This window comes from Daucus carota, chromosome 5 (assembly GCF_001625215.2).
Source record: "Daucus carota subsp. sativus chromosome 5, DH1 v3.0, whole genome shotgun sequence".
In the NCBI taxonomy this organism is placed as follows: domain Eukaryota; kingdom Viridiplantae; phylum Streptophyta; class Magnoliopsida; order Apiales; family Apiaceae; genus Daucus; species Daucus carota.
The window spans coordinates 11,785,460-11,917,204 of record NC_030385.2 but is presented as its reverse complement, the minus strand read 5'-3'; the positions used below and the strand labels follow the sequence as shown (position 1 = coordinate 11,917,204).

Sequence of the window (131,745 nt, the reverse complement as noted above, 5' to 3'; positions counted from 1 at the left end):
CATATGGTTTTCGGACTCAAAATTTGAACGAAATTTGGGTACCCTAGGAGAACCCCCCGAAAACCTCGTTTTGGCAAATCTGCTTCGTTTCGGGTCCGAAATTCGCGAAATTTGGTTCGGGTCTAATTCAAATATCGATACGGACCTAAATATGTGAAAATATCCATATGATTTTCGGACTCAAAATTTGAACGAAATTTGGGTACCCTAGGATAACCCCCCGAAACCTCGTTTTGGCAAATCTGCTCCGTTTCGGGTCCGAAATTCGCCAAATTTGGTTCAGGTCTAATTCTAATATGGATACGGACCTATATATGTGAAAATATCCATATGGTTTTCGGACTCAAAATTTGAACGAAATTTGGGTACCCAAGGAGAACCCCCCGAAAACCTCGTTTTGGCAAATCTGCTCCGTTTCGGGTCCGGAATTCGCGAAATTTGGTTCGGGTCTAATTCTTATATCGATACAGACCTAGATATATGAAAATATCGATATGGTTCTCGAACTCAAAATTTGAACAAAATCTGGGTACCCTAGGAGAACCCTCAGAAAACCACGTTTTGGCAAATCTGCTCCGTTTCGGGTCCGGAATTCGCCAAATTTTGTTCGGGTCTCATTCAAATATCGATACGGACCTAGATATGTGAAAATATCCATATGGTTTTCGGACTCAAAATTTGAACAAAATTCGGGTATCCTAGGAGAACCCCCCGAAAACCTCGTTTTGGCAAATCTGCTCCGTTTCGGGGTCCGCAATTCGCGAACTTTGGTTCGTGTCTAATTCTCATATTGATACGGACCTAAATATGTGAAAATATCCATATGGTTTTCGGACTCAAAATTTGAACGAAATTTGGGTACCCTAGGAGAACCCCCCGAAAACCTCGTTTTGGCAAATCTGCTCCGTTTCGGGTCCGGAATTCGCGAAATTTGGTTCGGGTCTAATTCAAATATCGATACGGACCTGAATATGTGAAAATTTGGGTACCCTAGGAGAACCCCCCGAAAACCTCGTTTTGGCAAATCTGCTCCGTTTCGGGTACGGAATTCGCGAAATTTGGTTCGGGTCTAATTCTTATATCGATACGGACCTAAATATGTGAAAATATCCATATGGTTCTCGAACTCAAAATTTGAACGAAATTTTGGTACCCTAGGAGAACCCCCAGAAAACCACGTTTTTGCAAATCTGCTCCGTTTCGGGTCCGGAATTCGAAAAATTTGGTTCGGGTCTAATTCAAATATCGATACGGACCTAAATATGTGAAAATATCCATATGGTTTTCGGACTCAAAATTTGAACGAAATTTGGGTACCCTAGGATAACCCCCCGAAAACCTCGTTTTGGCAAATCTGCCCGTTTCGGGTCCGGAATTCGCGAAATTTGTTTCGGGTCTAATTCTTATATCGATACGGACCTAAATATGTGAAAATATCCATATGGTTTTCGGACTCAAAATTTGAACGAAATTTGGGTACCCTAGGAGAACCCCCCGAAAACCTCGTTTTGGCAAATCTGCTCCGTTTCGGGTCCGGAATTCGCGAAATTTGGTTCGGGTCTAATTCAAATATCGATACGGACCTAAATATGTGAAAATTTGGGTACCCTAGGAGAACCCCCCGAAAACCTCGTTTTGGCAAATCTGCTCCGTTTCGGGTACGGAATTCGCGAAATTTGGTTCGGGTCTAATTCAAATATCGATACGGACCTAAATATGTGAAAATTTGGGTACCCTAGGAGAACCCCCAGAAAACCACGTTTTGGCAAATCTGCTCCGTTTCGGGTCCGGAATTCGGGAAATTTGGTTCGGGTCTAATTCAAATATCGATACGGACCTAAACATGTGAAAATATCCATATGGTTTTCGGACTCAAAATTTGAACGAAATTTGGGTACCCTAGGATAACCCCCCGAAAACCTCGTTTTGGCAAATCTGCCCGTTTCGGGTCCGGAATTCGCGAAATTTGTTTCGGGTCTAATTCTTATATCGATACGGACCTAAATATGTGAAAATATCCATATGGTTTTCGGACTCAAAATTTGAACGAAATTTGGGTACCCTAGGAGAACCCCCTGAAAACCTCGTTTTGGCAAATCTGCTCCGTTTCGGGTACGGAATTAACGAAATTTGGTTCGGGTCTAATTCTCATATTGATACGGACCTAAATATGTGAAAATATCCATATGGTTTTCGGACTCAAAATTTGAACGAAATTTGGGTACCCTAGGAGAACCCCCCGAAAACCTCGTTTTGGCAAATCTGCTCCGTTTCGGGTACGGAATTCGCGAAATTTGGTTCGGGTCTAATTCTCATATTGATACGGACCTAAATATGTGAAAATATCCATATGGTTTTCGGACTCAAAATTTGAACGAAATTTGTGTACCCTAGGAGAACCCACCGAAAACCTCGTTTTGGCAAATCTGCAACGTTTCGGGTCCGGAATTCGCGAAATTTGGTTCGGGTCTAATTCAAATATCGATACGGACCTAAATATGTGAAAATAACCATATGGTTTTCGGACTCAAAATTTGAACGAAATTTTGGTACCCTAGGAGAACCCTCAGAAAACCTCGTTTTGGCAAATCAGCTCCGTTTCGGTTCCGGAATTCGCGAAATTTAGTTCGGGTCTAATTCTTATATCGATACGGACCTAAATATGTGAAAATATCAATATGGTTTTCGGACTCAAAATTTGAACGAAATTTGGGTCCCCTAGGAGAACCCCCCGAAAACCTCGTTTTGGCAAATCTGCTCCGTTTTGGGTCCGGAATTCACGAAATTTGGTTCAGGTCTAATTCAAATATTAATACGGACCTAAATATGTGAAAATATCCATATGGTTTTCGGACTCAAAATTTGAACGAAATTTTGGTACCCTAGGAGAACCCCCCGAAACCTCGTTTTGGCAAATCTGCTCCGTTTCGGGTCCGGAATTCGGGAAATTTGGTTCAGGTCTAATTCTAATATCGATACGGATCTAAATATGTGAAAATATTCATATGGTTTTCGGACTCAAAATTTGGGTACCCTACGAGAACGTCCCGAAAACCTCGTTTTGGCAAATCTGCTCCGTTTCGGGTACGGAATTCGCGAAATTTGGTTCGGGTCTAATTCTTATATCGATACGGACCTAAATATGTGAAAATATCAATATGGTTTTCGGAATCAAAATTTGAACGAAATTTGGGTACCCTAGGAGAACCCCCCGAAAACCTCGTTTTGGCAAATCTGCTCCGTTTAAGTTCCGGAATTCGCGAAATTTGGTTCGGGTCTAATTCTCATATTGATACGGACCTAAATATGTGAAAATATCCATATCGTTTTCGGACTCAAAATTTGAACGAAATTTTGGTACCCTAGGAGAAACCCCCGAAAACCTCGTTTTGGCAAATCTGCTCCGTTTCGGGTCCGGAATTCGTGAAATTTGGTTTAGGTCTAATTCTAATATCGATACGGACCTAAATATGTGAAAATATCCATATGGTTTTCGGACTCAAAATTTGAACGAAATTTGGGTACCCTAAGAGAACCCCCCGAAAACCTCGTTTTGGCAAATCTGCTCCGTTTCGGGTACGGAATTCGCGAAATTTGGTTCGGGTCTAATTCTTATATCGATACGGACCTAAATATGTGAAAATATCCATATGGTTTTCGGACTCAAAATTTGAACGAAATTTGGGTACCCTAGGAGAACCCCCAGAAAACCACGTTTTGGCAAATCTGCTCCGTTTCGGGTCCGGAATTCGCGAAATTTGGTTCGGGTCTAATCCAAATATCGATACGGACCTAGATATGTGAAAATATCCATATGGTTTTCGGACTCAAAATTTGAACGAAATTTGTGTACCCTAGGAGAACCCACCGAAAACCTCGTTTTGGCAAATCTGCAACTTTTCGGGTCCGGAATTCGGGAAATTTGGTTCCGGTCTAATTCAAATATCGATACGGACCTAAATATGTGAAAATATCCATATGGTTTTCGGACTCAAAATTTGAACGAAATTTGGGTACCCTGGGATAACCCCCCGAAAACCTCGTTTTGGCAAATCTGCTCCGTTTCGGGTCCGGAATTCGCGAAATTTGGTTCGGGTCTAATTCTTATATCGATACGGACCTAAATATGTGAAAATATCCATATGGTTTTCGGACTCAAAATTTGAACGAAATTCGGGTACCCTAGGAGAACCCCCCGAAACATCGTTTTGGCAAATCAGCTCCGTTTCGGGTCCGGAATTCGTGAAATTTGGTTCAGGTCTAATTCTAATATCGATACGGACCTAAATATGTGAAAATATCCATATGGTTTTCGGACTCAAAATTTGAACGAAATTTGGGTACCCTAGGAGAACCCCCCGAAAACCTCGTTTTGGAAAATCCGCTCCGTTTCGGGTACGGAATCGCGAAATTTGGTTCGGGTCTAATTCTTATATCGATACGGACCTAAATATGTGAAAATATCCATATGGTTCTCGAACTCAAAATTTGAACGAAATTTGGGTACCCTAGGAGAACCCTCAGAAAACCACGTTTTGGCAAATCTGCTCCGTTTCGGGTCCGGAATTCGCTAAATTTTGTTCGGGTCTAATTCAAATATCGATACGGACCTAGATATGTGAAAATATCCATATGGTTTTCGGACTCAAAATTGAACGAAATTTGGGTACCTTAGGAGAACCCCCCGAAAACCTCGTTTTGGCAAATCTGCTCCGTTTCGGGGTCCGGAATTCGCGAAATTTGGTTCGGGTCTAATTCTCATATTGATACGGACCTAAATATGTGAAAATATCCATATGGTTTTCGGACATAAAATTTGAACGAAATTTTGGTACCCTAGGAGAACCCCCCGAAAACCTCGTTTTGGCAAATCTGCTCCGTTTCGGGTCCGGAATTCGCGAAATTTGGTTCGGGTCTAATTCAAATATCGATACGGACATAAATATGTGAAAATATCCATATGGTTTTCGGGCTCAAAATTTGAACAAAATTTGTGTACCCTAGGAGAACTCACCGAAAACCTCGTTTTGGCAAATCTGCATGAAAAAAAGAAAGAGTTTTTAACTTCTTTTAACCGCTTCTTGACTTTTAGAAGTACTTCTATGTGATAACTTAGGGGCGTTTGGCGTAACTTAAAAGAAACTACTTACATCTTAAAGTAAAGAACAGAATTATAAGTGATAAGTGAACTTAACTTAAAAGTTATTGAATTTGTTTGGATAACTTAACTTATAAGTCAATTGAGTGTTTGGTAATTTAAATTTATAAATTTGGAAAAAAATTCGGATTCTGTAACCCAACACTGTCAAATAAGCTGAGGTTAACTTCTACGCAAACGAAGTGAGAAGTCGGGGTTCCAACCATCCGCTTATAAAATCATATTCTGGACTTTTTTCTCGTAAGACTAAAAATAATTTTAAGTCATGTAATTCACCGACTTGGAAAAAAAAACATAAGGTAAAATTTTAAATAAAAAATTTATTTTGAAATAATTATATCAACCTTTAAGGATCATATCCTAAAAAATATATAACACTCATGATTATTTTTAAGGTTTTCTTTCAGATATATTGAAGTTATAAATCATATTTTAAAAATATGATATAATCATATGTTCAATCTCATTTGTTTTCAATCAACTTATATCCTCTATTTTTTAAAATAAATTTAAAAACTATATTTTTATAAAATCCCCTGTCCCTAAATTAGATGATTCTGTACACCAATTTTTTTAATTTAAGATCAAGAAAGTAGAAACCCTAAAGATTTGTGGCATGTGGGGTACCCACCAGGCCACCACTTTTTGTATTGCCACGGAAATTAAATTAAAAATCATTTCAATATGTACAGAAGAGAAAACATAAAAAAAAAGATTAAAGTTGTAAAGTGTGTGTGTTAGAAAGAGAGAAGAGGGCCAGCTTTGTTTTTCTTCTACATGAAACACAGAAGCCTACAACAGTACTAGGTTTTCAAAGCAGACAAGGGTAAGAAAAACAAGTCAAGAAGTTTAATTAGAAGAATCTGTAGTTGGTTCTGTACAAGAGAGTAGGGGCGAGCAAGAAAAACCGAAACCGCAAAAAAAACCTAAAAAAACCGAAAAACCACACCGAAAAAAACCAAACCGCAAATAAAACCGAAAATAACCGAGATAAAAAACCGAAATTAGTGGTGTGGTTTTATTTTCGGTTTTATGCTAAAACCGCACCAAAATTAACCGAACCGAAATATATATATATATATATATATATATATATATATATATATATATATATATATAATAGTAATAAAGCAACTTAGTCATTTTTAAACTTCACATCTAATTTTATATGGAGGTTCTTCTTCCATACTTGTTGAGTCACTTAAATAACCAGGCACTCAAATATTTGGAGGAGCGCTTGATCGAAAACTAGGGCTATTGTGATTTGCCACAAAGCAGAAATATTTCTTTTGTTAATTTGCTGATCAAATTTTATTATGAAACCTATTCTACTTTTTTTATTTGTGTACTTTTTGAAAACTTTTTATTTGAATTTCATGATTAGTTGATTTTGGGTAATTTTATTGAATTGACATCATCTAAATTTTTGTCAAAATATGTATGTTTTAGTTTTTATTGTGTATTAAGGTTTTTTAGATGAAAGTATGTAATGTTCCTATATCCTGATATAGAAACAATAGTAAATAGTAATCGAAAATATTGTACATGTTCATGAAAATTTTATATTTTTTTTTAAAAATCATTATGCACAAGAGTAGCAAATAATAGTTGAAAAACCGAAAAAAAACCGCAACCGACTAATGGTTAACCGCAATCGAAAAACCGTTTTAGTTGGTGCGGTTACGGTTAATGATGATTAACCGAACCGAACCGCATTCATCGGTTTGGTAACGGTTAATGTCCGGAACCGCACCAAACCGCACCATGCACACCTCTACAAGAGAGGAAGAAAAGAGAAGGGCTTTTTGGTCACTTTCTTGAGGCCATGGAGGAGCTTTCATGGTGAAAAATGGAAGTTGAAAGAGGTAGAAAAGATTGGAAAGAAGGGCAGCAGATTCATTATTTACAATACATGGGATTCTTGCGAGATTCATATTCTTGGGCCTAATTTGTTTTAATCCATTTTTTTCTTGCCATTTAAGCAATTCATACCCTTCAAATCTGGAATATCATTTTCTAGCAGGCAAGTTGGTTGATTTTGTATGTATATGTGTATGTTATTTCTGGCGTTTTCTTGATATTTTTGTTTCTGGGTTTTCTTTAATTCGTTGTAAAGATGAGATTTTTACTGTTTGTTTGTGATTTATTGCTGTTTTAGATGAGAGGAATAGGATATAATTGTCAAGTAGTTGATAATGAAGGTCTAAGCTTTGAAGCAAAGTTCAAGAAAGAGGGTAATTTTATTGACATTCAAGAATTTATCTTTGGTTTACTGAGCCAGCTTGGTGTTAATGTCTTAGAATACTATGAATCAGAAATGGCCAATTTCTGTACCAGAAAATGAGCAAGGAGGTGGCAAGAAAGACGAGTGGGCGGCAGAGCTGCAGCCCATTTCTGGAGCTGCAAGTCCTCAAAGATTTGGACTTGGAATTGGAATGGAAGATTGGGAAAGTTGGCTTTCAGATTCGGCATCACAAGACCAGCTCAGGTGGATCTCTGGTGATGTTGAAGAGACTCCTTTGAGCTTGAAGCAGCTTCTGCAAGCTGGGAACAATAACGGAAACGAAGATTCATCTGGCATGGAGCCTTGGGGCAATGGTGTTACTAGTTTCAATTCCAATTCATATTTTACTTATTGTGAGGGAAGCTAGAATATCGGCAGAGGATACCTTTTTTCACCCATCTATGATGTCCGTGAGCTACTACTCTTTTGAGCATTGCTTTCCTCTATACTCGGTTCGTCCCTCTAGACCAATCTTTTCTACTATGTTTTTGTGAAAGTAGTAGTTAGTATATATCGATATGACAAAAAAATATAGATAATTAAAAAGAAATGCGAGTGGAGACTTTAATAAACACATTTACTGTTGCATGAAGATATAAGAGTATATGATTTGAAATTTCTAAATATCTTCAAAAATAACCTTCTCCTTTACAGGTTTTAAATTTTTACTCACTATGCAGTGGCAAAATAATTTTTTTAATACATAAATGCTTAAATGGAATAGAACACTGACAGTATGAGGTTTTCTTTGCTACCTTCATGACACTGTGGGATTTTACCTATCTGTCTCTACTATTATGGTTTTATAATACAATATTCTAAAAGACTAATTATGTATTGTTTAATGTTTACTTTTAAGATTAAATTGGTTGTAATTCATTTTTTTATATATACATTTTTTGAATATGGAAGTAGATAATGTTAGGCAGTGGTTATCAATTAGTTACTTTCCTATTATCAATAAATTCTTAAAATAGATGAAAGGGCCCTGATGAAGAGTAAGAATGTCTTGGATTCAGGAAGGAAACTCTTTAAGAAAGTGGACTTGTAGGATTGAACAAGAGATCAAGATTCTAGCAATGTAAGCCACAACTTACAAGTTTTTTCTTTGGTGGGAGGTAATAGCCAATGCAGCATAGGTGCATATGAAATTTAACTGGTTTTTAAGCAATGTATGCCACATCTCACAGCTTTTACTTGATGCTCTAAAGACCACGGTGAACCAACCATTTCACACTCACTCTTAAGATTATAAATATATCACTGAATGACATCTTTCAGCAAGAACGATACGTTTTAATCATAGTTCTCTTATTTTCATTTCTTAATTAATTAGTAGAATACTATATAATTTCCAGGTTTGTTCTATTATTGCTAGGCTGTCATTCAGTGATAACTCAACCCGCTGCTCTAATCTTCTATACTGGTCTAATTTTCAAAATAAAATTAGCGAATATGTTGTTTTTGGGGGGCTGTGCATGGCCTTCTGAAAAGAAGATGGTGATGTCATTCATGGGGATGGTAATGATAAATGTGGTATGATCTTGACAGGAAGACAGTGAAGAATTTCAGGATATGTAGGATTCCGATCGACTCGATATCATTCATTTCATAATTATGTGGTGTTCTGATCGCTGTTCTTTCCAAATGTTGCAGGTACAAGACTCTAACACAATTCTTGCACTTTTATTAAGCATCATACTATTTTCACTTAATCGGTTTTTGATCACTTTTACACGTGGTAATTGATCTGGTTTCTTCTAACTGGGGGAGAATATTACAAGGTCAATTTCTGGGCAATTGGCAAACCAAATCCAACTGCTGTGAGTTCCTATTTCGGTTTGTATTCCTTTTTGAGCTCTATAACTATTGATGACATTTTGTTGCTTAGAATAAGTAATAAGACATTAATTTCATCAATCAGTTTAGTGGTGCACTTCCTCTTCCTCATGTGGAGTTCTCAAAAAACTGTACCAAATGCCAATATGTAAATTTGGTATTATGAAAAAAAATATTAGTGACGCTTCTAAAGATTTCCAGAATATAGTTTTTTTTATATATATACTGATTTTCCATTAACCTTTTACGTTTTACTCTTGATGTAATATCTACCAATTCTCTCTGCAGAGCCTCACAGGTCATTCTAGCGGTCTTGATTCTGTTAGCTTTGACTCCTCTGAAGTGTTTGTAGCTGCGGGAGCAGCAAGGTGTACAATTAAGCTCTGTAATTTAGAGGAGTCAAAGAGTATGTTTATATATTTTGGTATATATGTGGATGAGATTTTACATCCATTTGTATCCGATAAGCACACTAAGCTAACAACAACAATTTCTCCCTTTAGTTGTTCGCACCATCCCTGGTCACAGACCAAACTGTATATCCTTGGACTTTCATCCCTTCGGTGAAATTTTTGCTTCTGGTTCATCGGACACAAATTTGAAGATATGGGACATTAGACTAAAAGGGGGTTGTATTCGCACCTACAAGGGCCACACCAGAGGGGTAAATGCAATCAGATTTACGCTAGATGGCCGTTGGGTCGTATCCGGTGGAGAGGACAACACTGGTAAGGTTAAATTTGTTATTTACTCTCTCCAGTGCATCTCGGGTACTGATGTAGATATATCCTCATCGAATTATGTACTATTTACAGATTTAAACATACATGCATCTCTTCAATACAGTTCAAATGCCTTCGTTATGCAGTAGTGCAGATAGTGTGCATATAGTTCTGATCACAAATATGGCTATGAAGTATAAACAAATATAGCATTTCACAAAAACTTATTTCTTTTTCAAGGGCTGAGCTGTTCAATAAATTAAGCAGAGGGGAGAGGGCCTATCTCACTTTTTATGTAAGGTGCCATGTATAGCAGTATAGCTCATATAAGTCACATACTCACACATCTTAAGATCCTAAATCATTATCCAAAATCGAGCTCAGATAAAATCAATTCAATTCTCTCCATAAATCAGCGGCAAGATATGAAAACAGAGGATTGGCATCTTACTTTGTGGGTATGGTATGATATGGTATTATTTTGCAATTTGTCTTTCTATTTGTTTATACACAAGTCATGATGTTCAGGAAATTTGGATTTTATACGGCATTATTTTGTATTTTCTTATCATTTATGTCGAGATTCTAGATTTTATTTTATTACATATCCTCTGTTTTTTCAAATTTAGAAAATTTGTTTTTCTTATATTTGTATATTATTTCAGTATGCATATTATAAGGGTTTTTCATTGGAGGATGCATCTGACTATCGTTTGTCTATACAATTATATATGTGATTAGCTTTTGAATTTGGATTTGATTTACAGGAATTTTATAAAAAATACATTTACTCTCTCTATGAATATTTGTCTTGCTTAATTCCAAATTTCAATTACTTTCTCTTTTTTCGATTTTCTCTTTATATTCTCATCGATTGAAGTTGGGTACTAATATTACCATCCTCTGTTCAAGATATGTAGGATTTGCATAGCTCAACTAACATTTTATGTGATTTTCATTCCTGCAGATTTTTTCCTACTAGAGGTTTTGGAGCATTGAATGTCTATAATCTCGAGTTTTTTCCAGAATTTCATGTTGAAATAGTAACACGACTGTTACATATTCTTGCTATAGGTGCCTTTAAGTATGAATGCGCGCCCAAGTCTGTTTCAAGATCCAGAGCAGCTTGAAGCCGATGCTCTTCAGAATAGCTTTGACAGAAACTCATCTTTAATCTCGCATAAGGTACACAGTTTTGGTTTTAAAATATATATTGTACTTGCCATTTCACAGTTCCACTTTCCTCTCATAAACAACTACTGGTTGCGACTACACCCTGCCAGCTCCAAGACAATGAATCTTATTATATTTAGTGATGTATTTAGTATTTTTAGGAATTTAATGATTATTATCTTTGGAATTGATTTTCACCTTCATTTAAATACATTAAAATATATTAAAATATAATAAACAATCATGTGTATGTAATGCTATAACCAACAAATTTTTAAAATACATTTAACGCTAAATTTGTGACTTTTTACTTTCATTTTCTCGGGTGAGTCAATCAAATAATCAAATTGAAACTGAATATTTTTTTTTCCCTTATTATTTTAGTTAGCCATTTAATCTACTTATTATTAGTGAATAATTTATGTTAGACTTATTTCTTAACAATATCATGGGAGTGACCAAATCAAGATGAAGAGCAGATGATGTAAAGAACACGAGCAGAGGTAATTGTTTTTTTTTTTTATGAAAATCAACGTCATAAAGTTGCCTCTTTTATCCTGCGTAGACTTCAGTTTATCTTTATCAAGTTTCACCCAAGTAGGTATAATTAACACACCCAAGTGGTGGGTTTATCCTCTCTTGTCCCCGGAGACTCTGGTTCGACTCTTGCTCATCCGAATAGTATTAGAACAGATACTAATTTGTAAGGCATATAAGCCTCCATTGTAAAAAAAAAAAACACATTTTTTGTGCTATATAAATATATGTTTCATCAGTTAACTACTACTTTTGTATTTTTTTATTCTGATTTGATCGTTTTTATGTTAATTATTTCTTTGACATAGCTCAGTCTTGATGAAATTTTATGGTATTGAGTTTTGTTTGTATGATTTCTATCCATTTTTTGTACATATTTTATGACCTGCATGGTTACCAATAGCCTAATTTGTAAACTATTTCGAAAGTTCGAGTGTACTACTTGATCACAAGCATTTGTAGTCCATGGAATCTGAGTTACAGTTTTCCCCTTTTGTACATACGTATATACCTTTGATTTATGATTTACACTTTGTTTTCCATATATCAGTACAATTTTGTTAAAAAAATGTATATAAGCAAGTCAAAAGTAAGACTGGTTTTTTAAATCATCTTTCTGCGTGTTCACATCATATTTAATGGATTGAAAATTGAATTTTGATCAAACTCTAAACTTAGTGCTCCTGGTAAAACTTATACTAAATGTGTAGCGTAAATGGTAATGAGTCTAGATCAAGTTATTCCATGGTTTTCATGTTCAAGCAAGACAATGTCCCTTATCCTTTTTTTTCCTATGATTTATCTTTTGCTTACATGTATGTTATCCCTAAGGAGAAGGTATAAGTACTATGGTTTTCTCTTTTATTTCACATGTAGATATTAATCAGTCTAATATTCTTACATATAAGAAAGTAAATAGAAATTATCAGCTACATATCGCTTATCAACACTGGTTTTAAGTATTACTTTCTTAGAGGATCACAACCTGGAATTATGAGCGACTCACGATTTATGAAACAGTTCGGTCTTGATTATCTTTATCCTCAGTACCGATGTCCGATGTTAAGAGGCATGTTAAAAGGATCTATATTATTCCTAAAGTTTGAATATCTTACCTAACTTTCAATTATCACCGGCTTAGTTTGTTGATCTAAATTGGGTGTCAACATTACATTCTCGAAATATAGTTGATTAGAATAAATTTTATTAAATTAATAAGAAATTGATATCTGTCATTTTCAACATATGTATATTGACATTCCATATGACTCAATATACCCAAATTGCTAAGCAGGTGGACCAAGTGTTTTTCCATCTCTCAATTGATCAATCCCATGCCCGTTTCTTTAGGGTCGAAGATGAGAAACTATCAAAGATTCAAGAGCATCCATCTTTTGTTTCTGTTGTGCTATATTAATAATGGTAAGATTATTGATACTTCGTCCATCTGGTTTTAGGCTAATAAAGTTACCAAAACTCGTGGTTTCGTCGATTCTGAGAATCTTGCTGGCCTTGGGATATTGCAAATGTGTACTGAGAGGTTTAGGGATAGGATATAGTGATGGTTCTAATGGAAAACCATGCCCACATCTTAGAAATATTAGTTTAGTTGACAGATTTTTGATTTAATTTTCTGTAGAGAATTTGTTCCCCAGGGTGTCATGATTTTTTTTTAAAGTGCAACAGTTTTGTACTTTGGTGTAAACTCATTCTAATGTGAGTCTTAGCTTAACGTGGTGGATATGATATTTTTATCTTTTTTATTTCTTTTACTTAAAATAAATGTCAAGAAGGACAAAGATTTATGCATTATTTTATGTTACTTTTTTATATCATCCATATCTGCTTCATATTTAAAATGATTGTTTGTCAAATTATGGTATCTAGGTATTGAACATTTTATCCTTGCATATTTCAAATATATTTAGGATGAAGTATACAAAAATCCGTAAAATAAAATGAGTGGTGTATTGATAAAACCTATTCTAATGACATCCATGATCATCAATATATATATATATAAAGGAGGATGCTGGCGTCTCTAGAAATCTTTCGTTTAATTTTTTCTAATTTTTTGAGAGAAAATAGCTAAAATAGCTAAAAAATAGTTAGGAGATAGGAATTCTAACATAAACATAATAGCTAAAACCTACGAAGTTCTAAGTAGTTACGAAGTAGGAATCTCAAAATAAAAGAGAGATATTTCTAAACAGTTGAGAAATATAAATCTTAGAAGAAATATAATAGCTAAAATCGATAAAATTCTGAGTAGTTAAGAAATAGAAATCTTAAGAGAAAATATAATGATTAAATAGGAATCTTAAAGAAAAATATAATAGCTAAACTCTATGAAATTGGATAATCTATCCAGTTATAATTATAATTTTATGATGATGTAAACGATTCTTGATTAGTATTGTGTTTGAGGGGGAGACGGCCCAAATTAATTTTTATCTAAACAATAATAAATTTTCTATTAGTATTATGTTTGACGGGAAAGCGACTAAAATAATTTTTTATCTAAATTATAATATATATTTGCTCTCTTGTTAAACACAATACTAATAACAAAACATTATAATATAGATGTTAGTTTGAGTCTCCCTACCATCAACACACAATACTAATAAAAAATTATTATAATTATGATAAAGTGAAAGATTATAATTGGATGAAAATTATTTTAAGGCGATGCCCCATTTTAATAAAAAAAATATTATAACTTAGATAAAAAATTGTTTTAGCCGTTTTCCGTCAAACATAATGCTAATAGAAAATTTATTATTATTTAGATAAAAATTAATTTGGGTCGCCCTCCCCTTAAGCACAATACTCAAAAATCATTTATATTATGATAAAATTATGATATAATTAAAAAAAATATATTCAATTTCATAGATTATAACTATCATATTTTTCTTAACTACTTAGTATTTTATAGATTTTAGCTATTATATTTTTTAAGACTCCTATTTCTTAACTGTTTAGAATTATCTCTCTTTTCTTTTAAGATTCATATTTCTTAACTACTTAGAACTTCATTGATTTTAACTATTATATTCCTGTTAAGATCCCTATTTCTTAACTACTTAGATTTATATCTCTTTTATAATTACTATTTTTTTAGTTATTTTACCTATTTTTTCTCAAAAAATTATATAGAAAAATTAAATGAAGTGTTTGTAGAAGCGTATCACAGGAAAAAAAGAAGGAGATAGATAGCTCCATTGCAATCAACATAGAGAAGATAATGAGCAGAAAACTTATGCGTGTTGTAATAATGTTAAGCGATCTGTAGCACACGAACATGATCTCCGGTGCCAAGTCAGAGCAAGTTATAGCCATCCAGAGAATAGAAGCAGAGTAGGAATAGGTGGTGAAAGAAACTTATGTCTGTCTCCTGATCAGTTCATGCGGCCGGCCTGTAAAAAATTGATTTTTTTATACACGTTTAATACAAATTTATGTGATCAATTTGGAAAAATTAATAAAATAAAATTGTAAATTTTGTTTTTAAATTTGATAAAATAAAACTATAGATTTTATAATTTTTGAAAATAAGGATTGTAATTCTTTAATAATTTGTATATTAATGCATTAAAAAAATAAAAATTATATTACTTTTATGATTCCTAAATAGAAAAATTAAGAACCCTTCTTCTAGATTCTAGAGTTACATTTAGAATTCAATATCAATAAGAAAAGAATTGTATTATCTCTAGAATTCTTGAACATGATTTTTTGAATTACAAAAATATTTTTCCTCCGAAATTTAAGAAAAATTAAAAGACTGCATCGAGCAATTCTAGAGACCCCCGCATCCTCCTTTATATATATATATATATTGATGATTATTTTATAATTTATATTAGACTTCGATGTCATTTTTAAAATAAAATTAAAATAATATATCTAAAATTATAACTAATTAATAAGTAGCCGTGTGCGAAGTTAAAATAAAAGGTTTTCGCCAATTAGTTTCAAAACCTTTGTTTCTCGACCACGACGAATAACGTCCGCGTGTTTTCCACATTATTCTTTTGCTTCCAGTTGCCGCTTTTATAACGAGGCTGCTACTTCTAACTATACTAGGATTCATGGCCGCCGCCGTTCTATCTCCGGCCACCACTCTCCGGCTAAACCCTTTTTACGCCACCGTCAGATTCATATCCTTACGCCGCAAAACCCTCCCAACAACCCTTCTCCCCTCTCTCCTAAAACCCATCATCCCAACCCCACAAAATTACACGCACTACCCATCTTTTTCCGGCGGCCGGAAGTTCAGTAGTGTGATTTCCGCGAAAATTTCGCCGGAAAATGCGGTGGAGAGGCAGAAGGATGAAGTCTTGGGGAGTGATAAGAAGGTTGGGAAGTTTCGAAAAAGGCTGAGAGTTGTGGATATTAAAGGAGGGGTTGATGAGGGTTTGGATAGGTTAGGGGAGAATTTAGTTGTCAAGGGTTGGATTCGAACTCTTCGGGTGCAGAGTAGTGTTACATTCATTGAGGTACTTGTGTTTATTTGATGTTTGATATTGAATGTTTTGAATTTAAATGATGAAATTTGGAATTTTGATGGAAATGTGAACTTGTGTTGTTAGGTGAACGATGGATCATGTTTATCGAATATGCAATGTGTGGTTGGCTCGGATGCTGAAGGTTATGATCAGGTGAAAATGTATAAGCATTGTGCAATTTTTTTACCATGTATTAAGGAAATTTCAGTATACAATGATAATTTATAAGCCTACGGAAAATATATGATTGACTTGTTGGATTGTCATTTAGTCAAGCGGGGTTGAACATTGTGGGCCTCGATCTTAGCTTGACAAATAAACAAAAAATCGAACATCGAGACACCAATTTTAAGCCCTTCTCCAAATCTCAAATTAATCGTATGAAAAAGTTCAAGTGAACTGAGATAAAATCCAATAAGCTCAACTAGATTAAGCATGTAAATTTTAACTTTATAATGAATTCCTATATAGAAGGTTAAATTTTTTGATTTATATTCAAGCTTAACTCAGTCAGTTACAAGCTTAAGCCTGCTTGATCATTGTGGAGGCAGAATCAAGTACTTTACTAGTCAAGTTTGAGCATGAGTCGTTTTGTTTGCACCTCTTAATTATGTTGATCAAGTATTGATCTATGTATAGACCTCCCCTCGTGTAATGACGAGGCCCACCTATATTAGTAGTTAATCCTATCATCATTTCTTAATTTTTACAATCTTTATTCAACTGATACTTTAGGTATCATTATTCATTTCGAATGCAATGGTAGTGTCACACATTAAAGCATTCTTAACTTATTTGTAGGTAGAGAATGGCTTGACAACAACAGGTGCATCAGTATGTGTAGAAGGGATTCTGGTAGCTAGTCAAGGCTCTAAGCAGAAAGTAGAATTGAAGGTCGAGAAGCTCACTACGGTATACTGTGAACTATGATACATTTTTCTGTTCAGCTTTTACAGTAACTATCTGTTGCGAATCGAGTGGCCCTTCCCCTTCTTCAAATTTGTGTAAAGTCTAACCTTTTTCTGATCGTGTATTGTAATTTAAGTATGCGATTTATTTGTATTTCTAGGATTGACATGAAATTAATGACTTTTACACCAAGTTGGTTGTATACATATATGTAGAGAAGTACTAATACTGGTTGAAATCTCTCTTAACAAGGTATTCTTACCCTATATAGAGATCATATTGTTCTTTTAGAGAGAAGAAATAGAGAGTGCTGTTTAAGTTGGACCTGCAGAATGAAAATGGGATTCCCCTTGAACTATAGTCTATTCATTTGAACTTCTGGTAATCACTTTAGTGCTTATATCATGTTATATTTTTTCACCATAGGTCGGTAAAAGTGATCCTTCATTCCCCATCCAGAAGAAAAGAGTCAGCAGAGAATTTTTGAGAACAAAATCTCATCTTCGTCCAAGAACAAACACCTTTGGCGCGGTATGGTACAATATTTTGTTTGGCACTCTATCTTCTGTGTGTATGTTTTGTTTAGTCATTACGCCAAAGGTTATTTGACAGTTTGTTCAGTCCTAGATTATGATGATGCATCTTTGCTCATGTAGGCTTTATGCCAGCATATAATGAAAGATATCACATAACATGGCTATTAGTTTTTATTGTTCAACAAATTTGAGTTATCTTAAATTTTAATTAGCTGTTCAGGTCATGTTAACATCTAGATGCTATGTGAATTTAAAAAATCAATGTATTAATTATGTCTCTCAGCAAATTTTTTTTTCATTATAACGGAAGGTCAAGGCCCAGGAGTGTTTCGTATGGAATTATGGATATTATTAATTGCAGTATTATTCCTTTTGCCTTATAATATTGTGATATGCATCAGGTTGCACGCGTGAGAAATGCTTTGGCTTATGCCACACACAAGTTTTTCAATGAAAATGGATTTGTGTGGATCTCAAGTCCTATTATTACTGCTTCAGATTGTGAAGGAGCTGGTGAGCAGTTTTGTGTGACTACTTTGGTACGCTTCTTCATATACATGTTCATGTGCACATTGCTTATGCTTTTTTAAATGTTTGTTTGTATTTGTACAACTTCTGACTTGCGAGTATCTGTATACTTTAAGATCATGCATTCTTGTTTCACATCTTTTCCTATTATTTTTGATTGATAACTGCTTACGTAAGATAATTTTACTACAACAGATTCCAAGCTCCAGAGAAGCTAATGAATCTCTAGCCGATGCCATTCCTAAAACGAAAGATGGTCTTATTGATTGGTCACAAGTAAGTAAAAGCAGATTTTGCAATAAGTTCTGAAGTTCTATATTTCTGTACCTGCATTGTAATTAAGCGTTCCTCATATCAATAGCTAGGGAAGTAAGGTAGTTTCTCACCATCTAGTGTCACTGGTAACTGGTAAGTCAGTCAGGTTTAGTTGTTTCCTCTTTCGTTGTATCTTTCAGTTTTGATTTACAAGAGAAGTTGAATAAAGTTATTCAAATTCTATTGCTCAAACCCTAACCCTGGTCATTTCTACCAAGTCTTATTAATATTAGTGCACATAGCTTGAGGCAGTAAATGGGTACTTAAGATAATAGACAGAAACAATGGAGGGTTCTCTGGACTGTTTATTGTGATGAAGCTTGAGGTTTTGATGATGAATACAGCATGCCATTAATACAACGTTCTTAGAATATATTGTGCCATCCAGGAGAATGTATTCTTTTTTGTTGTCATTTACTGCAGCACTTGATCCATTTAAACAGTGGTAACTGTTTTGTTGCCAGATGCTTTGGGCATGATTAATATTTGCTTTTTATTTAACAGGACTTCTTTGGGAAGCCAGCATTCTTAACCGTCTCAGGGCAACTAAATGCCGAAACATATGCTACTGCTCTTTCAGATGTACACGTCTCTATTCTTTTTTTCCAAATTCAGAATTTTGTAGCTATAGGACAAGTTTCACTACTTGTCACTTTTTATATGTAGTTATAACCTCTTATATACTTTGACAGGTGTATACATTTGGCCCCACATTTCGAGCAGAAAATTCAAACACATCTAGGCACTTGGCAGAATTTTGGGTGTCTATTCTTTGCTTGATATTTTTTTTACTTTTTGCAGATATTAATCTTTTTATATTAAAGAAAATCACTTAGAACTAACAATTTACCCTGTAATGTTAGATGATTGAACCAGAGCTCGCATTTGCAAACTTAGATGACGACATGGCTTGTGCAACTGCGTATCTCCAGTATGTAGTATGTTTCTTTATCACATCTACATTAACAACAAGTCATTATGGTTTTTTTTTTTTTTGCATTTACCGGACCAGCTTTGCATTTTTACCAACCTTACTATTGTCAGGTGAAATATGTGCTGGAAAATTGCAAGGAAGATATGGATTTTTTTAATACTTGGATTGAGAAAGGAATTGTCAATCGACTGAGTGTATGGATTTCAGCGTACCTATCTTTCAACACTTCTTTTATGTTCCATTAAAGTTTCCTTTATGATTTGGAAACTAGGCTACTCTTTCTTTTTTGCCTCCAGTATCTAGATTATTTATTAAAACCTGTATTGTTGAACAGGATGTGGTCGAGAAAGACTTTGTCCAATTAACTTATACAGATGCAGTTGAACTTCTTCTACGAGCCAAAAAGAAGTTTGAATTCCCGGTATATGTCTGACTAAACATACCTCAAATGCTGTGAAGAATGTTGTTAGTTCTAAATAAAATATATAGGTTAAATATTGGAGCAACATTTCTTTGTTGATGTGCAGGCAGCTACATTCAGCCAAAAACTTGCAATGTTGAATAGAAAATGTATTACTTTAACATATTTTTGTTTATTTATAGGTGAAATGGGGATGTGATTTGCAAAGTGAGCATGAACGTTATATCACTGAGGAAGCATTTGATGGTTGTCCTGTGATTATAAGAGATTACCCAAAGGTAAGTTTCTAAAGAAACAATCCACACCCCATAAAAAGGAGTTGAGAGGTCTGATTACTTTAGTTTGTCTTCAAAAATTCTCAGGAGATCAAGGCCTTTTATATGAGGCAAAATGATGATGGAAAGACTGTAGCGGCTATGGATTTGTTAGTTCCTCGGGTACTATATGCATTTTTATTTCTTTTAACTGCTTTCTGAATAGAAGTGTATCTTATAGATCTGCAATTTGGTTGAGAGGACTCTTAGGCGGCACCGCAAACATGTTGGGATTAAAGAGTCCCTAAAAATTTAATGCATTTTGTATCTAATCACAATTAACAGACTTGTTACAGTAGCTCCGGAAGAACCTCATTTTGCAAGAACAGGAAATAAACAATATAGTAAAATCCTTGACATATGGCAAAGTTAACTTGTGATTTAAGCGGCATATAAGTTTGTTACTTCAGATTTGCAGATAACAAATAACAAATGGAAATGCTCCAGATGTATTCTATTTTTGTCAGACTTGTTATATTAGTATTGCTTACATCTGTCAAATGCTTTATCCTTTTTGCTGTTTATGTATGTCTGTTTGTGCACCTTTTGTTTGTTAGGTTGGTGAACTAATTGGTGGAAGCCAAAGAGAGGAACGTCTTGATCTTTTAGAAGATCGACTAGATGAATTGCAGCTTAATAAAGAAAGCTATTGGTGGTACCTTGACCTGCGGCGTTACGGTTCAGGTAAAGCATCTGCTTGTTGTTTGCCATCATCATGGCCTGTTTGGTAACTGTTTCAGTTTTTCTGTTTCTGCTCCTGCTTTTAGATCGATGTTTTTGCTTTTCGCCTTTACTAGTGAACTCAAATAAGAGAACATTGTGTGCTAACTGTGTCCTTACCATATCCATATTACAAGCTATGCTGAGTAAAATTTTATTGGGTTGTTTGGAATTTGATCAGTTAACTTCAACCATTGTGATGGTTCTGGATGTTTCCAAATTTAACTCTTATACTCTAAAGCAGATTTGCTTTCCGATTATTTTGGAACAAGAGATTAATATTGTTTTCATTTCCAACATAAAACTGTAGCAGTGTCAGAATGCACGAGCAAATACATATACCCAAGACTCTAGCTTCTTAATACTTATATATCTGTATTTGATAATAAGGAGCATTTTCAAGAATTGTGATACTAGAAGAACTAATTCTTGATACTGAGAATTTGAGTTCTCATTTTACATTTTTTGCCATTGTTTTTTTGGCTAGCCTAGCCCTAATATTTACTCCTAAAATACTGTATTTAGTTTCTTTATTCCACTTAAAAGAAGCTGGAGAGAACTGGTCTTATAATCCAAGAACTCCATGTTCACTAGCCTATAGATAAACTTTCATACTATCTTCAGCAAATAATTGTAAGTGGGGAAGATTCTTCTCACATTTCACTGTCTTCCAGTTCCGCATGCAGGTTTCGGATTAGGGTTTGAGAGGCTAGTCCAATTTGCCACTGGGATAGAAAACATAAGAGATGCAATACCTTTCCCTCGGACACCTGGCTCGGCTGAGTTTTGATGTGTAATACATTCTTGTACTTTATATATGTCTCCATTCTCTTAGTCCGAGTGCAGTTGTTAGTTATACTAGTTCAAATTCTTCAAAACACAGATTCGATACAAGGAATTTCTAATATGAATATTACAAATGATACGATAATATCGTGATAATGTCAACACGTTTATGTATCTGAAGTGGCTAGCTATTGAATGTTGAATAAGATTTAAAACGTTCAGACAAATATTTGTCAACATTGGATAAAAAAATTAATCTAGAATAATCTAGACTCCAGAAGATATCATGATAATTAAAGATTAGCTTTAATTCAACTCTAGATTAGTCAATTTTAGGTGATAATTTTTGATGCACTGTGATCATCTTTGTAAGCTTATAATGTTATGGGTGCTGGTCCCTGGCATATGATTGCCAGGGAGGGGTTAAGTAACCTATAGTTTTCTGGCCGTTGGATGCATATCCGGCGGCCAGGATTATAACAAAATTTTAACACGTCTAGCGGTTTTTAACCGCTAGACGAGGAAAATCCGTCTAGCGTTTTTGTTAGCGCTAGACGGGATTTTCCTCGTATAACGGTTAAAAACCGCTAGACGTGTTAAAATTTTGTTATAATCCTGACCGCTGGATATGCATCCAACGGCCCAGGACCAGTATGTTATTTAACAGGCCCCTGGCAATCATATGCCAGTGCCAGGGACCAGGACCCTATATAGATATAAGAAAGATGGGATTGAGATGTATTTAAGGTATTCAAATGTATTTAAGATTTTAATGTACTTGATTCTGTTTAAATTATGTCAGGAGTCGGGACTCATGATCAAGGAATTATTTACATTTATTTCTTGCACCAAGTATAGGTCTCCACTACTCTTCATATGAATACATTTTATAATGGTCAGACCATGCTCTAAGCGGGAAAATCATCAAACCATGCTTTAAACGGGATATACTGACTATGCTGAATTATACTTGGATATGTATGATTTGATTTGATTTTACTTTATTATGAAACTTTTTTATAGATGAAAAGTAAAAGAATATACTTCAGTGTAAGGGCAGTAGCTTCACCCTGCTTGTTTCCAAACACTTTTTTTATGTGAAGGTGAACTCACATATTATCATGTTGCGGCTCATGTAGGTTGGGTTACTCCACATATGATTATAATACATTTTAGATTAAAAAAATTTAAATATTAGGTTGTAAATTACAGTTTGAGAGTGTCCCGGCTAGGTTGAGTTTTTTATTTTAATGAATTCTTCACTTCTTCCAAAAATAAATAAATAAATGAAATAAGATTTAAAATAATACACTGAAGAAATGATATTATTTTAATATCAAAAGTCACCTTTTCGCATTAAATTATAATAATAACTTCATATAGTTTAACAAAATCTGAACTTTATCTTGCTTTCAAGTTTAAATACTGGCATAAGAGATATACATTTTCTTTATCCCAAAAATTAGCAACTGTCTCTTAATCTCCAATCACAAGCTGAATAATGCTTGAATTACAAAAGTTAAAAAATAAAATAAAATAAAAAAACCCAAAGAAAATGAGGACACCAGGAAGGAAGAGCACAGTAACAAACAAAACATGAAAATCCTAACCATATCATGTCATACAACATGCTCAACAAAGCAGCAGCCCTAACTTTGTATGCTAGAAGAACCAAATTCTATGTTCATTTTTTTCCTATCACTTTGCTTCTCTTGGAAATAACTGGTCACTCCTGCTCCTGCTCTACAAAAGAATTTCCACCCTTAGAGGTACCAGAAGACTCCGCAATATCTGTTAGTCTCAACATTTCTTCAACCTTTTTCCCTCTATCTGCTGAGCTATCAACAGCCTTGCTCAGTCGCTTTATCCATATATCGTAGTCAACTGGATATGGTGTACCACAAAGGCTGTCTATATAGTCAGCAAACGCCTTCAGAAGTGATGAAACCTCACCCAAACGTTGTTGAATGTAGCGTTTTGCCCAGCATTTCTGCCTCCATTGCAGAGCAGATTCGATAGAGTCTTGTTGTTGAAGTTTACCACCACAAACAAAATACAGGAGGTAGACTAGACTTTCTGCATCAGATGAAGGGCAGAGTTTCCCATTTTGAAGAGCATGAGCTGATGAGAACTGCAAGTTAATAGCTGGGCTGTCCCTTTCTTCAAGAACTGCACGCCCCCATGAGACTAGAACATACAAGAAGCTCTCTCTTTCTGCTTCAGTCTCAGCAACGCGTATTATGTTCTCAGGACAGATATTACCATGCTGGATGTTGGCCATCTTTGCACTTCTCAGAGCTGATAGGCAGTCTCTGCAGCAGCGGACTGCCTCCTCAGATGAAAGTGGGCCATCAAGAGATGCAGTTGATGAAAGTGACTCCCCAAAAGGATAAGTCACAAGTATTGATGTACCACACCATGGATGATCACACAGGCCCTTTGGACTTTCTTTCTTGCAAGGACCCGAATGCAATATTCTGCCGTATGCAAGTATTTCCGGTAGATATCTACTAGAAATTCCGTTATCTTTGAAGATGTTCAATACTTTGCTTTGCCTTTGTACCAGATACCACATACTCATGTCCTCTAACGATTGTTCTAGACGTGAGGGATGGGCACCTATATATAATGTCAACATTTCAATGGGACAATCTAAAGCCACGGCACTGTAGGTACAAGAAGTCCCTCCAACAAAAGATTCACATATCTGATAGCATCTCTGTCCTTGGTCCTGATCCTCCAGCAGGAGTATCTCACCTTGCTGTGGCTTCAGCCGTGATGCTTTCATTTCATGAAATGGATGATCACTATGGTCAAGCTCGATAATTTCTTTGTTTTCGTGGTTGACCTGCTCAAAGGGAAGTAGACCATTTTCATCCTCATAGAGTTTGCATTCTATCCTACGCTTCTGAAGACGGAGGCTATGTTGAGATGCAAGTGATGTGATTGACTTTCTCGGTGGTCCATGACACTGCGCAATAGAGTAAAATGTTGCCAGTATCAGTTGCAAAGTTCCCAAGTCCCTCCAATTTGCATTTCCAAGTTTGTTCCATACACGATCTACAGGGGATATATCTATTTGAGCATGGCACTGGATCCATTCTACGATTGATTGGTATGGGTTAACTGGGTTAAGTTCAAGTTTAGCAAGGTCACCCCCAAGTTTAACAACACCGCCAAACTTAGAGTCAAGAACTAAAATGAATACTGAATCGCTGTTATTAGTATTATACTTGTTCAGACTCCTGGAAAGTAGTATGTGAACACCGTAAAAAAGAGCTTCACATATTACTGAAGGAGAATATCCCAGATCATTTTTCATGAGAATGTCTTCTTTAAATAATGCAAACTCAACCACTTTATCCCAGTGAACTCTTTCATTACTCCCTACTTTCGATACCAAAGCTGCACCACTGAGCGCTCCAAGCCTTCTCCTCAATATCGCTTTCTCAACAGTATAAAATTTTGACCCAGGGTGACGAGGACAGGATATGTAGTATGGCAATGATCCACTTTTATGCCAGAATGTACGCCACAAGCCATCGGCAATAGTGTGAAGAAAATCTTCAAGAGCAAGATACTGATCTTCTCTCATATTATCAGAGTCATAAGGTGAGCAAGGCATGCGGAATAATTGCTGGAATAAGAAGCCTTCCAATGCATAGTCAATAGTACGCAAGTCATTAATAGAAAAGGGGGACCTGAAAGACATTTCGCCGTTTGTACTATCAGCATGTGAATTCTCCACAACCCAATCCTCAAGAATTTGAATAAATAAGTCAAGGTCATTAAGTTTCTTTGCATAATCTCTCAAAGATTTGAAGACCCCTTTTGAAGCAGGAGCAAAGTTTCCAGACGCTGAAATGCTGGATGATTTATAAGAAGAAAGACCTGCATGCATTCAATTAGACTTTAATTCCCAAATCATATTTCTTATAAGAAATAACAAGTAACAACCATTCATTATGTAAGCTATTTTGAACTGCAAAGATTTTCATCACTAGCGAGTTGTGTTGTACTAAAGATCATCTAATACATACGGGAATACACTGTGAACTAAACTATAATTTTGTAAGCTATTTCTAAACCACTTTGAAATCATTGCAATATATACCTGAACAAGGTGACAATCTTTGTACAAAAACTCAATCATTTGGCTGAGTTAAATGTTAGACCAGCACAACTTTAAAGAGAAAATGATCATATTCTAGAGAATCTGGTCTTATGAATACAATTATCATCTGATTTCCCGAACTAAATTTCTGCTTACTAAAAGATAGTAAATGATGTGGAGCCTTAAATAATTATATTACATCTTAACTATTTTATATTAATATTTAAAATATAAATATGTTTTGCAATTAGTATTTATATTGTCTAGTAACATATATTAATAAAAATAGATGTATGGTGGCAGATAAGTAAACCAAGACAACAAATGTGGGAACCGGTCAGAAACAATCCAGACTTGATATTGAAGCCTATCCATGAATATTGATGGTTATGCTTTTTTAACATCCTCGACTTTTGCAGTTTGCACTACTCTGAAGTTGTTGTGCTAATGTGATTTTGTGCTATATTTTCAAGTAGTTTGCTCTAATGCTTCCAAAGTCAATCAAGTCCTATATATTTCAGAAACTGCAACGGAGCTAGTGCTTCCAATTGACAGTGATGCATGCAACCGACTGTTAGAGGAACTAAATTTTTCATTACATTGCAGATATAGATTCCTCGCCCAAGTTTATATTAGCTGCTAGTCTATTACTAACAGCGAATTAATGTGATCTCGAAATTGTCAGGGTGCTGACACTCAGCAGATCCTATATACAGTACCTAATACAAGCTAGCCATTTATGAGATGCTGAACACAAAATATTAATTAGATAATCATCAGAAAACAAACCAGATCTAGACTTCCTGAAACTTCCATCCAAACTTTGCCCTGAGGATCTGTACAAATCATCTTGCAAAGAACCTGATACATGAAAGTTATCAACAAAGAAAGCTTGGAGAGTAGGAAACAGAAAACAATATTGACAACTGGGAATGATTTAAGGACCACCACATCAAAAATGAGTGTGTCAGTAGATTGTTGCATGACCATCTCCAGAAGGAAAAAAAATCACTAATTGATTGAGCTAGGTCATTTTTTAATTGTTTTTATATAATACAAACAATGTTTCCACCTAGACATGTATGTTGCGGGATCATTACATAAGCATTTGACAAATTTTTTGACGTATGTATGCATATCCTTCTATCAATTTATATTACTTGGCAAGATGTGCACTATATGAAATCAAATATTTCTAAGTAGGAATATCGTGTTCTTTACATGGCCAAAACAAGGTTTGTCTTCATAGTCCTAAGCAAAGGATCTTTATAAATGTGGAATAAATATGGCAGATTAAAATTCTATGGCAGTTCTTGGATAGAACCGGACCAGGAGAATGTAAAGGCAGCAGCAATGACAAATTTGTTAAGAGAGACTCCAAATAAGTTCGGGAGACAAAGTAGAGCACGAATAGATTAGAGATTGACACTGATCCTCCTATTTTTAGGATTTTGAATCAAAATGTTCCATTTATGTCAAGTAATTTAGCCTTTCAGGACGCTTGCAACCAATGAAACTTGCAAAAATATTCCACAATTATATAATGTGCTTTTTACCTCGTGTAGAGATTATTAACCACATTAAAACTATTTTCCTTACTTTAAAGAACACAATAGTGTCTAATTTAATATCCTTTCTATTTAAGCTGATAACAGTCAAATCCTCTGCCAGTGTACTAAAGAATTTAAGTTATTGAGCTCTTTGATTCTGTGTTATATTCTTTCAGTTAGAAGGGGGAATGCATCAATTGAACGGAATGAGCTTTTGGTTCTTATTATAATTTAATACATTAAAGGATGCACAACTTAAAAGATGCCAAAAAAATTAATCATAGTCTTTGAGGCATTGAGCATGTTAGAGTAATCTCACAGTTTTGTGGTTTCATCTAGCATAAAGGAAGATTATATGTCTTCGGTCCCAAACTCATTATGATTCTCCTACGTAATTCTGAAGACATTGCAACTTTTTTCAGACATGTTTTTTGGTCAGTCCTTTACATTCTGGATGTACTTCTTGAATTCTTGTTCTCTATTGCTAATGAAAAATTAGTTTGACACCCAGATTTTAGTAATAGAGAAGTATTAAACAAAAATAGCATGCGGAAATCGAAATACAGATTCTACAAAGAAATTGGAGCAACATATATGGAACTTGGTCATTGGGCCTAAACTTAGCTACAAGTGTTAAATCTAGTTCAGTGTGATAGATTCCTAGTTCATAAATGTATACACTTTAAACGGAAAAAATCCTTGTAGATATTAACCCTCTGTCTCCCCATTGCTAGCAGAAGAAATGAACATCACTTGCAACAATATCAGTAAAAAAGAAAGTATTGAGTGTGAGATTAGAGAGGATATATGTAGAGGGAGAGGGGGGAGAGAGAGAGAGAGAGAGAGAGAGAGAGAGAGAGAGAGAGAGAGGGAGAGGGAGAGGGGGAGGGGGGGAGAGAGAGAGAGAGAGAGAGAGAGAGAGAGAGAGAGAGAGAGAGACTCACTTAAACTCATAGTGACAGCCCCAAACAAGTGAAAGCAGAATGAGTTGAAGATTCAAGAACTTGCATACTCAACAGACTTGGTGGTGAGCACAATGTAGCTACAAACAACAGAGAATGAGATAAAACAGAAATAGATCTTGAAATGGAAGTCAGCATCTAAAAACAAGAAGTGGGATTTCACATGCTTAAAATGAAATGATAGCAAGAGTAGCAACATCTTACATGATGGGGGTTGATGTGAATGTGAATGCTGCCCCCCAATTTAGGGTTTATTGTCATAATAATAAATTACTGTAATAAGAGGGTTAGTACATGGGTTGTTTGTTGTTTTGCTGTTATGCTTCACCTTCTTTGTCTTCTCTCTGTTCTTTCACCATATTTTATTTTAATACTATTCATATGCAAAAGAAGATAACATAACGTGGATACAGATAGACCCTCCTATACATTAACATTGTAAAATGGGTTCTTGTTCTCACAATCGATGAAATATATTGAAACTCATTTTTGGTTAATCTAGGTGTGTTCTATATCCAGTTTAGGATTTTGTTGTAACAAAAAGTTGCAGGAAATTTGTTATTAACAATTATATTGTGAGAAATTTGATGGTCTGAAACATTTGCCTCTTGTATTATATGAGACTTTTTTTCTTAATTACGTATTACTTTAGCATTACTTATAGCGATTAGCCCACACTTCACATATACAATTAACGAGACAGGAGGTGAAAGTGGAGGACTCATGACAGCCAATCATATGTTTTTAGCATAGCCCCCCGCTTTAGAAACCTTAGTCTTTACTGCACTTGATGCTGCCAAGTACATTCACCATTTAATTGTGTTTCCGAATCTACGCAAATTATGATACTTCTGTTACTCCCTCCGTTTTAATTTATATGTCCATTTTTAAGAATTTTTTTTTTTCAAATTACTTGTCCACTTCAACTTTCAATGCAAAATCATATTTCCAAAGTCAATTCTACTCCGCGTATTTCTTATTTATATTTATTAGATCAATCTCACTCCACATATTTTGATTATTTAATGCAATTAATTTGTGAACAACCACTTTTCTTAAATTGTGTAATTTTTTTAAAGTGGACATCTAATTTGAAACGGATGGAGTATCAAAATTATGTTGAATTTTATAGATTCTAATCATATATTTTCTTACACAATTATGAAAATATATTTTTTTATTATTTCACGTTCAAACACTATTTATTTATTTTTTGTCATAATGTTTAGATATTTATAAATTTGATAATAAATTGTTGACAAATTTGACTCACATACGAGTATGATCATCCACATATCTTTTGACCGTTTTTTTTTCCAAAATACCCACCTAAAATGCCCATGCAAAGTGGGTAACTTTCAATTTTCACTTAATTAAAAAGAAGCAACGAACATTACAATACAATATTCAACAAACTACTATCTCTCGCTTTGGCTAGAGCAGAGTATGGTTCAATTTTTGCCCAAGTCGGAAGAAAAACTACATATCTTCGATTTTAGAGATCAAAAGATGGAACCGATTTTGGTTTGGTTTCGATTCTTTCTTGATTTTGCTCACTCTGCTTTGGGTCGTTTATCACACTCTTTCATCTTTTACGAGCTTTGCTGCTCATGCAGATTATACAATCCATTTTGTAAGTTTTAATTTACATTTGTCATTTTATTGATTATAATATAGTGATGATTTAGAGAAGAGTGATGAAGTTATAGTAGTGTTAATTGCTATGTTGAAGTTTAGTGATCAAGCTCAAATTGTAATATTATATCACTCAATTTTATTTATTATTTTTTGATAGACACTATATCAGTCAATTTTGTTTGATCTCCGTTTGTAAATCACTGTTGAAACCTAACTACTATATATTAGGGTTAAATATCAATCAGGTGACTCATTACAGCCCGATGATTCAAGTTGGCTATTGATTGAAAAAGTGACTCAAATGAGTTACTCATTTAAAAATCTATATCAAAACTATCATTTTATCGTTGGTTGAAATTCTGAAAGTATTATATGTTGGATTTATTTAATCTTAAACCAAGCTAGTTAATTATCATTATTGCTTTTGATTTGATTTGCTGTAATAACGAGTAGCTTGATATAAGTCAGCTACTGGCATCTAGGACCGTGATTGTCTGGCAGTAGAGTTGGTTTAGGAAGTTTGTTGGAGTCATGTCCTTAATTCTGGCTTTCCAGTTTTAGAGTCTGTAATCTATTTATGCATTCTTCATAATAAAGAAAAACGCAAGTCTTTGACGAGCAAAACAAAAGCTTTTCTCTCTCAGTTATATCAGATTGTTAATATATGTTTTATTAACAACACTTGGTATCAGAGCTGAAATTCTCTGTGAATGTCAAAGACGCCAACAATGGAGATGAACAAAGGCAAAGGCGGTTCAATCGGTTTGAGTTACCCAATGTTAGCCAGGAGCAATTATACTGCATGGGCAATGAAGATGAAGGTGTTTATGCAGGCTCAAGGGGTGTGGAATGCAGTGGAGTCAAGCGATCCAAAGGCAGTGGAGTCAAGCGACCCAAAGACACCGGTAGAAGAGAAATCAGACAAAATTGCGATGGCTATGATATACCAAGGGATACCAGAAGATGTATTATTATCATTAGCGGAGAAAAAGACAGCAAAAGAGGTCTGGGTGGCCATAAAAACTCCATGTCAAGGTGCAGAACGTGTGAAGGCAGCAAGAATCCAAACGCTTAAGACTGAATTTGAGTCGATGAGCATGAAAGACAATGAACAAGTCAATGATTTTTATATGAGATTGAATAGAATCGTGACCAACATAAGGGCCCTGGGAGAAGAAATGAAAGAATCATATGTAGTGAAGAAAATATTGCGTGCCGTTCCCACAAAATTCTTACAAATCACATCTGCTATGGAACAATTTGGAAATCTGGAGACTATGTCAACGGAAGAAGCTATTGGATCTCTCAAAGCTCATGAAGAACGTTTAAAAGGAAAGGTGGAACATAATGAAAGCCAACTAATGCTCACTGAAGAAGAATGGACAAAACGTGAAGGTGAAGGCGGAAAACTGCTACTTACACGAGAGGAATGGTTGAACAGATCAAACAAAGGAGGTGCAGATGGAACGTCAAATTTCAGAGGACGGGGGGAACGAGACAAAAGCAAGGTAAAATGGTATAATTGTAGTATCTATGGACATGAAGTAAATATGGCACTGGTAGATGAAGATGAGCCGGCATTATTATTGGCAAAATACAAGAAGGACGAACCAAACCTGATGTTGGTTGATGAAAATAGAGTAATACCTGCACTCTTGTCAAGAAACGAAGACAAAGTAAGTGAATCAAACCTACGGTACCTTGATAATGGTGCTAGTAATCATATGACAGGTTGCAAATCAAAATTCTCGACTCTCGATGAAAGCATAGCTGGGCAAGTTCGTTTCGGTGATGGTTCTACAGCAAAAATTGAAGGAAAAGAAACTGTAATACTGATGTGCAAAAATGGTGAAGAACGAGCTCTTCAAGAAGTGTACTATATTCCTAGCCTACGAAATAACATCATCAGTTTGGGGCAAATGTATAAGGAAGGTAACAAAGTCATACTGAAAGGGGAATTCCTGTGGATTTATGACAAGCAAGAAAGACTCCTTATGAAGGTGAAGCGCTCGTCGAACAGATTATACAAGCTAATAATTGAAAGCAACAGGCAAACATGTCTTCTGTCAAAAGCTGAGGAAGTATCAAAACTGTGGCATGCCCGGTTAGGCCATGTTAACTATCAAGCCTTGTCAATGATGTCAAAAGCAAGAATGGCGAGAGGAATGCCCAAAATAACTCAACCAAAAAATGTTTGTGATGGATGTTTATTGTCAAAGCAGACATGGAAGCAGTTTTCTAAGCAAACAAATTACAACTCTGTCAAAGTGCTCGAGCTTGTACATGGAGATTTATACGGACCAATTTCTCCGGAGACGGCGTCAGGTAACAGATATTTTTTCCTATTGGTGGATGACTTTAGCAGATTTATGTGGGTTTATTTTTTGAAAAACAAAGACGAAACACTCAGTGCCTTCAAGAATTTTTGTGCTCTAGTTGAAGATGGCCCGGAGAAGAGGGTAAAAAATTTCAGGTCTGACAGAGGAGGAGAATTCACCTCTAATGAATTTAAATCTTATTGCGAAAAAGCTAGGATTCAGAGGCATTATACAACTCCATATACTCCTCAGCAGAATGGAGTAGTGGAGCGTCGCAACCGCACAGTTGTTGAGATGACAAGGAGCTGTCTAAAGGAGATGCAACTACCAGCAAATTTGTGGGGGGAGGCTGTGAGACATTCGGTATATATACTGAACAGACTGCCAACTCGGGCCTTAACGGGTCAAACACCATACGAGGCCTGGAGCACAAGAAAACCAGATATAACCCATGTTCATGTCTTTGGATGCTTGGTGCATATGAAAATCCCTGCAAATCAAGTGCAAAAGTTAGATGATCGGAGCAAGCAAGTAATCAACTTGGGCAAAGAACCGGGAACAAAGGGTTACCGTCTCTATGATCCAGAGAATAATCGAGTACACATAAGCAGAGATGTAACATTCGAGGAAACAAAACCTTGGCCATGGAATAGACAAGATGGTGTCAATGATATGCAAATAATTTTTCCTATTCCAGATGTGTACATGATTGGTGAAAACAGGCCTGACAATGAAAATGTGAATAACGATGAAGATGGCAACGCAGAGAATGTAACTCCAACATCTCAGAATGCAACTCCTACATCTCAGACTCCTGTATCAAGACTAAACCCTGACAATTATGATGATAGTACAGAGCCTAGAAAGATCAGGCCTTTGAGTGAAGTATATAACGAGACAGAGGAGGTAAAACTAGACGAGGAGCTATATCCCATGGGGATTGAAGAACCTGCAAACTACAAACAGGCCATAAAAGATAGTAACTGGAAACAAGCTATGAGAAGAGAGGTTAGCTCCATCGAAGAAAACAAAACTTGGGAGTTGACAACTTTACCACCTGGACAGAAGGTTATAGGCTTGAAGAGTGGATATTCAAATTGAAAAAGGATGCGAATGGGAGAGTCATAAAGCACAAAACACGTCTTGTAGCTAAGGGGTACGTCCAAGAATATGGCATCGACTTTGAGGAAATTTTCGCACCAGTAACTCGTATTGAGACCGTGCGTCTTCTGTTGGCACTATCAGCCAAGTATAAATGGGAGGTTCATCATCTTGATGTAAAGACGGCCTTCTTGAATGGAGAGATCAAGGAAGATGTATATGTCAATCAACCAGAAGGATTTGAAATTAAAGGACAAGAGCATATGGTCTACAAATTGCTGAAGGCTTTATACGGCCTACGTCAAGCACCGCGTGCTTGGTATGCCAAGCTCAACTCATGTTTAGAAAGTTTGGGTTTCTCTCGTTGTCCATATGAACATGCCGTCTACAGAAGAAAAGAAGGAGAAAATTGCTTGATTATCGCTGTATATGTTGACGACATATTGGTTACTGGTTCCAATGTACACATGATTGAATCCTTCAAGAAACAGATGAGCCAAGTGTTTGAAATGAGTGATTTGGGTAAGTTAAGTTATAATCTGGGAATAGAAGTAGAGCAAGGTGAAGGGTACATCGAGCTAAAACAAGGTGGCTATGCAAATAAAATACTTGAAAATGCAGGAATGGGTGATTGTAATCCTACCAAGTACCCGATGGACCCGAAAGAACAAATCAATAAGGATGAAGGTGGAGAACCGGTGGATGCAACGAAGTTCAAAAGTATAGTTGGGGGATTACGATATCTGGTTCACACTCGACCAGATATTGCATATGCTGTGGGTATAGTTAGTCGGTATATGGAACGACCAACAAAACTCCATTTGAATGCACTGAAAAGGATCATGAAGTACGTGAAGGGTACTATACACTTTGGACTCATATATTCGAATAGAGGAGGAAACAACATTTTAACTGGCTTCACAGATAGTGACTTGGCTGGACAGTTGGACGATAGGCGGAGTACTGGAGGCATGGCTTTTTACTTAAATGATAGTGTGATTACGTGGGTTTCTCAGAAACAACGTTGTGTTGCTCTGTCAACTTGTGAAGCAGAGTTTATGGCGGCCACTGCTGCAGCATGTCAGGCTATTTGGCTACGCAACGTACTGAGTCAAATTACTGGGAAATTAGTTGGTCCGGTCATTCTGTACATCGAAAACAGGTCAGCTATAGATTTGGCTAAGAATCCAGTTTTTCACGGAAGAAGCAAACACATAGATATACGGTACCATTTCATCCGTGAATGCGTTGAACGTGGGGAGGTAATTCTGAAACATATCAGTGGTGAGGAGCAGCGTGCAGACATTTTAACAAAGGCCTTGTCAACAATAAAGTTTGAGAAAATGCGCAAGCTGTTAGGCGTCAAAGATCTGGTCAGACAGGTTTAAGATTAAGGGGGAGAAATGTTGGATTTTATTTAATCTTAAACCAAGCTAGTTAATTATCATTATTGCTTTTGATTTGATTTGCTGTAATAACGAGTAGCTTGATATAAGTCAGCTACTGGCATCTAGGACCGTGATTGTCTGGCAGTAGAGTTGGTTTAGGAAGTTTGTTGGAGTCATGTCCTTATTTCTGGCTTTCCAGTTTTAGAGTCTGTAATCTATTTATGCATTCTTCATAATAAAGAAAAACGCAAGTCTTTGACGAGCAAAACAAAAACTTTTCTCTCTCAGTTATATCAGATTGTTAATATATGTTTTATTAACAACATTATATATTGAGTTTCACACATTTTTTATGAATGATATTACATCCAAATGAAAGGTTCCGAGTTCTACTATTTTAACTAATATTGTTCGATTTTTAAAATTTTATTAATTATTTATTTTTATTTAAATCAAATAAAACAATCAAAAAATTAAAGATAAATAGTTGATAAAATTTTAAAAATCCAACAAAATTAGCTAAAATAGTAGAACTCGATACCTTTCATTTGGATGCAATACCATTCATAAAAAATGTGCGAAACTCAATATATAATACTTTCACAATTTCGACTAACGATAAAGTAATATTTTTGATAAAAAATTTTAAATGAGTAACTCATTTGAGTCACTTTTTGAATCAGTGAACAACTTGAGTCATCGGGCTGTAATGAGTCACCTGATTGATATTTAACCCTAATATATAGTAGTTAGGTTTCAACAGCGATTTACAAACGGAGATCAAACAAAATTGACTGATATAGTGTCTATCAAAAAAAAATTGACTGATATAGTGTTACAATTTGAGCTTGATCACTAAACTTCAACATAGCAATTAACACTACTAAAACTTCATCACTCTTCTCTGAATCATCACACACACATAATTTAATACATGTTCAAAGCCTGTTATATACAGAGAGAATCTTAATGTTGTTTCTAGAGAGAGAATAACTAAAATGTTCTACATCACAACTACAAACATACATGACAAATAACAATTTCAAGTGGGAAAAGTAATTGAGCATCCAGATAGCTGCCACATCAGTTGCCAGCTCAAACGTGAGTTTTAATATGTACACATATATTTTTCGTTATGGGGAGTTTGAATATGTGTAGCGACAGAAAAAGAACGAGCGTTTTTGATCTTGATCCTTGTGGATCGAAAGGGAGATTAGATCAAATCTGCGCGGCTCTCTTAATAATATCTATAAATAACTTGTTTTTGGTAAGAGATGAACATTTCCATATGTAAATTCAGGTGCATGATACACGTCGGTATTCCAATGCATTTCTCCCTCTGAATCAGAATAAATATGTTTTAGAACCTTTTCTTTAAAATTCAACGTGTTAGGTCCCAATAGAGGAGTAAATTAAGTTAGAAGGAGGGTTCAATAACTTCATATATAATTTAAAAATTATTATGATTTTTAAAAAATATTTTTCAAGTTTAAATATTTTTATCAAGTTGATAAACAGTTATAAGTGTAGAAGTATAAGACGAGGCAAGTAAATAAAAAACCATCGATGTTATCCTGGTTCGTTATGGCGCAATCTAGCTATAATAGATTCACTCACACCTAGTCCAGTCCTCAAGTTCTTCTCCGAACTCGAGATTTTTCACTATAAGAATAATGTGCTCTTTATAGCTGGTGGAGAAGTCTTTACAATTTAATATTACAAGTATTCATTTTTGTCCGTAACTACCCGTTAGTACCTCGCAATAAATAAAACCTCTACGTGAATTATCTTATAACGTAATTTTCCGTTACTTTATCAACGTTACTTCTTCAAATCGGTGTAAACATTGGTGTAGTCTTTATACTGCTATACTTTTGTTGGCCTCGGATCTTAAGTACTAGATCTTGGGACTTTTCTTTTCTTTATGGTGAAAATACGACCAACTCGTTATCTCGTCTAGGTTTCGGGTCTTAGAATAAGAATTATCTTACTTCATCTTACTACAAAAGTTAGAACATAATATCTACAAAAGACAAATAGTTGCAGAGAATATGATTTTGAATTACTACTACGTTATAGTACTAGCCCAGAAATGAAAGTACTATTCAAGTTAGAAATATCAAGGTCAAGTAATGTATACTTTCTTTGGATCTAACCTTTTGATCAAGTATACTTTTAATTACTCCAAGAATGTCTTTGGATATAATTTGTGAACTCAAAGATTGTAAACTAACCCTTCTTTTAACTTCTTACACAAATTTTGTATGTCCACTAAAATTAAACTAAAGACAATAGTATATGATTGCCCAACCTCTTTTAGTTGTGCTTTTGGAAGTTTAGAATATAAAAAAGTTTCCACAAACAATGTTCGGAATATTTGATATCTTCTTAAAGATAATAAAGTTAAGTTAGTTTGGGACTAAAGTAAAGCCTAGAAACCAAGTTAAAAAATTAATCTTAAATCATAGATTAACAGTTTTTAATATATTAGGGTTCATATTTGGATTTTAGAATGATTTGTTTATACTTGAAAAATTAAATTGATTTTTAAAAAATTATATATTTTTAAAATAAACAATATAAACAATATTCAAAACGTAACTTCAAGTTGCGTTTTGTCTGTAAAACACAAATTAAAGTCGCATTAATTTTATTTGAAAAAAATTAAAAACGACAATCGAAGTTGCACTTTGTACAAGACGCAAGCCGAAGTTACGTTTTGAAGTGTCAGTCAGAACCATTTTGAACGATCGTTACATTGAGGGCATTTTCCCTCCCAAATGTGACACTCATTACCAACACCCTTTAAAAAGACATAATCTCCTTCCCGGAGCAGGAAAAAAAAATGTTATACTTGTAATGTACATGTTGCTATCAAAGAAAAAGGTGTCCAGAAAACAACATGAAGAAGTGAATCTCAAACATATGCTTTTGTACTAATAACACTGAACACTTATAAGGATATGCTGTGTACAACAAGCTCATCAACAAAACAATCTAATGTACAACAGGAACTAGATGTCTACAATTTTGTCCTTCAAGTATTGCAGAATAGCCTTCGTTCCTCGATCCAGTATCGCCCTACGGATGCTACAAAAGAAAAGAATGTACATATTACTTAAGAACACATTTATTCATATATTAAAGAGAAGTATATAAATGATAATTGTAGTCTGAACTCTGAATGCAGCAATTTGCTGAGTATTTGAGTCAGATTTTGACCATTTTTTGAGGGTCATATCACAAACCCACTCATAAATTAGATATAGATAATGTAGGAAGTATGTTTAAAAGTGTCCACAATAGCACATAGAAATTGCAATATTTATGCCATTCAGATAGAATGTGACACATAGATCCACATATTTACAGAGATTAGATAAAATAAAACAGAAAAGAATTAAAAGTCGTTTTAGATTAGTTCATTAATTTTAGCATGCACCCTATAGGACCACATGCTACATCAATATACCACATTGGGCAAGTCGTTATCATGTTAGTTAAACAACTCTACCAAGGCATTAATAGAAGCCACCAGATATATCCTATAATTCTAAGACTCTTCATCAGTTGCATGAGCTAACTAACATAACAAGCCCACTAATAGGCATAATTCCAATCACACCAAGGAGCAAAAATCAAAGTTGTCTGAAATTTAAAAGTATTAGGGATAGATTGGTTCACACTTGAGACATCTCATAGAGCTTATAATTTCGATAACATTTATCAAGGTCGTGAAAAACAGACTCAGTTTTGTTCCAGAAAAATGAGTACTCGAAAATCAGAAAGTACTCGCAATGAGTACTCAGAGAACTACTTAGATCAAGTCCAACAGTGCCTTGAATTGATGTCTTAAATCAAAATATATGGCATTTGAAGCAAATGAGTGCTCCAACAATGTCCTAGTGGTGCCTTAAAAGACTAGAACATCCACCAAATGTCTTTTTTTTAGGCACCGCTATGCATGTCCTAAACCATTTCTATCAATAAAAAATTATCTTCCTTTCATTTCAACACATCTCTCTCCTCTCTCCTAATATTTTTTTTCCAATAATAATTCAAATATATTACTATTTTAATGATAAGGGCATAAGGCACAATAATTAGGCATGTTGTTGGAGTTACAATATTAAAATGGGTCCTCAATCACCAGGAAACTATTTTTTATTATATTTGTAAGGCACTTAATAGGACATCATTGGACTTGCTCTTAGATATTATTTTTTCCCCCTCATATTTTATCAATCAACTTTTTGTGAACAAGTGTTTAAACAAGAACTTAACAATAACATTTTTCTGTTAAATAATATATAGGTTAATGGTATACATAGATAATAATTATCAAATAACGTTAATAATTAATAATTTATAAATAAATAAATAATATTATTGATAGCACATTAGCAATAATTGAGTTCAAGCATACATTACCTCCTTGATAATTTTGAAAATATAATAAAAAACAAGTTTTAACAATTATCTACATATAATTTCTAACTATATATAATTTCTCAAACAATTACCCATACTTTACGGAAAAAGTCAAGCTCAAATCGAGTTTTGACTGATTCTTTATAAAATCATTTTTGGATCCGATTACTCAGAACTTGGATCGGGCGAGGGGTCAAAAAGAGTACCCGGCCGAGTTAACTGATTTTTAGAACATTGCCATTTATAAAAAAATGGATGCTCAAAGTTTGTTATGAAATTTTTATAGTAGCTACTAATATGACCTCCAATTTTAGGGAAGGGTTTGCACATTTAAAATTTAAGTTAAGGACTACAATCCTTTAAATCGATATGTATCTGCTCGATAAGGAGGATAAGTGAAAACTAGAAATAAATATTAATTAAAGTTGATCAAGGATAAGAATAGAAATAAGTGAAAATCTTAGTGCCTGTTTGACAAATTTTACTTCTTAAATTTAAGGGTTTATCTTTTTTTATAAAAAATGTAATATTTTTAGATATAAATTTTAAACAGGTGTTTCATATTCGTTATTTGACGAAAAAAGGGCTTATTTCATAAAAAGTAGAGTTTTATGCACTTTTCTCCGGAACTAAGCCCTTATTTCTGAAAAATAAGCTTAGCCAAACAGTTTGACAAATAATCCAATGACTTTGCAAAAATTGAAAGAGATTTTAAAAAATGCACTTCTTGACCTTGTTTGATGCTCTTTAAGAACTGATCATTTCATACATCTCGTTAGGAATTTCATTGATCTCGTTTAATGCTCTTCAGAGTTGATCATTTCAACGACCTTAATTTGAGCATTTCTTGCAAAGATGTTCGCATTTTCACAAGCTAGTAATTTAGCTCCCTAACAATTTACTGATACATAATATAGAGTACCTTCTCAATGGGTTTCCATCAAGTCTCAGCGCCTGTAGACTGGGTTCAAGAATGCCCTGCAAAACCAATTTTTTTAATTATTAAGACAGCAGCAATCAAGTACTGACGCATATACTTTTCTAGCAGGAGCATATGAAACAATGTCACTATGCCAGAAGGCCCAGAACTCTTGCATAGAGTTCAAGTTCAGTTGGCCCTGCAATGTGGAAAGGATAAGAAACCATAAAACACAATTCAGTCAGAATTGAAGGAAATGTTCTAGATAAATTTAGAGGCCTGAAATCATTGTTCTACTTGCAGCCCACTTGCAGAAAGGAGCTACTAAAGTACGAACCAGCATTAAATTGCACAAAAACACCAAAGTTTTTAGCCAATGGTTTTAGAATCACGTCTCTTTTTAATTCACATGATGTAACAAATCAAGTATAAAGATTGACTTTGTAAAAAAAATATCCCATGATAATTTCATCAGAAACCATGATAAATACTTGTACATAGCAAGTCCAATGCATTCTAACCAGTTGCGGTGAAAGTGAACTAATATTGTTGTCAGTAAGATCAAGCTCCAAAAGAGAAGTAAGATGTTTGAAACCCTGCATTGCAATCATAATATTTTGTTAACAGTTGGAAAGTTTTGGCAGCTAACCAGAATAAATAAGTGGTACTATATTCGTGTGTAAGTTATTTTTCATATCTTTAGTGTACTTCAAGGTAATAGAAAGTGATAAATGGCCAGTAAAAGTAGCATTATTTTCTACCCTTGTTAAAATGTTATGAGTTCAGAATGACTGGGATATTATTTAATAATATTGGCATTCAAGATCCATATATATATATGATACATTAGTGTGATATTCATGACATTTTATATATTACTTGTCATTTCTAAGCCTTTCATGAGCATCAGAAAGTTTTCTACCAACAAGTGTGGAATTTGTTTAGAGATGTAGGAGACATCGCGTTACTTAATTAAGGCTTCTAGACATAACATTCATGCAATTACTTGATAACAGTAGAGTGGATTATGCTTAAGGTCGACAATTAGGAGCCAAGGGGTGAATGTAATCAGCTTTGGATGTGGATGCATACTCTGAGAAAAGACTATACTTTTATGACAGTTGCTCAATCAGCATACCAAGATTATCTTCACTAGGAACAAATTTGATAATGATTCATGCAAACTCAAAATTTTCATATTCTATGATTTTTTAAACTATTTCATCTTGTTACAGGCTAGTAAAATCAATCAGTAGATGACATTGGACTTCTATCTTACAAACCTAATAAAGAGTTCCACGTATAAACAGGCGCCATAATATCCCCATGCCCGCATTGGACTTCCATCTTAAACAGCTAGTAAAGTGTAAACTGATCCACGTACAAACAGGCACTATAATATCCCATGGCCGCATTACCTCCCATTTTAAAGGACATGAGATGCTTCTTGCTTGATGTGGAAAATGAAATCAAGGATTCAATTGTTAATTGATTTATATTTATTTGTAAAGATGAATTTTTTGTAGTTAATTATAAAGGGGTGGCAGAGTAATACCATCTGACCAGATTATACAGAACCCATAATTTTGGTTTTGGATTTATAATTATTTTCTATACAGGAAGAGTTTGCATTTGAATTTTAGGTGTTCCAAACCGCGGAACGGGTACAAGATCCAACCACCAAAAAAGGCCCGATAATATACAGAACACTGTAAAATCTGACATAAATATTTAGAATTTAATTTTAACAATGACTAGGCTTGTTTTGTGCAAAAAAAAACAAAAAACAAACAGAATCTAATATGCAATCAACAAAAAATTAGCATTAAACATACATGATGTAATTAAATGTAAATTTGTACAAAATTGTAAATAAGATTTCAAAAAATTCACAAAGAACACATTTGTTTTATAGTAAGTGACACCAATGTTTAACGCCGCAAAGTAATAAATAGAATATATACGAGTCACTGATAAAGTACACATTCAAGATTGACATTGGTTCTAAATCAGAACAAAGTACTAATTTCAAATTTACCATCATATGACTATATATAATTTATACAAAAAAAAAAAACTGATTTTTCGGGTTCCTGATTTTTCCTCTTTTTATTCAGGTTTTGTATAAACCCCAATCTGGTCCAAAATCCTATGAATTAGGTGCAGCTCTAGTTTCTAGGTTCATTTTTCGGTTTGAATTTGGTTAAAAATTTTGGGTTTGGATCTGAATTTCATCAAAACCCGACATAAACCAAATGAATTGCCATCGCTAGTTAGTAACTTTAAGTTAGATTTGATAAAAAGTTCCACTATGAGCTTTAGGTACTGAGATAAGTATTTAGTTATTAGTACCAATTATGATAAGTATCCTATTATTTGGGATCTAACTTATTTCCCAAGATACTAAGATATCTACATATACAATTGAGTTGAATGACATGAATTATAAGTATTTTATTATAAGTCTGCGAACTTGTTATTTGTTCAAATTCTCTGCAGATATGTATTTACCCCTCATCCCCACCCCTTGTCCCCCATCAAGAGGCCCTTGTTCCTGTCCAAGTAGTATCAAGAGCCAAAGTTCCATGTACTTTCCTATTAACCTAGTTCAATTTACCCAATTTTTTAATTGTCACTGATTCAACCAAGACTAAAGCACAGTCTACAGTAGCAATCGTCTTGCATAGCCTCAAAAAAAAAAAAAATCTCGCCAAGTTGGACTACTTAATAATCTCAAAGGTATGCTTCAACAATATTACCCACATGATTCCGATCATCGGGCTGCAGTTTGAACTGTAAACAGAATGCGAACAATTAAATGATGATACCCTAAATAGTTATTATACAAGTTTATATTCTTAGGAGTTAAGTATACAAGTTCGATGAAGCCGTGTATAGTAACGAAATCAAGCATGACAGCCTAAATAGTTATTATTAGTGAGTACACTTTTGGGGACAATTTGGATGTACAAGTTGATGACAGAGCTTATCAACCATCAAATTGATGTTCAGTTTCTTCAGACACTTAACAGGGTACAAAAAGATGCCAGTGATTCGGAGTCGCTCCTTAAGAGAAACCTTTACACTATTATTCCTTGATGGTTTTATGTTTTCAAGCAGGGCCGGCTCTACCTTAAAACAAATTAAGCAGTTGCTTAGGGCCCCCAAACAAAAAAAGGCCCCCAAAAATTTAAAACCCCTTTATATATATGCATACACAAATATTAATATTTGTTTTACTAAAAAATTTATTGGAAACAAAATTTTATCAAACAATTTTAATTTCTTTAATATATTTAATTAATAATAAAAAATGACTTATTATTTAAAAATTAGAATAATTAAAAAAAATTCATTTAATTGAAAGATTTTTGAAATATAAATTATTTTATTATGTTTCTATAAATAATTTTTATCATATTTATATAAATATTTTTTTTCAAAAGAAATTAAAATATATATCACGAATAATTGTGATGAAAATATTATTCCATTTATTAATATATTTCATGTACAAAATGTATGGAATCAAATATAAAAAATAATAGTAATAGACGTAAAAGAAGTCTAAAGACAAGTATGTGTGATAAATAATTTTGCTAGTTAAATGTAATATCAAGTTTATTAAAGTAAATGTTAATTATCAATATTAAAGTTACTAAGGTCTTTTTTTTTTCTTTTGTCTATATAAATGATAAAATATTAAGAACAAAAAGTTACTCTTTCAATTTGTCTTTTCAGTTTTTACTGTGTGCATCAATTCATAACTCTTCCTCAATGACTCTAATGTAAGATACTAAACTATTATAATCTTTTTTGATACTTTTCTCATCTTCATCATTCAACATCCAATATTGAGGTAAGGATTTTATAATAATAAATTTATATTACATCAAAAAAATTATAATAAATATGTATGGGCCTCATTTTTAAGTTTTGCTTAGGGCCCCAAATTTGATTGAGCCGGCACTGTTTTCAAGTATCAACATAATATATCGATTGACACAACAGCTTCCAAAGTTTATGTTTAACATGTGTAAAGTCATGTTCAAGAATTATGCTTTCTTTTACACCATAAAACCCGTGGTTAAGGTTCTTTTTGAGGATATGAGAATGATGCAACACAAGGAAGTAATAAAATTATCTGTGTACATTATACACTATTATTCAGGAACAAGATATTTATAATCAATTATAACTGATTAGGTATTTTGATTATATTAAATAAGTATATCATTAGGAACATTCCAGATTTTAGCAGTGGTATAGTAATAGAATATGTTATGTTAATATAGATAAGGACTAAGTTTTCTTTTCATTAGGGAATTACTTGGATTATAAACTCTTGTACTTTTTAATTATTAGAGAGAGATGAATATTATAAATTGATTTTATTTAGATATATTTGAGATTCTCTCCAGAGACAGTTTTTCACCCTCCTCAACCCTTTTTCTTAAACTGTCCAATGTCATACATCGCTTCTCCAACTGATAGCTAAAGGTACTAGTTTGATAAATCAAAGCAGATACCGTAGACTTTTATATTTACTTGGTTATGAATATTACAGGATAAAATCAAGTTATCTGCCCCCACTCCTTATAGTTGTGTTCTGCACCAACAAATCAAGTTTATATTCTTACCTTTGAATAATCATACAGTTAATCACCATGAGTTTCATTTCAAAGAGGTGGTTTAATTATTTAAAGAAAAAAAAGATTACCTCAGGGACTGATTGAATGGCATTTTGACTCAAATCAAGAATTCTTAACTGCTGCAGACTTGATAGATCTGAGGGAACTTCTGATATTGACATCCGTCTGTTTAGCGTAAAGAAGTTGGCTAATTAAAGTGATTATTATAGCAACGTACGAATAATAAAAAAGCATTTAGTTTCTCTTTGACAGACCTCAAGTAAAGCTCTTGCAACATTGGTAAGCTAGAAAATGTAGCTTGTTCCGGTAAAGCACCTGCATTAGCACTTAGGTCCAGAATTTGGAGCTTGGATATAGCCTGGAACCCATCTGCTGGAATCTATGACCAAAGAGAAGATTACGTGTAAACAATTAATTACTACAATATAGATAGAACCTTCTATCTACATGATTAATACTTATTGAGGATTATTTAGAGGAAACAATTTTCATATTTGAATGATTTCAGTTAATCAATATGCTGAGCTCAAGTTGGTTTAATCTATATAAAAGGTAAAAAACAGATAAAAGACTAAAGGAAACACATCAAACTAACCACTGATAGTCATACTAATTTTGGCTTCCTGTGATGACTTCATAGAAAATTTATCAAAAATTTGGGTTAATTTTTTGCTTACAAATTCTTAACTGCGGAGGCTAAAATCTGTTTGACAAAAAGATCAGAATTAGGAATTCTGGGCTAAATCTTGGTTGCTTCTACTGGTACGAAACCAAATCACCAAAAATGATATTAAATCCATTTAATATAATATCCATTGCGGTAAGCCTTCAAGAAAACTCAGTACTTAGCGAGAGAGAGAGAGAGAGAGAGAGAGAGAGAGAGAGGGGAGAGGGGGAGAGGGAGGGAGGGAGGGAGAGAGAGAGGGAGGGAGGGAGCGAGAGCGAGAGAGAGAGAGAGAGAGCGAGGGAGAGAGAGAGAGAGGGAGAGAGAGCGAGAGGGAGAGAGAGGGAGAGAGAGCGAGAGGGAGAGAGAGGGAGAGAGAGAGAGAGAGAGAGAGAGAGAGAGAGAGAGAGAGAGAGAGAGAGAGAGAGAGAGAGAGAATCTTTAAGCTATAAAAACTGGAAAATAGTTTTCAAAGTAAATTAAGACCTGATATGCAGAATTTCATAAAAGATAAAGGCAATGAACTTTCATGGAGATCAATATATGCGTAATCAGTATATTCATAAGATAATAGGGAACGACATTTATAACTAATACTACACATAATCTAGTCAATAAGATTTCTTCTCTTTTTATTTTTTAAGATTACAGTTCAGATTGACTAAAGCATCACAAACATACTTTTGGTATTAATGTTACACCCATGGGATCATACCCCCACCAAGAATACTGCCTCTTAAGATTACAGCTGCTTTTCTATATTCTAGATAAAGTTGCTCAATAGTCGAGCTATCACCTAAAGACATAATTCACCTGCCCAAGTTGATTATTATCCAGCTTCAAACATAAAAGATTGGAGAGTGACTTCAAAATTGCACTTGGCCAGGCTTTAATCTTGTTTCTTGATAGAATCAAAACCTGCAGAGTTTAAATCACAACGTCAAGTAGTACAATTTATTAACAGGAATTAAACACTTTCTTCAGAGCTTAGATTGAGCTACAAACTATCACTATCCAATGCTAATGATGTAGACAGCATCAGTAAAGCAAGATTAAAAAGAATGAAGTTATGAATTCAGCACAATAGATTTCAATTACTGCATACAAATAAAAAAGTCTAGAGCAATTTTGTTCTTTCCCATGAAAGGAATAGTTCGCAAAAAAAACTTCTTATTTACTGAAAAAATGGGTTCCAGAGATGGTAAATTAGTTCTATTTAAAATTATGAGCATTGCAGTTCAATCCTACTTACAATTAAAGAGAAAAAAGCAGATTGCACATTACCTCAAGGGACACACAAGAGGAAAGTTCAACTGGTAACTCTTCAATTAAGTTTCTTGATAAATCAACTTTCGTTATTCCATTTGACTCCCATATTTTTGCAGGGACAGTAGTCAAAGATAGCCCTCCTAAAGACAGTTCCTGGTTTATGTTTTATAAAATTGACATGATTAGAATTCAGATAACGATCAAAGTCTCAATCTAGTTCAAACAAACAGAAGAAATTGTGTAAATAACTTTTATCTGATTTAAGATTTTAATTGCACATCTCAAATAAACACAATAAAATTGTACATACTATGAGAGTGTAACATGGCATCTGTTTTTTACAATGAAAATGTCTTGATGTGAAATGGACTAAAAACCACCACAAAAGAGTCAAATGGACAACGGTAAAAAGAATACTAAAAGAACAAAAGAGTGGTTTTGATAGGCGACGAGATGAATGTTGCTTAAATACCTTTGAATTAATAGACAATCGTGCTGCCATATCCACAACATTTTCCTTTTTGGCAGAACTAGGTCCAGACTCTGCATAAAGTTGTGTTGGGTGTAAGAGAACCAAAAAAAAAAAGAAAAAAAAATATTTATATGTTTCCAATTCGAATAGCGAGTGCTATTTTTATATAATACAGATAATAGTTCATAAAGAGTCTTTGTGTTGCACATTTTATGAATAGACCATAAAAATTTAAAATAGTAACCACAGACCTTCAGTCGGAAGTCTACTTCGAAGATACTTCAACAAAGCCGGTGTAGGCCCAGATACCAGTGAACTGAGTGAAAATAAACATCAGTCAGAACACCCTGTCATATCAGCTCTTTACCATTTAACAAACTTCAGGTACTAATTAAAACCTTCGTAGGGTCCTCATTGGATTTCCAGATAGCAAAAGCTTTCGCAAAGTTGTCATTCTTCCTGCATGACAAATATTACTGCAAATGTTTAACAGGCCATCAATTATTGCATTAAATAACATCAGAGTACACCATAGACTATTTGTAAGTGTTTCCATTTATACCCTCCTCCTGGTCCAGGATAACCATCTACCTTTTGATTTTCTAAGATTGTAGTTTTCATATAACATTTAAATTTTTGCCAAATCTTTACCAATATACATCTACATTCAATGGATATGCTGACATTGTTTGTGCAAGTTTTTTGTAACATAGAAGAGAAATATAAACAACAAAGAATCAGAGCGGACCCGAGGCAAATAAAGACAAAATGGCACTAAGAAAAGTAAATAATCCTTTACAGAAAATGAATTTTATTTTTAATTAGTTTTAGTTCTATATATTTCTTATATATGAACTAGAATTTACATTCAGCTTGACGTTTTTGAAGTGTATTTTGTCTTTGATTAATCAAAACAAAAGTTATTAGTTCAGGAAAAGTACTGCGCTTTATTTTAAGTTTTCATTAACATAAGTAGGCAATTTCTAATAGGAAAATGCACATAAGATTTATAAATTTTGTGTGAGATTACAAATATAATTCCTGATTAAAAAATAGTTGTAGATAGTTTCGACCAAACAAACTGTTCAAATTCAGTATTTAGAAATGGAGTACAAACAGATTGCTGCCTGTGAGATTGAGCGAGGAATTGAGAAATAGGTTCAAATAGAGAACCAGAAAATCACACATTATGCACTCATGACGCAATTACGTATCATAGCTCATAGCCCTGACTTCTATACACATTTTCTCTGTCTTTGTGATCAAATGGTCAAACATGGCTGCCTTGGCTAGTTGAGTACTGACTACTGAGTTCGATGTGCTAAAGTATACACGTTCCCCTATACTAGTTGTAAGGAAATCAAATTAACAACTATAATTTCGGGAGAAAAATATAGAAGTAACTATAGTTTAGAACATAAGAAGATGCCCTTACCAATCTCACTAGGCAGGCCAGACAACGAATTATTTGATAAATCCAGAACTAAAAGATTCAACTTGCATGCTTCCACAGGGTACTCCTTTAACTGTGAGCAAAATGAAACACTGAAAACCAGATATGGGCTAATAAAATGCAAAATGTCAAGTTGAGAAGCACGCTTTACCACGTTTACATTGTACACTTGTAACTGAGAGAGTTCTGATTAGAAAGTATAAACATGCAAATGTTTTATCAAGATTAAAATATACATGGTCACACCTGATTTGAGTGAAGATCTAATGTCCCCAACTGAGAGAGTTCTCCTATCTCGGGCGGTAATGAAGACAAAGAGTTATTCCTGTATAAAGAAGAAAAAAATGCATGTGTTTACAATTTCAAGAATGCTAAGAACTGAGTAGCTAAAAAATTTCATCCAATGAAAACTGAAAATAGAAATGACCTCATATGAAGCTCAGTAAGGGAAGAGCAGCCCTTTATTGACGATGGGATTAATGAGATTTCTGCAAATATCAGCCATATAAAGTAATTAGCTGTGAATTCAATTTTTAATGGAGTCAACTTATGACTTGGAAAATATCATTTACGACAATCATATATATATATAAACGCACGGTTTTGGTGAAGATCAAGACGAATCAGACGTGTAAGGTTTCCAATACTTTCCGGCACTGTGCTCAAACAATTTTTCGCTGCAACAAGAGATATAACACTAATTCAAACAAATTTAAATATTCTCATGAATTTTCCAAGTAGTATATTGAAAGTTTAAGCTATAAAACATTATGATAAATCCTAGATGGCGGTAGAGATTTTTACCTGCATTGAGTTCACTTAGCTTTGTCCACGATGCGATCACATTCTCAGACAACATGCTAAGCTTGTTTCCCTGAAATAAGATTTATTACATACTTGAACTCCAAAACTTTTCATTTATTCCATAAAAAAGAAGTTTTAACATATTTAATTGCTTCCATGTGGCAGATATACAAGTATCAACTACTAATCAAAAATATGAATACTTCTACCTCTAAATCCAATTTCATCATCTTGGAACATTGGGAAAGATCTTCTGGCAACATGGTCAAACAGTTGTTTGATGCCTGGAAAAAAACAATCATGAACCACTTGTAGAAATTGCAGTCATCTTATAGAATAATGCCTTAGTGACACCAGATGCTACACTACCTTATATATTCTAAAATAGAAAGGTATGTAAAAAATGGAATAAAAAAATTAAAAGGAGAAAGTATCAGCAATTTTGAAATGACGAGCAGGAAAAAAAAGAAATATTTGGAATATATAATTAATTTGAATGGATTATATAAATCAGTTAAAGAGCCCTACCGTTTTTGCTTCTTGCAAAATAACTTTTTGATATCATCGCTCTTAGAGGTTCAAGGTATGTGTGATGACTTGAACATTAGATCTTTGTTCTATGCAAACATTAAAATGAAAAGAAAAAAAAAATGCAAAATAGGAGCAGCACCTGAATCTACTGCACATGGGTCAGAGTTCTTGTTGCGGGGAAATGTTAATCAAGAACTTAATTGGCACATAATCTGAGTAGTTAGAGTGACACCATATTTTTGCTCCGTGTAGGGAAAAAAATTGTTTATTCCTTCTAAAAATTCATTACATTCCATCCAATCTGAGGCATTAAAACCCATTTTTGTGAACTTAAAAACAGAGTTAATCTAGATGCAAATATCAATTCAAATATTGTGAAAAGTGCAATATAATGGGCACCAAATGGAAAATTATTTTGGAGATTAGATATTAATTAAATTTATATACTGATCTTCTTATTCTTTCTGCCGAGTGCATGCCTACTGACATCATAAATTGGTGTCTGATAAAGTATATATATTTGAAAAGAATTAACTGATAATTTTGTGATATATCAAGTTTCTTAGGTAATGAGCATTGTTGTTAAAGGCACAATTTAATGCGATCAATTGTGCTTAACGCTTAGGCACAAGGTCCGCAGGACAACAATGTGCAATTAGTGCATTTCCAGATTATAAAAACCGCGGACTCTCAAGTTCAAGAGCGTAAAAAGAAAGTGCCCATGGAATTGCAACCGACTCTATCAAAGTGACGAACATTATATAATCCACAATAAATGCTAGTTCGTTGCAGCTGGAAGTAAAATCTTCCAAAGAACATCTTGAGACTCTATCTGAACCCACATACTTTGGACAGAAAAGAATATATCGATCTTAAATGAATAATACAATAGCAACAATAAAGGTCCGTAAGTAGATTATAAGCAATACCTTTAGTTCTGATAAATTCAAGCAATTTCCAAGAGAGGTGGGAAGACTCGTCAATCGGTTGCTTGAGCAATCTAACCTGAAATACGACATACTTAGAGCCTTTCAACCATAACACCTCCGAATCATGTGTTTAACCAACACATAAAAAATCCACAATAACAATTACTCCGTATCATCACAATTACAAACTTGCAACAATACAACAAAATATGTCTAATATGCATGGTCAAGAAGCCATAAACGAAACCTACTTCACCAATGCGGCTGCCGACCCAATCTCTTGCGGCAAATCACTTATCAAATTAAACGATACGTCCAATAATTTCAACATAGTAAGCCTGCCATCCAAAAATCGAGAAATAATAACTTCATATATATAAAATATAAGTTAATAAACCAAAATAAAAGCACAAATTCAAAACCGATAAAAATCACATACTCTCCGATAGCAGATGGAAGATTAGAAAGCTTGTTATGGCTCACATTCAGCACCGTTAATTGAGGTAAATTTCTAAGGTCTTCTTTTAGAAACTCGATATCATTATGGGCCAATATTAGCTTTTGCAACTCAACTGCCTACAGATAAAAAAGATACAAGACAGAGCTAAACATAACTACAGAATTGACAGTGAGAAAAGATATAATTGGAATGAATGCAAGCAATGTACCTCCCACCAATTTTCACCCTCACCAACAGCATCCAAAGATTTATACACATCATCGGGCACTTCCCTGTAAAATGAAGCCGAAATGAAGAAAGACGTAGCAAAATAAGAGGGAGATAAAGTGAGAGAGAAGAGTAGTTAGTAACTTGAGAGATCTATTGGAGAGATTGAGAGAACCAGAAGCCCGGGCAGCTTTCAACACACGATCCATGTTAGGACAATTAAGATTTAAGATCACAGATTGCCCGAATCTCTCCTTTCAGTTGCAAAACATCCGAGGTGCCGGGATCTCGAGTTCAGAGGATATCGGACATTTGCCTTGTTTATTGCCAATCTGTTCTGTAAATTACTCCTTGTAATAAAATTTGAATTAAGAGGCCGGATGTCACAAAAATCGGATAATGTACAAAACAGGTTCCTTTTACGGATAGAACCATTAAAAAGAGAACATTAGAACAATTATCTTGGAGTTTTGCAGCAGAATTGTATAGGAAAAAATATTTTATTTATGTATTATATTTTAAAATTATTTTTGAATACACACCATGATGAAAAACAAAGAAAAGGCCCTGAGAGGCACAATTTCAATACATAATGCCCTCAAAGGTACTGTCTTGGGAAAAATACCCCACCGGCACTTCAAAACACAGGTTGAACTAACGTCTTATATATTTGAATAAGACGCCACACGCATTCAAGTTTTGGCAATTTCATTTACTAAATAAGCATCAACGTGACTTAGAGTCACGTTTACAAACCTTGAAACGTGATACAAAGTTACGTTTCACTGATTAATTTATAAAAAAAATTAAAATTAACGGTTGTTAACATTTTAGGGTTCACCTTTAAGTTTTAGAATGATTTATTTATATTTGAAATTTAATCGACAGACGGTTAGGGTTTAGGATTGAGGGTTTAGGGCCTCTAGGCCCTAATCCCTCGAGCCTAAACCCTAATTAATGCGAGGCTTTAGGGCCGAAGGCCCTAATGCCGAGGAACCGGTTGAATAAATAAATTTACAATCGTTAACATTTAGGGTTTAGGCTTGCTTTTGGGTTTTAGAATGATTAATTCATACGGTAAATTAAATTGGCCGACAGTTAAGGGTTTAGGATTGAGGGTTTAGGGCCGTTAGGCCCTAATCCCTCGAGCCTAAACCCTAATTAATGCGAGGAGGCCCTAAAGCTAAGGAACCGGTTGAATAAATAAATTTACAAACGTTAACATTTAGGGTTAAGGTTTGGTTTTGGGTTTTAGAATGATTAATTCATACTGTAAATTAAATTGGCCGACGATTAGGATTTAGGATGGAGAGTTTAGGGCCTTTAGGCCCTAATTCCTCGAGCCTAAACCCTAATTAATGCGAGGCTTTAGGGCCAAAGGCCCTAAAGACGAGGAACCAAATTAAAAAATTAATCTTAAAAATATGGATTAATAATTTTTAATATTTTAGAGTTCATATTTGGGTTTTAGAATGATTTGTTTATGATTGAAATTAAACTAATTTAAAAAAAAATTCACTCAATGGGACGAATCCACGTTTTGAGTCTGCAGCAAAGCTAGAACGTGATTTCAACTCACGTTTTAGAAGTAAAAACGTGATATTAACTCACGTTTCACAACTTGGACAGGCCCAGCCCAGTTGAGCAGTGAAAACGTGAAGCGCACTCGCGTTTTGGGCAAAACGTTTGTTTAAGTAACGTTTTGAAGTGACACTCAGTGCCATTATTTTATATCGTTCCATTCAGGATCATTTGGTTAGAAAAGATGACTTATAGGGTCGTCACCCCAAAAAACATGTGTTTAGATTTAGATCCTCAAAATTTATGAAAAATCTAGGGTTCTGCAACAGAACTTTAGTGATTATAAGGTTTCATTTTAAGCGTTGGTTCTCTCTTGAGCGCGACCCGTCCAAAATAATAGAATTGTAAACTAACACTTGAATTGGGTTGGGCTTGACTGGACTTGTTAAACAAGTCGAATTCGGGTGAGGGTTTCGGCTTGTTTAATCAAACGAGCCAGCTCGACCCAACTCATGAAATTAAAAGAGCCGAGTTCGGATAGAGGTTTAAGATTGATTAAGTGTAAAATTATACAAGCCGGCTCGCTCGATTCATTAAAATCAACTCGTACTCGACTCGACTTATAAAATTAAACGAGTCGGGTTCAAGCATAGATATAGATACAATTAGCTAAACGAGCCGACTCGTCTCGATTAAACTTGACTCAAATTAGGCTCGGCTCGAAACTCGACTCGGATTACAATCCTAAATTAACGCTGGATAATGTAGAGTTAGGGAAAATGATGCCAAAACTGGATATTGTGATAATAGGAGCCAACACTCATAAAATTTTGGATTTACTTACGATCTATTTGCATAACTTAAAATTACGAATTATGAATAGTGTGATCGTTTTAAATCATTGAAAATGCTAAAGTGTTACAAATTATTTTTTCAAATCTAGTCGACAATATATGATTAGTTTAACTCTCATTAATTATTTATTTAATGTTGGAATTGATATCTTACTAACTTATGACTTGAAATCAATTTCTGACTTATTTCTAATTTTAAAACAGTTTTTGACTTATTACACGCAACAAATAATTTTGATATTCAAGTTGAAATTGACTTAAATCGCGGACATTAAAGTCCATGCAAACAGACATTAAATTATAGAGTACTAAAATGAGTTACTACACTTACAAAACTACTCAACTATAAAACACCGTCTCTCGAGGTATGATATATTCATGCGCCCAGAACTCGAATTGACCATGAGTCTTCATGTCTTATCTATCTTTGAAGGAGTGAGGGAACCTAATATAGAGGAAGTAGCCCTAGAAAGAGACCAAAAGGGATTTAGTGTATAAAGTCGGTGACCCCTCGGCTGCGGTCATCTTGAAATATAAAGATCAGGTTTGGAAGACTTGTTAGAGGATGAGCCTGAGAGGTGACCCTAAGATAGCGAGCCCCAGAGTCATCATCATATTTGTAGCGACCCCCCTCTTGAAGGGAGAGTTTGAAGCCTGGATAATCTTTTAAGATAGTGAGGCCCATTTGTGAAATGACCTAGCAGAATCATGAGCCCATAAAACCAATCTTGAAAGCTAGCAATTTTCAATTAAGTTGAATGAGCCCATCTTGATGATACATATTCAAATATGAGCATGCCAAGGCTCATACCAAATAGGTAACGACGTCTTTGGATGTATATATATAGATACATCCTTTTTTTTGTCACAAGATACTTTCACGTATGATGAATTGTATCAGAATACAATAGCCGGTCCCAGGAGTTCCTTTCGTTCAAGAAAGTTTACCATCTAACCCTCAGACATGCAGAGATGACCGGGGACGCTTAGACAATAAAGCTTTAATGTTCGATAAGAAAACACCCATAAAAGGTCCCGCTATCATTTTTTCTTCCACCTCGCGTACCCTGAAAAATACAATACAAATAAAAATCATAATAAGTTCATACAGACAATAGAATAATAAAACTATATAAAACGAAAGACGAAAAGAGTCAACAAACTCATTAAAAGATATGAATATAATATAATTTTTTTAAAAATAAGGAAAGTAATATAAAACTAATATAAAATAAATTATTAAAAAATCTACACCAAAGAGATAGTGAGATCTCTTTGGTTAGATACATAATAAAATTTTAATTCGAACAAAATAACTGACCATTAATATAAAAATATTAAAATATAATTGAAAATTGAAAAAAAACTAAAATATATCTACTCAAAAATAAAACAAAATCTTGACAAGCAAAAGTATCACAAGTTTAGCTAATTATCATTATCAACACTATATAAATTTGGTATACACCAATCAACAAATCAACCCTTATTGGCGCAATAATACCTCATTAAGGCACAATAAAGCCATCATTTATGGCCCCCATGAATTATGGAATTCAGGTACAATAATCAGTAATTATCAATTTAAAACACAACAATTATCTTATCAAATTATCTCTAATTGAAACGCAAAAATTCAAATTAAACATGGAGAGAAAATTCAAATTTCAAAGATAAGAAAATTTAAAGAAAGTCAACTTGTCATTCAAAAAATAACTAATATTAAGGTCTGCAATTACTACTATTAACAACAAACAATATCCAAAATTACAAAACTTAAATTTTAGTCTACACGCACTAGTTAATACACTGCTATACCACTTCCATCGCCAACATCCAAGAACTGCAAACATTCATCATGCACTAAACAATATATAAAAATGACGAAATATGATACGAAACAACTCATAACATAATAAATTCAAACACACACTTATACCTAATCATGAGGAAAATGAAATATGTACCACACAACAATGATATATATTGTAAATAAAAAATAATCACATAATCATAATCCTGTTATTTTATGTTTTGGAAAGATAACACCTGTTAGTACATTGCAAAGATATTGTCTCATCAGATGTACCCATGTGAATGATCACCTTGCATCTCCGCGTCAACACGATGATAACCGAGACCTAACTGATTCGAATTTTCACTCGCCGGGCGCAGGCCCGGCCTAGAGGGAGGACATCCAGGTCACTCGCCCTGGGCCCAAAAATTTTGGGGGCCCAAAAATTTTAAAACCCTTATAGTACTGTTAGTATACATAGTCCGGTCCAGTTTACACAAGGCAAAAAAAAAATATTGCCGCCACGTCTCATCTGCTTAATACTCTGTTTTGAGTTTTGTCTTTTATGACTTTATTCGAGTTCCCCTGCTGCATGCTCCAGGCCTCCACACCATTCATTGATCGTGGCTTCCAACTAAGGTATAAAATATATATATTTTTTCAAACTTTGCACATACATTAATATTATATTATATCACTGATTTACTACAATCTATTATTTTATACACAAAAATTAATACATATTATTAGGGTTCTTAGAATCGATTCTTCCATGTTCTTGTAAAAATTTTGTTTCTTAATTTGTTTTTTGTTTCTTCTTAACTTCATTAATAATTTTTCTATTTTTTATATTTGTAACAGGTTCAATAATTGAAGTCTGAAGAATTGGAATTTTGGATATTGCAAGTTTGACATACTATTTTACTTCCTTTAAAGGTGCTATCATTCTTATCTCAAGTAGTTGCAATTTATTATTGTAGAATAATATGTTGAACAAAAAACACTCATCTCGAAGTGAAAAAAGAAAAAAAAAGAAAACGGGCTGATGATTTGATAAAGTCACAGAGAGGAGCTATTGAGAATTTTGTTATTAAGAGAACAGACACTTCATGAAAAGAACAAGGAAACATAAATTTGGAGGGTTCGGCAGCGGGTAACGATGAAAATTTGGTGGATTTAGGTCTAGAAAATGAGGATGTTAACATCTTGAGCGAGAATGAAAAGGAACCCGGTTTTGTTAGGAATTAATAATTTTTGATGATAACATAAACACTTTGTAACATGTTTTATTTAGTATCTTTATCAAATTTCAGTTGTAATTGTTATACTTCTTATCTTTGGGAATTATCAACGGATGGGTAGAATAGGATGGCTAATTGTAAATATCCAGTGCCATGTAATTTTATCTAAGTGAAGGATATTCAACTGATGAGATGTAAATATTCAACTGATGAAGACTGGGTCATGTTTCAACTGATGAAAACCAAGCATTCAACTGAAGACAAAGTATTCAACTGATGATGCTAAGGAATTCAACTGATGAGACTGGAACAACATTCAACTGATGAAGTCTGTAATTCGTTCAACTGATGAAGTCAAGAGCAGTTGAAAGTAACCAGAACTTTCAACTGATGAAGCAAAGAGCAGTTGAAAGTGACTAGAGCTTAAGTCTGACAAATCACATGGATCGAATTACACTAAAATAGACATGGAAGCCTGATTAGGAAAATAAAGAAGAAGTAGAAACATTCTTATCTCATGCAGTGCAATCTGGATCAAATCAAGATGATGGTCAAAGATGAAGACATCTCAGAAAGCATGCATAAGACAAAGATGTGCAGCATTGTTTAGATTAGAGTGCAATTTGTATTCTAGTTAAAAGCTTTGTAAAACTTGGAGTATATAACCAAGTTAGTAGCATCAGTTGAACTTGTTCGAAAAACTTGAGAGAAAATCTGAGAGTTAGAAACTGTTCAAGTGATGAACCTGCAGCTGTGCGAATTGTAATCAATCCACAGATTCTTCAATATAAAATCTCACGGGTGGATCATTCAATCCACCCGTATTTTTAATACTTGGTCTTTTTCTGTTTTGTTGTTTTAAAATGTTTGTTCTTGAATCTTTTATTTTGTAAAAGATTGTATTCAACCCCCCCTTCTACAATCTTTCTTATAGTTGGTGTAAAATAACAATCAATATACTTATATAAAGGAGAAGCGAGGGGCGTGTAGGTGGTATCTCTCACATCGCTCTGTTCTATTTTTCTAATTTTTTGGAATTTTTGGATGAAAAAATCAAAACTTAGAACTACCTTTTTTAGTTTCAGGTATATTAGAAGCAAGTTTCAGAATCTGATTTTGTTTCACATTATTAATGGAATATAGTTGTTTGAAAATTTTAATCTGATTTTGTTTCAGATTATTTAATTATGGGAAAGAGTAGCACACAAGTCTCTCTGCACCTATAAAACAAATATTATAAAATAATAACCAACAAACATACATCACTAACAATTAATTTATTGATATCATCCATCAATATCATGTCAAGACTATATTCTTTTAGTGTGTTTGGATTTGTCGACTCTAACATAGCGTTGCAAAAGAACGACACCACCGAGTTTGTGTTTAGATGATCTAAAACTGGGGTATTTACACAAATAAAATTAAGATTCGTTGTGCTTTAAATGGTTAATAACGTGTATAAATTTATTTTTATTTTTTCACCATGAATTATAGTCCAATTTTGCAATTTTATATATTAGTATTGGTATTACATTAAGATTTTTATAATATAAAATTTATTTTATCTTACAAATATTAATTTTGAAACGTTAATATAGTTTTTATAGACAGCCACAAAATTATTTTATTTTACAAATATTAATATTGAATTATTAACATAATTTTTATAGACCGCTGCAACGCGCGGCTTCTCAACTAGTTGGTATCAGAGCGAGGTTCCCAACAAACAGGGAAAAAGATCAACACTGATAGAGAAAGATGGGAAAGAAGGATGCTGGAGTAAAGATTCCTGTTCTTGACAAAGATAACTACTTTCACTGGAAAGTGAGAATGCACCTGCATTTGTTGTCTATGGATGAAAGTTATGTGAACTGCATTGAGAAAGGACCTCATGTCCCCATGAAGGTCTGCACCAGTATTGGAGCTGATGGTGAAGATATGGTAGGTAAAATGATTCCAAAACCTATCCATGAATAATCTCAAGAAGATACTGAAGAAGTGCACAAGGACAAGAAAACCATGAATCTTCTGTTTAATGGTTTGGATCAAGAAATGATTGATAGTGTTATTAGCTGCACAAGTGCCAAAGAAGTTTGGGACACCATCAGGACCATTTGTGAAGGGAATGAGCAAGTAAGAGAAAAACAAAATGCAGTTGCTGATTTAACAATATGAGTCATTCCATTTCAAGGCTGGTGAAAGTTTGAGTGACACATTTAACAGATTTCAAAAACTGTTAAATGGTCTAAAACTTTTTGGAAGAATATATCAGGTTAAAGATTCAAACTTGAAGTTCTTGAAAGCTCTTCCTAAGGAATGGAAACCCATGACAGTCTCTCTCAGAAACACTCAAGAATTCAAAGACTACACTCTTGAGAGACTATATGGAACTTTAAAGACTTATGAGCTTGAAATAGAACAAGATGAAGAGATAGAGAAAAGCCAAAAGAAAGGGTATTCATCTGTGGCTCTAGTTGCATCTCTTGATGATACTATCAAGGACAAGGGAAAATCTCAAGTTGAAGAAACTGAGAAGTTGGTCAAAGAAGAGAGCTCAGAATCAAGCAAAGGAAAAGGAATAGATGTAGATGATTCCGGTGAAGAAAGTGATGGGATTGATGAGCACTTGGCCTTCCTGTCAAGAAGATTGGGCAGCTGGAGATGATTCTGATGATGAGGAGGAGTTTGTCAATCTTGCTCTAATGGCCAACTCCACAGATCAAGAAGAAAACACTGGAAGCAGCAGTCAGGTATTCACTACAAACTTAGTAGAGTTAACTAAAGATTGAATGTCAAACAGCCAAGGATGATCTTTTGGCATGCCATATATGTTCAATCCATATTTCAATGCTTTTAACATGCCTCAATTTCATTCAAACCTGCATGGTATAAACAATGTATGCATGCCTCAAATGCCTGTGTTTAAAAACAATGTTGAAATTCCAATTTCTCAACCAAAACCAAAGATTGAACCACTTCAATCCAAGGGAAAAGTTGAGAATGAAGGAAAAGCTGTTAAGACTAACAAATCTGGACCCAAAGCAATTTGGGTACCAAAATCAACTTGATCTGTTTTTGGAAATGTGTGCAGGGAAACCATAAGAAGAATTTGTGGTACTTAGATAGTGGATGCTCCAGGCACATGACTGGTGATTCTTCCCTGCTCACAAAGTTTGTAAAGAAAGCTGGCCCTAGCATTACCTTTGGAGATGACAGCAAAGGATATACTATGGGATATGGCTTGATAGCAAAAGAGAATGTCATCATAGATGAAGTTGCATTGGTGTCTGGTCTTAAGCACAATCTGCTTAGCATCAGTCAACTTTGTGACAAAGGATACAAAGCAAATTTCACTCCCGCAGCCTGTGTTGTCACCAAAGGAGATGACAGCAATGTGGTACTAATCGGGCAAAGAAAAGGAAATGTGTATGTAGCTGAATTCAATTCTGTCAAGTCTGAATCAATCACTTGTTTTCTCAGCAAAGCAAGCTCTGATGACAGTTGGCTATGGCACAAAAGATTGTCTCATTTAAATTTCAAGACATTAAATGAGTTAGTCAAGAAGGATTTGGTAAGAAGAATACCAAAGTTGGAATTCTCCAAAGATGGTCTGTGTGGAGCTTGTCAGCAAGGAAAGCAAAAGAGAAGCTCTTTCAAAAGCAAATCTCTCTCATCAATTGTGAAACCCCTTCAGCTCTTGCATATGGATTTGTTTGGACCAGTCAATATAATGTCTATTTCAAAGAAGAAATACTGTCTAGTGATTGTTGATGATTTTTCAAAATTTACTTGGACTTTCTTCCTGCATTTTAAGGATGAAGCTGGAAAAATCATTATCAATCATATCAAGGCATTAAACAACAATCCAGATTTCAAAGTTGAAAGAATAAGAAGTGATAATGGGACAGAATTCAAGAATTCTGTGATGAAAGAATTTTGTGAAGATAAGGGAATTATTCATGAGTTCTCTGCACCAAGAACTCCACAACAGAATGGAGTTGTAGAAAGGAAAAACAGAACTCTCATTGAGGCTGCAAGAACCATGATTAATGAAGCTCAGCTTCCAACCTATTTTTGGGCTGAAGCTGTGAATACTGCCTGCTTCACTCAAAATATTTCTCTAATTACCAAACCTCACAATTTAACTCCTTTTCAACTCTTCAAATGAAAGAATCCAACAATCAGCTTTCTTCATGTATTTGGATGCAAGTGCTATGTTCTCAGGAATCAAGGTGAAAATCTTGGAAAATTTGAAGCCAAAGCAGATGAATCTATCTTTGTTGGATATTCTAATGGGAAATCATTTAGAGTATACAATCTTAGAACCAACATTGTTATGGAATCAATTCATGTAGTTTTTGATGATAAAAAGATTCAAGGATTGACAGATGAAGGATTTCATGACAATCTTAAATTTGAGAATGAAGGTGAAGGTGATCTATATGACAGTGATGATGACTGTGATGATTCTGTTCAGAATGCTGGAATTAATCCTGGAATTAATATTCCAACTGATGGAAACTTGGCACAGGAGACAACTGTCATTGGAAATTCAACTGAAGCATCAGTTGAAACTACCTTGGAGGCATCAGTTGAAACTACTCAAGGATCATCAGTTGAAAGAATGTCTCAAAATTTCAATCAATCCAGAAATAATGAGATGTCAAATTTAGGGGGAGCTTTTCAACATGGTAATCTGAACTATAACAATGAAGCTACATCATCAAGACAATCCCTTCCACCTCAGAGAAAATGGACAAGGGATCATCCTTTTGAACTAATTATTGGAGATGCAAATGCTTCTGTACAAACAAGAAGAGCTACTCAAGATAAGTGTTTATACAGTGCATTTCTCTCACAGGATGAACCTAAAGTAATAGAAGATGCTCTCAAAGATGCTGATTGGGTTCTTTCTATGCAAGAAGAATTAAATCAATTTGAGAGAAAAACAAAGTATGGAAGCTGGTACCCAAACCTAAAAATAAAACAATTGTAGGCACAAGGTGGGTATTCAGAAACAAAATGGATGAGAATGGAGTTGTCACCAGAAACAAAGCAAGGCTTGTGGCTAAAGGATACTCTCAATCTGAGGGAATTGATTTTGATGAGACATTTGCACCAGTTGCAAGATTGGAAGCCATAAGAATCTTCTTGGCCTATGCTGCTCATGCAAACTTCAAGGTCTATCAAATGGATGTCAAAAGTGCTTTTCTAAATGGTGAACTGGAAGAGGAGGTGTATGTGAGTCAGCCTCCTGGTTTTGAAGATCCAGAATTTCCAGAGTATGTTTACTTTTTATTGAAAGCACTTTATGGATTAAAGCAAGCACCAAGGGCATGGTATGACACTCTATCTCAATTTTGTTAGATAATCATTTTTCCGGAGGTACTGTGGATAAAACACTATTTTACAGAATTGTAAATGGTGCTTTTATTTTAGTTCAAATTTATGTAGATGATATAATTTTTGGTTCTACAGATGAGAAACTTTGCACAAAGTTTGCTAATCTAATGAAAAGTCAGTATGAAATGAGCATGATGGGAGAGCTCACCGACTTTCTTGGTTTACAAGTTAAACAAGTAAAGGAAGGTATATTCATAAATCAAGCAAAGTACATCTATGATCTACTTAAGAAATTTGATTTAATGGATTGCAAAGAAGCTAAGACTCCTATGCCAACTGCCACTAAATTGGAGTTAAGTCCTAATAAGAAATCTGTGGATATCTCTAATTATAGAGGCATGGTTGGTTCTCTTTTATATCTGACAGCTAGTAGACCAGATATTATGTTTTCTACATGCCTCTGTGCTAGATTTCAAGCTGATCCTAAAGAATCACATCTTATTGCTATAAAAAGAATATTCAGATATCTTAAGGGAACACCAAATCTTGGTATTTGGTACCCTAAAGACTCTGGATTTGATCTAATTGGATATTCACATGCTGATTTTGCAGTATGCAAAATTGATAGAAAGAGTACAACAGGCACATGTCAATTTCTTGGAGATAGGCTTATTTCTTGGTTTAGCAAAAAGCAACACTCTGTTTCAACCTCTACAGCTGAGGCTGAATACATTGCAGCTGGAAGTTTTGCTGCACAAATATTGTGGATGAGAAATCAATTACTTGATTATAGTTTAAATCTCTCAAAAATCCCAATACTTTGTGACAACACCAGTGCTATTGCTATAACTGAAAATCCAGTACAGCACTCAAGAACCAAGCATATTGACATCAAATATCACTTCATAAGAGAACATGTGATGGCTGGTACTGTTGAAATGCATTTTGTTCCAAGTGAAGAACAAATTGCAGATATTTTCACAAAACCTCTTGATGAATCCACATTCACAAGGTTGGTAAGTAAATTAGGTATGTTAAACTTCTCCTAATTTATAGTGAATTTTTCAGTAATTTGGCAGCCAGAATTTTACTAATTTTAATTTTTCAAAGTTAAGTTAGTTAAAATTCTGGATAAAATGTGTAATATTTCAACTGATGAAATAGTGAAATTGTTTCAACTGATGTTTGAAACAATACTCTATTGTCTTGTTTTTCATTCAACTGATGACATCAGTTGAAAAACACATTCAACTGATCATCATCAGTTGAATAAGAAGTTCAAAGAGGCGCTCATTTCATCTGTTGAAACTATTATCAGATCTGGGCCGTTGAAATCTCTTTTATCTCTCCTCTACTTTATATATACGATCGTGTGTGTAATTTTTGTAGAGTTAAATAAGTGTTATTTCTTCTCAACGGTAATTTCTCAGCCAATCACAGAAATTTTCTGAGAAAGTATTTAAGTGTTTTAGTTTATTTTCATTTCTTTTTCACTACACTCTTTCGAATTCACAAACCTCCTTCTCTCTCTGTGCAAAGAAAACTTTCATCTTCTTCAAGCTTTTTCTGTAACTGCAATGGCGCCAATGAAGAAATACACTTCTCCCACTAACTTTATCTATGAGAAGAACAACTTTGCCTCCTTTGTGGACACCAAGGCAGTAGAGGAGAAAGAGTATCACAGAATGATGGAGTTCATCAAAGCAACTCAACTCTCTCATGCCATGCTCTCAACTCCAACTGTCTATCATGAAGTTGTGGAAGAAATATGGACTTTTGCTGAATTCAATAGTGAGGATGATACTATTTCTTTCTCTCTTAAAAATAATATTCATGTTATTAACTGTGATGTCATGAATGCATGCTTTAAAATTCCTGATAACACTGTTAATTCTTTGCCTACTGATGTTCAATTGGTTAACATGCTCTATGCCATGAATTATGTTTTGCCTATTGATGCTTTAGGTAAAATAGAGAGGAGATGTCTTAGGAGAGAATGGAGTTACTTATGTGATGCCTTTGTTAAATCATTTTCTGGCAAAATTAGTAATTTCAATGCTATTACTTCTCAGATTCTGCAAATGCTTTATATGTTCTTGACCAATGAGTACTTTAACTTTGGTACTTTGATGATCCATGAAATTGGGGAGAAGCTAGGTGATAGGACTGATAGGCCTAAGAACATATACTATGTTAGATTTTTGATGATGCTAGCTAATCATGTTGATGATAAGTTAGTCATCACTAACTAGGAAGCCAAGCTTCCAAGTTTTGTGCAGGAAAAGAGGGTGTTCAAAGACCTCTTGAGGATGAATTTATACCCCTCTTTAAAGGTGGTCTACCTGCCAATAATGGAGGCTGGTAAAGAAAAAGAGGTACATGGTTTTCCCTCTACACCTTCTCAACCCTCATCTTCTTTGCTTTCTGCCATCAGGGCTGTTGAGGAGGCCCATCAACAGTCCACACAAGTGGCACCACCTTCAAAATCCAAATCCTCAAAACTAACCTCAGGTGCCTCTCAAAAGGCACCTGTTGTAAAATCCAAGAAACACAAACCTGAGGGGAGTGTGATTGGAGTAAGTGAGGGGGAGGGACAGGGTGAACATAAAAAAAACCCTGAGGATAAGGCTGGAGAGGTGAGTGATAACCAGCCTAGCCACTCTGCAGTCTCCCAAAAGACTATAGAGCTTAATAAGGATTCAAACACATCCCTAGCAGCATCCTCCCAAAAGGATGTTGCTATTGAAAATAGTCCCCATCCAGGGACACAACAAAAGAGGGGGAGGGACACACCATCACCCATAAAAGCCTATGGGAGAAAGAAGCTCAGAGGTGACAAGTCCAAGCACATTGCACACACTGAAATTTCTCAAAGTCAGCTTGATGTGGCTCCAATAAATGTGGAGTCACAGCCCACTTCTACTTCTCAATCTATCTTCCACATACATGATCTTACTATTCCTACAGCTCAAACACTTTCCCCCATCTCTTCTGTGGATGTGGAGTTAATTCACACCACAATTGTAAATTCTCCATCGTTAGATTTCATGGAGAAGCCCCTCTATGAGATTGATCATCATCATCTTGATGATTTGTTGGATCTCTCTCATCAAGTTTCTTCTTCTGTGACAATGTGTTCTGTGGATTTACATTCAAAATCAATCACCACAGACTCAACTGTCACAGCTTCCTTGCCTTTTTCTTCCTTTTCTTCAACTGATCTCTTCCATCAGTTAAACAGTGTTTGTCCTTCAACTGATGTGCTTAACAGCCTTTATCAGTTGAAAGCCTCAACTACTCATGTTTCAACTGATGTCCCTCATCAGTTGACAACTGTTGCTACTTCAACTAATCTACCATCCTCTACAGCAGTTGATCACATGGTAGCACAAACACTTTTAGGACTGAATGAAGTGAGTTCTGGAGTGGAGAGGCAGCCTTGGGAGCTGACAAAAGGAGAGAAGTGGAGAGTCTGGCTATTTCTTCAAGCCAGGAAAAAGGAGAGGAAAGGAGTGGCCCTTTAGCAAGGGTAAGTGAGGGAGAGGTGAGCTGTGTGGTGAGCCTAGGGGAGCCCTTGATGCAAGAACAGAGAGAAAATGAGAGAAATGCAGGTGTCAATGAAGGGTTTAGTGAACAAAAATATCAAGCAGAATACAGATCCGTATTGGATAGTGTTCCACTAGACCCTGAGACTTTTACTCATGGAATGTCTTCTGTTCAGGCCTTTGCAAAAATGGACAATCAAGCAGCTGAGAGGAGTTTAAATCTAATTCACACTACATCATCCATGCTCAGAGCAAAGGAGGCACTTTCAGCTCTGCCTGCCAATGTTGGTGATGATTTTCATTATGATGATAGTGATGAAGACCTCAATGAAGCTCTTGAGGATTCTCTTGGTGAGAGCCTACAGTCTCTCTTCCTTCTTGGCTCTCTATTCAGTCTGCCAATGCAACAGTGGTCAGTCTAGAGTTGCAAAGGCAAGCCACATCACTTCTTCATCCACAATCTGGGAGCTCTATCCATTACTGCTACTTTTGCTAGTCAAGCCTTGGACAATCTCAGACTGCACAAGTATCAGTCTCTCCATTTTTAAAAAGAAGCTGAACATCTCAACTTTCTCATCACTTCTGTTAAAACTGATTTATCTACACAGATTGATGAGAAGTTCTCTACCCAAGTCAAATCTGCATTGTCTGCCACTGAAAAGAAGCAAGCTCAACTGGAGAAGCAAGTGGAAGCTCTGGAGGATAATGTCCAAATTTTGAATTCAAGGATGGAAGAGATGCTCCAACACCAAAGAGTGCAAACTGGACTTCTCCAACATCTTCTTCTGGCATCTGGCATTTCTCTTCCCAGTCCTTCCACTGCACTTGATACTGACAAAAAGGGGGAGAAAGAACCCTTGCCTACTCCTGCAGAGTTGGTGAGCAGAATTCCTCCTCCTTTCCATACTGCTAAAGAAAAGAAAAGGCTTGAAAGACTTGCAGCTCTGGACTCTATTGAAAAGAGATTGGCTCTGTTGGATAAGAAAGCTTCTGCAAATTCACAGTCCACATCTGCAGCCACAACAGTTCCAACTTCTTTTCCCACCACAACTACAATTCTCAGGGTAATCACACCTGAAATTGTCATGCCTTCAAAGAAAGAAAAGGGTGAGCCATCAATTGTGAATGAATACAAAGCCACTCTATTTGCAAACAATTGTGGTTACTCTAGGCCTGGCAAAGACTCAAGCTCAATTTACTTCCCTCCAGCCAGGCCTGACAAGAATGAGTACAAGCTTTTGGGCCAAGAAATCAAGAGCTACAAAGATTCTACAGATTTGGCTTTAAAATCTCATTTTGCCATCATCTACAGAGAAGGCCAAAAGCTGTTCATTGGAACTGGCCATCCTCACTACTCATTTGAAAAAGCTGAAGAGGTGGCAAGAGATTGTGAAAGAAAAGAATATGAGTCTCAACTCTCTAAGAATCAAGAAATAGAGGTTGATGAAAGATATGCAATTGAGCTGGAAGAGGAGTTGGCAGCTGAACTTCAAAGTGAAAAAAGAATGGCTCTTGAGAGTCCTCCAAAGAGGAAGAGAGTCAAGTCTAGATCAAAGATTCCTGAGGCTGCTAAGAGAAGAGAAGAGAAGAAGTGCCTGAAAAGTCTGTACCAATCTCAAAACTTTCTTCTCCAATCAAAGACACCACAGTGATGCATCCAGATGTCAACTTCCATGATGAGCCAATAATGCCAAAGGAGGCGCTAATTGATCTTGACAATATTCCAATCCCGGCCTTCCTTATTCAAGAAGCTCCAAAGCCAAAGAAGAAAGTGAAGACTGTGGCTAAGAGAATGGCTAACCCTCCAAAACCTCCAAAAGAACCTGAAAATCCAGATGACTATCTTGTCATTGCTAACATTGAAGAAATTTCAGAGTTGGAACTGGAGTTGGATGATCTTCAAGAAGTTAGTGGAATAGAGGCAACTTCCAAGCTTCCTGAAAGATTAGCACTCTCATACAAAAGCAAAGGTGATGTCATCTGGCCTCTTCACAGGGTTCTGAGTTCTGAAGGATTCAGCTCCTTAACCAAGATTTATGCTTCCATGAAGAGGACATGAGGATTTACACCACCTGCCAAGCAGATGGTATTGAAGAGAATCCTTGAAATCAGGAAAGAATGGTCCTCAGATGCTAGTCTACAAAGAAGGCTGAAAGTACCCTACACTGGAAAGAAAATTCATCATGAACCAACCCCAATCATGGAGTTCAGGGACAGTCAAGGTGTTAGGAGATTTTTCAGACCTAAGGATCAACTCAAGGTTGTTAGCTTGAACACTCTGAAGACTCTCCAATCCAAGCTCAACAGACATGACAGTGATGAAGAATGGTTCTACAGGATTTTTCAGAAACAGATTGATATACTTGAAGAAAAGCTTAAGTCCAGAAGAAGAATATCTTCTAGGAACAAGTAATCTGCTCAGTCTAGAGGAGCATAATCATCTGTAAATTTTTCTAACTCTTGTATTTAAATTCTGCATTTTATTTTATTTGTGTTTTGTTATCATCAAGTGTAGAATTTATGTCTGCATCTTCTCCAGTCATAAATTGGGGGAGATTGTTAGGAATCAATAATTTTTGATGATAACATAAACACTTTGTAACATGTTTTATTTAGTATCTTTATCAAATTTCAGTTGTAATTGTTATACTTCTTATCTTTGGAAATTATCAACGGATGGGTAGAATAGGATGGCTAATGGTAAAAATCCAATGCCATGTAATTTTATCTAAGTGAAGGATATTCAACTGATGAGATGTAACTATTCAACTGATGAAGACTGGGTCATGTTTCAACTGATGAAAACCAAGCATTCAACTGAAGACAAAGTATTCAACTGATGATGCTAAGGAATTCAACTGATAAGACTGAAACAGCATTCAACTGATGAAGTCTGTAATTCGTTCAACTGATGAAGGAGCTTTCAACTGATGAAGTCAAGAGCAGTTGAAAGTAACCAGAACTTTCAACTGATGAAGCAAAGAGCAGTTGAAAGTGACTAGAGCTTAAGTCTGACAAATTAAATGGATCGAATTACACTAAAATAGACATGGAAGCCTGATTAGGAAAATAAAGAAGAAGCAGAAACATTCTTATCTCATGCGATGCAATCTGGATCAAATCAAGATGATGGTCAAAGATGAAGACATCTCAGAAAGCATGCATAAGACAAAGATGTGCACAATTGTTTAGATTAGAGTGCAATTTGTATTCTAGTTAAAAGCTTTGTAAAATCTCCAAGTTAGTAGCATCAGTTGAACTTGTTCGAAAAACTTGAGAGAAAATCTGAGAGTTAGAAACTGTTCAAGTGATGAACCTGCAGCTGTGCGAATCGTAATCAATCCACAGATTCTTCAATATAAAATCTCACGGGTGGATCATTCAATCTACCCGTATTTTTAATACTTGGTGTTTTTCTGTTTTGTTGTTTTAAAGTGTTTGTTCTTGAATCTTTTATTTTGTAAAAGATTGTATTCAACCCCCCCTTCTACAATCTTTCTTATAATAAGTGTAAAATAACAGGTTTGTCTAACAATGAAAATACAGTGGGAGAAGAGTCAATTCCTTATTTAAAGGATATATACGATCCTAGAAATTGGGATAGTTTAAACAACAAGGAAAGGGATATTGTAGTTGAAAAAGGACCCATAAGAGAATTAAATCTTGTATTTCCACTGGATAATGTTTCTAGACATTTCTCTTATGCTTATTATTCCATGAAGTTGAGTAATGGAGAGGTTGTTGACAGAAAATGGTTGATTTACTGTAAACCAGTGGATAAATTGTACTGCTTTTGTTGTAAGTTGCTCAGTGCTCATCATATGAAAACTTTCTTGGCAAATGAAGGATTAAGAGATTGGAAACATTTAAGTGAGAAACTTAAACAACATGAAAATAGTGTTGAGCATATGTCTAATATGAATAAGTGGAGTGAACTAAAAATGAGATTGGCTACAAATCAAACCATTGACAAAGATCTTCAACAAGAAATATCAAAGGAAAAAGAACGGTGGAAACAAGTGTTAATCAGAATAGTTTCTGTTGTGAAATGTCTGGCTAAAAATAACTTGGCTTTTATAGGATCGAATGAGAAGCTTTTTTAAGAAAGTAATGGTAATTTTTTGGGATTGGTTGAGATGATTTCAGAATTTGATTTGGTCATGCAAGATCATGTTAGACGCATTCAAAATCATGAGATACATCATCATTATCTTGGTCATAAAATACAGAATGAGTTGATTTCTCTTTTGGCTAGTAGTGTTAGAACTTCTATTCTGTCTATCATTAAAGAGGCTAAATATTTCTCCATTATTCTTGATTGTACACCTGATGTGAGTCATCAAGAACAAATGACTTTAATTGTACGATGTGTGAGCATGTCAAGTAAAAAGATAAAAATAGAAGAGTTCTTCTTAGAGTTCTTAAATGTGGATGACACATCCGGATCAGGCTTATTTGATGAATTGTTAAATGATTTAAAGTCCTTTGATCTTAATATCGATGATTTGAGAGGTCAGGGTTATGACAATGGTTCCAATATGAAAGGAAAACATCAGGGAGTTCAGAAACGAATTCTTGACATAAATCCAAGAGCCTTATATATGCCATGTGCTTGTAATAGTCTCAATCTTACTCTCTGTGATGCTGCTAATTCTTGTGTTAGAGCTATTTCATTTTTTGGAGTTGTGCAACGTGTATATACATTGTTTTCAAGTTCTCCTAAAAGATGGAAAGTTTTACTTGATAATGTTCCAAGCTTGACTGTGAAATCTTTATGCAATACTCGTTGGGAAAGTCATATAAAGAGTGTAAAAGCTATTAGATTTCAAGCTCCACAAATCAGGTTGACTCTATTAGAATTAAGGGACAATTCTAATGATCCCAAGTCAGTTAGTGAAGCAGAAAGTTTGATTGGTTTACTTGAAAATTTTGAATTCTTACTTGGCATGGTTATTTGGTATGACATTTTGTTTTCCATTAACATGGTGAGTAAGAAATTGCAATCTAAATCTATGTGCCTTGGTGCTACTATGAAACAATTGGAAAGTGTGATGTTATTTTTCGACAAGTATAGAGAAGAAGGGTTTGTTTCTAGCATGAATGTCGCTAAAGATCTTGCAGTTGAAATGGATGTTGAGCCTTGTTTTCCTATAAAACGTCGTGTTTTAAGAACAAAGAAATTCGATGAAAACGATCACAATGAAGAATTAAAATCAGCTGAAGAGTCTTTTAGAATTGGTTTTTTCTTGCGATTGGTTGATGTTGCAGTTACTTCTTTAAACAGTCGTTTTGAGCAGTTAAAGATATTTGAAGGCGTTTTTTGATTTCTGTTTGATTCACCAACCTTAAAGTCTTTAGATCATGATGAATTGAAGAAGCACTGCAGTAATTTGGTACTCCCTCCGTTTCAATTTACATGTCCACTTTCAAGAAAATTTTTTGTTTCAAATTACTTGTCCACTTCAACTTTCAATGCAAAATCATATTTCCAAAATCAATTCTACACCACATATCTCTTATTTATATTTCCTAGATCAATCTCACTCCACATATTTTGATCATTTAATGCAATTGATTTGTGAACAACCACTTTTATTAAACTGTGTGATTTTTTTAAAGTGGACATCTAATTTGAAATGGAGGGAGTATCTACTTTCTCCCATAATGGCTTGTCAGATTTTGAATTGGGGGCTCTTGTACAAGAATTAGAAACGTTGCAAGTTTATGTGCCTGATGATTTAATGTCTCCAATTGAGATTCTTGAGTTTGTCAAATTCCTGGACTGTTTTCAGAATGTTGCAATTGCTTATCGAATCTTACTATCAATACCTGTGAGTGTAGCATCAGCTGAAAGAAGGTTTTCCAAGCTAAAGTTGTTGAAAAATTATTTGCGATCATCATTGTCACAAGAAAGATTGAATGGTCTTGCAATTTTGTGCATTGAAAAAGAGATTCTGGAGAATATTGATGTCGATATGGTCATTTCAGATTTCGCATCCAGGAACGCTCGTCGGAGTTGTTTTACTTAATTTGTAAGTATTTAAATTCTTAATAATACTGACGACAGAATTGAAAAGAAACAAACCAAATCGATCAGCCAAATATTCCTATGTAACTGATTAATTCTTTCTCTTTCTCTTTCTATTCCTTCCTCTTCCACCGCAGTCCACCGACCGTTGCCGCCGACTCCGGTTTCCGGCTCTCGTATCTTTCCGCTCTCTCTCTGTGGCAATTTGAAAATGGCGCTGTTTATCTGTCTTCGGGAAGTGAGTTTTGTTGGAGATTCTAGATCCTTTCTTATCGTCGAGCCTATCGATGTTGACGAAGCCAATCGACGATTTGCCTATTGAATTACTTCTTTTGTTTGATTTAATCTTTATTTGTCGTCGTTATTCTTTATATTTTGATATTCATCCATATTTATATATAATTGTGTTGTTCTGGTATTGCTAATTTTTATGGGTATAGGAACTTCTTGCCTAACAAGGTCATATCCATGGTGGTGATGGAAGGTCCAGAAGGGGTGGAGAATAAGAGCTAATTTGGCGATAATTGTGCCTTAATTAAGGATATTAATTATTCTTAATTAAGGTTTTTAGTACCATTTATGGCGACCATTATTGGGGTATTATTGGCCCATAGAGGCATTTAAGTGACATGATGTGTTGGCTCGTTTATGTCTTTATTTTATTTTTTTTTTCAAATTCGCTCACATTCGTTTCGTGTTATTATGAGGATGTTTGAAAAAGATTTTAATAATTCATTTATTAAGGCTGCTTCCGAGAAGACGCGAACCGTGGTGTACAAGACAGTTGAGCTACAAACATAGATAGAAAGGAATAAAGAAGACATCAATTTTAGTCTGTTTTGTAATCGATGTAATTTTTGTAGGGCACTCTTTTTCCCCTTGAGTTTTTTTACCACAGGGTTTTGCTCTTGAGGGGTTTTAATGAGGCCCTTTTTTGTGGGTGATCTCTTCTAACTTGAAAGGCTATGTTATCTAAGTTTCCGGAGTATTTACATACTTTCGGTTAGATGATATACCTTCTTGAAAGGAGGAAACTCTGTCCATCCGGATTTGTAACTTTCTTTCTTGGTATAATACAACCGTTTTATGACAAAAAAAAAAATTCTTAATAATACTTGGTATTTATTTGGTTTTTTTATTGAAGTTGAATAAATTTTCTGTTTTATATTATTTCAATAGGGCCTCTTTTTTTGGTTTCGCCCTGGGCCCTCATAAACGGCCCTAGCCGGGCGTGAAGTGTTAGAAAACGATGATTTTGGTGCGAAATAATGTTGAACTTGGCCTGATTTAACAATCAACCGCCGTGACAGACTTTTACGAGCTAAAGCAGGGACTCAGTGGTATAGGATAAAGAAGGGCGGTGAAAAGGGGTACTCCCTGGACCATTTAAACCAACACAAATTCACACACTCGACACCAGTTCACACACAACGCGCACACACACCTCTGCACCTGTTTTCACACACACACACACACCAGCCATAAAACAGAGTAAAACGAACCAGGAAAAGAGAAGGTAGGGGAAAGAAGGAAGAGAGAACGGCGGCTGACAGAGGTGGACGGAGGGCGGCGACCGGAGACGCAGCAGGGCGGCCGGTGGTGGTGCGGGGAGAGAAGGAAAGGGAGAGTGCGAGGGAGAGAGAGAGAGATACATCCTTGAATGTATACATACATCTTTGCAAATTTGACATCAGATATTCATCATCGAAATATATGTTTTATAATTGATATTTTTTGCATTATGTGAAATTAAGACAATTAAGCATCATTTTTGTCGAGCACGGTTGGATAGCTCGGTGGTAAAGAGCTTATTTCGTAGAACAGATACTCATTTGTAAGGCTATAAGCCATATTTGTCAAAAAAAAAACATCATTTTTGTCGATATGTTAGATTATCTCTTATAGAAATAAATGTTTGATGTAAAGTTAATTTTCATATAAGATTTAAATGTTTATGTTGGGTTAAATATAATAAAACATAAATTACAATCTGATTATTTTGTACTGTAGTTAACGAAATTAGCAGGAGTACGGTCAAAAGAATGATACAAATCATTACATAAACTTTATATACTTTTTTAATCAACACAGTAATAAATAAAAATATATAAGAAATTAACAATACTGTAGGCGCCTATTGAGGACCGAATTCCTGTGTGTTTTCGGTGCTAGGTAAATTGAGCTGCAGAAGAGAAAGTTTGTCCGAAGTTCCAAGAGGAAGGAACGACGTTATAAAAATTAAGAAATTTAGCATCAACCAAACGCAGCCTAAAAGAAAGAGCTTGGTTTCTGAGATCAACACTGCTCTGCCAATTTGCTCCCCAGTTTCTATGCATTTGAACCCATCTTCTTGATCTGGAGCCTCTGATCCATGCATTCTTTATGTCACCACTCCCTCCCACGTTGCTGAACATTACCATGTTGAAGTTTGATTGTCCCTTCAATGTAAATCGAACACCGCCGTTTCTTTTACATGCCACCCTAATTTAGGTACAATCACGCGCAATTTAGTTATTCATTCAAATCAGTACCGTAAAAAGGTCGAGAATCAGAATTAATCCGTGAAAAACACGGAAGAAAAATTAATCGGAGATTAATTTAATCAGCAGATGAGATAATTAATTGAATAATCGGATATTTAATTAATTCGACGAGTTACAAGACAATACTTATTTGGAGCTGAATGTGATTAATCATCGACTTCAAGATTCAAATTATTCATGTTATCCTCTTTTTTAAAAAAACAAGTCATTTATTTTTATAAAATTATATAAATATATATTTTCTTAAAATAAGAGAATTATTTATGTAAGTATGTAATATTGAAACCTAACATGATGCCCATGTGAATTTCCTTTCTAAATAAGTCTTTATTTTCATAAAAAAAAGTGAAGAAAATAAAAATTATTATTAGTTTATTTCTTTGGATAAATTTTATGATGTCCAAAATATAAAAATTATAATTTTTTTAATAAACTATCAAAATTATTAATATAATTTAAAATTTAATTTATGGATTTGTATATTTTTTTCATATAAGTGCTATATATATTGCTAATTTCATGCGACTAAAGTGTATATGCTGTTACTACCTTCGGTAAAGAACAGGAACTATGCCTTCATCTCCTCGTCTAGCCATGCGAAAAAAAGCGGGCATCGACATGTCAAAGTGGTGGCGCGGGCCGTCGCACCAGCCACCGTTGTTGTTCGGTGGGCAAAAGTTGGTGGCGGTGACAGTGACAAGAGCGCGACGGAGGCACCACTTGGGATCAAGCTTGAAGTTACACATCACTTGGTAGCAAGCTCCGCACGCCTCGCCGCTTCTAAATAGTGCACCGCTCACAGCCGCCGTGTTTACTCCGAATCCAGCATGAAATGTGTTATCATAACCACATGCTCCTCCTGTCAAACCACAACTAATTCATGTCATATGCATGCATAATCTTCCAAATGTGATTGGATTAGTTTAAAATTCAGCAAAAAAAAGTTGCAATAATATTGCATGTTCGGCTTGCAATTTTCACAAAAACAAGTCACTTATTTTCGGACAATATATACTCCCTCCGTCCGTCAACGATATATATTGAGGGACGAGAATGTTTCATGGTTCTGCAATTTATTTTTAAGATTTTCTTTTTCCGTATGAAAATATAATAATTTATATTATACATTAATATAAAAAAAGAAAATTTTATGAATAAGTTGTAAAATTATATTTTATAAGAGTTTTAAAATACGTGCCGAACAGTGAAAAAACGTATATAATTAAATGAGACGTGTATATATATATATAAAAAGAAATTTATTATTCCCGAAAAATAAACAGAACTCTTACCAAGAGAGGTGGGATTTTGATCGGCTCCATAATAAGTTGCATGAGCATTGAGCCAACGTGCCTGAGCGTTTATTTGCTCAGAAGCTAGACAAATAAGCAAACAAATGACAATCAAATTTGCACAAGAACCCATGATATGTATAAGAAGTGATGAATAACTGTTGTGTTGATATGAATGTGGAAAGAAGTGTCTGCATTTATAGGCTACATTGGTGCTTGTCGGTGCTCAAAACCGGAGAAATTTTTTCTAAACTTTAATGCAAAGAATGTGTCTTTTCTAGTATATTTATCATGAACGCGTTTTTACACGATGTTTCCTGAGGTACGGAGAAATAGTACGAAATATATTTTTTTTATATATGGGTTTGTCTAGTGTGTGCCCATGGGCACACATTATACACTAAAATTGATGGCTTTGGTGGATTTTGATTGGTGGACTTGATGTAAATGCAGGGGGCCATCCTTATTTATGATTAGATGACCAATAAAAATGCACCAAACTCATACGAGTTAGTGCTTATTGTGTGCCCATGGGCACACCATAGAAAAACCGTTTATATATAGTAAGGATTGAATTTTTCAGTTATTGGGGACAAAAGAATGCATGAGCATGTGAGTGTTAAGTGTCATCTATTTTCGGTGATTTTTGCCCTACATTATTATAAGATAAGATATACATTAATTAATGTATTTACCTTTGAAAAAAATAGGGCATGGAATTAATCAGATCACACAACATGATCTAACGTATAGCTTATATATGAATGCGATTTGTGCTCAAACTGATTACAACTATATATCGGTGACCACCCCTTAAAAAATGTATGTATAACTACTTTTTTAACTGCACGCTCTAAACATTATTAAGCTATTACAATTTTAATAACACTCCTTTTGTATATTTATTAAATTTTAAATGAAAAAGAGAGAAATAAATATATTTTATCAACAAAAATTATATAAAAGAATGATTAGGAGCCCTTGAAAATAAGAAAGAGAAGAGATCATTTAACTTTTGAAGGTGTTACCAGAAGGAGAAATGCTACGTCCACAGAGAGCGCTACAGAAAATAGCTACAGAATGACGTGGTAGTTTGAGTTGGACGGAACATTTAATATGTTGTCCGCCACTAATCTAGTTACCCATCTTTTATGATAGTTGTTCCATTTTATTTTCATACACTTATGTTATCATTTGTTTGTACTATCTTCTATCTTCTAATATTTTTATATTTTGAATAACTATTAATTTTAAAATATCTCAAATTAATACATATTATTTTAAATTTTTATTTGAATAGCCCATATTTACATAAACATATGTACTTGTATACTATAATTAATGAAAATGAAGTGTTTAATTTAAATACTTCACATGTGATTTTCCAAAAAAGTAAAATAATTTTAAAAAAAATATACTTTAAATACACTGGAAAATATTGTAATACAAACAAAAAAGGTGATTACAATATAAAAAAATAAAAAAAATAACTAAAAAACCCTCACATATTATATATAGCGGGTCTAATATAGTAAATTTATCAATTTACATCAAAATATTACAAAAACAAAGTAAGTGAAATAAATAATTTTAAAGGAAAAGATAATGAAAATTAAAAGGTGAAATATATAAAAAACAAAATAAAAATAAAAATCATATAGAATATATATTTTTGAAATTATTTTAGTTATTTAAAAAAATCACATGGGAATAAATATTTGAATTAGACTTTTCATTTGCATTGATTATATTATACAAATAACCGACATAAATACATTGAAAAATAGAGTAATAAAAACTAAAAAGGTGATTGCATATAAAAAAGTAAAATAATAATTAAAAAAAACCCTCACATGCTATATATATTACGAGTCTAATGTAATAAAGTTATTGATTTAATTCAAAATATTATACAGTTAAAATAAGCGACAAATAATTAAAAAAGAAAAGACAATAAAAATTAAAAGGGGAATCACATAAAGAAGAAGATAAAATAAACAATGAAAATATAATTCATATAAAGTATTTTTTTTTCTATTTGAAAAAACCACATGTGAAATATATAAATTAAACACTTCATTTTCATTAATTATAGTATACAAATACATATGTTTATGTAAATATGGGTTATTCAAATAAGAAATTTAAAATAATATGTATTAATTTGAAATATTTTAGAATTAATAATTATTCAAAATATAAAATATTAGAAGATAGAAGATAGTACAAACGATAACATAAGTGTATGAAAATAAAATGGAATAGATATGATAAAAGACGAGTAACTAGGTTAGTGGCGGACAACATATTAAATGCTCAGCTGAAGGTGCCACATCATTCTGTAACTATTTTCTGTATAATTTTCTGTGGACGTAACATTTCTCTTACTCTAATAAATACAACCTGGTCTATTTTCACTCTGAAAGTTGTTTACAATAGTTTGTTTCAAAAATTGATAGACGGGTAAATCACTTTTATCAAACTTCGCGGCCTCGTGCCTTAAAGTTATGCTTGTACAGCACAAATCTATTACAACAATATCTTCTAACAAAGACTATTTTTTTTATATTTATGAGATTTGGATTGATACACGCTTTACAAAGAAACGATCCCATTTCTATTTTCGATGAATCATTTCTTCGGACCGAAGAAGATTTTGTAAACACTTACTCGAAATCTTAGATATCATATTACACTGTGGAAGAACCAAATTTTTCTGAAGAATTCGTCAGGATATATCTAATTCATACATGATATCATGAAAAATGGATACAAATTTTTGACTGCTACTAAGTATTGACAATCGGTGTATCGGCAATAGGCCTGAAAAACTATCAAATTAAATTCACTTTAGACATTTATGCCCTGTCAAAGTAAGGAACCATGGTATATATGTTTGAAATAGATTCCATCTTGGGAGAGTTGAAAAATCACTATCTCATTGGAAGGTTTTATAGATATGCCCTTTCTTAACATATTTCTAGAAAAAGACTCTGGTTTTTCCTCTTTTCAGATAGTAAATATTTATTAGAATATGGAGTGTGAATCAAACCCATGTATAAATTGAAACTGAGATATTGATGTCAGTATTTCCTTTCTGAATCAGATAGATTCAGACTGAAAAAGGTTGAAAATAAGTTCTTTCAAATTTACTATAAGTCCTCTATTAGAGGTGTTATAAAAATGTATGCGGTCAAGTAAATAGCTCTAAGAACGAATGGATCAGATCATTCGACTTGGAAAATGGAAAGATTTGTGCAAAGTTATACGTTTCGTCACCACTACCTTGTATAAAATCTTTAGGTATGAATGCGTTAGATACTCGTGATTCGATTGGTGAAATAGTATCTCTCTCTCAAAAAGCATGTTTTTTGACAGATGCACAAAGAATACTTTTTTTGTGAATGAACAAGATATTGAGAAATTGTCCATACATAAAATTAGAATTATTGGTACGGGTCTTTTCCACATAAAAAAGAATCTTTTATTACAATGTCAATGTGATTATTCCTTAAATTTGTTGGAGTTATTTAAGTTTTTGATGAGTGTTTGGAGTTTGATCAGTTTTACCTACACTAAGAAAAGTTTTACGTGAAAATGATCCTTTTGAAAGCAAGGTATGATTCTAGGGAAATCTACAAAACTACCTACCTTTTCTTTTATTGTTTTCAAAAATACTACCTTCCAGAATTCTTTTTAAAAATACCTTTTCATAAAATCTTTTTTTCAAAAATACTGTTTGCAACTTTTGCAACCTCATCTGCAACTCCAGGCGGCGCCAGCCGTGTCGCAACCTCTTTTGCAACTTCATATGCAACCGAATTCCTGATTTCAAGTTCCAGTTTTCAAATGTCGTTTTCGACCTCATTTTCGGAATCGATATATATATGGTTGTATTAAGTTGCATATGGTTGCATTCAGTTGATTCTATTGTAATCTAATGGCCCCGCCAGGGGCACACCATACATCTGTTGTTACTTACAGTTTTCAGTTGCAACTTTTGCAACCTCATTTGCAACTTTTGCAACTTACAGTTTTCAGTTAAACTAGTTGCAATTGCAGTTGCAACTGTTGCAACTTTCCATTTTTATTTGCAACTTTTGCAACCTCATTTGCAACTTTTGCAACCTCATTTCCATTTTTATTTGCAACTTTTGCAACCTCATTTGCAACTTTTACGGCTGCGCCGCCCAAGGTTGCAAATGAGGTTGCAAAGGTTGCAAATCGTATTTTTGAAAAAAAAAATTTATGAAAAGGTATTTTTAAAAACAATGAAAAAGATGGTAGTATTTTTAAAAAAATAATTTTACAGATGGGTATTTTTAAAAAGATCCCATGATTCTATTATGCATGATGTGAATCACTACATATTCAAACAATTGTATATTTATGTCACATTATCATGTTATTTGTTCTTAATTACAAAAAAAATGATAATCATGCTAATGACTGAAATAACTGGGAGGCTTGGAGAAAAGTTATTGAAGTTGATCATCAACACACTAAGAACCGAAAGTCTCTATTACAAAAAACCTTGTAATGAAGCGCAACATCATTCTCCACAAAGAGATGTTGATACTGAGGTTGAACCACCAGATGAGGTAATTATTTTTCACATTATTACACAATGCATGTCACGTATTAAATCATTATATTAAATTTATATGATTATATCCTTAAAATTGTGATTATATGGCATTTAAACTCTAATTTAAAATATATTTTAGTAAACTATTGTATATATGTGATAAATCACCATATTCTAAAATAATAATCACTAATAAATATTATATATATCACCATAATATTTTAATAAGTTCTTATATAAACTTGTACTTTCATCCTGAATCACTACACCGTACTTTGTAATATATTCCTCAGGATATAATTGAGAATTTATTTGCAAAAGCATAAGATTTTTTGGTAGAAAGTCATAATTTGGTGATGACTTAAAAAAAGCAAAGGAGAAATTTCTCGATAATCAGACCCTTAATATTAACTAGGAAGTGCTGAATGAGAATTTCAGCATAAGAAGAGATGATGATGTCGGACTTAATCAACTAGAATCAGTTGACTATGATTTTGATGGTGAAAATGAGCTCTGACACACTTATCAATCTAGACCTCATAAAATATTTGCAATCAACACGTTCGAAGAATATGATGAAAAATATATTTGATACTATTGAGGAAGACAACAGGTTTGTTCCATCTTTCTCGCTTAGAGTGGATGATGAATCCTGAAGATTTTGTCACTCCACAACCATAAGTTAGAGAAAAGAGCAAGCGAGCAAAGAAAGTATGCGCTTATAGAAAATCACCACATGTTAATCGAGTGATAGATATAAAGTCAAGATTGAATAATTTTGACTTTGGTTTATATATGTTTTCCGTACAAAAAAAAGGATGATTTGTTGTAAATATAGATATAATGTTCTTTCTGTTATAATTTTTTTTTAATCCACAAATGCTAATAAAATATAATAATAGGGACATGGTATTTAAATGAAAAGAGGTGCAACGCATCAAGGAGCATCTGTATTTATTAAAATCAAAATCAAGTGTGTATCACCCAGTAAATTCATAACGACAACGAAAAAAAATACAAATCTGATGAATCACCATCAAAACTTTTCCACATAATTGAAGATTTAGTGATACATATTTTTTTTATACTTCCTCCGTCCCATTCATTTCTATACAATTTTCTTTTTGAGATGTTCCATCATTTCCTATAAATTCCAAAAATAGTATTTTTTTAATAATATAAAATATTATTACACCAACTACTTTCTTCTACTGTCTGCTGCATTCTATAATACTCTCTCCGTCCAAATTTATCTGTCTTGTTTGACTTTTTGTGATCAGATTTACCAAACTTTGACCTTTAATTAGTAATTATTCATTCATGATCTTGAAAATCGAAAAAATACATTTTAAAGTAGAATAGATGTAGATTCTAGTAAAATATTTTCACAATTTTTTCTAATTATTTTAAATATGTAAATTTTAGTCTAAGTTTGGTCAGTTTGACCGTAAAAAAGTCAAATAAGACAAATAAATTGGGACGGGAGTAATATAAACACTATTACACCCACTAATTTTCTCCACTATCTCAAATCTATTATTAAATATACTTAATTTCTTTCTAGTTTTAGTATATATTGTACTTAATTTCTTTCTTAGTTTTGTACTTGATTCCCCTATATTATATTTTTCGATATCATACTGGTTTTTTAGCATTGATGCAACCAAAAAAATCCCCAAAACTTATCCTTCATTCTCCAAAAATTGGACAAGATTCTTTAAACTTTTTCTATACAAAAATTAGAGAATACAAGCACAAGATAGTTTAGCTTTTCAGTTATATACTCAATTCCATTTTAATAAAGTTGAAAATTAGAGCATATTTCATAGGATATATTTCCTGCAATACTGCAAAGATTATACTTGTGTTCACAAGTGTCAATGAGGCAATAATGTACATGTACGCTGTACAGCCACCCAATATACCTTTCAAAATAAAAGAAGGCACAGAATTAAGCAGCACAAAAGAAACATAGATACTCTGCTGAGGGACTTGTCTACCTGCAGTTCTTGCCTTCTTATTCTCGGGTTCGGGCTGCTATTATGAACAAGAGGATAAGCATGCGGATAAGAAAATAAGCTTGTGTCTGAGCTACCAAATATCCTAGCGTAGACCATCTCCCCGAACATCCCAACAGTAGGACTGATCATGCCAGCAGTCACAATATTTGGAGGAGACAAGGTGGGGTAGTTGGCCAGAGGATGAGAAAAGTAATGCTGGGGATGAAATGGCTGCTGATGTGGCTCAAGAGGACTAGACTGAGATTGCTCCTGTGCCATTGTTTCCGCCCTAACACCAGGAGGTCTACGGGGTAGGGGCTGTTTTGCATCCGGATCAGAACGTGTATCACCCCGACCATACAATGGAACTAGTGAGGTCTCTGAGATTCTAGCCTTACAGACAGGGCAATCTGGTTGCTTATCTGATTCCAGGGAAGAGCGTACGACATGAAGCCACTTATAAATGCAAGGCCAGCAGTACAAATGACCGCAGAGCGTAACGACAGGATCACGTGCTGTGTCTAAACATATATTACAATCAAAATAACCATTCAAATTCTCTGAAGTTGTAGCATCTGAAACTGGTTTGACATGCTGCCCAAGAGAAACATCTGCAGTAGTAATAGACCGCACTTGGAGGGTTTGATCATATGCCATAATATCTACCTCAAAACCGGCTCTGCCAGAGATAAAGACATTGATAGTCAGGTAAGCTCTAATGTAACTTATTTCAAGTATCACATAATTGCCAATAGATATCCACACTTATTTTTATCCTTGTAAAAAGAAAAAGAACCCCAAGATTTCCAGAAAACTGATAATACAAATAACAATGAAATTCTTCGTTGGCACAAAAAAGAGTACCGACATTTACAAAGAAGGCAAACACTGTAAAAGGAAGACTCTGATCATTGATAGTACATTAGTATGCTAAATTGTAGCATAAAATCAGTAGAATAAGATAGAAACAAGCCAGTTAAGGACCTTGATCTCTATAAATAAGTTCTAACAAGACCTAAATTTTCATTGTGAACTGGGATGCTACAGGGCGAAGTGTCTGGTTATAATAAGAAAAATCTGCCTCAGATCCCATTTCGACACCCATCCATGTCCGCTGGACATGGGCATTAGCACAAAAATGGAGAGTCTGTGCAACATAGATCAGACTATTTGTTGAACTTGAAGACATCAAAATCTTTTAATACCACATCAGTTCCCACTAAGTTCTTTTAGCCTTAAAAACATTGCCTTTTCCTATAATCAATACTAAATCTCACCTCTGTCTCCTTTTTATTTAACACTATTATACTTTCTTTCCATCATTAACGTATAAATATATGTCCCAATTTTGACATATATGATACCGAAATTTTATGTTTTAATGTTTCAACCTCAGAGATGTTGTTTTGGACAAACTGAGGCTTCATAAACATTGCCAACTAAAACTAATACACCTCCGAGATGCGAGTGGGTGCTTTCAGGGGCAATGTATGAGATGGGAAGACTTTCGAGTTTAAATCCAAACCTTTTTCCTCTTAAAAATGTCCAAGAACATTTTGTATAGGAAAACTCTGTGCTTGCAATTACAAGATACTAGAAACGGTTCAAAATGCCCCCTTACCAAAAATCCACAATGAAGCTCTGAGTAAACAAAAACCCAAATAGAATTCATAATTCTAAGGACAGGATTGTACATTATAAGAAACATCATTAACAAAACATGTGGAACTAAAGCTGAATGATAATATAATTTCTTTTTTATACACACACAATTTCTCTAGATCTAATTAACATAAAGAATGTATAAAAGATCTAATCTTCAAAACCACATATAATTAAAGATTCCAAGAAAACGAAATGAACGTACCTGGAGAATAAGTAAAATTGTTCATGAGAAGGTGATAAATTCAGAGGGGTTTACAATTATTGAGAGAACATGGAGTAATAACTTTTTTTTAAAATAATGAGACGGAGATTACAATTAAAAAAGAATGATTAAGAGGATGATTAAGAGGAGGAGGATGACGATGCGTAAATAATGGAGGATTATTAGAGTGTTCTAGTGCGGCCTGCTTCAACGTGATGCCGGCAATAGGTGAACGCTTGTCAATTCTATTTTTATTTAATTTTTTAGTAACAATAATTTCAAAATTTAAATGCTTAAAATTAGTAAAAATCTATATCTATATATCAATATCTATCTATATCTTCTATATAATCCTAATTTCGAATACATAAAAACTAGAAAAAGACGCTTTATGCCCTTTCTTACATTTATCATTCCATATAAACTTACCCCATTTAAGTCAATTAACAAACCTACTGGATAGTCCATTTAAACATGGATCATACCCGACTTTGAATATAGTTATATTTACTACTACACCGGATTTACCTGGTTTCATCCGGGTTAACCCAAATACTAGAACAGTTATTTATCTATCTCTGCGCTTTGAAAACGGGTGTCCCGATGAATTCAAAATTGGAACAGTTAAGCTCCACGATTACAGGAACTGCAGCCATGATTCCAGGTGTTGACATTATACTCATCAGTTTTCACTCTGTTCATTCCTATTTTCAAAATTCATATCATCGTCAGTACTTTCATTCATTTGTGTTTGTATCCTTCAACCAAGGGAGAAAGGTAATAAGTTTTTAGTATTTCTACCATTCCATAATTTTCTTCTCTCATTTTCATTCAAGTCTAGAAAGATGCTTCAGTTTTGTTAATTGATATCAAATTCAAATTCCAGCCTCTTTTTTGTCAGACTTTACTATCGGAAGATTGAAGAAATTTAGGACGGTTAGAGCTCCTCCAACGCAACTCCCTATCCCCTATTAATTTTAGGTGAGAGAAAGTTCAACCCCTTATTTGAGTGATGAAAAAGCAACCCCCTGTATACTCCATGTCATCATCAGCTCATATCTCCTCTTATTTTTCAGTCATTTATTAGTGCAATCTTTCTCTCTCCTTGAGTTGTATATATAGATTTAAAATATAGGGAATCAAATAGGGAACACCGTTGGAGCAAAATAGCTTTTTGATCCCCAATATTTTAGGTATCCATTAATATATAATATTTTAGGGGTTGAAAATAAGGAATTGCATTGGGCTTGCTCTTATTACACGTCCTATATCAGATATATAAGAGGCACCATGTGACAACTCGGATTTTTTGAAATTATTTTATTATTTTTGTTCATGATTATTTGAGGAAAATGAGAATAAAATTCAACATTTTATTCTAGTTTGATAATTTTCAAAAATATTTGTTTAAATTATTTTCCTGGTTGTTGGGGTTATGAGAAAATATATGTCGATCATGTAATTATTTGTTACTAGATTTAATTGAATTATTTGTCTACAGTTATGTCTGTGTGCATTTATTTCTACTTTGATATTATTATATTATTTTATTAAAATTTGTTATCCTTTTAAATGGGGTTTTTTATAAATATACAAAGATAATTTGAAAATTTATTTTAATTGCTCGACAGTGATCATAAATATTTTTAGGAGTTTTTACAATATTAAAAATTTTATTTCTACAAGGACATGATTTTTTAATTAGTTTCTGAACCAACCAACTTCAAAATCTTGTATAAATTTTGAAAATGCTCTACAAATCCCGAAACTTATATTTGATTAGTTTTATAATATTCCGGAATTTTTAAAAATATTTCAGTAGTTGGAGGGAGAAATTTTACTTCAATTTATCTCCGTAAATTAGTTAAAAGCGGGTATAAGGTAATTGATTAATCAGTTTATAAAAACAGATGGCAGCCTGGTGATGTGCCACGTACTGCACACTTCTCCACTCTTCTTGCCACGTACCCATTTCCCCGGAACGCTTCTTTTCTTTTTAAACCAAACCATACATACTCAGTATATCCTACTTAGAGCAGGGTCTGAGGAGGGTAAGATGTATGCAGACCATGCCCCTACCCTTAAAGTAGAGACACTGTTTCCGTGAAGACATCCAGCTTAGTGCACAACAAATAAAAATGTGTGTGATATCATACTAATATAATACCTTAGCCCATGGTCATTTTCACATGAGACTTACTTAAACAGTTCTGTGTGTCGATGATGGGTGATAATGATTTGAAACGGAGATATCAAACTCAATAGAAACCGTCATTGCACACTTTCTTGAATTAACTTGATTTCTTGTGTAATCCATCCATGTCCATTCTTCTTTATTCACGCTCCCAAAGCAACAATCGTCGATACACAAACCGCCACCAATCTGACGGAGCTTATTTCTTTTCTCCCCCCACCCCATGTAATATCATTGTAGATTATGTTGAAACGAATTCAGACACCCCTACCACAAGAATACGGTTGCCATGCCAAAAAAATTTAGAAACTGCGTGAAACCTTACGAAATCCTTCGATAAAACCAACATTCCAGTCAATTACTCATGTTAAATTCCTATGTGTAACTTCTTAGATGAAACAATGTATATGCCACACCATCACCTAAATACTCTTCAGTATCAATGTCATAGCCGATAGCCTTAGGAGCAAGTGCAGCGCGAGCCTGAGTATCTGATGTGGCGTCGAGAGAGAAGCAGTCAGGCCTTGCACATGTGTTGGAATGAAATTAGAAAGTTGGTCAAGGCCCGTCTACTTAGGCTTGGCCAACTCTTGTCTGTTGATTGCTTTTTTATTTTTTAATTATATTTTATCTTTCCTCAATTAACTTGGCTAAGCAGAACGTACACAAAACTAAAAGCTGGGATTTGCATTGGAATAATATGATCAACTTTTTTGTTGAGCTCGCGGCTGGTCATGTGGCACACAAAATACAGAATTTGGCGGAGGACTTAGTTTATGCGCTGCACATGCTGTTAGGCCTGCTAGTACTGTCCCATAATTGCTGTTAGGCCTGCTAGTACTGTCCCATAATTCCTGTAAAGTAAATCACCTAATTCAGAGGCTCAATTCCTATCTACGCAAAGCTTGTGAACCATAAAATCTTCAATGTTATTGCAAAACCCCAACCCCCGTCTCTCTTATTTACTCTCAATCTCACATCGCTCTCTCACTCCCGCACATCAGTCTCGTTCCCGTCGAGAGCACCTCAGACGCCGCCTTCATCCCGGTCGCCCGTCCTCTGTGTTTTCCGACGAGCCGGAGCCGCCGCCTTCCTTTCCCGGAAACTGATTTCTCCCTACTCGTGCTGTGTATATGGAGTGGGTACACCTCCAGTTTCTTTTCATTAAAATCAGTATATATGAATATATATACACACACACACACACACACACACACACACACACACACACACACACACATGTGCGTATATATGTTGTGTCTTGTTTATAAGAAATTGAAATGATTTCAAATGCTAAATTAGATAATTGAGTTTGAATCAGATTATATATATGTATATAATCGTGTGGTGATTAGTTGCGAAGAGAATTGATTTTAAGGATTAAATTAGTTAATTTTGTGATTAAAAGTAAATTGGGCGGTATTGGCAGTGACTCGACTTAGATACTTCAATATATGTATGTGTTTATGTGAATTAGGGAAGTCTAATTGAAGTCTAGTCTTGGACATTTGTTGAAGAGGAAATGTATGCAAGGTTTGTGTGGTATTAAACTGAATAATTTAGTACGGCTTATTTGTTTGGGATACTTGAATTAACAAGAGTATATGACCGGGGTATCAAACTTTTTGATTTGAGAATATATGTACAAGTATGATGATAGTTTATATGGTTTTGGAAGGATATTTTAAGAGTTTAAATAGTGGATTAAAGATTTAGAATTATACATAATCAAGTCAAGTTTTTAGACTGTTCCTGGGCTGTTTTTGAAGCACAGTTCTGGGATCATTGAGTCAAGTTTTATGTTTAATATTTATGTGATAATATTCTCCTTGATGTCTAGTTTATGTGCGCGAAAGAATCGAATCGATTCGATTAGCGAGCTAGGAGATATGACAGTTTTAGTATGGTATGCGCAGAGTACAAAACTGCTTCGCTTTTCGACTTTCTAAACTAAAGTTTAATTACTTAAACTTTGATTTTCAAGCCAAAACTTATTTTCTATCTACTTAGGGAGTTTAGGGAGGTCTTGTAAAAATTTCAAGTGAAAAACTTATATTTTTGATTTATTAAAAATGTTTAAATGTCGGTATTGCAAACTTGTGAAATTTCTGTTTTGATGTCACAAAGAGAATTGTTTTTGCAAGTTTAAATCTATGAGTTGGGTTGAAATTTCCGTGACCTCTGCGTATAAAGATATCTAAGAAATATTTTGTTAAAAAGTTGAATTATTGACTTATGATTTAGCATATGATTTCAGAGTTTGCTAATTATTTAAATTTAGTCAATGAGTAATGGTTGATGTTATTTGATTGGTTTATTGAGTTGGATTGAGTTGATTACTTGTTGAATAGTATAGGAAAACAGGTGGATAGTCCGATAAACAAAGGAGGTGTTGCCGAATTTTCGTTTGAAATTAAGTGTATTTTGTCTATTAGTAGATATTTGACAGTTAATAACATGATATTATAGTTGGATTGAAATATGTTTTGGTTATTTCCTGATTATGTTGCTATATATCTGATTGATCCAATGTGTATATATTGTTATGTGGACACCAATATATATATTTTTGTGTACAAATATATGGGTATGCGAAGGGTAGATGTTTCAGAGTAGTCACGCGGAGTAGTTGTCTTCGTCTAATCCAATGCTGAAGTATTATTATACCATCATGTAGAATCGATCAAGACATGTATATCAAAGATGATCAGAAGCAACCGAAGGGTGTTGTGAGACGAGTCAAGAATCATTCGAGAAAGCAAAGTTATGCTGTAAATATAGTATTGCTAGAAGTTAACTGAAAGAAAGATTGTGCAGTATATAGTAGTAACAGAAACTCAAGCTAGGAGCCGGAGGATAAGGCAAGTTTTCATATCCCTCTTCAATATTATAAGAGCCAGTTCCTTTATTTCTTGATGAGTTAGTTTCTGGTTTAGTTCATTCAATCCCTTGACGATTTAGAGAAGTTATTTATTCGATCGCGTTCTTGAATTGATTTCACAATATAAGCCCGATCTTCTGTCCTTTTGCGTATATGATGTTGAAATATGAAACTTGATTGCTAGTCAGCTTTATTGTATTCCATTTGAACCCTACTTCAAAGTTTTGCATTGTAGTTAAAGTATCGACAAAGCTAGTTTTGAAATGTTTTAAGAAATGAAAAGGATAAGATTTGAAAATAGAAAAGAATGGTGTAAATTGAGAACTGGTTTTGGAAAAGAAATGAATGTCTTTTGAAAGTTAAGTTGAGTGATAATGTATTCTGAATATGATTGGATGCGTAAGAGGCCGAGTGACGCCAGTCCAGCGTAATTATAAGATGGCGTAAGAGGCTAGTATTACTAGTGACTAGTCCAGCGTAAAAAGCCAAAGAGTTGGCTAATTGGGTGCCCTAATTGATGTCCAGAGGACTTTATGTCCGGTACGGGGACTTTACGTGGCTGATCACTCGTATTGTCCTGAAACGTCGAGTAAAAGTCCAATAAGATTAATATGTTCATGAAAATGGTGTTCTGATGAAAGAATGTTTAAATAAAATGAAATGTATTTGAAAAATTCTGTAAATGATATTTGGAGTTTTGAAAAGAATAGTTACTTGTGTTCAATTTATAGTGACTTTTCTATTTAAGCAGTTTTGATTTAATTTGATTGCTCATTTGCGATGATTACTATTGATGTCGAGTTGTATATTCCAGAAATCTTGAGCTATTGTTATTCCTGATTTATTTAAATATTGATTCTAAGTCAATTGCCTGATTAATTTCAATTATATATCCTGTGGTTTTCACATATATACTTGCTGAGCATTGTTGCTCACTCTTGCTATTGTCTTCTAACCATTTCAGATAAGGGTAAAGATGGTTCGCCTGTTTAGGCTAAGCGTAAGAGTAAGGCTAGGCGAGGATCGCAAGTGATTAAAGTCAACCTTAGTCAGGAAGAATATCCAGGATGAAGTCTTTGAGACTAGTGGTAATTGGAGTTGTCTAAATTTGATTAAGTTGTAAAAAAATAATATAGATTTGTTATATTGGTTATTGTCTATACTTCTTATCGAGGTTTAGCTGATAATGTAGTTTAAGTTGTAATGAGATTTGATGGTTTGGTTTTTGATTTCAATATTATAGCCTGTATGCGATCCTGTTTTCCGGGGTGGAATTGATTTTAATTCAAATCATTCTTTAAAATATCCTTGTTTTGAAATACTTGTTTTTATTTTCTTCCAAAAATACAGGTTTTTAAATTGTTTTTTTTGTGGCACCAAATCCAGACCCCCGGATTTGAGGGATGTCACGACCATACCTGCTGTCAAACTGCGCTCTCCATTTCTCGCACTCTTCGTTCTTTATCAATTCATTAAGGTATATGTGTTTATCCGTTTTTGTTTGACTAATAGATCTATTCCTTATTTATATTGTCTTGAGTGTTCATTAGGATTTCTGTTGATTTCATGTCCAAGGAATTTGAGAAAGATTTGTGTAGTGAATTAGTGATACAAAACTGGGGATTAGTTTTTGAACATCTCTTTTAACTCTTCGTGTTTTTTCTGAACATTTCTAGCCCGGATCAATACCATACTTTTAATTATTTTCGCTTTCATTTCCAAGCATATGGATACATCAGGTTTTGTTCAGTGTTTAACTCATTTCATTTTATACTGTAGGATGTACATCAGATATTATTGTTCCAGGGGTCGTAAGCGAGTTCCTCTGGGACCTGTGCCACCGATTTCTAAACAAAATGGTAATGTATGACAAGGATCTGAGTGATGTTTTTATCTGCTTCTTTTTCGGATGCTTATATGTGTTTGTTTTTTTTGTTAGTAGAGAAACGTCAATATGTTCATCCAACTGAATTTGATGTGCAATACAGAGCTACTGATACTGAAAATTCCAATCCCAACATTATGATATCAGGTTCCGCACGTAAACCTCTTCTTATGTTATGCACGGAGCAGCTTATTGTGTATTCAACTTCTGCATTGTGCTTTTTTCAGGTTCCTCGAGGACAAAAAGACCAGCATCACATACCTCTCTTTCCACTTGTGTCCTGTCGATGTGAATTTGCCGGCTGTTGGATGTGACAACTGCTCACCTTCAGGTAGTTTGATTTTTTCTGCACATGGAAGGTTTTACGATAGCTATTATTGTATGCATTGTCATGTATGGAATTTGAGAGTGCGATTATACATCAAGGCGGAAAGTCTGAATCTGTTCCTTCATTTTCAATTGCATGGACGTGACCGTCCTATAAAACTTCTATAGCCTAGAGTTTGTAGTCTGCCTGGAACAAGTAAAATTATATATCATAAGATGCTATGCTGCTGTTACTATAACTTCCTCCCAATACTTCTTCTGTAATTTAGTATGTACAAGCACTGGAATCATGTAAAACTACTCCAGTGCTGGAATCTGTTGAGAAACATAGCTTACAAGATTTAAGTGGTCAGAGCTAATTTATTATTTCAAAGCTTATGTATGAGCAACTGTTATGTACCTAAGCATTTAAAATTTAACACGTTACAGGCAAGGTGCTCCACATATTTCAGATTAATTTCTTATTATAAAGACAATTCTAGATGTACTCAGGTCATACAATCTAAATAAAACAAAGTCATTTGTCATAAAGGAAGCCAGAGGCTAAGCTATCGCAAAATATAACCTTAAGCATAACCAATATAATACATGGGGTTCTTTTTTATGGGGACTAGAATAATTTCATGTTTTGAGAATGGAGTTTATATGAAATACTAATTTTCGAGATAATTGAATTATATAAGTGTTTTTGTTTTTGATAATTCATTTGAGATATAAATTTATTTTTTTGGCGAATCATGTACAAGAGAATGATGGTGTGAGAAGTGATTATTATTGCTATAAATGAAAAAAAATTATGTTGATATTATTTATATTACAGAAAATAACGAATAGATTGCAGAGTGTCAGATAAGTATAGCTTCAGCAAAGAAGCTTATACAAACCATAACGATACTGGGAAACTGAACAAGCCAATATTATGTGCATTATCACAGTACTTGTGAGTAAATTTAAATTATATAAACAAATCTATTTAGTAGGTAGGGAATTTCAGTTGCACAATCCATCAGTAAACTCATCACAACAGACTTTCATATCCTTTTGCCATCCAGCCAACGGCTATATAATTCTAAGGCCTCTTTTGGCTTATCTGCCGCAACAGTATGACCAGCTCCCTGCAAAATATGACGTTATAAAGATATATCAAAGTACAGGCTAGATGAAGAATTTGGTTCTTGAGTTTTTCTGTCGATAAACAAATCAGGCTGCTTAGGCTTAGGCAGCTCAATGTTACTACTCAGCGTCATAATTACAAATAAGATATAAGATATATTTAAAATTATGATATAAAATATAAGATATAATTGTTTAAGATGTATTAATTTAAAACTATGATAGAAAAATAAGATATAATTGTTTAAAACTCATGTATAATTATGTTTTCTGCGCACTTGGTAATTTGTTTGGTTTCCCCTCACAGGTAATAGCTACCAAAGCCCCTTGGGTCGAGAGTACTGGAGCAGAGGGCAGCTCTAAATGATAATCGACCTAGGTAGATAGTAGAGTGGCTATGTTAATTATTAATTAGTAATTACATACAAAACTTGATTATAAAAAAATAAAAACCGGAACATATGTTAATTATTAAAATTTTCTTATCTTTAGAGAATAGTGATCAATATGATGGAGATGAGCAGGGTACATATTTGATAACTGTCAAATTACATTTAATACCACGATATTGTTTTAAACGTCTGCCTCTATTTTACAAAAATATTACTTATATTTTTTCTTTGAGCTGATGATAGAGGATATTATGTGAATAATGATGTCAGTTGTACAAAAATATCTAAACCTAGTTCTGTCTTACTCTACCAGTGAGGTTTTAAATTGATCAATCAAGATATTTTCATTGTATTATACAACACAGTGGCTTTGAATTTCGATGACAAATTAAGTGGTCTGATGAAAACTTTAATCAGGAGTTTTCAGGTGTCAAAGTGATCTTATCCAATCAATATCTCATTCAGAAACATTTTTTTCAACAACCCTTCTTTATATGGTGGTGTCAGGACAATGGAATAGTTGGTATTTTTGTAGTATTCCAAGCAGATGATTGTATTTATGACAGGTATGTGCTAACATTCAACATGGAGGCTAACGTTTATTAATAAATATTGATTTAAATGATGAAAGTATATTACTGTGATTGAAACTTAAATCTTAATTCTAACTGGACTTTGGCTGATAAAATTCTGTGGGTAATGAGAAAATTGCTATATTCTGCACTGGCAAAATGCTATCATCCATATCATAGAACTTCTGATTATACATTCAAAATCCATTCTTTTTCTACAGGACACAAATACAGTCTCCACAACTATTATAATAGAGGACTGCCTGAGCTTTGTCTATGTTGTGACGCCACTAATTCTAGCTTGAGTCATCCTCACGACGGGATATATCCATAAATAAACAAAAATAGTAAGTACATCCCTGCATCAGTGCCTTCTTTGCTTGACATGTTTCCAGGACTCTTTACTAACATTAAATTACCATGTCATTGTAATAGGAGAAGATTTTTTTTTTTTTTTTTGACTAAAACGAGGAATCGTTTTATTGATATAAAATCAGAATACTACTTTTAACAAAAATTATTAAATCACAATACTACTTTTAACAAAAATTGTTAAAACAAATCTCTATACATCCTCTAGTTTTATTGTGCTGCGATCAATCCATATTCTTGCAATCAGATGAGACTAGAAATCCTTTTGGGGGCAAAGTGGTCATGAAAGTACACTGGGTCTCAAGCTGGTAATTCTTAACTTTCCATGATTGCTCAATCGAGTGGCGAATAACATTGGACCGGATATGTAGAAGAAAGAATACAAGACGATTGTTGTTGATGTAATATGGATACTTTGTTCCTAAATACAGATTATCTTTAGATAAAGATAATTTCAATGAAAGCAACTCACCTGGATTAAGACGAAGATGATTGATGTTACGAGACCCCATCGTCATATTAAAAGTAGAAAGACTTGCATCAATGTCTGTGTTTAACTCATTTTTGTTGTCAGGGTTCGAGATATTCAGGAAGATGGTGATATTATAGGAAAGTCTCGATAAGCGCATTTCAAATTTATTATGTGTAACACTTGCCACTTGAAATTGGGGTGAAGTGGAATGATGGTCTGATTGACTATTTATAATATAAACAGTCGTAGATACTGAAAGCAGATAGTTACGACTGTTTATATTATAAATAGTCAATCAGACCATCATTCCACTTCACCCCAATTTCAAGTGGCAAGTGTTACACATAATAAATTTGAAATGCGTTTATCGAGACTTTCCTATAATATCACCATCTTCCTGAATATCTCGAACCCTAACAACAAAAATGAGTTAAACACAGACATTGATGTAAGTCTTTCTACTTTTAATATGACGATGGGATCTCGTAACATCGATCATCTTCATCTAAATCCCGGTGAGTCGCTTTCGGTGAAATTATCTTTATCTAAAGATAATTTGTATTTAGGAACAAAGTATCCATATTACATCAACAACAATCGTCTTGTATTCTTTCTTCTACATATCCGGTCCAATGTTATTCGCCACTCGATTGAGCAATCATGGAAAGTTAAGAATTACCAGCAGGAGACCCAGTGTACTTTCATGACCACTTTGCCCCCAAAAGGATTTCTAGTCTCATCTGATTGCAAGAATATGGATTGATCGCCACATAATAAAACCGGAGGATGTATAGAGATTTGATTTAATATTTTTTGTTAAAAGTAGTATTGTGATTTAATAATTTTTGTTAAAAGTAGTATTCTGATTTTATATCAATAAAACGATCCCTCGTTTTAGTCAAAAAAAAAATAATCTTCTCCTATTACAATGACTTGGTAATTTAATGTTAGTTAAATTTTGTGAATTCAAGCTCAAAGTATAATAATTATGTTTCGTACCACTCTGAAAAACTTATCATATCGTGTAATAAATAGTTGTATTAGTTTATGAATTTAATCCAAAACGTGTAAGAACTAAAAATACATTACAATGCGTATTTATTAACTGTCTTCTAAAACACAATCAATTATTAAAATAACATTACCCGTGTGCAAAGCACGGGCAAGATTGCTAGTAATTTCATATTCTTATATCTCTTTTTCTCTCAGCGCGACTCTCTCTTAAATTTCATAGCCGACAAGACTTTTAAAAAGTTTTATCGATAAAAAATCTCAAACTCTTTTATTTATTTTATTTGATTTGTTTTTTTTTGATAATCTTCTTTTTCAGGGAAGAATTTCTATCATTTGATTATGTTTGGTTTATTTTCTTGATATTCATCATCGGAGCTTCGGATTTATCTTTTTTCTGAATCAAGCGGAGTTTATCGGATTTGAGACTTAATAATCTATATTATGGTTTATCAAAATTTAAGTTTTTTATATTTTCATCTGTTTTCGGTTTAGTTTTATTTCGGTTTTCGACTTTTCTTATAAGGTTGTTTTTCCTTTTGATGAAAGGTTTGTTTTTGCTTCTTATTATAAGTGGAGTCTGATTTAATGGTGCAATTTTGTATGAAATCGGAGTTTTCTCGATGGCTCAAATGATATCTCCATCATAACATGATGAAGTGGGTGCCAGGGGTGATCACGGTCTCGTTTAAACCGCAAAATCTGCATAAATCAATCCGATATTAATCTGATCCAAACTGAAATCGGAATAAGGTTTATGATTTTGGTTCGACTAACTTAAAAAACCGTGGTCTGTGGGTTGGTTTCGGTTTTATATTAAACCAACCCGTTATAAAATCGAGCCGCATATATACACACACACACAGACATATACACACACACACACACACATATATATATATATATGTATGTATGTATATATGTATGTACAAAATATTTTATCTATATAAATATGGGTTTGTCTTGTGTGTGCCCATGAGCACATGTTAAGCATGAAATTTTATATGTTTGAGCCATTTTGATTTATACTTGGTGGGTTGACCGACTGTACCACTTTGCCCAAGTTGTTATGCTGTTTAGAACTTTTACTCTTTTTTATGAGGCAACTGCATTTTTACTTATTTTTATTCCTTCTGAACTATTGTTGAAGCAGTTTTCAATTTAATTTTGGCACTACTCTTCAATTGATTCAAGTTTATGCATTTTTTAGACTAAAATTTGTATTTTAATTTAACTATGTGAAATTGTGCACTTAATGGAGACAAAATGATAATACTTTATTTTCAATTATTATTCATGAATCCTCATTTCCAATTTTAGCCTTAGTCATAAACCGATTAATCCGTTTAATCGAACCATCAAAAACTGCACCGCTTGGTCCGGGTTAGTTGATTTTCGGGTCATGCATTGGTTTGAAATTTTAAAAAAATTGATAACGCATGGTTTGGTACCAATTCTACCTCTAATCCGGACCAAACCGATCCACCTCTAGGTACTTGTATTTGTATATACATTATTTTCAAAATATCATTTTACTATTTTTCTCTTTTTGTGTCGGGATCTTTTATCTTTTCGTGAGAATAGGGCATTACAATTCACTGTATATTCCAATCAAAATTAGTGTCATTGGTGTAGTGGAGTATGTCTTTTTATTATTAAATTAATACTTTTATTAAAAATAAAAATATGTTTTATGCTTAAATAACTTCAAAATTAATTTTAAAGACAATCTTTAAATATCTCAAACCCACTTATCTAAGAACAAATAAAATACTCCCTCCGTCTCTTAATACTTTTCCTGTTTGCCTTGGACACGTTTGCCAACGCACATTTTTTATCGTTAATATCTTTAATTTCATATTAATATTAAATATAATTTTTTTTTTTTGTATTAAAATATTTATAAATACGAATCCAACAAGATCACTCATGATTATATTTGGTCTTATAGATTAAGCGTAAATTAGTAATTTGTCTCGTGTTATGAACAGTGCCGACATATGAAACAGGAAAAGAATAAAGAAACGGAGGGAGTATATTTTAAATAAATATGTAAACATTTATCCTTTACAAGAAGGCATGCCTTATTATCCAAATATTTAACCTATCTTATTATATTAGTTACTTTTTTATTTAATCAACTGTATTACATTATGTTTATTGTTAGATTTATTTGTAAATAAAATATATTGATTAATATGAGTATTCAATATATCTACACGGGTCCGGTTGATTGCTTGTAATTCAACTTCACATCACAAACACAGGTGTTTCGGGAGCTGTAACTTCAAACCCTATGCAACTCAACTCACATTCAAGTGAAATGTCTTCACATGCTCACATACTTGGGTTAATTATGGTATCCCAATGTACCTTCAAATTCCTAGTGAATCAATCACTGGTTCCTCTGGAACAAATAATCGACAACGCCAAACCTAAAGGTGTATCATCCTTAATGGATGTTGAAGTTGTGAAAATGTTACCAATGCTCTGCTCCAACACCCCCCACAATCAAGGGGATGCCTCTCCATTCACTTTGGTGCATTTGTTGATTCTGTGAAATCAACGTCAAATAATCAAATCTTCTTGTGATTCCCTCACAGACTCACCTTTATGGCAAATCATCCACAAATCAGGTTCGAAGATTTATATGCTACAATTGATGTTGAAACTGAGGGAAAAGGCCCCATTTTTCCAAGTGAAGTGATCCCTAATCTAGCTTCTTTTTCCAATTACTACATGTCAACAATGAAGGTGCAGGACCATCCAATCTCTTTCATCCACTGACTAACACTCAATTAAATGAACATCCATGGAGAATATAGACCAACTGGATGCATTAATATAGCATAACATCCGGTCTTCCCGGTGTTAAATTCAGCCTATAATTTCAAAATATAACAAAATTGTTCAAAGTATTCGGAGAAGATAGATAATGTAATCGAGGACCATGACAAAATAAACTACTGGCTCTATAAACCTTTTAAGACCAATGTAAATGAAACAACCACCTTCATTGAAGAACGCCTCAATGGTCACCACTCACCACATCAAGGGACCTCACACCTTCCAAAAGTGTATGATGTTGCGAAGAAGGTTTATAAAGCACTATTCAGAACTGAAAAAAAATGGCGATGAAATACTCTCTTTCAGAAGGGCCTTCAACCAAGAACAAGTGAAAACCAACAAATCTTTTCCATAAAGCCACGGACAAATTCTCCAAATTTATAATTAATGCTGAGGTGAAGAAACATGAAAAAAAAAAAACCTTTGCAGCTGTATATGACCAGGTGCTCAAAATCGATTTTGTACAATTTATACCAAGCGAAATTTAAATCAACTCACGTCTACACTCTTTCACCTCATCTAAATGCAGTTGCATTCTCCCCTCTACTCAAATCTAAAATCAACAACCTCTACACTCTCCTGACGCTACATATATGGAAGCTCGTGTTCTACATGATTTGAAAAATACTCAAGCTCAACTTTAGTCACAAGTCAATACAATTCAAGCCAATGTAGTAGTCACTCAAACAAGTTGAGTTAATAGACTCCTAGAATGCATTTCAAATGAAGAACACTTGTCCAACTAGGTGCTATCATGACTGCTCTTAATATTCTAGTACTAGACTCTCAGGCCATTTGAGAACCCAAGTGCCTTCAAACCTAACCTACTTCTTCTAAGCTTCATAACAAGCCTAAGAGGTGAAAGGCACAGAGCAATCACATAAGCAACAGCTCAAGCCTAATAAATGAAACCAACTGCTCGGCAAGGAGAATCGCAAAGAATAAGGATTTATTAGTGAGGAAACTTTCTACGTTGTATTATCAATCTATAATTTTAAGTAGTAATGTTCAATTGAATATATTAGATAGAATTTTTAGTTTGTACCAAGTTGAATGAACTATCAATCTATAATTTTAAGTAGTAATGTTCAATTGAATATATTAGATAGGTTTTTTAATTTGTACCAAGTTGTATGAGTTCATACGCATTGACAATATTATATCAACAGATGATCTACAAATCTTAAGCAGATGTCGGTAAAATAGTCCACTTAACCTATAACACATGCAAAAGTATATATGACAAATGATAAATAAGTCAGAGTCGCATAGTTCTCATAAATAAAATGGAGGTCAATGAATAAACTAAACTATAAATCAACATGTGAAGTATTAACAAAATCTCAAAGAATGATCTCACAAGACTATGAACTGATGTGGGATGTCTTATCAATTAATAACTTAACTAAATATCAAATGATAGCAACAAGTCACTGGATAATGACTTGGATAAAAAGGCAAACTAACATATTACTTTTCTGCATAATTATATACTAATATCATAGATAATATTCCTTACAATTATCTACTCTCAACTAAACTTCAGATCTCAACTAAAATCTGGTCCTTGGAATTATCTACTCTTCAGGTCTCAACTAAAACTTTGGGTCTAACTTACTCTTCACAAATCATATCCCATGAACATATCCAATTATTTTCAGAACTCGTTGCACTGGCAGTCTTCCTTTTTGCTAATATTATTATGTTGTCATATTAACGAAAGTATCCTGGAAGATTCAGCATTTAAGAGATCTGCAAATGATAAAACACAGCATACGGGATCCAAAGTCCACAAATAGCTTATTACTCTTCACTCTTCAGAACGAATTGTAAACCGAAATTTCTCCTTACCCCTCAGTTTGTGGCTAGGCCGTGCAAAAATGCTCTAGCTAATAGCCAAGCCTTTACAAATTTGTTTCCCACTATCTATTCAACCAGTACATCCTACCTCCACAAATTGCTACGATTTGTTGCTCAACAGAAATTTTCACAAACCTATATATTTAGGCATCATGCAATCACAAATTCTTCCACTGGAATAGGGAAGATCATACATCGCAAAGTGAATATCTTACCTATCATTTAAGCATGCACTGATACAAACACCCTCACAGCTTGAACTGTTCACTATATTCCAATGAGGAAGAGGTAAGGTAAAACAGAAGACAGACCTACTGACATAACCATTAAATCCATATTCTGTTTATGACAGTTCCAAACAGTAAAAAAAGCTTCCATTCAGGAAAAAGAGGAAGAGAAGCATCAGCGACGTGCTGGTTCTGTCATAATATTAAAAAAAAATGCATATATTGCTATTGAAAAATATGATAATCTTTTAATACAAATAGGTGATGAAAAGCACATACCACGTTCAACTGCACATATGAATGTCAAAAAGTAGAAAACTTCAAATTTGCAGCTGGTGCAGCAAGTCATTACTACATTTGACATTTTGCTCAACTAAACTTGAATCAGCAGTGAATTTAATGGATGATGCAGGCCCCATGTACACCGTGCGGACATCCTAGGTAAATGATATTTTTAGGACTAGCAATTTCCATATAACTTACAATGTCCTCCAATGACAACAAAAGCCCGCAAAGCTACCAAGCAAGAGGCAAAGCAGCAGAAAGCTTGAAAAATAAACTATACTGGTGAAAAGATCAACATGTACGGCTCCAATCTCCACCATTACTGTTCCTCTCACCACTATTACGTAAATGCCTCCAACGCTTCTTCTTAACACTCTTCTCTTTTCTTGAGGCACTTCCTTCATATAACATCAACTCTACGTCATTTTCTTTAAACTTCTTGCCAAGCTTTTTCACCTTAGAGGACTTCCTCTTCTTTCCAGATGACTGCATACTACCATTCTCAGAAACCCCACTCCCTCGGGGAAGTGGTTCTTCTTCATTACCTAATTGCCAATTGAAAGCTAGACCCTCCTGGTCATTATCATCTGGCTGCAACTGATCCCCTGCCCCAGGGAGCAATTTATTTAATGTAACCTCCACATTTCCTTTTCGTTCTAATAGTACTGCATCTGGTCTGATTATGGTGCCGAGAATGCTCTTGTTGGGCCCAAGAGCCAAGATGGTTTTTGAGTTCGTTAATGTCGAGAAGGCCATCGCAAAGGCAGATCTTACCTGCATGTCAAAACGTAAAAAGTTCGGTATATTATTGTTGGACCTGTAAAATTTCAACTAGTTTCTAATCTCGATCACACAAGAGAGATGGGTATGAATGTAAGTGCTACACTCAAAAATAGCATAAAATAGTGAGAGTGTTCTCAGAACAGGACACTTCACTAGTAGCAAACCCATATTAGAAAAACAAGGCAACCAATCAGAACTGTCCCAAAACTTCAGTCATGACACACCAACCTTAATTATAAAGAACAAGAGTAACAAACTGTCAGGACATCACTTAATTACACATCTATAAACATCTTTTCCTTGAAAGTATCGGAGAACCAGTCCTTTTCGTATTTTCATTCTAAGAGGTGTATATTGGTATTCAAGGAAAAAACAATTCTTAACATATCATTCCAAGAATAGAATGATGCTAGTAGATACTGACCTGGAAATAGTTGAAGGAGTTCTTCCCTATATCATTCTCTGGTGCCTATCACAAAAGCAGTATCGCATGTCAATATTACTGAGCCATAACCTTATGCAGGTCGAGGGTAGCAATTTCTTAGCTGTAATCATACTAGACGTAAGCAAAATCTTTGATAGAGGTAGCTAAAACTACATGTTTGGCCCATTAGGGATTTAATAAAAAGCTGACTAAGATGGCAAGAACTTGAACAAATTGCAAAGACAAAAAAAAAACTTGTGGAAGCAACCTGTGGGTCTTCAATGGATATAAGAGATGACCGTCCTTCATTTAAAAACCTGGTCAACAATAATACATAAGCTGAAATCAAATTTCAACTATAGTCAAATATTACTCCAAATACACAATAGTATCAATTATTCATATACACAGTGTCACTGTGACACAACTTAACTAAATAGCACACGGGGGACAGATAAAAATATTTTACCCTTTGTTACTCTTGAAGAAAAATACTTCTGCCCCATTGCAGGATATACCAACATCAGAAATGTTCAATTTGCGTCCGTATATGTCAAAAAAGCTCACCTATCTCAGAAAAAGAATAGATAAGGAAACAGGTAGAAGTTCAATATAGTTCAATGTAGACCTAACTAATTAATTCAGCCTCACTAATATATTACGCCACACAAAATCCATCCCTAAAGTTGTTAAAATATTAGAAGGAAAATTTCGATTAAAATAGAAAAAAAAGAAACAGAGAAGCAATGGTTTGATTACATGTCAACATATGCTATTCAAGCACAGCGTTACGGGAAGAGATTCATTTGAAAGACTACATGATGCAAGTAGAGGCGTTACTGAACATGTCTACATAAATTACAGTATTTTTTTTCCTAATAACAAGCCTATTCAAACAAAACAAACTCTAAAAAAATATGTGAGATGGAGGTTCCAGCACATACCAAAAGGACTCCCAAATTATGTTCAGGCAACGCATGGAAATCGTTGACACTCTGTATACAAAATTCATTAGCAAACAAATTATTAGGGATTGAGTGGAAAAGAAGAAAGAAGATTGCTATTGCGTAAGCTTACACACACACACACACGTGTTTTCGAAATTATAATTCAAATACCCGCAGCATTGCTATAAGCATCGCAAGAAGAGCGTAGGAGCCAATTCCACCAGAGTAAACCTGCAGAAGGTATAAAGTACTAATAAAGTTGGCAAATGAGTTTAAAGGTATTAGCAGAAACAATTGAAAACACACCTCATTCAGCTCTCTCTGTTGTAAAAAAACTTTAAGGATCAAACATAATGGCCTTAATGGTGGCCACTTGGATATAGCACCCTGCAAGGAGGCACCAAATTGATACATATACATTGCTCAGAACAAGATGGTTCATAATTTTTTATTTAAGTTACAATGAACTGCAAGCTATTCTCTTAAGACCATATTCATGCAAGGCAGCATACAGATGAACTATCACAACCAACCTGTATAAACTCAGCAGCTTTTGGTCCATTATGAACATCAAAACTGTTAACAAGAGATAAACTCATTAGAACCAAAATAAAACAAAGGAATTATCACTATTAAGCAAGGAGCCTAGTCAGAGATATGCAAGTAGAACTGAACCCCCTGGAGGATGAAACTTGAAGATTCATTGGGCTGTAGGCCAGTACTTTCCTTAGATACTAATAGTTGCAAGTTATCAAGAAAAAGGTAACAGACAAAAAATTAAAGCTCATTGTTGGAAATATCTGGTCAGCTACTGACGATAAAAATTCAATTTCGAGCAAGAACTTGTAATTACTAACAATTCATATCAGATTCAAGTTCTATTAACAAAAAGTCTCACACTTTACTTGAGGAATATGTGCAACAACTTTACAACATGCATCCGTGCAATCCACATAATAGAACAAGTCTTTCAGAAAAGAGATACCACTTAATCAAACAATAACAGAGGTAAATCTGTGACTTTTAAATAACTCTAAAAAAGCTAGTTTAGTATCCCGAGTTACAAACAAAAATGTTTCTCAATCATGCAACTTTAGAAGATGTTCATGATCACACATGAAAATGACAGATAATGGATTCTTTGATGAAATGCAAGATAAGGACTGTACAAACTAATAACAATAGAAGACCATTTCAATATCAATCAAGATGATGATCACGGAACAAGAATTCATGAACCTAGATGCCTGGGTACAATATTAAAATCATCATCAAAAAGTAATATATAATTTTATTAATCAACTTCAATCAGTGTGAGATAATTGTGGAAAGAAGACCTTATGTCAAAAGAAATTCCACTCCGTTTTTCCACAAATTTAATTATTGGCACTCGGGCCTTGGCAATTACCTGACAATCATAAAAAGATAAACATTTACAAAAGCAACAACACACACTAAATAGTGACTAAATTAAATTGTGACAATATTAATATAACAGAAATACCTGTATTTTCTTTGCTACACCTTGTTGTGACAGGGCTTTGGAGAGAGCCATTAATCCCAACTGAGGACTTCTAATATCTGATCCCATAATTACTACCTAAATTTGTTGAGAAATTAAGAGTTCAATCTTGTTCAATTATATAAAAGGGATATAGAATATTTTAGCAACAGCAACAAGCACATATAAGCCTTAATCATATTCAGGTGTATAGAAAACATGGGAGTATATTACAGTTTATTCAAGATAAAAAGCTTGAAAAATAAAATTAAATCAAGTATACAGCACAGATTTATTATGTCGCCATAAGAAAAGTTGTTCAACGTATAGCATAATCTTGCTAGCTATATATAAAGAGTTCTCTTAAGGTGTTTGGGAAACTCTAACAGCTATTTATAGATAGATTCCACAACAAGAAGCTTGAATATAACAAATACAGAGTACAACATCAATATATTAATGACCCCACATGTGTACAAAGTTGCTCGATGTATCTAAATATAATTCTATAGTGAGAGAAAGGGAGGGAGAGTGGAGAGATTGTGTGTGTGTGTGTGTGTGAGAGAGAGAGAGAGAGAGAGAGAGAGAGATGGGGTAAATTGGAAATAATAACTTTAAGGAATTACTACAATTTTCACTCAAGTTCGGTAACATAAAGTCTTGGTGCAATTGAACATGCTGGCCCCTATTTTATAAGCATTATATAATAATATAGAATATATATATATACACTATGAGACTATGACATGACTATCTACATGAAATTACTAAAGTAATTCATTTGTGCCTAATTGCTGCTATCACTAATTATCACCAAAAAAAACATTCAACGAGTACAATAGGCAGCCTAGGGCCTAGGCTATATCAAATCTAATTTGATTGTACAGAATTATATTTACAAAGTGTTAGAATCTAAATAGCATACACTAATAAAGGATAAATAATATATATCACGAGAAAACTGAATATAAAGATTAAAGATTCATTAACATTTCAATGTGAAAGCTGCACATCCTATCAAAAAAACTGTTTTGTCCAATATACAAGTATATAATTGTCCAATGATGCTTTTTACTTTTTCTTCCAAGAGCCAACAGGGATGGTTATGATAATTCACTGTGGTAGTTATAGGGTGGTTGCGGTAGTTGGAATTGTGAGAAACATGGAAGCTGCCCTCACAGGTAATTTACCTTACTATTCAACAGATAAGCTACTAAATAACGTACATTCATTGTAGTATAAGCAGTATTTAGTGTATAAACAATACTTCTCTATATATAGTAGGACATACTTAGGTCGATAACATAGTTAACAGGAAACAGGGATTTGATAATCAAGAAAGGTAATAACCAATGAAGCAACATGCAAGAAAAAGGATTAAACCAAGACCCGAGGGACTAGCACAAGAACACGAAAGATGCTGTTATTTGTGCTCGCAACCAAGCAGCTAGGGCTAGCAATCATTTGCAGTTAGAGCTCTACTTCATCAATTGCCAGCAAAATTAGAAAAATTAAGGCTCCATCTCCATCTAGATAGATCTATGAAAGAGACCGAGTCCTGCTATATGTAGTATGTGCAATCAGGTTTTGAACCTAACCAAAATTTGGCTAGGCTTAAAAGAATAAGCGGCCACAAAATCAAAAGGACAACTTTGCCTTCATCAAAAGACTAAATAGTCTAAGTTAAATAAATGAGCCAACTGGCGCTAAATACGAAATGGCATCCATGACTGGAGAACTGATTGTAGTAACACTGGACATCATTACTTGTCATTGGATTCATTTACAAAGAGAATGCACACAACTTTTTCAATGAAGTGAATAAATAAAAGAGATCAAGGATGCAATAATTACATCAATATCGCTACTTGGAAGATAAAGCCCAGTCTTGAAAGACCCAAAAACTTCGACCTGCATGTAGCAAATTTAATTACACCCATCACTATATACATATCTTAAAAATTTAGTAAAACCTGGCAAAAAGAAAGGGAGACAGCGTTGGAACAGCGACACGCACCTCACAACTGGGCCAAATATATTTAACAACATCAAATACAGATTTCACAGCAGCACTACGTGATGCTTCCTCCTCAGGTGTCGGCGACAAGAATTCGCAAAAATCTAGTATCTCTGAAAAACTCACAATTATCAGTTGAGCAAACAGACATCCACATTCCACATTACAACATTTTACTTAAAAAACACCAATGTACAGGGTAGAATTCAATAAAATATTTTCAAATTCTCAGTAGCAGTGTTATCCAAGGGAAAGACAACAAAGCACGAAACTCTCTCGGGTCCTAAACAAGGCATGCCTCTTCGAACAAGCTAGGCACGGTGTCTACTAGAGTTGAACCTCCTCAATATAGTAATAATTAATAACTATTTTCACCTCGGTCCCAATGTGAGGAAACAGACAATTAATAACAGAAAATAAGAAAGAGGGAAAAGCAGCTAACAACCTTGATGGAGCTGAAGCATGGGGCTTTTAAACCGAGAACTGGACCGAAACCAATTCCCCTCGAGCGTGCGTTCCGGTTCACGAGATTGAGCCGGCGTCACAACAGGCTCAACCGGGGGAGAAGCAGCGCGGTCATCATCACCAACATCGAGAGAGAAGTAATCAGTCGTAGATGTTTTGGAATCGAGGGAGGGTACGATTGAGTCTAGAGATATTTCGTTGCGAAACACGGCGTAGCCTTCCGACGACGGCGGCGGCGGTGAGGCGGTGGAGAGGGGGGTTAGGGTTTCGTATAAGAAGCTGCTGCTTTCGTCGATTGACATTGATGCACAGCCAAGACAACACACAATTCAATTCAATACAATTAGCGATGGCCTTGTGTTTTATTCTTTTAGCTAGGGTTCTACCAATGCTATACCGCCTAAACCTTTTTTTTACCCTTTCTCGTCGCTATGGAATTTTGTCCGGGTGTCTAATACTGTCCATTTTTTCAAATTTTATTGTCTTTTATCAAATAACTAGTCGAGAAGCCGCGCGTTGCGGCGGTCTATAAAAATTATATTAATGATTCAATATTAATATTTGTAGAATAAAATAATTTTGTTGTTGTCTATTAAAAGTATATTAATATATTAATATTTGAAAATTAATATTTGTAGGATTCAATAAATTTTTATTATAAAAATCTTGATGTAATACCAATACTAATATATAAAATTGCAAATTTGGACTATAATTCATTATGAAAAAAATGAAAATAAATTTATACACATAATTAACAATTTATAGCATGACGAATCTTAATTTTATTTATTTTTTTTAAAAGTGATCATGTTCTTCCATTGTCACCTTCCTCCAATTTTTTGGATCGATTGTGCACAAATGCATCTAACTTAAATTTGTGAGATAGCGGTCCATAACTACCACCATTCCTTGTAACAACTTTTATTTTTTAATACTGTATAAACAAACTTTACTTAAAAGTTTCTTGAACGGTGCAAATAGATAATGCATGAATAATTTTTTCTTTTATATAAAATAAATCATATAAAAATTAACAACAGATGAACAAAACAAATATTATAAATGAATAACCAACAAACATAAATCACTAATAGTTAATTTATTGCTATCAACCATCAATATCATGTCAAGATTATATTCTTTTCTCGTGTTGGATATGTCGACTCCAATATAGCGATTTATAACTACCTTTGCTTGAAACAACCATTAGTTTTTTAGTATTGTATAAACAGCATTCATTTATCGTTGCAGAAGAACGACACCTCCGAGTTAGAAATCGAGCAAGAGAACTATCACCAAAGAGAGGTGGGGTTGTAGTATTGAGAGAGTGGATGTTGTGTTTAGATGATCCAAAACTCTACGATCTATAAGGGTATTTATAGGTGCAGAAAGACTTGTGTGCTACTCTTTCCCATAATTAAATAATCTGAAACAAAATCAGATTAAAACTTTCAAGCTACTATATTCCATAAATAATTTGTATTTCTCATAATTAAATAATCTGAAACAAAATCAGATTTGTCTTTTCCATAATTAAATAATCTGAAACAAAATCAGATTAAAACTTTCAACCTACTATATTCCATAAATAATTTGAAACAAAATCAGATTCTAAAACTTGCTTCTAATATACCCGAAATTAAAAAATGTAATTCTAATTTTTGATAATTTTCATCCAAAAATTCCGGAAAATTAGAAAAATAAAACGGAGCGATATGAGAGGCGCCACCTACACGCCCCTCGCTTCTCCTTTATATAAGTATATTGATTTCTAATCAATTGTAGAATATTATTTTAATAAAAATTTCCAGACAATTCGCATTTATGATTTTAAAGAGCATTACATCTTATAAAACCAACATTCTTGGTTTTAAATTTTGATTTATAAAATTTACAATAATATTTGTTCAGCCATTTTCAATATATAATTGAGATTTAAATTATACAAATAATGAACATATATTAAAATTATAAGATATTTGATACGTGTTTCTTGTTGCCCGAGATTTAGACAATGGTACATTGCGGAAAATTACTGTTGTTATGAACTTTATTACAAAGCTGATAATCGACACAACCAATACTCAAAACCGCTCTTATTGATTTAGAAAAACTGTTACAAACTCTCCCAAAGAACTACGTTCTTAAGAGCTACTAGGTTATAATGATATCTCGTGTGTTATACATACATTTTTATAACCTAATACTGTATTTATATACTACACAGCTACGTCTATCAATTACAAGATATTCTCTATCAATAGTTTCTGTTGTCATGCATTTCATGTAAAATAGAATATCTTCCTACAAACTAGCTCTTCAGTATTAATCTTCTGTTGTTTCCTAATGTGTTCAGTCTTCAGATACTGATGCTACAGGATACTGATCATGTAGAAAATAAAAAACCTGAACATTTAAATAAAATTCATTAAAATACATCCCGGAAAAAAACACAGATAATTAGAATACAACAACTAATCACCATATCCTCGGCATCGTGAACTACATCTTGTGTGCCCTTCTTGTCCGCATTGCCCACAAACTATCACTTTTCGAGGATTGTTGTCCATTTCTGTACGAATACGTGAGATTTGACCCTTTTGTCCTCGTTTATTTTTTTCCTCTCTGTGACTTCATCAGCAATCAGAATCCCGTACATCTCCCAATTGTTTGCTAGCGGAAATGTCCAATATGCTTGATTAGGGATGTGGTTAAATTCTTACTTCCACATTTCAGAAAGCGTTGATAGATAACGATATTGATTCATTGTAGTGCTTCCAGTCTAGGTTGCAAGTCAAACAACCCGCCACAATATGTGAACATGGAAAATGATATCGGCCTCATTTTCCACAAGAGCAAAAACCTCTACACAAATCCACATTGTGTTTGTTGTCGCCTTTCTAAGATCCATTCTTGGTTCTATATTGTGCAAAAATGATTTCGAAGACACCTCTTTGTTCATTGTAGGGAATAACCGTATGTGCAGATGCTTTTTGCTCGATAACTCCCTTGATTTTTAACAAAAAAAATTGACCGTTTTGAAGGTCATCCAGAGTTCGAGTCCTTTTCTTAGCAATTAACTTCACAAATCGATAATATATGTACCCCACCATTGCTGTGAATTGAGCGGAACGTAAAAGTCCATTGAAACTTTCAATCATGTTTGTTGTTGCTTGACCATAACGATAACCTCCATCATGAGATATAGTCCACATGTCTAATGGAATCTTTCGCTACCATCTTTCTGCATATATTCGAAGGTGGTATAGAACCAAGACCAATTAATAGTTGATTCTTCATAAACTAAGCCATGTGCAATGGGATACTATGGATTATTTGAATCAGATCCCATTGCAATTAATAGCTTCCCATTTTTTTTCCTTTTAAAAAGGTGTCGTCAATGCTAATAACAGGTCGGGCATGTTGTCAGCTGTCAATAATTGGCTTGGATGGCCACCACACACATTGACACACAGATGTGTTGGGTTTGATAACATCAGCTTTAGCATCTATTAGAGTAATGATTAAAATGCATTATAGCACTAAGAAATGTCAGAAGTTTATTATAAAAAGTCATCCAATCACCATAAACATCTGAGATTGCCTTTTGTTTTTCGATCAATGCCTTCTTATATGTAACATTGTAGTTGTAGATGGATGTGATTTAATTCATGATGTTGCTTACTTTCAGATACGAACTCTCTGTAACCTAATTATACAAAGATAATAAATAAAATTAATGATTTTATAAAGTAAACACAACTATAAGTATAAGAAAGTTATACCTACTTGTCGTTTAATTACGTCAGCAATCATCCTTGATGTAGGTTGCTTCTGATCTCGTTGAAGAGTCATCAAAATGCAATTATGTTCAGCAGGTAGTTTAGTGATTACAAAGAGTCCAGATCGCTTTGATTTCATAACCCAGACTCGCCATGGACAATCTTCCACAACACATTTTGCCTCATATCGTGTTGTATCACTTTTTGTAATATGGTAATTTTTAGAATTTTTTTATGTGATTTGCTTTTATAGCACTAATTGCAGTTTGCTTAATCATTATTGAGTGGATTCATGTTTGAACATTACCTTATAAGACATTAATTTCTTCAGTTCTAAACTAGGAAACAGATGGAATATGCTCTTGCTCGTCATCTGAATCATCTTGCTCGTCATCTAAATCATCTTGCACGTCATTGTCTATCTCATCGGCCACATCTCCATCATTTTCTGACTCATGATGATAGTCTTGATCATCATCAGCAGTTCTTAGATCATATATTGCAGTTGATCTTGCGATTTCTTTTAGTAGGAAAGTATTCATGATAAATAGAAATTTTAAAATCTAGATTATGAGTTTGTTTGATACTGAACTCTGGTGGATGTTATTTATAGAATATTTTTTATACAAGCAATAATAATTTGAAGGGACAACAGACTGAAAAATTTTGAAGTGACAACACACTAAAAAGATAATGATTATTTCTACAAAGAAAAACTAGAAATTGACTACCCACTGAAAAGCTACTCACTCAAAAGTTGGATTTGACAATTCACTGGAAATTAATGTAATAACAATAATTTAAAAATCTTTAATTATAAATTCAAAAAGAAATTATTAATATTGTTATTATAATCATTAAATTTAAAACTCTTTACATGTCATAAGGAAATTTAAATTAATTAAGTGATTTTAAAATCTAAAATAAAAATTTGAAATAATAATATAATTATAGTAAATATATATTAAAAATAAAAATAATATTGTTATGAAATATAAAATTATACATTACAATTTGTTTTGAATAAAAATGTAGGAGATAGGTTAAGTGGAGGAGAGAGAATGAAAAAGGTGGGTAGAATGGAAAGATTGAGAAGGAGCGGGGTATCGTGGGAAAACCAACTTTGAAGTTGGGCTGTAGAGGAATGGATTTCCTCAGCTGAGAGTCTTGCACTCGAGACTACCAACGTTGTAATCACTCTTATTATCACATCATTCACTTCGAGCCATCAAGGACTACTTAGCAATGTATTCTGTCCATTTTGTTTTTTCGAGAAAAGTGCTTCATAGTTTAGCGCAAAGGGATCATGTACCCAATGTAACACAAGCATAACAAGTGACATATAAGCAGGGGAGAGCATGGGCCGGTTCGGCTTGATTTAGGGATGAAACCGTAACCACAACCATATATCTTCGGTTTTTAAAATTGAAAACCGCAACCACTGGCTCGAATTCGGTTTCGGTTTAAAAACCTCGGTTCGGTTGTAATCGGCTCAATTTCGGTTACAAAACCGACAACTATAGAATTGAAAAACAATATGCAAAATGACACAATATGCATTCTTTTAATTTTTAAGAAATTATGTATTTAAAGAACAGTTAGGAGCTTTTCAATGACTAATCAACTTTAAGTATTTCAATAGGAATAATCACTTTAAGTGGACATCATTAATACATTTGGTCACTTAAGATTCATCAAATTATGCATCAGAAGTCTAAAAACTTGACACTGCAATCTAATCTATCAATACCTCAAAAGTGAAACTCCGTTCTTATTTCATAAATATACTTAATCTCATGGTGATGCTTCTGTATTATGAAATGATAATGGTGGGATAAAGTCATTGTTTCAGAAATTTACACAATCAAATGCTCTGACTAGAAGAGCTTACAAACTCTTATAAGATAAGCACTAAAACAGGACATACATAAATCATACTCTTTAAGCACAGTCCAAAATGCCTAAAATGCTACCATCAATCTTAGGGGGGAAATTTTAAAAAACACAAAAACATGTGTATACATCAAGTATATAGAACCTGCTCAAATCACAAGTGCATATACATAAATGGAAAACTGCTCAAAACACAAAAACCTGCTCAAATCACAAGTGATACATAAATGGAAAGCTAAGCCATCACAACTAGCTATCAGACTATGTAGAACTTAATTGGAACCAGTTTAGCACTATAACAGAGTGACAGAGAAAACACTTAAGTTATATATATTATATTTATTTATTGAAATAATCGGTTCAGTTCGGTTTGTTTTCGGTTCGGTTTTAACCAATAACCGGAATCGAACCCATAACATCGGTTCAGTTTTTTATTTTTCGGTTTCGGATCGGTTTTCACCGGTTTCGATTTTATTTCGGTTTTTTGCTCAGCCCTGAATGTAAGGAAGGCCATTAGGGTACCTTTTCACATGGTAGAGTTGAAAACAGCAAATGCACAAGCAAAGGTGTTGGAGATTAATACCATTGTAATCTCCAAATTGATTCTCCATACAGACTGCCAGGCTTCATGACCAAAGATAGGGTTAGATATCATGTACTCCATCCGTCACATTTTATGTGAGCTACTTTCCTTAAATGGATGTCCCAAATGAAATGAACCTTTCTATATTTAGTAAACAACTTAATGCACTTTAACACCCATTTGAAAACAATATCCATGTATTCACATTTAAGAAAGCAAACTAACTTTGACTTTTATTTGTATATTCACGTGACCAACTTTGAAAGTTCTGTATTGATTTCATATGCATGCATCCAAAGATGTACCAAAACAACTTTAATTTAGCATGAGGCATAATTTAGGCCATGCATTAGTATTTACAGTACATTCTTACAAAGTCTTATGCCAAAACTAGAGTTTTTTTTACAAAAGCATACTATCACCAAAACCTAGAGCAACATAACCAACTAAAATTTAATCAAAAATTGATGTTTTTCTTTTTAAACATTCTACAGGAAAGATGCTGCTTGGTGAACTGCATCAGCATAACAGTTGATAGTTAAAGGAAGTCTTCCATTACGTGCCAAATGAGCCTTACCTATATAGGCAATTTATAAGAGTTGCTTCTGAGAGATTTAATCACTTCTGTCATGCATAGTTGCAAAGACAATAATACTCTATTCAGGCAGTCTGATGACAACTCGTCAAATGCTTTCGTTATTGCAGCTAACAATTCATCAATATTCCTCGGAGCTTCTGGATGTTGAAGTGCTTGTATCGATCTAAAAAAACCAAGATCAAGGACGTTTAAATCCGGACTATTTGGTGGTTAACAAACCAGTTTTATATCAAATCCTTCTTGTCTTCCAACTTCGATAAATTCTTCATCATTGACACTTATATGAGGTCGAGCCTTATCCTGCTGAATGTATATTGTTGGAGAAGAGAAAAGCAACCATTTCTTTCGAATTTCAAGCAAGACTTGTTCAAGTAAACATGAACGATAAACATCCTTTGTGACAGAAGTGCATGCTTTTGTTTCCAATGTACCAGCTGCTCTGTTTTTGCTGCTTCTTTGGGCTGCCTCTTTATGGACAAAGAGAAATATACCAATATTACCAGTATGTTCAACCATTTTTCAAAAACAACCAGTTTTTTTCGAGCTTTCAAAACTAACCAGGTTAATTCATTTGAAAACGGGCGACCCATACGGGGAAAAATTTATAGGTAAGGTCGCCCCTCACAAAGGGCGACCCAAACTAAAAAAATAATTAGTAGGGGTCGCCTCTTGAAAGGGCGTCCCAAGTGTAGCTCAACTGACGTGGCCGGCCCTGTCACGGGCGGCCACGTGTGCCCTACTTGTCTTTAAAACAGCCGCAGCCGAAGTAGCAGTAGGGGAAAGAAAAGAAAGTGAAGCGCGGCGGTAAGAGGAAAAAAAGGGAGAGGGTCGCCGAAAAGAGAAGAAAGGAGAGGAGAGGGTCGCCATTTCAAGCTTCATCAACACATTCAAATCCCCGATTAACATTAATTTTAAGGTATTTCCTTGATTCTTTCTCAAAAATAGTGTATATATATGTATGTATAATGCTTTGATTTTAATTAATTTCTTGTCTTATATACTATCGTTTGCATGATTGGGACTTGATATTCGATATTAAATTTTGAAATTTGAAATAGTTTAATAATTTTGAGATTTATGTTTGAAATTAAGGGTACGTTTTAGGATTTCTTTAAGATTTATGTTTAGGCTAACTTCATGATTTTAACATTTTGTGGTTGGAAATTAATAAATTAATGTTCGAAAATAGTCATATAGGTGGTAATATAGGAAAACCGAAACTCAAAATATTATTATAATTCGATTTAATATATTAAAAGCATAATTTAAAACGTAAAATTCAAATATTAATATAATTGGAATTAATATTACTATATTAAAATCTAAAGTGAAAAAATTACCAAAAACAATTGGAAAAAAATATAGATATATTAATATAATATTCGAATTATTAAAATATAAGCATATATAAATAAATCGAAGAAAAAACATATAACATTTTTGAATTAATATATAGATATAATATTCGAATTAATATATAAATATAATATTAAAATTAATATATTAAAAAAATTAGAAAAACATATAATATTCGAATTAAATTTTCAATATTAAAAAAATAAATTAAAAATATAATATTAATATTCGAATATATTAGTAGTGTTTTAATATTAAATTTGATATATTAATAAATCTTAAGAAATATTAACATATAATATTCGAATATAATATAGTAAAATATTAATATTCGAATATAATATATTAATACAATTAAAATATTCGAATGTAATTAAAATATTAATATAATATTCATAAAAAAATAGTAACAAATATAAATATACTTTTTGAATGAAAATATTAAAAAAATATAAATATATCGAAATAAACCACGTTGAACATTTGAATTAATATGTAAATATAATATTGAAATTTATTTTTTGCCTCAGATGGATCCCGCAGTTTACGGTCCCGACCGTGTCAATGGCAACTTGTTGACATTGCAGAGCGAGCACAGGTCCGAGGCGGTGTGGAGCAGGAGAGAGGTAATGATCTGACTTATTGCTGTTTATTAGAATAAAACGTCTGCTTTATGATAAACTGGTCACACATTTTGCATTTTAATTGTGCCAGGCACTGGAGGATTTGAGAGTGAGGGCCAACTTCGGTGAATATTGGAACACAGTTAAAAATAACTGGCCGCATGACTCAATAGTGACTGCCATCACGGCCGCAGGTTTTGGATGGATTTTCAGGTTGGGGAAGGTCAGGCATGATAGGGGGGTGATCACAGCCTTCATCGAGAGGTGGCGTCCGGAGACGCACACTTTCCACCTATCGTTTGGAGAGGCCACCATCACACTGGAGGATGTTCATCACATTCTCGGCTTACGGACCACTGGTCGACCACTTATCATGCACGGGTACACCTCCACTCCAGCCCAGAGGGTGGCTTTGGTACGGGATTTACTTGGACTGTCTCCTGGGAACGATGATTTGAGGAAGGACAACTTGAAGATCCAGTGGTTGATTACACACTTTGGCAGATGTCACCGGTTGGACGAGTTGGCTGAGGATTTTGGTGCGCAGTCTATCTTTCACATCAGGGCACACCTACTTTGTATGATCGGATCATTGTTTCCCAGTGGCAGCGGGAACTATGTGCAGCTAAGCCTTCTTCGGTTACTAGATGACCTGGAGAGCCTGGGTGGTTATAGTTGGGGTAGTGTTGTTCTTTCCTACCTATACAGGAAGATGTGTGATGCGAGCAGGGGAGTCAAAATCGACTTCAATGGGTATGCCACATTACTTCAGGTATGCATGAAAGTACCCTCTTTAATCCCATTACTGTCATTTAGTTTTAACAAATTGTCTTCTCATACAACTTGATGTGCACATATATGTACTTTGATACCAGGTGTGGATATACGAGCGGTTCCCTACGATAGCTCCACGACACAGGTCTCAACCCCAATTGACTTACCCACTTGCGCTTAGGTATGTAATATGCTACTCTTCTCATAAACGCATTCAATTATTGCACATGCACTACTTCTCTTCCTTAATCTAAACATTTTGTTGTAGGTGGGTGGCTTCAGTTACCCGTACTCAGGTGCCGCACTCTCAGAGTCGTATCACCCGGTACGAGTTGGATAACATGGGTGTAGAACAGTTTTTGTGGAGGCCGTATGCAGCTTTAGATGATGAGTTTCAGCCCGATCAGACATTGTACTTGTAGTGGACAGCTCCCACCCCTTTGATGTACATGGCATATGTCGAGTGGTGTTATACTGACAGGGACACGAGGCAGTTTGGGTTCGTTCAGGACATACCCACATCCTCCCCACGTAGGAATCATCAGGAGTTGCACGACGTCGTCAACGAGTCCATTGACTGGCAGGGTGCCAGGGAGACATACATTCGTTTGTGGGATACGTCCCTTCACCGAGCCATGACATCTCCTCCACTCATGCCGGGTGATGGTTGCTCTCCCGCATACATGCCTTGGTACCTCGAGGTTACACGTAGATACATGGTTAACCCAAGATTCTGGACCAGAGCGGATGCTTTTCAAGGGACACATGGCGCCACACAGTCATTGGTAAACAACCTTCTTATTAAGTTTTTTACTGTCTTCCACAATTACTTTTGTTCTACTGCATATGTTATGTCATTTAGAATGTATTCTCGGCCTGACTTTTCTTTGCATGTTTATGTTTGGTAACAGGAGGAGCAGCTTCTAGAGGTGGACTCTGCCATTGACCCTGCTGCCCCCGATCTTAATCGGGCACAGAGTCTTCTACAGGGGTTGATTGCTCGTGTCAGGGGTCACCGAGGCCCTCCGACACGCAGAGGTCGGCGTCCTGTCACACCAGTTGAGCCGGAGCCTGACACTTACTACACTCATGTGGCTAGTAGTAGCTCAGGTACGGGAGGTTGGTCGCACCTTGTTGGCACCTCTACTTCGCCAGATAGGGATGCACGGGGTCCTTCAGGGGCGGGGGAATGGCCCCCGTTGGCCGGACGTGCCAACTGAGACTGCAGGGGATGACTACATAGGTGGTGAAGGTGGTTTTGCGGTGAATTTAGAGGATGACGAGGACACCTCTGCTACTGGTGGGCACACACATGTTTCTCCTCCACTTCAGGAGTCATACCAGTTTTTAGATCGAGATGCTTATCGTCCTGACATGTCATTCCCGGCCGATCAGTACATCACACCTCCGCTACAGGCCACGGTCCTGTCATTTGGTAGCCCATCCTACGTGTTCGGGGCACCTGCGTTTCCACTGACACCGGCAGGGGTGAGGTCCACTCCTACTCCTGTACATATGCATAGTTTTGGTGCGTACGCTGCTGAGAGTAGTCCGTGAGCAGTACGAGATGAGTCGGTACCCGAGGGGCCGTCCCAGCCTGAGCAGAGACAACAGCCACCCAGAGATGCAAATGGGAAGGGCAGGAGATGTCACACGGGCAGCCATATCTTCGGGCATAAGAAGAAGTAGTTTATGCATTTTGAGTTTATGTATTTTCAGTTTCTAGTTCGGTTGTTTGCTTATGTATGTTTATTTGGTACTTGTTGCTTATGTATGAACACTTGCTACTTGTTGGTACTTTCAGTTTAGGTGTCATTATGTATGTAATCATCCTTGCATAACATCACTTTTATTCCAACAAACAATGACAAAGCCACATAAACATAGTAAGCATCAACGTAGCACTTAAAATGCCACTGAAACATAGCAGTTAGCACTTACAAACGCAACACGAGATAACAACATTTGCAACAGTTATAAAGATAGATAGGGAGATGTGCATAAGTTAAACAACATTGAAAGACAAACACATAACATGAAAAACATCAAACATCCTCAGCATCCCATCGAGATCCATCACCCTTCATGGTCTTCTTCAATTTTTTTACTCTTTCAGCATGCTTCGTCTCCATTTCTGCAATTTCCACTGCCTGCGATCATTTGAGGTCACTTATTTTCTCAGAAAGTTTGTTGATGACCACAGTTGACCGGGTGTCTAGCCGCTCATCTAGCCATACTAAGTAACCACAACCACTAGCGTCGTTAGGACATTGCAACATCCGTCTACCAACGTCGGGACCGTTATCATGACAAATCCTCTTAACAAGGACTTTGTCACAGTATCACTTATCGACAGCAACGGAATCCATAAATGTTATAATGTGTTTGAGCTAGTGATGAAGGTGAGATGATGAGGGAGGGACTTATTTATAGGTGAAAATGATAAGTGCATCAGTTTAAAATATTAAAAAATAAACAACTTAATACATAAGACCGGGTTCGTAAAATGGGGAAGGACAATGTATTATTGTACGTACATAATAAAAAACACAACAATACATGCATGTTACTAGGACATCAACTTAAATCAACGTTCGTTTTTATTTTTTGAACAACCCTCCACTTTCTTTTTTCCCTAATCCTCTCCATTGCAAAGTGATGATCCCATATGAGGTCGCTCATCTCCTTAGTCATCTCAGTAAGCACTGCAGTAGCACGCGCCTCAAGTGGGTCATTGATCCAAAACATGTATCCGCACCCCTCTGGCCATAGTGGACACCGGAACATCATTCTTCCAGCATTAGGCCCAGTCCCTCGATAAGTACTATGAACGGCAAGCCTTTCACAGTAGCACGTATCCCCTTGAACAACCTCACCTATTGGATCCATGTAATTAAAATTTGTTTAAAATGTCTGAACAAGTTTTCCACTATTTATAAGCCCAATTTCCTAAGTAGGCTCCCTTCATACACATGTAAAGGAATCTATGCCATGGGTGCATTATAGGCTTCACATGGCTACAGTCTCCGAATCTGACACCTCCGACCATGGCATTTACTTTTATCATGGTTACAGTAAAGGAATCTATGCAGTTTCACATGCCCCGAAGCATTACATGGCTGCACATGGCTACAGTCTCCGAATCTCTGCAAAAAATAATTCACATGGGTGCATTATAGGGTTCACATGGGTACAGTCTCGAATCTCTGCCAAAAAGACCATGTCATTTACTTTTTTCATGGTTACAGTAAAGGAATCTATGCAGTTTCACATGGACCGATTCAGACACCTCCACCACTTTACTCAACTAGCTTCACATGGCTAGTTCACATACGTACAGTGGATTATTAGTCTATATGTACTCATGTTTATTGAGTAGAATTTTGTATCTACACTTACAACTTCAAACTTAAATCATCTCATCATAAAATGTTCTCATCCAGTAGAATTTGGTTGCTACGACAAATGGATGACGACTACTATAGTTTGAGATACACCGATCCCAAAGAGTATTTCGCTGGAGTGCGGCGAGAGTGGGCATTCCGTCTTAAAGAATCGGATCAGTTGAGAAATGATATGATTGGTCTCGGTGCAAAGCTCCCCGTCCGCGATTCTTTAGCCGTGTATCCAACTCGTAACTTTAACGGTAGTTGGGGTGATTATCGCCGTTTGGTCATTGAAGCTGTGGGACTAATAAGGGAAGAGAACAACAGAATGTTGTTGCGTCGTTGTCGTTTCTACATGCTTAAGTTGGCGAAAGATTCGGCAACTGCTAGCGGTAGGGAAATGACTTTTGAAGAAGAATGTCAACTTCTTCAAAATCCAAATTACTTGTCCGATGACCCGATGTCCGATGAAGAGCCAACTGATTCTGATGATTCCGAATAATATATTTTGTTCTTGCTTTTATTTATATAAATCTAGTTGTTTGTACTTGCATTATATTTATTTCAATGAAATTGCACTTACTAAGAGCATAAACACAACATTACAACTACTTCAAAATGACTTACGTCTAACATATGACAAAATTCATCACGGATGCTTTGCACACTCGACAAAATTCGATTTCACAAAAAATCTATCACTTTTGCATCGTATTCTACCTAGCTCTCTTCCAACAATGCTACCTTTTGCTCCTCCGTGATCTGTCCTCTCAAGAAAGAATTATTTGTATCTCTATCTTTTTTGAAGTGATATTCTCGCAAGGCCCTGCCTACTCCATACATAACCTCAGTGTGGGTCTCATCCTTGGTCGGCACCCAATGTTTGCCCTTTCTTTCTTCTCGATACTGCAACAACCGCATCTCCGCAACAAACTTCATCTTTCTCGATGCCCTTTCCGCAACAATTGAAAGCTCGCCTTTCGTTTCTTCACAAGCCCATACTTCCATCCCCTCGTCTTCCTTTCTCGATCGTTTATGGTTCTCCATTCAGAGCTTTGTTTGTACGAGTCGATCTGGAATATGTGTGTATGTGTGACAATGGCTAAAAACCCTAATGGTATTTTATAGAAACATATAGGTTACAAAAATTCACAATTTTAGTACTAGATATGTAATTACAACATTATTAATTAGATACTTACTAAAACTTGAATTAAATATATATATATATATATATATATATATATATATATATATATATATATATATATATATATATATATATATATATATATATATATATATATAATTACCTTTTAAATTATACTTCAATATGAGCTTAAATATTTAAATATTACAATCTATAATATTATATTATATCATTACATAATATAATAATATAAAATATAATATCACAAATAATGTATAAGAATTATCCGATTATTGAATTTTTTTTTAAAAAAAATAAGCCATGGTCGCCCGTGTATAGGGCGACCCATATGGCCATGAATTTTCAGCATGGGTTGCCTTTTGGTGGGGCGTCCAAACTTGGAAATCTCCTCCTACTCGGGTCGCCCGTTTTCAAATTAATTAAACTGGTTAGTTTTGAAAACTCGAAAAAAAACTGGTTGTTTTTGAAAAGTGATTGAACATACTGGTTACTTTTGAAAGGGAGCCCATCAAACTGAGTGTTGTTATCATCATCAAATCGAGGACGTGCGACGGCTTCAAGAAACATTACTTTCGTGATAAATCTTTTACTTTTACATGTACGAATCGGATCACTTTCTTCTGGAAGTAAATAATACCTCTCTGATTCTTTGGTTTGATAGAACCACTTCTCATCAATATGCACAACATCAAACATTTCATTGAATTCAGGATTTGTGCTTAGTGATGCTTGTTTAAGCTTTTCCAAACAAAATGTTAGTCTAACTTTTTTGTTTTCATAGTAAGAAAGGTTTAATGGCATTAGTGTGAGCTCGGATATCACCTTCTTTAACCCGTCTATGACAAGTGGACTTGGCCATGTTAAGAGCGCTGGCCATTGATATTTTATTTGTTCTACGTCATAATGGAACTCTTGATACCTGTGTAGGATCAAGTTGGATCCTTTTTCTTCTCACCCTACCTTTTAAATTCAATGAAATGTCAACCGATAGTCCCCTTGTAAAAGTGAACTGAGCTTGAGCCCATATTCTTTTGATAGTGCTGATTGAACATTAAATTCTTTGCTAGCTTCACTTAAAATGCCTTTCTTCAGTGTTCCATGTATTCTTCTTTCTAATAAGTATTGAAAAATCACAAGTCTCTCACCTTCTGTTAATCCTTTTTTTGTCATCTTCACATTCAAAAGATAGAAATTTTGTGATTTAGAACCGGGTTTGCAGATAAAAAATGGTTGGTTTGCCATTGTGCTTTATGTGGTGATAAGAAAGTTTAAACTTCACAGTACATGATTATTTCTAGGAAGTATAGGCAAAATGAGTGGTTGAAAAGTTTTGTAAAATGGCGGGCCAGGAGTTGGTGTATATATGAGATATGGAGGGAACTTTAGGGCCCTTTTGTTTTATTTCAATAAACAAAGCCAGCAGAACACCACTCTCCATATATAGTACAGTAACTGTTAAAGGGTAATGTAGCCCTTAAGTTAGTCAAATATTTGTTTCTTAAACTTTGTGCAAATTTGACTGGCTCATTCTTTACTGGACAGAGGGAGTATAAGAGCATCTCCAATGGTCTCCAAACTCACTCTTAAATATAATTCGTAACCTACATTGTAAATATTAACCTCAGGTTGTGCATAAAGCTTAACCTTTCCAACTTGAGCTTAGTAAATATGATCACAGGAGAATGCCCATACTTTTTCCTGCCTATGATTGGTTCTGCAAAACTCCAACCAAAGCATTTTGAGTTTGTAACAGACATGTCAAACCTCATATCATAAGACTGTTCACTTGGGTATCTTCCCCTCCTTTTGACTGCCTTCTTCGGGCATAACTTCCTTACATTATCAATTTCAGTGTATATATACTTCAAACCAGGAAGATTCATGTACTTGTCGCAAGTCCAGAAATTGATCCTACAGTACCCTCCATTTTCTGCAGTCTTATTTGTCCAAATTTGTCCCATAGGCCATAGCTGAGATTCTATACCTAATTGACCATACTCAAGGGTACCACAGGCTTAATCGAAATGAACAATCCTCAACATGGAAAGGTCCTGAAGCACTCGAACTTGAAATCCTGCAAGCAACAATGAGTAGTCGTTTGTTTTCTCATCCGACGATCCTTCCCCAACCAATCTTGTGCTGGGATGAAACATTTCGTAACTCCTAATAGTTCTCCTATTTGTGAGTTGTACCAAAAAACGCATTTTATTTAATGCATAACGCTGAATGATATAAGAAGGTCTATATCCAAGGACCCCATCAAGCGGAGAACAGTTCTTTGAAGAACTACGGCAATTTATTGCCGACTCCAGCTTAAAAGTAGTAGATTTAATCTGCCTGACCTTGTATGACTAGGAGTCAGTCTCCCATGAGCTGATTCAATAAGAGGATGATGCAAGCTATACTCCACAAAACTCAACTCTGCTTCAATCTTGTAAACCCCCACTGATATTTGCAGCGAAATTCGTCGAGGTACCAGAGCTGAGAGTAAAAGAACTGTTTGATGAGTTCCTGCCAAGAATTCTTTCAGCACCATTGAAATAAGAGCTTAATGTATGCAGATAAGGAAGACTAAAATATCCAATAGATGTTGAAGGGGGCTCAGGAAAAACAGAGGCACACTCCTTCAAGTGAGGTATTAGATTACCAGTTGACACTGTAAAGTTGCAGAGCACCACCAACAAACATATACAAGTTCTATGCCTTGTAAATTGGCAAAGACTATTGAATATCATTCTGAACAAAGATGTATACAAAACAACTTGTACAAATTAGGAAACAGGGCTAAACAATCTAATACTGCATGCATTTTGTATGGGTGTACATAGACAACTGAGAAGTCTTTATCATCCAAGTAAATTATTAACAATCATAAGAAATTGATTGATAGCCTCATTTGCATTTATATTCACTGCAAGTTACAAAGTTCTGGAACAAGAATAACCCCTATCAGCACCGTCACAAAATGGATTGTCAAATCCATTAAAAGCTGCAAGCAGGTTGCATACTACAGAGGTTCTGGAGCTTGAGACCATTATTTAATATGTAAAATACCGATGGCATCTATGGTGCATGTGTGTAATTCTCCCCTGGTACATTTGCACTAGTAATTAGCCTGTCAGGCTTATGGGTATGGATACTGTCTTCAACTTATGAGATATAACAGGAGGTGTTATTGCAGAAAAAAGGGAAATCAGCCTTGATATTGATATCATTGAACTGGAAAAGGTCCAGCTTTCATACCCTAGAATTTGATATAACTGGTTTGGAAGATTGATATTGGAAGAAATGTTTATAGAAGCAACCAATACATATAAAGTATAAATGGAAGCAGAGACAGAACGAATGATATTAGCAATGTGTTACAGTAAGGGAATCAACCTTTTAATTTGTCAGGAATGATGTCCATCTTTTGGACGTAATATCAAATTACAAATATTATAGTTCTTAAATAAACCGAAGGTTCTAAAAGAAATAAGTTGGTCTAACTTATTCCTAGCATTTTGGCTGTAGTCATCATTTCAAACGTTAAAGCCTTCCGCCCTAAGACATTTAAGGTGAGCATCTATCCATTTTGAACAAGCAGCTTCCCCATGTTCCACTACACATTCATCTCTTAGCTTTTTCGTGTCGGGACAAGCACAGCAGATTTTCTTCTTTGGCTTAGCAGCTTGCCCTTGGCCTTCCTGTGAATGAGACACGCTAAAGGAAGAAGAAATGTTCTGTGTAGGCACCGCATCCATTTTCAAGACTGAATGCAAGATAGTAAAATATTAGTCGACATAGCTGTAGCTGAACAAACTGTACCATTAAACAAATGAACTGTAGATTACAACTCAACCCAGCCAAATAGTAAGGCTACTTACAGAAATGTCACACATAAACATATAAATGTATAAGAAGTTGAACCGCATGCATTACTGAACTAAGATTAAACACAATTTATCAATATCTCTGTAAAATATTGTCCGGGCCATTTGGGTTGGGTTCCAACAGTTTGTAGCCCCTTTAGGTACATTCCCTACTCTCTTAGCCTGCAGCTGACTACTTATTACTTTTGCGAAGTTCTTTTCTTTCGTAGAAGTGGTCACTTAGGATACTTTTTGTGCCTCCAGACAGTGTGTATGAGAGCAATGCTTGCATAATACTTGTAATAAACTTGTATAAACTGATATTTTGTTCAAGCCTTGTGTATGTACGTGATCTGGTACAGCCACATCAAATCATGTATCCATAAGTGTCTTTGATTACATTCATTAATCTGATTGTTCGTCTGCCCTAAATATATTTATATAAAAATACTCCCTGCTGACTATTCTGCAGCGTATTCAGCAAAAATCGAAACACTTGCTTTAAAATGGACAATTCAAATTCTAAATACGAGCAACACCAACACGAAATAGGATAAATAACTCTGCCCTTACACCTCTGCTAATTATTAAAATTGCGAAATTTGAAAAGGCTAAGAGAAAATAATACGGCGAAAGTTGAAGTAACATTAGTTCAACAGAAAATTCTTCGAAATAAAAGCTAAAAAGAAATAACAATCGGCAGACACTCAAAATAATCTAAAAAACTATGTGCCTGATAAGACAAAGCTACAATCATGAATTCATGATGTATATACATACATAGAAATCTAAATTTTCATTTGGTGATATAAAAACATGAAATGAAGAATCTAAGGAATAAGAAACAATGAGAAAACAAGATACCTTGTGTTGTGGTGGGAGATAGGGTTTAGGGTTTCGATCGCTTTGAGTTTGTTTCACGAGCAGGGAAGCGTGTGATATAAAAAGCCCCAACGTGATCACATCTGCCTCTTCAAGTGTGTAGTAGGCTATGAGGAACATTTCTATTCGTAATAAAGAACATCTCTGTTTTTTTTTCTCACAAAAATAACATCTCTCTTTTTCATAGAACTAAGTTCGAAAATTGTTTGATAAATTTAAAAATAAATTTTTAAAATAATAATTTTAATTTAAAAACTCTTTTTTGAAAATGAGTCCTTTCATATTTTTATAAAAAATTGTTTTTTCCTCAAAGTAGTCATAGATCTCATAATCAAACCTAGTCAAAATTTTATTTTTGAATATAATAACTCAAAATATTTAAATATCAAAAAAATTATCAGATAATTATGTGATTTTTTACAACGGCACTTTTTTGACAATACATCTATTTTTAACGACACTCTCAAACCGATCCTCAAAAACTGTTTAGTAAATTTATAAACATCTTTTCAAAACAGCAGTTTTTGACCCAAAAACTGCATTTAGCAAAAGCAGATTATTTCATGCTTTTATAAGAAGTTGCTTTTCAGTTTTACAGCTCAAAATATTGAAATACCACAAATCACATGACACAGTGAAATACTCATACCAACTGGGCTTCCTATTTTAAGAAACCTGTACAAACTTTCTGCTTGCATTAGTGCCACCAGATGAACTGCCAATCATCTGGCATTCTGTAATGGTAGAAGTCGCGGAGAAATGGATATGCTTTGGAAGAACATATTACATATGTAATATTACAAACGACGCAAGTAAAATTTGCAGTTCAAGACTGAGTAGCTTAAGCTACTAAGATATCTGATTGATCTGTATTCAAGATACAACAGCTTCTAATCATTCAGCTTCACAAACTCAATCATCTTATCATACTGCAGGATCAGCCAATAAGACCTAGACCTCGCAGAACCTTCACAAACTCTAATGCCTAAAACATCTGATCATACTGCACAATCGGCCAATAAGACCTTGCAGAACCTTTTTATATACAGTTCTTGTTTTGTTTCATTCGCATCACTGCATCACTGACTGGTTTTATTTGATCTAAAAGTTTAAGTAATTTCTAACTTGTGCTTCTCTTTACTCGAGGAACTAGGGAAAATTTCAGGAGAACTTCAGAACCACGACTGGTAGAACAGGTCAGATATCTACAAGCTCAGAGAAAATGTCATAGTTATGTAGTAATTGTCACTTGTTTACATATATATTGCTCAAACATAAAGGTCAAAACAGAGGTAATTGATTTGTATCTAACATCTCAGCTATTATTATGAGGCTTGCGAACTGAAATACGTGTATTCTATAATTCCACCCACAGGCAAGAATGCTACAACAGAAATCAGGTTTTTCCCTCACTCAGCTAGAAGTAACTAATATCTACTGACATTGGTTTTCACCATTTTTAGCTGACAAAATTAATCTACCTACAAGGTGCTGAAGCCTTTGAGCACCCGGACCAGGTTTGAGCTTGTTAAGATTCCCAACCTTGGAACACGGAGGATTTCCAGAACACCAACCACCGGGTGTGAAACTCCCACGTTTTCGGTGCAGTAGCTCCTTGTCAATTTTATCCAAAACAGGGTCATCTTGCTTGAACTTGCGTGCAAAGGCAGCACCACTTTGAATCATATCGTTCGAATCATTAAGGGACAATGTATGAGGATGTTGTGTTGGGGGATTGTCCCAAGCAATGTAGTGCATGTCATGGTTAACTAAAGTTTGTACATATTCAGGGGCATTGCATACGACAGTTTGAAAATAACCTTCAGGAGAGGAGAGAAAGTTTGAGTAGTACATGAGCAGTGTTCTTGGAAGATTGTCCCAACCCCATATGAGGTACTCTACAAATGGACGTGAGAGTATCATCCATGCTGAACCTGCAAAATTGTATCTATGTGATGGTACCCAAATGTCATTCATAAAAAACAAATGAATATCAAACATCGGAGGAGGAAATAAAAAATTGTGCTACGAGTTCAGATCATTTCATAAGTGCAGCAAATTTACATTTTCACCGCACTTTAGTTTTAGCACCCTTCCAAATTATACACTAACTAATACTGGCAGCAGAATAGCACCTTTACTTGTTGTGATAATGATGACCACAACCTGATTGTGTTTCTGAGCATTCAAATGTATTAATAACTAGCACAGAGAGAAATAAAGACATTATATACTTTACATTTAAGTTGAGAAAATCCTTTATATTTAGATGGTATGTTGTCAGAGGCCGCTCAACCCTCTCAATATTTCCCAAGAGGTCTGAAATCCAATCTGATACAACTATAATTTTTTTACAATTAACATTACTAATACTTATCTCTAAAAACTAAGCAAGTAGGAACTTCGGTAGTCCTTTGTAAGGGGGTGCTCAACTCTCTAAATGAGTCTCCATATAATATTCTGATACTTCCTTTTCTTCCTATTAAGATTTAAAGGTGTGACATTGATTCTCTACAACTACAATTAATATGTAAATACATGATACAGTAGAACTTCCTGTTTACTAAACTTTTTTAAAAAAGTTGGGATAGTTTGATTCCTCAATGCACATTTTCTAGAAAAATATTCTCATATTACATTTATATCTCACACAAATGCACAATACAAATCACAAAAATAACTTCAAAACTATATATAAAGAGAATCATGCATCACACTGGTACTAAACTGTTATAACATGTGATGTATAGTAGCCCCCTCCATTTACTTCTCAAAAAAAAAAAACAACTACTTTTCCGGAAAGTAGTAATCGAACCAAAAATAACAAGATACAAACAATTCTGTATTTATTGGGCTTCTATGACAACTAGCTATCCCTTGGGGGCGGGTGTAAACCTATTTGGTGAAGTGATACTTCTTGCACTGATTTTATGAAAAGATCCTGCATCATCCGATCTACGTTAATTACTGACTTGGTGAATCTACTGCTAGGCTGCTAGCTGCGGATTTGGATCAAATTTTTGTGTTAGGCAATTGTTTGCTTCAGTTTCGTTACAAAATCACTGCAGTGTTATATGGCTATTAGATTATCACGAACCACTTATGTATTCAATAAATCAACTTAAAAACAGTGATCATGATCAGACCAGCAGCAGATTAAGCAGATTAAACAGTGACCTCGGTACAAGTGTCAACATAGATTTTTGTGCAACTGCTGGACTCGAAGACTTTTAAAAAATTTGCATGATTTTGTTAATAAAATGAAGTAACAAGGGTCTATACGCTTGCTTTGTCGAGTGCCCGGAATACTTATTAAAGGTAAAACAAAGAATCTGGATGATTGATAACATAGTTACCAACCTGGGAATCTATACATCAGTAAGATCTGTAAAAATTTCTAGTTTGAGTTGTTTCTGTAAGGAAGAAAGTATAAGTGACCTAAATAATGTTCACCTATAACAGCTGAACTATATTAGAGAGAACGGTTATGTGACTAAAGATCAGCAGCTACAACAAGCATTTGAATACTCAGATGCCCGAGTTGAAAATGCTAAAAACATAATATAATCTTCCTGACATTTATGATAAGACCATCATATACAAGTTGTAGATATGCAAATGAGTGAAAAAAAATAACCTGTAAACAACTTAAAGGCTGTTGGTAAAGCTCTCCTAGGCGTAACCCAAAATACGTCTGATTTTGTTGTTTGGTAAAGACCTGGGTCTATTATTAGTGGCATTGCCCTTTGTCCCCTGCATTACAAATTGGATACGTTTAACATTAATGGAGGCCAAAGAAGAGGGTGGCAGCAGAAGCTAGGAGTGCTTTTTGGAGGGAAGGGATTAGCTTACTCCTTCCATCCTAAATCGCTTGTGTGCTCAATGAAATTCAGGTCCCTATTCAAACCAAAAAATGTGGAGAGAAGATCTGTACAGGATAAACTAGATATGTTACAACTTTGTAAATAAAAAAAAAGACCTCAATTGGCTCAATAGAAGATACATGCAAGAAAAGAAGAGGAGTAACCATCTTGAGTCACCAGTGGATAATCAGAAGCACTGAGATTAATAAACCAATCCCAATCTCTAGTTCTCTTGAGAAGTATAGCACATGCATGAAGAGTATTAGAGACCATGGTCGGTCCTCTATATGTGACCATATTGGCTTTAGTAATCATGAATACGTTCCCAACTTTAGCAAAGATTGGTTCCCTTTCAAGCCGAGATACAAGCTCCAATCTCTCCTCTGCAGGCGATTCGAGGTCTAAATGTAGTACATAATGATTCAATGGATGGTATAGTGACTGAAGTGTTCTCCAAAGCTTTTCTAAGTCACCTCTTGACCCAGATATCAAATAGGCGAAACGTGGAATACCAGGAGGAGGGGGAGGTGAAAATTGCTTAAATTTATCTTCAGCAAAAGATATTCTCGTTTGATTTACCATACCATGCGAAGGAAAAATTGAGAGGATTGCACTCATGGTGTGTAAAGAAGAGACTAGACCCATATTCAAGGAGGTTGCAAGCAGAAAAATACATACAAGTGAACTGATAACAAGAGGAAATACCCATTTTTTCTCCACATTCAAGGATCCCATATCCAGGATTTAGCATGAGCTTCACCAAAACCCCAGTCTTAATTTAGTTCATTTCAGGAACAATATGCATCAGCTGTGAACTGATAATTCAAAAACTTCCAAAATCAGATTGGGGGCTTCCTTAAAAGGGTCCGTTTTTCAGATAAAACCGGGTAAAACTTGCACTTTAAATGAAACTGTTACAAAACAAGCAATAACAATAACTCAGAATCCTCCTTAATTCAGCAATAACATATTATTAATTGTGCTAAAACGAGCTGCAAAACTAATTCAAACATCATTTATATGGAAAACAATCTGATTTCAAATAAACTAATGGCATACCATCATCAACCATAAGTTGATCAAAAATTCAACATAAACCCTAATATATATTAAAAAAAAAAACAAATCTCACACAAAAATTACAGGTGGGTAATTCAGAAAAATTCATTATGAGCAAGAAGATTAACCAATTGCATAGTAGCTGCAATACAAGTGTGAAGTATGAAAATCAATTTAAATATCAATGTTAAAGATTAATGCTTGAATCAACAGTAGAATGAAATCAAGAAGGTGAAAAAATACCTGTAGGCAAGAAGTTTATGAGTGTAATAAACAGAGGATTAATAAGAAGTGTATAGCAGCAGTAGCTAGTAAAAAAAGAGCAGACATTGATTATTACAGTATATTTTAATCTGTGGAGGAAGAAGGGTGGGTGTTTGGACAGGATCTAGTGGGAAGAGAAAGTTAAGATTTGAACAATAATTATTACCCGTGTATACAGCAGGAGTCTACTTGTTTTCTCATCCAGGTATACGGATTATTTGCATTTGTCGTTGTTTTCCTTGAATGTGGACTATTATTTTATTTTATTTTGTTCTTCATCTGTTCTAAAAGTCGGTGATTAATCGCGATAAATCTCTGTTCCGTAGCTCGCCGAACTGATTAAATTCCCGATTAATCACCGATTAATCCCCGATTAATTCAATTAATCTCCGATTAATCCTTGTTCCGTAACTTCACCGATTAAGTCTGATTCTTGCTTTTTACAAGATTTAAAATCTTCACTATTAAAAACAATAGTCGCATTAAATAGTTTATTTTATTTGAGAGAAAAGATTTAACGCCGGTTTGTTTAAGAGAAGCAGAAACTGCTTCCAACTTTTGCTTTTCTTGACCCGTTTATATAAATAAGTAGAAGCATTTTAAGAATCTGATAATGCTAACTTTTCTCTCGGAGCTTATACTTCTGTTACAAACACTTTATTGACTTATTTACTTCTTACTTTCTATCCACTACTTTAATCAAGAAGTCACTTTTTTTAAATTTACCCAAGCGACCTCATCGTTACGAAATATTTAGAGAATATAGTGCCTGTTTGTTTCGTAGAAGCAGGAGCTGTTTCTAGTTTCTGCTTTTCTTGACTCCTTTGTGTAAATAAGCAGAAGCACTTTTAAGAAGTTGAGAATGCTAGCTTTTCTCTCACAACTTCTACTTATTTTCCAAATACTTTAT

At 34.5% G+C, this 131,745-nt stretch overlaps 11 protein-coding genes, 1 non-coding gene and 1 pseudogene across 40 annotated transcripts; 6 read left to right on the top strand and 7 right to left on the bottom strand.

Annotated features, from left to right (window-relative positions):
* Positions 1-6,948: 6,948 nt before the first annotated feature.
* On the top strand, positions 6,949-13,476 carry LOC108223659 (katanin p80 WD40 repeat-containing subunit B1 homolog KTN80.4). 10 transcript variants are annotated; one of them, XM_064094137.1, is made up of 11 exons: positions 6,951-7,181; positions 7,317-7,392; positions 7,474-7,894; positions 8,994-9,098; positions 9,227-9,265; positions 9,570-9,687; positions 9,785-10,009; positions 10,971-10,987; positions 11,078-11,188; positions 11,605-11,679; positions 13,171-13,476. In XM_064094137.1, the coding sequence occupies exons 4-10, from the start codon at positions 9,060-9,062 to the stop codon at positions 11,632-11,634; spliced, it is 579 nt and encodes a 192-aa protein (XP_063950207.1). In that variant the 5' UTR covers positions 6,951-7,181; positions 7,317-7,392; positions 7,474-7,894; positions 8,994-9,059; the 3' UTR covers positions 11,635-11,679; positions 13,171-13,476. The 10 variants fall into 10 exon arrangements, 9 of the variants coding, with proteins under 9 accessions (XP_063950204.1, XP_063950203.1, XP_063950201.1 ...); XM_064094136.1 differs by having other exon boundaries at positions 13,008-13,476; XM_064094134.1 differs by lacking the exon at positions 11,605-11,679 and having other exon boundaries at positions 6,949-7,181.
* Positions 13,477-15,701: 2,225 nt separating this feature from the next.
* Positions 15,702-21,864, top strand: LOC108223928 (asparagine--tRNA ligase, chloroplastic/mitochondrial-like). Its single transcript, XM_017398401.2, has 15 exons — positions 15,702-16,218; positions 16,312-16,380; positions 17,029-17,139; positions 17,563-17,667; positions 18,074-18,211; positions 18,396-18,476; positions 19,020-19,097; positions 19,208-19,276; positions 19,379-19,453; positions 19,560-19,643; positions 19,784-19,870; positions 20,053-20,148; positions 20,233-20,307; positions 20,742-20,868; positions 21,579-21,864. Exons 1-15 carry the CDS (start codon positions 15,811-15,813, stop codon positions 21,692-21,694), a joined length of 1,719 nt encoding a protein of 572 aa, XP_017253890.1. The 5' UTR covers positions 15,702-15,810; the 3' UTR covers positions 21,695-21,864.
* A 1,345-nt stretch (positions 21,865-23,209) lies between these two features.
* On the bottom strand, positions 23,210-28,662 carry LOC108220077 (uncharacterized). Its single transcript, XM_017393727.2, has 4 exons — positions 28,521-28,662; positions 28,299-28,396; positions 26,594-26,665; positions 23,210-25,581 (listed from the first exon to the last, which is right to left on the bottom strand). Exons 2-4 carry the CDS (start codon positions 28,306-28,308, stop codon positions 23,417-23,419), a joined length of 2,247 nt encoding a protein of 748 aa, XP_017249216.1. The 5' UTR covers positions 28,309-28,396; positions 28,521-28,662; the 3' UTR covers positions 23,210-23,416.
* An 8,903-nt stretch (positions 28,663-37,565) lies between these two features.
* On the bottom strand, positions 37,566-51,984 carry LOC108224102 (plant intracellular Ras-group-related LRR protein 6). Its single transcript, XM_017398656.2, has 21 exons — positions 51,697-51,984; positions 51,554-51,617; positions 51,325-51,461; positions 51,137-51,223; positions 50,886-50,961; positions 49,635-49,709; positions 49,426-49,495; positions 49,221-49,298; positions 49,049-49,109; positions 48,868-48,946; positions 48,604-48,694; positions 47,567-47,627; positions 47,420-47,484; positions 47,169-47,239; positions 46,712-46,849; positions 46,241-46,345; positions 45,018-45,142; positions 44,832-44,928; positions 40,633-40,707; positions 40,115-40,170; positions 37,566-37,851 (listed from the first exon to the last, which is right to left on the bottom strand). The coding sequence occupies exons 1-21, from the start codon at positions 51,759-51,761 to the stop codon at positions 37,776-37,778; spliced, it is 1,752 nt and encodes a 583-aa protein (XP_017254145.1). The 5' UTR covers positions 51,762-51,984; the 3' UTR covers positions 37,566-37,775.
* Positions 51,985-64,660: 12,676 nt separating this feature from the next.
* Positions 64,661-65,833, top strand: LOC135152728 (uncharacterized serine-rich protein C215.13-like). Its single transcript, XM_064093816.1, has one exon. It carries the CDS (start codon positions 64,661-64,663, stop codon positions 65,831-65,833), a length of 1,173 nt encoding a protein of 390 aa, XP_063949886.1.
* A 1,672-nt stretch (positions 65,834-67,505) lies between these two features.
* LOC108221335 (uncharacterized) lies at positions 67,506-71,178 on the top strand (annotated as a pseudogene).
* Positions 71,179-73,925: 2,747 nt separating this feature from the next.
* Positions 73,926-75,872, bottom strand: LOC108222409 (expansin-A12). Its single transcript, XM_017396325.2, has 3 exons — positions 75,718-75,872; positions 74,975-75,284; positions 73,926-74,363 (listed from the first exon to the last, which is right to left on the bottom strand). Exons 1-3 carry the CDS (start codon positions 75,848-75,850, stop codon positions 74,051-74,053), a joined length of 756 nt encoding a protein of 251 aa, XP_017251814.1. The 5' UTR covers positions 75,851-75,872; the 3' UTR covers positions 73,926-74,050.
* A 6,226-nt stretch (positions 75,873-82,098) lies between these two features.
* On the bottom strand, positions 82,099-84,395 carry LOC108223723 (uncharacterized). Its single transcript, XR_010291808.1, has 2 exons — positions 84,173-84,395; positions 82,099-82,984 (listed from the first exon to the last, which is right to left on the bottom strand). It is a non-coding gene; the product is annotated as an uncharacterized LOC108223723 (transcript).
* A 2,614-nt stretch (positions 84,396-87,009) lies between these two features.
* On the top strand, positions 87,010-98,105 carry LOC108223724 (uncharacterized). Of its 20 annotated transcripts, none has more exons than XR_010292542.1 (11): positions 87,026-87,508; positions 89,044-89,227; positions 90,212-90,335; positions 90,598-90,724; positions 91,027-91,106; positions 91,187-91,279; positions 91,360-91,463; positions 92,880-92,951; positions 93,382-93,530; positions 93,758-93,883; positions 97,659-98,105. XR_010292542.1 is itself a non-coding variant. In XM_064094749.1 (8 exons), exons 4-7 carry the CDS (start codon positions 90,651-90,653, stop codon positions 91,422-91,424), a joined length of 312 nt encoding a protein of 103 aa, XP_063950819.1. In that variant the 5' UTR covers positions 87,024-87,508; positions 89,044-89,227; positions 90,212-90,335; positions 90,598-90,650; the 3' UTR covers positions 91,425-91,463; positions 93,758-95,437. The 20 variants fall into 20 exon arrangements, 1 of the variants encoding a protein (XP_063950819.1); XR_010292540.1 differs by lacking the exon at positions 97,659-98,105 and adding an exon at positions 95,711-95,870; XR_010292546.1 differs by lacking the exon at positions 97,659-98,105 and having other exon boundaries at positions 87,016-87,508; positions 90,634-90,724; positions 93,758-95,437.
* Positions 98,106-100,528: 2,423 nt separating this feature from the next.
* Positions 100,529-107,206, bottom strand: LOC108223991 (uncharacterized). The gene is made up of 13 exons (XM_017398502.2): positions 106,728-107,206; positions 106,283-106,395; positions 106,120-106,176; positions 104,269-104,364; positions 104,102-104,172; positions 103,298-103,340; positions 103,071-103,151; positions 102,936-102,995; positions 102,762-102,812; positions 102,287-102,384; positions 102,086-102,134; positions 101,818-101,862; positions 100,529-101,384 (listed from the first exon to the last, which is right to left on the bottom strand). The coding sequence occupies exons 1-13, from the start codon at positions 107,047-107,049 to the stop codon at positions 100,902-100,904; spliced, it is 1,569 nt and encodes a 522-aa protein (XP_017253991.1). The 5' UTR covers positions 107,050-107,206; the 3' UTR covers positions 100,529-100,901.
* An 8,286-nt stretch (positions 107,207-115,492) lies between these two features.
* Positions 115,493-118,011, top strand: LOC108221334 (serine/threonine-protein phosphatase 7 long form homolog). The gene is made up of 5 exons (XM_064093814.1): positions 115,493-115,588; positions 115,677-116,357; positions 116,461-116,540; positions 116,628-117,144; positions 117,271-118,011. Exons 1-4 carry the CDS (start codon positions 115,493-115,495, stop codon positions 116,779-116,781), a joined length of 1,011 nt encoding a protein of 336 aa, XP_063949884.1. The 3' UTR covers positions 116,782-117,144; positions 117,271-118,011.
* A 6,224-nt stretch (positions 118,012-124,235) lies between these two features.
* Positions 124,236-125,773, bottom strand: LOC108222083 (cytochrome c oxidase copper chaperone 1). Its single transcript, XM_017395974.2, has 2 exons — positions 125,632-125,773; positions 124,236-124,667 (listed from the first exon to the last, which is right to left on the bottom strand). The coding sequence occupies exon 2, from the start codon at positions 124,657-124,659 to the stop codon at positions 124,438-124,440; it is 222 nt and encodes a 73-aa protein (XP_017251463.1). The 5' UTR covers positions 124,660-124,667; positions 125,632-125,773; the 3' UTR covers positions 124,236-124,437.
* A 1,082-nt stretch (positions 125,774-126,855) lies between these two features.
* Positions 126,856-131,034, bottom strand: LOC108219703 (beta-glucuronosyltransferase GlcAT14A). The gene is made up of 5 exons (XM_017393203.2): positions 130,815-131,034; positions 129,677-130,423; positions 129,502-129,577; positions 129,287-129,402; positions 126,856-127,583 (listed from the first exon to the last, which is right to left on the bottom strand). The coding sequence occupies exons 2-5, from the start codon at positions 130,245-130,247 to the stop codon at positions 127,084-127,086; spliced, it is 1,263 nt and encodes a 420-aa protein (XP_017248692.1). The 5' UTR covers positions 130,248-130,423; positions 130,815-131,034; the 3' UTR covers positions 126,856-127,083.
* Between the last annotated feature and the right edge of the window lie 711 nt (positions 131,035-131,745).

Coding starts and splice junctions, on each gene's coding strand:
- LOC108221334 (XM_064093814.1), top strand. CDS start 115,493: ATGGATCCCGCAGTTTACGGTCCCGACCGTGTCAATGGCAACTTGTTG. Junction 115,589..115,676: donor CGGTGTGGAGCAGGAGAGAG/GTAATGATCTGA, acceptor TAATTGTGCCAG/GCACTGGAGGATTTGAGAGT. Junction 116,541..116,627: donor ACTTACCCACTTGCGCTTAG/GTATGTAATATG, acceptor ATTTTGTTGTAG/GTGGGTGGCTTCAGTTACCC.
- LOC108223928 (XM_017398401.2), top strand. CDS start 15,811: ATGGCCGCCGCCGTTCTATCTCCGGCCACCACTCTCCGGCTAAACCCT. Junction 18,212..18,395: donor AGTTTTGTGTGACTACTTTG/GTACGCTTCTTC, acceptor TTACTACAACAG/ATTCCAAGCTCCAGAGAAGC. Junction 19,454..19,559: donor CTGCGTATCTCCAGTATGTA/GTATGTTTCTTT, acceptor TACTATTGTCAG/GTGAAATATGTGCTGGAAAA.
- LOC108224102 (XM_017398656.2), bottom strand. CDS start 51,761: ATGGATCGTGTGTTGAAAGCTGCCCGGGCTTCTGGTTCTCTCAATCTC. Junction 50,962..51,136: donor TCGGCAGCCGCATTGGTGAA/GTAGGTTTCGTT, acceptor GTCGTATTTCAG/GTTAGATTGCTCAAGCAACC. Junction 37,852..40,114: donor GATGGAAACCCATTGAGAAG/GTACTCTATATT, acceptor TTTCTTTTGTAG/CATCCGTAGGGCGATACTGG.
- LOC135152728 (XM_064093816.1), top strand. CDS start 64,661: ATGGAGGCTGGTAAAGAAAAAGAGGTACATGGTTTTCCCTCTACACCT.
- LOC108219703 (XM_017393203.2), bottom strand. CDS start 130,247: ATGGGATCCTTGAATGTGGAGAAAAAATGGGTATTTCCTCTTGTTATC. Junction 129,403..129,501: donor AGCGATTTAGGATGGAAGGA/GTAAGCTAATCC, acceptor TTTGTAATGCAG/GGGACAAAGGGCAATGCCAC. Junction 127,584..129,286: donor AGCCTTTAAGTTGTTTACAG/GTTATTTTTTTT, acceptor ACAATTTTGCAG/GTTCAGCATGGATGATACTC.
- LOC108222409 (XM_017396325.2), bottom strand. CDS start 75,850: ATGGGTTCTTGTGCAAATTTGATTGTCATTTGTTTGCTTATTTGTCTA. Junction 75,285..75,717: donor TCAAAATCCCACCTCTCTTG/GTAAGAGTTCTG, acceptor GTGGTTTGACAG/GAGGAGCATGTGGTTATGAT. Junction 74,364..74,974: donor GTTCCTGTTCTTTACCGAAG/GTAGTAACAGCA, acceptor TACCTAAATTAG/GGTGGCATGTAAAAGAAACG.
- LOC108223659 (XM_064094132.1), top strand. CDS start 9,060: ATGTGGTGTTCTGATCGCTGTTCTTTCCAAATGTTGCAG. Junction 9,266..9,569: donor GCAAACCAAATCCAACTGCT/GTGAGTTCCTAT, acceptor TTCTCTCTGCAG/AGCCTCACAGGTCATTCTAG. Junction 9,688..9,784: donor TAATTTAGAGGAGTCAAAGA/GTATGTTTATAT, acceptor TTCTCCCTTTAG/TTGTTCGCACCATCCCTGGT.
- LOC108222083 (XM_017395974.2), bottom strand. CDS start 124,659: ATGGATGCGGTGCCTACACAGAACATTTCTTCTTCCTTTAGCGTGTCT.
- LOC108220077 (XM_017393727.2), bottom strand. Junction 25,582..26,593: donor TTTCAGGAAGTCTAGATCTG/GTTTGTTTTCTG, acceptor GAATGCATGCAG/GTCTTTCTTCTTATAAATCA.
- LOC108223724 (XM_064094749.1), top strand. CDS start 90,651: ATGTCACGACCATACCTGCTGTCAAACTGCGCTCTCCATTTCTCGCAC. Junction 91,107..91,186: donor ACCGATTTCTAAACAAAATG/GTAATGTATGAC, acceptor TTTTTTTGTTAG/TAGAGAAACGTCAATATGTT. Junction 91,280..91,359: donor TCCCAACATTATGATATCAG/GTTCCGCACGTA, acceptor TGCTTTTTTCAG/GTTCCTCGAGGACAAAAAGA.
- LOC108223991 (XM_017398502.2), bottom strand. CDS start 107,049: ATGTCAATCGACGAAAGCAGCAGCTTCTTATACGAAACCCTAACCCCC. Junction 103,341..104,101: donor GGAATTTCTTTTGACATAAG/GTCTTCTTTCCA, acceptor TCTTGTTAACAG/TTTTGATGTTCATAATGGAC. Junction 101,385..101,817: donor ACTCCTTCAACTATTTCCAG/GTCAGTATCTAC, acceptor TTTGACATGCAG/GTAAGATCTGCCTTTGCGAT.